Source organism: Thermobia domestica, chromosome 9 (assembly GCF_964235325.1).
Source record: "Thermobia domestica chromosome 9, izTheDome1.hap1.1, whole genome shotgun sequence".
Classification (NCBI taxonomy): Eukaryota; Metazoa; Arthropoda; class Insecta; order Zygentoma; family Lepismatidae; genus Thermobia; species Thermobia domestica.
The window spans coordinates 91538271-91682449 of record NC_137462.1 but is presented as its reverse complement, the minus strand read 5'-3'; the positions used below and the strand labels follow the sequence as shown (position 1 = coordinate 91682449).

The following is a 144179-nucleotide window of genomic DNA, read 5'->3' as shown; positions in this document are numbered from 1 at the left end:
TAATTCCGGTTGGGGTTTCTAATTCATGTATGACCAGTGTTTTCTTTCTTCTTGCCTGCAGTATATAATAAACAAATATATTACACACACACAATTAATTATAATGTCAGTGATATATGGCGTTCATTGTGCAAAACACACCAAAGAATAAAGATTCTTCTTAGACAGGAGAAATGATTGTCCTTCGTTTTTGATTATGATTTAGCCATGAAAGAAACGCCTGGGAGATATACAACCCCTGGATACAACTGTGTGGTGTTAGAATGTATAGCACGTATGATATGGTGTTTACTTTTCTAAAATTTTAACACTTGCAGTGTACCCATAAAAACGTAACAAAGAAATTACAGTCATGTTTTTTTTTTTTTTTTTTTTTTTTAATATTTAATTGGAACTGGAAAATCTACAGAAAATTTGGAATAGACCAGTGAAAATGCCACGTTTCTAGCACTTGTGGTTTTTGATATTTCATTGTCGAAAGGATTGGAAACAAACATATAAATCTAGCATTTTAATATTAGTGTTATACGATTTATAGCAGCTACACAAACGATACATTGATAAATTAATTGTACGAACACAATGAAGGACATTTATCAACGTTTAAACATACACAAGTCGTTAATACAATATTTTCCAATAATAAATATAGTTTGAATGTTGTTGTATTGCACCCTTCGTAGACCCCTCGTGACGCAGAAGCATTGTGATAACTTCTAGATGAAATTAAGAAATAAATTAGGTCAGAAATTTAGTTCAAAAATTGTCAAAATGAGACGAGAAAAAATCGATACGATACGAGGAAAGCTTTATGTAACTCGAGACGAGACGAAAAAGGATTTTTCGAGCATCGAGACGAGACCTACAAAATTTACGAGACGGGACGAGACGAGAACACCTTATTTCTAGAAATTCTGTCGTATCACAGGATTTTTTTTTTTTTTTTTTTTTTTGCAGGTTCTCGAAACAAGAAGACTTCGATGAGAACTGAAGAGAATTGAGGCTTATTGTCTCTTCTCCACAGAAGGTAAAAGGAAAACAAAACAATTCAATTTGATTTGCATTTTAATCGACTATTTCTCTGGATTTCATCATTTTGGATTTTAAATTCTCCCTGTTTTTCTTATTTGCTATGAAATTTTTCTAGATTAGAGATTTTTCTCAATCTACGAAGCCTGCCCATACAGAAGAAATTCGATTTGATATTCAGTTTAACGTTCATTTCAACAGCGAGGCTATATGCAACGGGAACATACAGTTTAACGTCCCACGATTATGCCTGTTAGACTAAGGGAGATGATGATTAAGGCAAGTGAATGATTATGGAAGAATTGATGGAATGAGGATGTGGGAGGAAAGGGGAGTATATCGAGAAAGTCCACGGACACGATGTTGTCCACCATAAAATTATTTGGTCGGGAATCGAACCAGGGACCCCACGCACTAGAGGTAAAAGCTCTACCACTGAGCCACCGTGCCCGCAAAAGAAATTAATGCAGCGTCGATTTGAGTATTTTAGAGTAAAATTGTCAGAGTTGTAGTTCATGTTATAGTTGCAGGAAATGACTACAAGCCTCTTATAGAATTCAATGATGTCATCTTCTTGAACAACCACTATGAAACTGTCTAATAAATTAATCTGTATTGTCACTTCCAATGTGTCAAGAACATAAAATCATTGAAGGAAATAACAGGTATTTTGGGTACAATGTTATAAAAGGCACAGGAAATACCGACACTTGTATAAGATTTCTCTTTCTTTATTATGAAATCTGGACAAGAATATCCCTGCATATTGCTAAACTTAAAAAGTAAGTCCTCGCCTACTATGTCTGGAGAAGCCTATATATTTTTAACGCATTTCGAAGGAAATATGGACAATAAAATTTGATAACAATGGAGCTAGAAGTTGAAAGTCGTCATAATATTATTAATAATAATATCTTTACTAACGTATGCGCTGCGTTTATGTTTTGCGATATTTCTAAATAGCAGATTGCCAAAGAGAACGATTTATGTCAGTATATTCAGAAAAACAATCAATCTCAAGTCTTCTACTCCATTCACATGGAATGAAACATAATTCTGAGTCTACTGACAGACATATTCTTATTTCCATTAGCATTGATATTAATCAAGTGTTATCAATGACAGTGGATTTTTTGCTATCACTAATCTTATTCGAATGTAGTATTTTCAGTACAAAGTTATTAACAATTATATGTATAGCTAGTCAACAACGACTTGGTGTCCAGAGACAGTGAAATGACTGGAATTTATACACGAACATAATATCGCATTGGTATCTAGTTATAACAACTGACGTAGAATTCTAGCTAATGTCTTCTGCATTTGGTGATGTAACAACTCGTTATGGTATCGGGTTGGTGCGATTGAATTGCTCAGTGGTAAACCACTCTCTCTAACAAAATTTAATGTATGGTCCGAGGTAAGGTATACTACTTGACAAATTCCTTCTAAAAACAGTCGATGATACTCAGTCAAGAGGCAGAATGTTGTTGAACAGAGTCGTGTAAAAGTGCACAATGAAGATCACCCAAATTAATTCCACGTTATGTTCTGTACGCTCCTCAAGATCATCGTGGAAGTGGACTAAAGGAAAAGTGTTCTTGTAATTTTGAAGACAAGTTGAGCATACATCACACTGAGGTTAAGCCCAATCCTAAAGTGAAGAAGTTGGAATCATTGATGCCATATGAGTTGACAGCGTGAACAAGGTTCGCCGTCTGGGGATATGTAGTTCTGTAAGTGTATCCAATAACTGAAAAGGTTTTCTGCGTTGGATTGTCAGTTCGGGTGACAAATTAATCTGTTTTGACAATCGTAAACGGTCAGGTCAAAGGTTGGATCATGGCAAAAGAGCATTCAGAAGAAGGGTTTCCGAAATCACTTCCACCCACAGATGATTTTGCTGGTATTATAGACTACACATGAGGAGTCATCCATCATGTCTTCTATCGTTGAGGCGAAACAATCACTGAGTGTCATTACAGGTTAAGCTACATAAAATTAACTTCAAACGTGTTCGAAAACATTCAGCAATTGTCAATAGAGTGTCTCCGCGTTGCACGATAATCTATGTAGACATTTAAGATTGGCGATTATTCCCTCCAGGATGTGCACATAGAGGACGTTTACAAACCACAAACGACGAGGCATTCAAGACCACAGCTAAGGTTGATGATAACAAAGGACGTAAGGAATCATTAGAACCATTCCATTGCAGTGCATAACTATAAACCAACAGTTCAAAAAGACATTGTGAGAATGCATACACTGAGACGAAGAGTAACTGATGATTGGATTTTGGCTCAGAATAGAATACAAGCCTGTATTTCCCTCTTGCTTCGTTAGGGGAAGGATCCTTATCTGGATATTCTGACGTGTGGTGAAAAGAGAGTGGGACCAAGATACTGTCATCATTGGTTGGCTTCACTTAAATCAACTCCCAAAAACCCAAATCACCTACGCATGCAGGGAGTAGTGAGCTGTGTCTTTGTGAAATGTCAAAGTATTGTGCATAATGAACTGCTACGATCACCCACGGCATTAAGAGAACTGGGAGACGCCAATCCTAGAAAGCACAAAACATGTGCAACATACGTGCATGTAATGTACTTGCATTATTCCTCACTTTTACATATACGCTACATTTACATGTGCACATGTGCAAAAAGACTGATATTTGTAAACCTGCTCGCTTAATGTACGCGTACTGAACATAAAATTGTAATCTGTACATTTTCAGCATCTGTATGCGATTGGTTTTATTGCTGCACATTTGTACATGAGCACATAGCTGCTTAAATGTATAGCATCCATATTATTCCACATGTACAGACGTATATCTGGATACTCTTTCTGTACGGATTATGCTGTACACATGTGTGATATAAACAAAAACAATAAATAAATAAATAAATAAAATAACACGCGTCTGTTCATGTTAGAATGGACTTATGATACCATCTGGTGTGTCATTACTTGCTAATTTTCTAATTAATAATATATATCAAAACAAAATGTATATCCGTCAAATTGGGCATAGTTGCCATCATAAATTAATCAAGGAGACAACGTTGACAAATCCCAAAGCAATACGAATAAATATTATTTCTAGAGCCCCTAATAGCAGTTTTTTTTCTGAAATGGGCCCACGAGTCATTTTTGTTTTATTTATCTTTCGTGTGCTGTTCTGTTTATGTAATGTAGTGAACCTGTTTGATGCTTCATTTATAATTTCACGTTCGTATTGTATATGGAGTGGGAAAATTTTGTCTTAAAATGGGCCGCCCTCGAACAGTGGTGAGCTTCCCTGGAGGGGCAGTTGCCCCCTCTGCCCCCCACAAGTTACGACCCTGGCTCCTCCGAATTATTCATTCAATTTGTCGTGGTCGAAATTTCAACATCCATTTGTTAACTTTGACTGAATTATGTTAGATATGTTGCTTGAGTGAAAATATAATACAAACTTAAGTAAAATACATAGCCATTTATTGGCGATCTTTCACAAGAACAAAGAATTTGTTGGATAAAATATAATTTAAAGTTTTATTTTCTTAATAATTTATTACAAACACTTACCAAGACAAGATTTTTTTTTTAAAAAAATAAAACATGACTGCCTGATTAATCACCGAGCGATTGTTAGTGTTCATCAATTGAAACCAGAGAAGCAATTATATGCAGTTTATTGTCTGCTCGCTCATACTAAAACCAGCATGTTAACGTCAGAATGCACTTTACATGCACTTCAAAGGTCATTTGACACCTCATTTACGTAGCATACAATCCACAAACAACTTCCAGGAAAAAAAAAAGGTTGTTGGAGATGGTTAACACGACTTTAATGTTGGTTGCTAGTTATAACTTTTATATATATATATATATATATATATATATATATATATATATATATATATATATATATATATATATATATATATATATATATATATATATATGTGTGTGTGTGTGTGTGTGGAAGCAGAAGTGGTAAATGTTCATAGACGTTTAAGCTTTAAAAAGGGTTTATTCAATAGTTGCATTTATTCAATATATGCAAAATGAGATTAAATTTTTAATTTAACGTATTTTTGATAATTAATAAAAAATGAATTTTTATGAAGAATTGGTGGAATAAGAATGTGAAAGGAAACGGGAGAATTCGCAACAACCCATGGACACAATGATGTACTTCTCACTGGGATCAAACCAGCGACCCCTTGCACAAGAGGAGAGTTACCGTACCTCTAAAGTCAATATTATCAACACAATTATTCTCATGTCTTTGTAGGCTACTTACCCTTTAAAAGGCAAAATTCCCTGCTCATGCTTGGCTTGGTCTAATGTTTTTTTTCTGGTCGAAGTATGCGTTTCTATTGTAATTTTGAAGTCCATTTGATCCAATGTTGGGCCGTGACGTCAGAATGGTTGGTATATATATTTACCACCGTCCATTGAGAAACAACCTCCAAGTGATGTTTTTATAAATATCGGTGGTAAAATAGTTTCCCAGATTTTATTAAAGAAAAAAAAATTCAACGATCACTGGTTATGAGTGACATGTTTTATTTTTAGTTGCTTAAGCATGTTTACAAAGTTTACAAAGTATCAAATGGTTACAAAAGTGGTTACAGGTAAGAAAACAATATTACAACGTAGTATGGCAGAGATAGCATTCAACCATCATTGATTATGGATATGATTTATTTTTAGTTCCATGTCCTTGTTTTAAAAGGTATAAGTATGGTATAAGTAGTGATTATAAAAATGCTTACAGATAAGAAATCAACATTGTAACTGAGTATGAGGAGAACATTAGGTTTGAGAGTGAAAGGAGTCAAAGCATGTTTTGCTTAATACAACGTTCTATTGTTTACATATCAAGTTGCTTCTTTTCTGCTTCTCTTTCTTACTGCAGAATGCAAATCTCGAGTATGTACTTTGAAAGGGTAAATGTTTCGGTATTTAGCAAATCTTACTAAATGAAGGGTAGTAATTTTGTCTGATGGAGAAGGACTTTTTTTAACCTATGGCACTACCTGGATTTAGCTTACTAGTAAAGTTGTGAATAAGTTTATTTGCTAGGATACTTCTGAACACTTAATGACTTATTGGCTTCTCTCTGCAATCATGTAACAAGAACGTTTCCTTATACAATACATAACTGCTGACAATTGCCGAATCTAACATATAATAAAATAATTTCATCCACCACCTACGCGACTTCCATTGAACTATGGAGTTGATCAAATTTTTCTACCTCACCCATATACTTATTATAGTCCGCAATGCTAAATGGAGATGACACTTGTTCTCTTTTACCTTCCCTGTTCCTTTATAATATATCTCTAATTTCGGTAGAATTGTGCATAATGCTAGCTACTGTAACAATCTTTTTTTTTCTTTTCTTTTCTTTTCTTTTTCTTTCTTTTTTTTTTACCTCTGTCTTTCGAGCATATATTGCCCTTTCGGGTGCTCTTTCAAATCAAGGGCCCGAAGCAAAGCCCCCTAGTTGGGGCTCCCCTGACCATATGTTTCACGTACTATTTCAAAAGCAAACCAATCTAGCTTTATCCAACCTGTGAAGTCAGTAGTATGAATGGTGAAACTGTTATTTACTTCCAGCAGTTGGAAGGACAAGAATCACCGAAAGAAGCCGACACTACTGGATAAAAGGGAGCTGCACACCTCGACCGGCATCAATCTCCAAGGGTTGATCAAACCACCTAAAGCCCTAAGGTGCCCGGCCATTGGGTTACCCTACCCTCTCACGACGCTTGGTTAATTGAGAGACACCTAATCCCAAAGCCCTAAGACGCACGGTCATTGGGTTGTTTCTCTCTCTCTCACGACGAGGGAGACACCTAATCGCACAAGACTTAACCCTTCTCACAACGCCTGGTCAAAGAGAATCACCTAATCCCAAAGCCCACGACGCTTGGTCAACGGGTCCTACCATACTCTAACCTAAAGTATTTAAAGGAGTCTATTATTGTACATACTTCTGTATTAGAGAAACTTTTTATAATAAAAAGGTGATGGGAAAAGTCCAAATCCCAAGTACTATGTTTGCTCTATCCAAGAAATTTTACAATATATATATTTAAATCACAACTTCGGTCATTGAACTTGAATTCCTTGTGCTCTGAACAACCCATATTGGTTTGTATGGTTGGTATGCATAGTATTAATATCCAAATGTTGTATGGTGCATATTGTTAGCTCAACCCAAATTATTGGAATCTCTTCGACATCTTATCGACTTGTATTTCAAATATAACGCTTTTTTTCATTTTACTCCTTACCTGGTTCCTCGCCTAGTAGATGGAGGACGCTCATTCTAAATCTATTTTTTTTTATAACTCGCGTTGAAGCTGCAAAAAATGATTCTTAGAAATGCCACTGATGGGCAGATAATTGATAACAGAATGTCTTCCTTTTGATCAACAGATATTTCTGTATCTGGCTGTCCATCTACCTGTACCTCTGTTTGTGGTTCATGATTACGTTCGTAAAATTTATTCGCTTTTAACTTTGTCCAGCCTTATAAAATAAACCTATTGTTTATGGTTGAAATCCGTCAAGAACGAAAGTAAAAGGAGTAAAATCGGTCTCTGCAACTTTGCATACACACATAATGTGATAACAGAACAATTATCAACATCTTGTGATTGCCAAGATCTGGATGGTATACGGGTAACATATTGCTGTTTTTTAATGGACTTCTATTCGATGTCGGCCACTCATCGCAATAATGACTCCCTTGCTACTGACGATAATGTCCCAATTGCGCCAATTATAGTTTCTCTGATTAGGTGGCCCGCTACGAGAACAAGTTACCAGGATATTTCAAGCGAGGTGACAATAACTTGTTTTTGGTTATCGTCGGAATGGAATTTAAAAAATTAGAGACAACGCATCTAACTGCAGTATATCAACCAAGTTCGTCAAAGATGATGTCATATTTCACGAGCTAAAGTTGATTCTCAAAAGGATCAAATCATCGTAACCCGAATTTACGTATTAAAATTTATAAATGAATTTTCAATAACAATTAAGCTCCAAGAGAAGAGAATAGGTAAGAAATAAATATTATATAATAATTATGACAAACACATAAATTCCTCAGCTTACAAGAATAATAACTTTGCTTTAACTCTTTCTAGTAACTGCAGTATATTTCAAATTTATACTCAAGACGTGTCCGTCGCTGAATTTACAGGAAGTATTACCGTAGATTTCTACCTTAGGATATGAGAAGTAGACGAGGTTCCAGGTAAATATACTGTGTCTTAGGTAGATTAGCGTAGGGTAGGTATTATATGATTAATCATTTAGTAGATGATGTATTTCCTCGCATGAGAACCAGAGAAACGTAACTCCAAAAATGCGGTTTTCGTGTTCTTCATGTTTGGACATAATTTTGAAAGATCCACTTGGTGTAAATGGAACGTAACGCCATCTATTCACCTTGTCGATCATATGTTGTAATGTAACTTAATTACCATCTTATTAAAAACACATCTTTCTAAGAAAATAGTAATTTTGTTCTCTTGCCTGTAAACCTACGGAAATTGACTTATTCTGGTTCTCATGCGACGATTTATACGTTTATATTCACTTATGTTGTTTGCACTTTATTTGCATACATTTATTCATTTATTTATTTAAATATTCCTTAATCATTTAATCATTTATTATTTAATTTACTCTCATTTTTCTTAATTTACTGAAATAATTATTTCATTACATATTTCTTTGTTTACTCAAATAATTATTTCATTTCATTAGTAATAGATCATTTTATTAGTTAATATTTTCTTTACCTTAATCGCTTCTTTTTAGCTAAGTTTATTAATATTAGAATTATCTGTTCAACGTAAAGTACGTTCGACTCTTGATTACAACGTTGTTGTTTCATTCGTTTCAGATAAGTGCACAGAAAGGAATCAGTTCTATTCCAGATGAAGTACTATTACCCAAGTAAATGACTTCCTGCACATCAGATGAACATCTGTTCCTATGAAGCACCTTAGCTATGTAAAACTCAAGACTAGAATTTTCATTCAGTTCTAGATATTATATAATTTACATGGCATTGGAAGAGAAGATGCTTTAATATTTGTGTTGAGTTTCTGCCAGTGAGGTGTGTATGAAAAGGAGACTATGTTTAGTGTGTCAGAATGCCCTGTCAGTATCAGAATAACCCTGATTCATTTTGATACATACAGCGAATTGACGTTGAAGAGTCTAAGAAGTAACCTTACCTCTGTTGCCAAAAAAGCATATGATCTGTATTTCGGATGAGGAGTAGGGACTTAAGATAAGCGATGGGCACTCCATATTTGTTATAGTTCTCGTTCCTGGAACTTGCGGATCAGGATGCAATGAAAGTAAAGTGAGCTAAAATTACCTTAACAGTGATTTGGAGGGAGACCAGAGAGCACGTAAGTGATTGTTACTTTTGTTTGACAGAGGTAAAGGGCTTCTCTTCAAAATCAAAACATCACATTCAGTATCCTAATTTGGCGTTAGCAAGATTCCAAATGCCGCGTAATGGGGAGCTACTTGTGTCGAATGCTCCCGAAAATAGTACATTTGATGTAGAAGAAGGAAGTGCAACACATCTCCTTACACAAGAAGAGCTAAACGATCAAGTACGGAACTTAAATCTAATGAGAGCAAAAGCAGAAACCTTGATTTCTTGACTTTAGGAATGGAATCTATTGAAGAAAAATGTCAAAATCAGTACTTTCGAACGCGACAGAGTAACTCTTCATGCTTTTTTTTTTTTTTTTTTTTTTTGAAACTGGGGGAATTGTGTTTCGAAACAAGGTTAATAGTTTATTTCAGGAGTTTGACTATGAACCACAATCCAGTAGAATGGTGATTATTTATTGACTTGGGTAAGCTAAATCAAAAAGGTATTTCTGCTCCATATTGGTAATATTTATATATTCTTTCCAGTAGCTACGCTGTTCACACAAAGGAAACATATGAGGTAATGTGTGGCATCTTGCAGTACATTCTAGTGGCCAATCTGTGGAAAGTATAAAGTTATTGAAATCCTTTCAAGCATGTAATAAGAGTATACCAAATGTTGTTGCTTCTGTGTAAGTGGAACAGAACATGGCGATCCCCCTCTCCCCTCAGAAGAGGAAACTTGCTTATATAAATAAAACCCATTTCTGAGTTTGGAGCTCTTGAAAGTAGCTCTAAGTAGCAGTATTACAACCCACCGCCCCTTCACCCAGAGGTCCATCCTGGATCTGTCCCTGGAACAGAGTTAACCATTATGTGCGGAAACATAGCCATCACGACAGAAATACGTTCCAGGAATCGAGAATATATCACGTCAACAAACTCGTGAACCCTGAAGATGTTTTTCTTTCCCTGTTACACATCGAACTAGGTTTGATGAAAATCTCAGTCTAAGATTAAAACGAGATGGCCAGCTTTCAAGCATCTGAAGCCAAAATTCTCAAGCCTAAATGACCCAAAGATAAACGAATACTTGTTCATTGACCCACAAATAAGAACTGTCATGCAGGATAGTGATTCCGAATGTACACTGTTGGGCATGGAAAAGGCAGCATGGCAAGCATTCAAATTAATGTGTTCTAATTTCCTTGGTAATACAAAAGTACCAAATTATGAAACTACTGTTAGTGGTATCGGACACTGCTTTCAAACTATGGAATGCCACATGTCCTTGAAATTCCATTTTTTGATTCACCTTTTGGACATTTTTTCACAAAATTTAGGGACTGTAGGCGATGAACATGAGGTACGACTCCACCAGGACATTGCAACATTTGAAAAACGGTTCAGTGGATAGTGGAACAGCAATATACTTGCTGAATATAGCTGCTCTATCATTAGAGAGACTCAAGGGTAGAAGATCACAGTTATCATTTCTGTAGAAATTAGTATACACTTTTGTCCATATATGTTTAAAAAAACCTGTCCTATGTCTAACAAAATGTTAAATGATTTTACAATATAAATGGTACATATTAGGAGAAAACGCACTGCACATATCGATTTAAAAGCTCTAATTTATGTAAAGTCACATGTTTTTAACTAAAGGACATTTTTGTAGAAATTTGTTTTTATTTATTTATAAAGGTAACCAAGAAAGTTCTGTCTCTTTTTCACCCACCACGTTCGAATATCGATGTCACCTAAGACGTATCTGGAAGATCAAAGAACCCCCTATCAGCATCGACGACCTTCTGCAAACGTTCTGGAAGGCCATGGATTTCACCGCCGTAGAACTTGGTGGACCATGAAGCGAAGAAGGTATCAAGTGGATTTTATACCTCTACTAGGGATTTGAACTGGTGATTGTCTAAGATGATTGTCCAAGAAATGGAACAGGTGATAATCTGACCGTGTAATGTCCGGGGAGTATGGCAGATGCAATAGTGTTTCCCATCCAAGACGTAAAATGGTGACCTGGGTCATCCTAGCCACGTGGGGCTTAGCGTTGTCCCGTAACAGGAGGACTCTTTTGCGATTCAGAAGTGTTGGCTCCAGAGTTTTGATTTTTTTTTTTAACAAGGCTCAGCTGCTGACGGTACACAATTGCATTGATGCTCTGACCAGCAGTAGCACTTCCCGATGCACGATGCCGCGAGCAGTTCACCAATCACAAAGAAGGACCTTCTTCTAGTGCAGTGCTGGTTTGGGCTGTTTCCGTTCATGGGATGCTAAACAATGATAAGGGTGCCGTGGAGCTTCGTACAGGACCCAATTCTCGTCAACACCCTGTCAATAAATGGCTCCTTCCTCAGACGAGACAGCACAGAAACACAGGTGTCTGCTCGCGTTGCCTTCTGGCCCGGAGTCAAATCGACTAAACTTGTAGTGCTTCCCTAGTTGATGGAGATAATGCCGAATGGTTTCTCCACTCACACTGAATTGTAGTTTCAGTTCCTCACATGTATAGCCCCTGTTCGCCTCAATTGCTGCCTGAAGATCTTCATTTTGTGCATGTGTTGGTCTTTTTTCACGGGTGCGTCTTTGAGTGTTTCATCACCGTCCCCAAATTTGTTAAACCACAACTGCACTGTCCGCTAGTCGCGACTCTCTCACCAAATTTCTGGCATATCTTCCTCCCTGTTGCAGCGGCGTTTGATCCCAGTTTGAACTCGTACAGCATACACGCCCTTATGGCGTTCTGTGTAGGTCCCATGTTCACTCTGTCCTTACGCAAGTTCACGGTGTAACTGAACTGCCACAACCAGGTAGTATGTTGTACATTCAACTCAAGGCGTGAGGGTCAATTGAACGCGAACCTCCACAAAAGCGACAGAACTTTCTTGGTTATCTTTATACATACGTAAAATGCCTGTCTCATGAAGGCGTAACAAAATGCCATGTGACTATACGTTAAACAGTACGTGCTAGAGGGAAAAGGGACTTCACATATTGATTTAGCATCTCTAATTTAATTAAAATCACTTGTTTTCAACCAAAGGACAGAACTTGAAATTAAATTTTTTGTACTGTGTATTTTAACATTTACATTTAAAAGCCGTATAAGTTGTCTTTGTTTAGGTTGAAATCCAAAACGTTTTCTAAATATTTATGACTTCGAAGCAAACTATTTTTAGCTTAAAACAATGAATTAACTAATGATTTCTTCAAAGTAACGGAAAACAAACGACTTATTGTATATACCGGTAGATTGTACAAAACCAACTCTGCTGGTCTAGAGGCTAGCGCGCGCGACGCATGTGCACGGGGTCCCGGGTTCGATTGGGAGTAACTGAGCGATGAAACTTGATAACGTTACTATGGTTTAAATTCCACCTTGAACTGTAAGTCAACGTCTGCTGTAACCTCGGTGCTGTAAAGGTACACAAAGTACAGCAGATTTTAAATTAGAAAACGGTGATTTCACGAAGAAACATAAAATTAATTGATCTATCTTACAATATGCAAACTTGTGGAGCGTATTTATATTCTACTTGTTCCTCTGTTTCTTTGCCTTTTATCATTTTTCATCATTCACTATCTTCTTTAGCCGGGGGTTTTAACGTCAAACGTTGAACTAAACATTTCATACACTGAGAAAAAAATGTAGGTAGCGTACTTAAAAAGATAGGTTACATGCGTAATTCCTGTACTTTTTGGACTTAACATACAGCAGACGTATAACTGAAAACTCATGTTTTATAATACTTTCTGTATAAGTATTCCATCTATACGTACTTTCCGTATGAAACAATGTAGGCGGTCAGAATCTCACATACAAATAGACGTACCGGTATATAACATATAGCTGACGAAGGTAACATGCATGTGATATACTGGAAACTGTTAGAGATGTTAGACATCCTGCAATGGCATGATGTAACATCTAAGGGCAGTGCCTATGTAGCATATGGATAACGTATGCTTCGTACTGATTTCTATAGTGAGCAAGAGGATGCCATATAATTGTACAATATACTGCTGTCCGGAGAACGGATTTTTCTCTGAGTAATATCTTCCCAGAAAAATAGTGAGCGAGATTGGCGACTAACTGCCTCAGAAAATACGAAAATTTAGTTAATTTCGGTACTATGCTATTATAGGAGATTAGTGATTCCTGAAAGCTTAATACTTTTAATATTTTACAGATCGTACTTATAATGAATTCCTTGGAAGACTCCAGAGAAAACAAAAAGCGTTCCCGAAACTGTTAATAAATAAGAAAAGACGGGCGTTAGCATGTGCCTATTCTCTAAACAAAAATAATGATGACAACCACGATGCCAATTAAAAACGAGTAAACAAACGTCATTCACAAATATAGAAAGAAAAAGGTTTAAAACAAAGAAACATCCTTGGGGGACGGGCTCAAGAAAACGAGAGCGTTTAATTTGTGGGTTAAACGCCTTTGCAAAGACGTTTGATGCATTTTTTCCCCTCAAGGTTAAATAACTGATTGGTCGTGGTACCTTGTTAGGCTTGTAAAACCCTAAAGTTTTACGGCATTCCAGCCTCTAAATGTCACTTTTTATTGTTATTCATTATGTTGCCACGACTAATCTCTGCAGAGAGTTCGGAGAAAACAAGAAAGATAGGAAGAAAACTTAAGATGTAGTCAAGACTCCGAAGGAAAAAATATGATTAGATTGTGAACAATCTTTCGTCAAAGCGTTGAATGTTCCCTTTGACGTAATTGCCTCTAGCATTTGCCTTGCATTTTCAAGCTTGTAACTTCTAAATTATGCTTATTTAAAATTATTACGAGATTTCACATCTTCAAATAGACGTATATTAGTTTGCATCAAATTCTCCCTCACCGTTGTTACTCTGCCATCATTGGTATATCACTTGCCACGAGCTAAGAAATTTCTACGTGCTACGGACCTCAGAACGGCAACTAGGACAGAAACGCTATCCAAACTTCTGGCTACCATGGCATCGTATGAAGATTAAATAGAGCTGGACAGTGTATCTATATCTAGTAGTGTTTCGTGCAGCTAAAACTACAACAATTTCGTTAATTTCAAGAATAGTCTCATTGGCGTATCTAAAATATTTTCATAGGGAGAACCTAGCCATTCCTTTAAGCGATAGTGTCAATAGCCTCGGACTCCAGATCGATAAATTCTTAAATTTGACAGCCCATATTAATAGAGTATGCAAGAAAGCTTACGGCTCCCTTCATTCTCTTGAGTGGGACCGCGGTGCTGTGGTAGAGCGTTCACCTCTGGTGTATGGGGTCCCGGGTTCAAACCCTGCTACAGCCAAGTGAACTTTGTGTGGTGGACAAACATTGTGTGCGTGGGTTTTCTCGGGGTTCTCCCGTTTCCTCCCACTTTCTTCATTTCACCATTTCATTCATTTCTCATAATCACCATCTCCTTTAGCCTACCCGGCATAACCGTGGGACGTAAAACTCAAAGATTTCATTTCATTCCCTTCAGCGTTTAAAAAAACCTTCCGGAATCCATTAAAGCATCCCTGGTTCAATCATTGGTAATCTCTCATTTAGATTATTGTGATGCAGCATATGTTGATTTAACTGAAGATCTGGCAAAACGTTTACAGCGCATTCAGAATACCTGCGTTCGCTTCATATTTAATAAAAAGCGCTTCGACCACATCTCCCATTGTTATCAGCAACTAGGATGGTGCAATCTAGCACCCCCCCACCGCATTCATTCTCTAACACTTTCATATAAAATAATTAATTGTAAAAAAAAAAAAAAAAACTACTTATCTATCCTCTAAATTTAAATTTCTCGGCGATACTCATCCACTAAATACCCGTTCTAAAGAAAATACAACACTCGCCGTTCAAACGCACAAATCTAATTTCTTTTCCAAATCTTTCGCACTATTTGCCACCAAAGCTTGGAATGACACCCCTGAAAGCATCAGAAACTCTGGTTCAGTGTTGGCTTTTAAATGTCGGCTTAAAGAATATCTTTCTAATGAAGGTCTTCAGTAAGCCCCCCCCCAAAAAAAAAATGTTGTTACACACTAAACTATTCCTTGCGTTACCATGTAGTCGTTCATTTATTCTCTCTCTTTCTATTTCTACTTCTTTTCTTTTCTATTCCCTTCTGATACATGTGCATGTACGTATATATTATACACAATCACTTAAGTATGTGCATCATTTCCTACACATAGTCAATCAAAGGAACGTATTTTATATTATATATAAGCAAGATTGATTTCTTTGTTTCTCTCTCCTTGTATAGTTAACATGTCTTCAGCATTGTCGCTTGTTTATTTTAGTGTCTATTTTATATGTAATAAGTTTCATTTTCACTTTTCATGTTTCATTTTCAGTATTGTTCTGTATGTCTGTAACTCTTTAACGTTGCATAAGTGTATATCATTTTTATTCTCGTTGTAAAAAAAAAAAAAAAGAAAAGAAAAGAAAAGAAAAGAAAAAAGAAAAAAAGAAAAAGAAAAAAAGAACCCTCTATTATAAGATCCGACTGCAAAAGAAAAATGTAAATGGTTCAGTGGAAGAAAAGGTTATGCCTTAACTCCGCCATTTTAAATAAGGAATAAATAATAATAATAATCAGCCCTTATTTCTAGACTACTAGAGGGAACAGTGTTATAGGTGGGTTGATTATCCTATAGTTACACCTATGTCAGTCATCCACTTACCTCGATTTGTGACTGTCCTTGATTGGAGTAGTTAGTATGTGTAGTTCTCTCAGAACGAAAAGAAGTACGTATTTCAGCATGCACAAAGTGATGTCAAAATATAAATTAACGCATCGATCCTAATATCTCTTAACTTATGTATTGGCAAAAATGATGATTGAAGTATAGCGTCCCTTTTCAGCACCAAGGCTGTATGAGACATAGATCTTCGATTTAAGGTGGAATCCGCACCACTGTAATGCGCTCAAATTACAATTCTCTAACATCGGCTTCTGGCATTCGAACCATGTTGCGCGCACTAGCTACTCGAGGATTAAGTTTAGACAAAGATACAAACGGAGCACAGAATGTCTCTTAAGAGGCCTTAACCCTGCGAAATTAAAATACCGCTAATTTTACAGTAATTCCGTGACATCTTCAAATAGGTAAAAGATAACCGAAATGTGGAACAAGAGCGCCCTAGACAATATTATTTTGCATGAGGTACCGTTATCACGAGTCACCTAGTAGCCTTCCATTTGCAGCCATTTAGAAACGCGAAAATAAATACCGGGTTTCTAAATGGCTGGAAATCGAAAGTAGATAAGTGAGTGGTGATAACGGTATCTCATGTAAAATAATATTGTCTAAGGAGGTCTTGTTCCACTTTTTGATTATCTTTTATCTATTTGAAGATATAACAGAATTACTGTAAAATTAGCGGTATTTTAATTTCGCCGTGATGGGGGCTCTTTAAAGTACCTCGCAAAATAATAATAATAAATAAATAAAAATAAAATAAAAGCTTTCGGCTTGTAGTTGGTAGTTCTTTATACATCTATAGTTTCCTGAAGGAAAGATTCAGTAATAATTCACAGAAGAATTTCAGTAATAACAATAATAATAATAATAATAATAATAATAATAATAATAATAATAATAATAATAATAATAATAATAATAATAAGAAGAAGAAGAAGAAGAAGAAGAAGCCTTTATTCTACTCTGAGGAAAGAATTGATTCCCCTAATATGGAACCTGTTAATTGTTAGAAATCTTTTAAAAATTAAAATTAGAATAAGAGAAAAATCTTGGCTATTTTAAAAGCTTCTTCTATACCTAGATCGATTGTTAAATTATGCCAGTTTGCTAAGTGTTCTCTTTTATTTATTTATTTATTTATGTTTCAAGTCTGGTCATCGTAAGAGGAGAAAGAGGTTGAACCGAGTCAGCCCTCCTGCCTACGTCACGGCAAAAGTGATCAGGGTGATTATATTTTAAAGTGTAACTAATTCCCTTAACATATCACAATAAACATACAGATCATCTTAACAAATAAAACTTTACCAAGAAACAAGAAAGAACAGAAAAATGAAAAGAAGCAGACGGTATACACCCAGTAGCGTCGTTTCAAATTTTGCTACAGAGGGGGCAAGATTCTTCATTCACATAAGAACATCACATTTTCTTTTATTGAGGTGTTATTATACAATTGATTAAAACAAATGTATTTTTCAAATTCAGGGACCAATCGTCCTCAAATGACAACCCCTGTAGTTTAGTACGGCACCAGTATAATGGTGACATGAAGCTGATTTCTCTGCCATCTATATATCAAAATAATAACTATATATTACTAGTGGTTCCATCTATGGAGGACTCTTGAACTACGTACACTTGGAAACTAAATTTTATTTTCATCAGCACCTATTTCCGACTTATTTTCCTTTTCTTACCGGAAGAGAGGCCTATTTATATTTTTTTCTTCCAACATACTACGCACGTACACACTATTTTGTTTCTGACATATTACCAACTGTACTTCAATAAGCAAGATATTCTATACATATAGTAAATCCACTGACTGACTCAGTAATCAACTCATTGAGAGATCTCAGAAACCACGTGAAGTAGAATCTTGAAATTTTGAGGAAATAGTCGTCTTGCATCCTAGGCTGTAGATAAGGTGCAATTTTGCTAAGTACTTATAATAAAGGAGGATGAAGGGCTTGAATGATTTTTGCCATTCGCCAGATCTCTGAAACTATTAGACGTAGAATGTTTACATTTTTCTACAAACGTTCTCTTTTCATCCTAAGTTGCACATGAGATGATGATTTTGGTATTTTCGTATCATAAAGTAAAAGGGAGGCTTGAAGAGTCTTTTTGGCATTTACCAGAACTCCGAAACTATAAGCCATAGAATCTTCAAATTTTTGTATAGCTAAATGTTAGAATATCCTTGCACCTTAGGCTGCAATAAGATGAAATTCTGGGAATTGCATTCTAAGGAAAAATGGCAAGCTTTAGTCAGTTTGTTTTGACGTTCGCTGGATCTCCGAAAGTATTAAACGTAGAACATTGAAATTTTTTATAAATGTTACACTCTCGCTGCAAATAAGGCAAAGTTTTGAATGTTCATTTTCGTTAGGGGAGATGGAACTTAATAGTTTTTGGGTGTAATACTTTTGATAAAGTGGATAGTTTCAAATATCTAGGATCAATATGAACAGAGGAAAATCATATTCACGGAGAAATTAAATGTCGACTAAAAGCAGGGAATTCGTGTTACTATTCGGTTCAAAATCTTGTCGTCGCGAATTCTCTCGAGAAATTTGAAGCTTAAAATATACAAAACGATAATCATGCCTGTTGTTCTGTATGGCTGCGAAACATTGTCACTTACTCTGAGGGAAGAACATAGACTGAAAGTATTTGAGAACAACATCCTGAGACGAATATTCGGACCCAAGAAGAACGGGAATGAGGAATGGCGGTAACTTCATAACGAGGAACTACATAATTTATATGGTGCACCCAACATTGTTAGGGTCGTTAAGTCTAGGAGGCTTAGGTGGGCGGGTCATGTAACTAGAATGGAAGAAAGTAGAGACGCTTTCAAAGTCTTGACTGGAAGACCAATAGGAAAACGACCATTAGGAAGACCTAGGCGCAGATGAGAGGACAATATTAAGATGGATCTCGCAGAGATTGGAATACAAAGTAAAAACTGGATGCAGTTAGCTAAGGATAGAAGTCAGTGGAGAGCTTTTGTGAACGCGGCACTGAACCTCCGGGTTCCATAGGCCATAGAGTTAGTTAGTTTGTATTATTCACTTGCTTTAAGTATTGCAGACAAAAAAGGAATGGAACAAGGAAGAGCAAAATGAAAAATATTGTACACAGTAACATGCTGGGGTATACGCTAGTTTCTTCTAAAGTAATAATAACTTATGTTAATATTTAATTGATTTTGATTTGATTTGAGTTAAGCGTCCATTTCAGTAACAAGGCTTTATGAGACGTGAACCTACACTCTGACGTTGAAAATGACATTGAAGAAAGACAGAGGTTGCATTTTTTATACACACATTGTAACTCTATATTGAGTTTATATCCCTTGAACCTCTGTAGTGTTCTCTATGTTTTTTTAACAGCTTACAAACGATGCGCTTTAATGCATACTTCTTGGTGCAGCTGGTTTTTAGCCGACGTAAAAAAAGAGGCAATTTTTTGTTTCACCTGTACATATGTTTGCGATTATATCAAGAATTGTTAATGATACGCAATGAAATGTTCACTAATGGAACAAGCTATTTTCAAAGAAGGTTCTTAAGTATAACACATTTAAAAATTTAATTATTACAACACTTAAAATCTTTAATTCTTAATCTAAATTAATGTCTTAATTCCTACATTTGACGAAAAAAACTTATCCTAAAATATGTGGCAACCAGATACTCAACAAAGTAAAGTGGGTTGCTTATAATCAAGGGGTTAAAAGAACACTTTTGTAGCCAGCTTTCTCCAAATGATTTCACAATGCGAAAAGGATCTTGGACATCGAAAGTAAGAAAAATAACAGACTTCAAAAACACTTTAAAAAGCAGAAAATAAAACGATTTAAAAATATGAATTACCTTTTAAAAAAGGGTCTACAAAGCCAAAAATAATGTTATTAAAGCACTTAAAAATAGAAAATAATTTATTACCATTATCCTTAATATTTTAAGATGAGCCAAGTAAAACATATTAATGCTTCATACACTGTAAAAGCACCATCGAAATAATTTTATATTGGGTATTAATTTGTTCAGGTTGGCATGACTTCAAAATAATTTTATAGGTAAGAGAAACACATTGTTCTCTGATTTTGAGCACTTTAACTAACTAACTAACTAACTCTGTGGCCTATGGAACCCGGAGGTTCAGTGCCGCGTTCACAAAAGCTCTCCACTGACTTCTATCCTTAGCTAATTGGATCCAGTTTCTACTTTGTATTCCTATCTCTGCGAGATCCATCTTAATATTATCCTCCCATCTGCGCCTAGGTCTTCCTAATGGTCGTTTTCCTATGGGTCTACCAGTCAAGACTTTGAAAGCGTTTCTACTTTCTTCCATTCTAGCTACATGACCTGCCCACCTAAGCCTCCTAGACTTGACGACCCTAACAATGTTGGGTAAACCGTATAAACTATGTAGTTCCTCGTTATGAAGCTTCCGCCATTCTCCATTCTCGTTCCTCTTGGGACTTTATTATTTTTTTTTGGAATTTTGAGCACTTTATTAACATTATTTGCTGCTTTGTATTGTTTCTTTAATTCGGCACACAATCAATTTTAAAGAGTTTTTATTTTTCTTAATATTTTGTTTCCTGGCCGTATTTTTGTGAATCCAGCGTCGGTTTCTTTGATTAGTAGCTGGTATTTGTCTTGATAGGCTACTGTTTTCTTCTCGAATTGTACATCTGCATTGTGCTCTTCCTGATGGTGGTATTGTTATTGCTACATCTGCGTTATATTAATGATATTCTTTCTGCTTTTCTTCAGAGTATTAGTGGTAGTGCTGCGGGAGGGAATGTTGTAGCTTCCCATCTGGTTTCATTGGTATTAGTTGTGACGTCTTCTTTGACTTCAGGAACCTACTCTTCCATGTTTTAGTGACTCCAGGTTGGTATCAACTGTATAACAGTATTTGCTAATATTCTCAATTCGCATTAGAATACAGCTAGTTCACATCCAGAATTAAATCACAGTAGCATCCAAAGTTGATTTCTTTAAATGTTCAATTATATTTTTAAGAAATTATTAGAACTATCAATTGTGCAAAATGGAGAGTAACAAACGTAATAAAATGTGCAGAAACATTCCTTTCTATTGTGTAAACTCTTACGTTTCCATATATCTTATATTTTCCATAAAAATAAACCTACTACTTTCATCACTTTTCATTTTTATGTATTGCTGAGTTTTTCTGTAACTCTTAATGTTTTTGTGCTCTTCTCTAATTCCTCCTTTGTCAGCACTCAACCCAGATACACAACCGTCAGGAAGAGAAAGACACAAGGGGAAAAAACAATTTTGGTAGGTGACAGCAGAAAAAATTGTCCTTTATATACTTAGTCAAAAAACCAGAGAGTTCTATCTTCATCCTCAATGTGTGTTCGATAATCGATTGCTGATCGAAGACAAAGACCTAGAGGCTTCTGTGCTCTAGGGGACAGTTCTTAGTAAAATCGTTCAATGGATAATCTAAGAAAATTCAGAAAAAGAAAATAAGTTCATTTTCATTCTACGGCTTCTTGCCACAATGCTGAGATAATCCATACTGTAGAAAGAGGGTTTCCGAAGTCGAATTTATAGGGTATTCAATTTCAGGACCTACCCAGAACCATGAAATTCTGACTTAGTGACCAAGGTATCAAAAGCAATCAGATAGAGAATGCTAATCTAGATAAACTTCAAAATGCAAGATGTCAGATATCAGGTTATCCTTGCTAGCCTACTGTCAACTGCAGTTCTTCATTTCAGCTCTTCGTTCTCGTTTCCGCGTCTATATCAATCAAAAATTCATCAAGCAAAATAGTACATGAATCTGCCTCGTTCTCAATATGTGTAACATTTCTAATTACATTTCTCTACCATAACTAAGGGACAGAAGCATTGTTATTAGTGAAGAGGTCGTAGGTTCGATTTCTTATACATCAACGCTACAGTAAGTATTACAAGAACACTGGATTCTAGAGATACTTTCCTTTTTACTTGCCTATAGTTTTTCATGACAGTTGCAAACAAGCTGTCTTTGCAGTTAGTTTCTTTAGCGTTAGTTATTTTTATAGCCCAGTGCAACTAGGACTTTCAAAGGAAAATAAAAGTAAATAAAGTACACTACGTATTTAATCTGGTATCTTTTATCAATAATAACAATAATAATAATAAACTGCAAGAATGCAGGGAGGGACAATGAGGCGGTTCGAGTCTAAGTAACAGGTTTCTTCGAGGTGGGCAGTTCGTAGCTAAGTCAATAATGAAGCGTTAAGCGCACATAATGAGCATTACGTTCTTCATAGCAATGAAAGGAAAAAAAAAAAAACGGAGAGAATTATGTGCCCAGGTGATTTGCTGCAGGCATACGTACAGATCTATGCAAATAAAATTTCCATTTAAGATTAGAAATTGAGAGGAAATAAATGACTTGATACATTAAAGAAGAATATACAAGTTCCAAAGAAAAGGGGTAAAGTTAATTGTGTGTATGATTAGAATCAGCAACATGAGTGAACATTATAACGACAACGAATCTCTCAGATACAATGATAGCTTTGATTACAACAATATTTTCATTAATTCAAGAAACAGATTAAAAGTTATGAATTTTAGATTTTAGATTTTCCTAAGGTTTATCTATAATGATAATATTATACATGCAATATTGAAAATTTTCTACCATGTTTTAGCAAGATCTAAAGTTCTTGTTTACTTTCAATTTAAATCAAATGGAGAAATACGCACATTTTAATAATATCGGAAAGGAAGTCAGACTTGTTGAACTTAATGTAATATTTTACACGTGGTTTATATTTGTAAACATCAAATGTTTACAATACATTTGTGTTTTTTCAAATGTATTTATGAACAAAATTACGTGTTCTTTTACTATAAATTACTACATGAAGCAGCCGACAAAAGTCACCGTCACTACTAGGTTATATGATTTAAAAAACATCAGCGCCACCGCTGCTTAAAGAAAGGTATACAATTTCATTTATCACTTTAATTAACATTAGTTTTGGCTAATTAACTCTCTTTTCTTAGCTTATCTAAAGCTCTAAAAGATCTTAATTTAATCTAAGTTTTCCAACTTGCCTAGAGATTTGACACCCTTTACTCACTCAGTTTGCCTAGAGCTGTACAAAAACTCAACCTTTTATATATATATATATATATATATATATATATATATATATATATATATATATATATATATATATATAGCTTGAGTGAAGCTTTAACTGATTTTTAACTGCAACCACCTAGCTTGTGTAGAGCTTTCCGGGACTCCAACCTGTCTTTGCTTCCCTATAGCACTAAAAAATCCTAATCCATTTGTAATCAATTTGCCTGGAGGTTTGTAAAACTTCTTCCTTTGGCTGCCTGGGTCTTGAAACATCTATTTGCCCTAACTACATAGTAAATTTTGTATTGGTCTTAACACCATACTTGTAATAATTCTGAGTTATATTGTTTTATAACAAAAAACTTTTATTATAAAAGGTTGTGGAAGAAAAGTAATCTCCACATTCTACCTTATCAAGATAGTTTTACAATAATTATAAAAATACAGAAAAAAGTCTACAATATGATTAGCGTTTGACAAAAAAAAAAAAAAAAAAAAAAAAAGTCAAAAGATGAGATATACCGAGTGGCGTAACTTGAAGGTTAAGCGGCCCCCGCAACCCTTAGTTATGCACCCCTACTTTATATATATATGGTCTGTTTGTTCCCATATGTTCTGTTTTCTGCAAATTTTGTGCCCCTGGTGGTGCATCCGCCGCACCGCGGGAGTTGCGGGGGTGCTATTTACGCCTATGGATATACCAATTGATAAATCTCATTGAGTACAACAAAATGATATACATCAGTTAGCTCATGCGTACTTTTCGAAAAAAAAAAATGAGAAAAACAAACTATTTTATAAACCTAAAACTTGATGCTGAACGAGGACCATTCCACCTATTAAAGGGAGACTGATACTTCTGTATACCCTAATGAAGCTCTTCATTATGACAATTCAAAGTACTTAGTACTATTCATGAAATATAACCCCAAAATTATGATAAACTCTTAAAACTTCAATGTGTATTTAACTAAAATATTGTCCAAAGGTAAGACTTTTATTTGTCAATGTTTAACCCTTTCCGGATCCTGGCCTTTTGGGCTATTTTTTTAGACTTTCAGTCAAGCAGCTACTGTATCGTCACTATTTATCCTAGGATCATGGTTCATACCTCATTCTCTTCAGAATAGAGCTGGCTTTCAAATGGTACCAGTTGCGTGTTCATACCATATACCAGAAGCGGGAAAAAAATGTCAAAGTGAAAATTTCGGAGGGACAAATTTTTTTCTCGAACTTTGGCCCCCCCCTGGACCCCCTGTGTGATCGTAGCCACCTAAAAAAATCTGATAAATAGTACTTGGTATACTGAATGTGTGTGCCAAATTTCAACTTTCTATCTTGAATAGTAAGGGCGGGAGAATTTTTATCAAAAATTCCCACAGTGCCCCAAAGTACCATAAAACACTATGATCTCAGAGAAAAAAATCCTGAGACATCCCTAATTACCCTAGGACTATAATCCGCCAATCATTCTCTTCAGAATAGAACTGTCTTTCAGGCGGTACCATTCATATGTCTCCATCATGTATCTAAGGCGGGAAAATGAGGAAAAACGGGATTTTTTGGGGCAAAATTTCCCTTTTTTCAACTTTTGCCCCTCTGGACCCCCCCTGTTTTTACGCAGAAATGGGAAAAAACTTCTGGTAAATACTACTCGGTGGACTGAATGTTTGTGCAAAATTTCAATCTTCTACGTGAAAAAATAGGCCCTCCAGAAAAAAATTCCCTCCCATGCCCCACTTTTACCCTATACAGTAGTATATTTGGATAAAAATTCACTGAGACGGCCCTAATTACCCTAGAATAATAATTCGACCGTCGTTCTCTTCAGAATGGAACGACCTTTCAGACGGTATGACTCACGTGGTCCTATCATGTTTTTTGGCGGGAAAATGACGAAATACGGGATTTTTGGGGTAAAAATCCCTATTTTTACCCCTTTGCTCCTCTCGCTCCCCCCTGTTTTAGCACTGACATCGGAACAAAAAATCTGGTAAATAGTACTCGGTGGACTGAATGTTTGTACAAAATTTCAATCTTCTACGTTCAAAAATAAGCCCGCCAAAAAATATATATACCGACAATGCCCCATATTTCCCTATATAGAAGTATATTTTTCAAAAAATCCCTGAGACGTCCCTAATTACCCTAGAATAATACTTTGACCGTCATTCTCTTCAGAATGGAACGGCCTTTCAGACGGTATGACTCACGTGGTCCTATCATGTATGTGAGGCGGGAAAATGACGAGAAACGGGATTTTGGGGGTAAAAAAATCCTTTTTTTTTTACCCCTTTTCCCCTCTGGTTCTCCCCCTGTTTTAGCACTGACATCGGAACAAAAAATCTGGTAAATACTACTCGGTAGACTGAATGTTTGTGCAAAATTTCAATCTTCTACGTAGAAAAATAAGCCCGCCAAAAAATATTGAACATAGGCTTAGAAAATGAGAAAATAAATTTTTGACTTATGACGTCATCACCTCCTATGTCTGGACGCAGGACGGTCTGAAAGCATACGTAATGTCTTCTACAAGGCCTCTGGACTTGGAAAACAAACAAAAAAAAAAAAAAAACGAACGAAAAAGCTCAATTAGAAGAGAAATAACGCAATGTACCATGAAAAGTGCATATGGTACAAATTGTACCATAGGATCCCCAAAGGGTTAAGAGCACTCACGTCAAAGTTTGTCAAAGAGAGAAGGAGCAGGGGATTCAACCTCCCGCATTCATGTAATTCCAAGTGTCTGTATAACTATCTGCATATGTTTTATGTCTATTTTTGTATAATATCTTGATCAAGAAGAGGGGTTAAAACTCCGAAACAACTTTCTTGTATACTCCACTGCTTAAGCGTAAATTCTGATTCTGATACGTATTTACCGAGAAAATTGACAAAAATACTTCTATGGCGCTGAAAAATATATCGTTCATTGCCAATAATACATAATTGCTTATGGTTGTTCTGCAGGAGCAGATTGTTTATCTTTGTTATTTACAGATAATATAGCACACTGTATCAGTGGATTCTCCGATGTCTTCATTTTTCTTATTTCGCACAACAATGGTAGTTGGTACAGCGATCATTTTCTCTCTTTTGTGAAGCGAATAAACTGTTGCTTTGATGAACAAATGAAACAAAGGCAAAGCATCTACAGACCAAAACTGATTTCTGGCCAAAAATTTTGACGTTTTTCTTTCATATTTAGCACTTCTTTCAAAATTTTAAGAAAAAACTTGCCATCTTAGAGAAGGAAAAGGAAAAAGATAAAAGAGGAGAAGCACAATCTGAAAGAAAGTACTACTACCTTCTCTCTATTAGTTTTTTAAAATGTTAATTTTTCGTTATTTCTTTTCGTTTCGTAGAAAGGCGAAAAAGGCCTCTTCTACGAAGAAAAGAAAGATATTACGTATTACAAAAAGGAAGGAATAATTTGAAACCCCAGAGGGAAAAGTGTCCTGATTTTAGAACATTTTAACCGAATAATCATGCTTTGTAGAACGATTAATTTGTGGCTATCAGAAGACCTTCTACCCTAAAAGAATATTTAGATCACAATCTTAAATTCTTGGAACAACTATAGTGTGAATCGGAAAGTGGCACAATGTAGTCTTCCTACATTGTACTACATGATTATTTTGCTAGCAGATACATCGCATACTACTCCCTCAATGGTGGTACCTTTGTGTTTCTCTACAGCCCCTGCTCCATACCAATCGTTCGCGTTTCATCAATATGAAAGTCTATCACTCTGTCAATTCCTTATACAGAATGACCTATTTTTAACAAGGAATGGATGTGAGCCTGTCATCCAGACATTCAAATCAAACCTAGTCCATTCGATAAACAAAACAAATATATGTCCATGCACAAACAATTAGGTGCCATGTACAACGGATTAACCTCCTGGGGACCACTAGCCCTGTTAGTATAAAGAAAATCATAGACTCGCAGTGAAATAGCTATTGTATCAACACTGTTCATGGGAAAGTCATGATTTATAGTTCATTCTCTTCACCATGAAACAAACTTTGCAGTGGTGCTATGAATTGAGACACAAAACGTACTTGAACAGGGAAAATTGAGAGAATGTTGGAAAAATTCCCTCCAGAAATCCCTTCCATCAACTTTGAACCTCTCTTGAGTTGCCCCGGATCCTGGAAGCTGATTATCAATTCTTTGTTTTCATGTTTGCAAATCTGGAATTCGAATTAAGGACTTCTGCTGACTCTTGGCGAGGAAATGTTGGAATTGGACTGAGGTGATGAAGGTGATGTGTGGATGTTAATTACAGGTAAATATTGAGGGGTAGATTCAATTTCTGGTAATTGATTCCGCAACACAAATAGAAGTTATGGGGTTACGTTTGGTGTCAGTAGAGTTCTTTACGAGGTTGACTTCACTGTGCCAGGCGAAAGTATTCCTGAGGTACTTGATAAATGTGACTGTACGTTCTATGAATCAATATTGTCAGATGTTTTGTTGGGGGGTAAATGAAATTGGTGGCAAGCAATGGAAACGGAAAAGGAGGCTCAAAAGCCTTAATGTATGTAACTGCCGCAACAATTTTTTTTACACGAGGAGAGATGCCACAGCCGTTACTTTTAATGGTTTTAAAGTTTTGGTGCAAAATCGTGCGGAAGGTGATCACGATACTCTAACAAGTATTTTATGGAATAGTTGTTCAGTGAAAGCTAGCATTCGCCCTACTATAATCCAGGGGCGGATCCAGGACCGACTTCTGGGGGGGGGGTGATTTACTGTTACTTTTAAGGGCTCCAAATTTTGGGATGGGTTTTATTTGTATATATAAAATAAGAAATGACCCTCTTCTGGGGGGGCCAGCACCCCGATCGCCCCCCTGGATCCGCCCCTGCTATAATCTATCAAACTTGCATTCAATAAAATTTTGAATGTTATTTCACCAGGAACTTTTGCTATGAACGCAACTAATTTCTTTCCATTTCCCTCCACTTCTCCTTACTGTACTGGCTTGGTGGAACGAACGTCAGTTACTCATCCTTGAAGAATGTTGTTACCATTTGATGTATATTATGCAAACTCATGAGTATGTGTGTCCACGGCGTCTCTCTTCGTTTTACCCTGTATCCCAGCCTCAACTCTCTTAAAACCAGTTCCATCACATCAATAAAGACTTTTTTTTGGATCCAATACATTTTTCGTAGTGAAAAGATCACTAGAGGAAGAGGGTTTTATTCACGTTCGTGAAAGTAGAATAAAATGGAAGTTGAGGAGAGAGTAAATAGCTTAAAATTCCTTAAAAATAGTTTAAAATTCCTAGAACTTGAAGTCAGAAATGATTCATGCAGTATCTCTCTTCGTCTTTTTCGTGGCATTCAGAATTCAATGCTTCTTTAACTTGGAAAAGTATCCACTGAAACGTTTCTTAATTGATTTTCTCTTAAAGTGCATAGATTATATATAGTTAAGTCTCCATAATAAATTTCCACAAGAGTAGAGATATTTGTCTTCTATTCAGTTATGAAAACGCACGGGGTCTGTCCTGTATTAAAGTACGATATTCGAGGAAAAACCTTAGATGAATATTCAGCTGAAGTTTCACATTCAACCGAGTCATGAAAGCGAGAGGGAAGAAGGTCTAGGCACTTCAGTAGTAGAGTGCTCATCTGCGGCGCATTTGGCCCCTGATTTGAACCCAGCTCCAGCCAACTGACTTAGTGATGGACAAACGCCGTGAGCGTGAATTTTCTCGAGGTTTTCTTGTTTTCTCCCACTTTCTTCATTTTACCATTTTGTTCATTATCGTCACCGTCTCCCTTAGCCTCAGAGTGTAATCGTGGTACGTTAAACTTTAAAAATAACGTAAACGCTACTTTAAGATGCCTTCCAAATTTTCAACACGCAATTATTTTTGGTGTCTAAATAAAGATTTACTTTAACACAAAATTGAAACAACTAAAAATCAGAACTACTATAATGTCAATATATATTCCCACTCACTTATCCTTCCTTTCTAAAAGTATTTAAATATTTAATTTCAGTTAGTAAGTGAAACGACGGCTACTTCAATACATTTTAACCAGTTTCTTTGCTATTTAGCCGGTTGTATCTGAGAAATATTAGTAGTGAATAAGTCTGCAATGCAACATTGCAAAATCAAAAATGGACCACTAGCTTATTAAAACGACACTTGAGATTTAATGAACATTTAAGATTCTCGATCAGTTATGCAATTCCAAAAAACTTCGGAATTCGAAACATTTCAATATTCCCGAGTATCGAAATATTCCAAAATTCCGGGATCAAGAAATATTCTTTAATACGGAAACATTACAAATTTCAGACTCGTTTTCCAATTGTAAAGCACTCTAACAATCAGCATTTAAAAACATTCGAAAATTCTGTAAATTCGACACATTCTCAAGTTCCAATACAATCCACAATTATGCCACTCTTCAAAATTTTAATGGAATCTCGGAATTACTACACACCGAAGTTACAGAATTAAAACACATTCTGAAATTCCGAAACTAAGACAATCATATATTTCTGATATTCTGAAAATACGGAACTTCGTAATTCCGAAATTGAATCGATCATTGTTAAAAGGCGATATTTTCCGTTATATAAATTGCACATATCCCCTTTTAACAATAGCCGATTCAATTGTCAAAAATCGACACTTCTAATTCCGGAATTAAGTTTGCAATTCCGAACAAATTTACTTAGATATTACCTCCGCAAAATTCTGCAACATGTTTTCTTGTATGTTTCGTATGTTTCTGCATTGGTCAAACACGCAAAAGTAACCCAGTAACAACGAAGTTAAAGTTACTTCAAGAATACTGTACGTCACTGACTAGCTTGTATTATTACTTAACTTTTTAGAACAATACCGTTAAAATTATCTAATTATTCGAATAATTTCTCCGCTGTTATTTGTATATTCGAATGTCCGAGCATTCATTTTGTTTAGCCGAATAATTGTTTGAATAAATTTTATTTATCAGATTAATTTTTTGAATAACTTTTGTTTACTCCAGTAATTGTTTGAATAACTTTTGTTTACCGCAATAATTGTTTGAATAACTTTTGTTTATCCGAATAATTGTTTGAATAACTTTTGTTTATCCGAATAATTGTATGAATAACTTTTGTTTGTCCGAATAATTGTTTGAATCACTTTTGTTTGTCTGAATGATTGTTTGAATAACTTTTGTTTGTCTGAATAATTATTTGAATAACTTTCGTTTATCCGAATAATTGTTTGAATAACTTTTGTTTACCCCAATAATTATTTGAATAATTATTCAAGTATAAAATATTGTTCGAATATTCGAAGAATCCATTATTCGAACTTTAAACGCCCTAGTTTCAACATAAAACCTGATTTCCAATGTGAAAAATTACTCAGGTTTACTGTCCTCAATAACTCTAGCTTTTATTCTATACCTCAGTTTTTCTTAAACACTTCTTTAGTTTTGCAGTTGATTTGTAAATCAAGACAGTACTTTAAAAAATGAAAACAAAAAAAATTGATTATAGTTTTTTTTTTTAAAGAAAATATCATTAGAAATACTGTAAAGGTAATTTGCCTAATCATATACTTGAGAATTTCTGAAGCGCTTTGATCCTCCCAATCTCCAAACATTCCTGTGGGCAAAAGCCTCTCCGTAAGTGATTGACCTGAGAGTGTTGAAATCACTTCAATAATCACAGTGAAGAGGTGCAAATTTAATAATAGCTACCTACCATGATTAATTAAGGAAATTATTTAAAAGATTATATATATACAATTATATCTGGAAGGGTATTGCTAAGTATGATATATTAGAATTACATCAAGTTATACATGGCTAAGATCTCAGAGATGATGCATTAAATACACATCAAGTTTTGTGTGTAATGTAAGTGACATTAGAAAGGAGGTAACTTAAAAGTTGCTTGTAGAGGAAAATTAAATTTAATTAGAGAGAAAGAATTAATGTTTTTGATTTGCTACTATTTTGCAGTTTAGCATTTTAAGTTTTTTTTTTTTTTGGAATATAATAACAGTGTCGTAATAAACACAGGGCGGGGCTCTTAATATATAAAAAGGAATGATGGATACGTGTTCGGACATTACAAAGATAAATAGAGATGATTTTAATTTTGAGTTATTTATCATAAGTATGCAAATAATTACGAAGAATGGACATAAATAAGTATAAAGCACTGGAGGTATCCTTTTGGAAATTATTCGGCGAGGGTCTACAGTATATAAAAGATCCTATCTCATTACCTGCTAGATGGAACTGAGGACAAAAGAACTTCAGTTTGGATGATCGATTGCGACATACGAACCGCTTGTGAAGCAAGGAGTCTAACCATCATTACATTCGCATTGCAGTTCATTTTAAGATACCAGTTAAATTTTAGTAAATTTAAATATTAACGGATTTTTTTTTCTTTTTTTGTCCAAAGATGAAGTATATTTATCAAATCTCGTTGCTCTGAACAAAATGATATGGCTGACTAAAATTCCTCATGTGTATTTTTCAAAGCACCCCTGTTTCTCAATTTGCAACTATTACTTGCTGTAAACGCTGATAGCTGCTGCTGACATGGAACGGACATGAATCTGTCATCCGGATCAAACCTAGTCAATTCGATAAATATAACAAAGATATGTTCATGCACAAAACATTAGGTGCCATGAACAAAGGACTAAGTCCCTGGGGCCCATTAACCTTATTAGTATAAAGAAAATCGTAGACTCGCTGTGAAATAGTTATTACATCAACACTGTTCATTGGAAAGTCATGATTTATAGTTCATTCTCTTCACCATGAAACAAGCTTTCCAGAGATGCTATGCATTGGGACCCATAATGTACTTGAACAGGGAAAATTAGGGGAATGTCGGGGAAATTCCTTCCAGAAATCTCTCCCATCAAATTTGGACTCCTCTGAGGTGGCCCCGGCTAAAAGTACATAATCCAAATGTATCTCGAAAAATACTATAGTGGATAAGGAATGTGTGTACCAAGTTTTGTATTGATAGACAGAATAGGTATGAGGGGAAGGCGTGTATTGGTGTGTGAGTCCTGCAAAGATCGTTTTATGCTGAAGAGAAATCATAACTTTCCAATGAACGGTGTTGATGCAATAGCTATTTCACTACGAGTCTACGATTTTCTTTATACTAACAGGTTTAATGTGTCCCAAGGACTTACTTCATTGTCCATAGCACCTAATTTTTTGTGCTTAAACATATCTTTTTTATGTTTATCGAATGGACTAGGTTTGATTAGGAAGTCCCGTTGACAGATTCATGTCCGTTCTTTGTGAGTAACAAGCGAATGACAAAGTAATTTTATGTGTACACAGATGATTGTAATTTGTTGTCGTGTGTTTTAATAATACAGAAAATGTTTGTTTAAAATAGTTGTATTTTGAGAATATTATTGTTTAGTTTTAGTGACAAGGAAGTAGAATTATTATAGAAAATAATTTTATTTATAAGTTTCTCGTAAACTATTATAATTACATTTAACCCTGCGTTACTCGCGCACGGTCTCACGTTCCGGGCAGTTTTTTTTTTTTTTTTTTTTTTATCAGTCCGTATAGTTTCCGTTTCTACCCCTCCCAGCCCAGAACAGCGACGACAAACCTTCCTCGTGAACTACAAATGAGGATTGGAAGAGCCGCTGGAGTTCCAGATCATCAGCAACCTGAAACTGTCGAAGGTAATGCTGGAAAATGTTCGTTTTGTTCGTGGAATCAGCGCAAAAAAAAAAAAAAAAAAAAAAAAAAAAAAACACAGATTTACAAGTGTCAGAAACAAGAAATACATCTACGGAGAGCGTACGGGACCAAAAGCAATGTTTTTGGATAAGTTATTTCCAGTAAAAAGTTTTTTTAAAAAGTTAGATATTTACTTACAAGTTTTTAGTAGACATTTTTAAGTACACCTATTTTTGTAGGCATGTAATTATGTAAAACATGTAATTATCTCTTAGCATACTTGCTACTGTATGCAATATTAAAGTTTGCCATAAATTTCAACGTTTGTCTTTCATTATAACCTAATTTCAGCAATAAAAAGAAAACACGGTCTCTAAGTCCGTGCGCGGGCATTAGTGTAATTTTTCTGGCCCGGGTAACGCAGGGTTAAATGCAATATATATATATATATATATATATATATATATATATATATATATATATATATATATATATATATATATATATATATATATATATATATGTGTGTGTGTGTGTGTGTGTGTGTGTATGTATGTATGTATCCAGAGTGGCCCAAAAGTAGGTATACAGTACCGTATTGATCAGCTTATTGCATTTTATATTATTTCTTATTGTTATTCATCAGGTAAACTTACTTTCTTTATTATTTGTTATTTAATGTGTTTTACTTATATCTTAAGCTCGGAACAGCCGAAGCAAATAAACCCATAAACTAGAATATTATACTTGATCAATGATATATATATATATATATATATATATATATATATATATATATATATATATATATATATATATATATATATGTGTGTGTGTGTGTGTGTGTGTGTGTGTGTGTGTTCACAAGTGCTAGAGCAAAATTAGCAGTGCCATTCGATTTCTACTAAAATTTGCTATTAAAATGATGCATAACATACTAGTGTTTCTGTTTAAGACAATTGAGTAAAACTTAAGATGGAGGACATCATTGTGATGTGTCCTCAAACATTTCCCCCCATCTCTATTCCCCACCTACATTGTTATTTTGTTCTTTTGCTGCATTTACCACTTATTAGTGTTTCCACACTTTTGGGCCATCTTGTATTTTAGTGCTATATTCTAAGTACTAAACTATGACAAACAGAAATTGTCATTTGTTAAGTAATATAAGCTATGTACTTATATAGGTTATATAAAAAATCGTAGCAACACTGTTCCTACCTCAGAGATTTGTGTCCCAGCATTATAAGCTTTCTGTGGGTGAAAAAGGAACGTGAAATATAGTACTCGCGCCGAGTCGTGAAGCTTGGGCTTTAAACCAATCATAGAAATCTTTTGCTTGAGCTCCAACACATCGGAAAACTTCGGTAAAATTTGTGGAGCCGTTTCCCGAGCGCACACTTGGAGAAACGTCAAACAGCTGAAATTCACCAACAATGTTGCCAAACTTTGAAGACATAGTAAACGAGTATATATATAAAAAAAAGCATTTAAAAATTACCAATAATAACACTGCACAACAATAACTACTGTAACAACTATTCTAAAATGGTAACAATAGCACAAAAGGTAACAACGAAAACATAACGCAACAAAAAAGAATTAACAAAACGGAACTTGACGCCAATCCGACAACACTGTGCTCTCAGGAGATGTTTTCCGTGTAACGCGAGAGAAGACACTGACAAAATTTAATGGGTGGGGGTTGACGACCGGAACACACCCTTGCGTTCTATTGGGTGGTGAAATCGGTAGATCTAGGTCAAGCTTCACGAGTCGGCGCGAGTACTATAGTAAAGTGCGGAGAGTGACAACGACTTTGTGTTATTACCAAAGTAGCAGTATCGTAAAGTAAAAGAAGAAAGTGGAAAGGTTATAACTAGAGACCGGATGTTTAGGCACTAAAAACCTGGAAAATAGGCAGGCAAGTAGGCACTTAAAATTTAAAAAATAGGCAGTAAAATAGGCATTATAATGTAACTCGAAATAATGAAGATAAGTACTCAATACCATTAAAAAATAGATTCAAGTCATAGATAATGTTCAAAGAATATAGAAACATACTTGTTTGTTAAAGAATATCTTCTTTTACTGTATATACAAAAACGAAGCTTGTTAGGCTGGGTGAACCTGAAAGATGTGCACATACTTCGGGAGGGATTCGTGACATGAAAAGAAGACAAAAAGTTCTGTTGCATGTTGTCGAATTCTGCGTCGTGTTCTAGTGACAGGGGTGCCAACTTGGAATCGAAAATCGAATCCTGACAATTGGAACGGGACATAAAGATGCGCACATACTTCATGAGATGATTAGGGATGCGCACGAGACAAGATTTGTGGCTGTCCCGTTTCGAAAATATGCTGTAAAAGTGATGTCTCGACTCGAAAAATGTATATTTTTCTATTGGAAGAGCCGTGTCTCGACTCGAATTTTTTCAGGAAAATCCTGTCTTGACTCGTCTCGTGCGCATCCCTAGAGATGATTCGTGACATTCAAGAGGACGTTTTATCTTCTTTTCATGTCACGAATCACCTCCCGAAGTATCTGTACATCTTTGAAGTTCATCTTGTATATATATTGTAACGTACCACGTGCTTGTGTTTACAAACACATAACACATAAATATGTGTGTATTATGTTATATAAAATATATTTTCCCAATGAAGGCTTATTTTGAAGAAAATTCATAGAATAGGCAATATTAGACACTAAAGCAATTATTTAGGCAGTAAAGGTCGAAATAGGCAAAATAGGCAAAATAAAATTGGCTTAAATCGAAACTATAACTCCCCGTATAAACTTTAAAGCGTTATTTTTGATCACATCGTTAATATTAAAGAATAGGCATTTTGCCTAACATCCGGTCTCTAGTTATAACAACATGTTCCGGAAAGATTAAAAACATACGTGGACGTTTGACGTGAATATAGTGCACAACAATGCTTTCAGTGTTTCGGGGACTTCGTGACGACCTCCCTGCCAAAATAAAACAACCACTTTTGGAGAACACTACAACACAAAAAAAGTCATCATCCGCATCATAAGGCTGTCTGTCCTACGACATCAACAAAGATTGACGCTCTGATGGGTATACGACGCCTTCCACACGTGTGGAAGAAAGTGATAAAGATGTGCGGAGATTATATTGAAGGAATATATCCGGTCGCACCTTTTCGAGAAAACTGACACAAGTCAAAAAACCTAAAGGTCCAAGGTCGTATCACTCACGAGAAAAATGAAATAACTCGTAACTTGTTTTAAAGTTATTTTATAATCACGAAGTTTTTTTTCTTTTATGTGTAAAAGTGTTGTAAATGTAGCTTTAAAATTATCCCCAAATTATAACAAAAATTACAAATTTTGTGGACAAAAATGACACACGTCACTTTTCTCGCGAGGGATACGAACTTGGACCTTAAAGTTTTTTTTTTTTTTTTTTTTTACTTGTGTCACTTTTCTTGAAAAGGTGCGAGGTGTTTTACTGTGCATAAAGCTAGCTAAGAATTAATATAATGTTGCAGTTACTGTTTATTCAGCCCATGTATTATAAATTTTCTTAGTTCGCATATCCATCATTTCTTTTTTCTTTTATAAGGTATATACTAATTTTATTCATATTATTCAAGCTGGTAATTTTCTTTCGGCACTTCTATGGACTAAGATGAAAAACCACCACGACCACTCCTACATTTTACCTGGATTGCTAGGTAGGTAGGTAGGTGACCTGTTCTTGTTCAGGGCCGGCTGTCATATGACCTTACAAGCTTATTCATTATTTAAAAAATCCAACATGACTTCAAAGCGAAAACATCTCACCCTTTGCAATTATACCATTAGCTTTCGGTGCCTCTACACTATTGTATGTGTTGAGCTTTCAGAAAGACGTCTCTCTCTTACTTTCTTTCTGTCCCTCCTTCCCTTTCTTTCATTTTTCTGTTGATGGTCACTGACTCCTTTCAAGGTAAGTGGATTCTTCCCAAAATTTCTCATACTCATCTATTTTTTTTATATCATCTTTCACTTTTATGAATATGTTGTAGGTTGAAGGATATCCTTTGATTAAAGACCGTTTGTTAGTCATTATTCGGTTCCATGATGCAATATTATCATAGTGCTGAAAATGTGGATATTCCTATTGTCTTATTTTCGTGATATTTATATAAACACTTTCAAATCTATGAAATCTGAAAAATTAGAGAGAATCAACATTGGTAAAATAAGAGTTCTACAAAACAAACAAACTAAAAGGAAAGTTGAGCCAGTTTATTTGCGAGAAGGAAGGGCATCTAACTAAGACTACTTTGTTCATTATCAGTCATAATTATTTGTGTGTGTGTGTTTGTATTCGTCCCAGCCACTGGGAATTTTGTGCTTAATGTATCGTGCGATGTGGTAGTTTTAGTATTAATGATGATGAGTTCTTCTTTATCCAGAGCAATGTGTTCTCCATAGGATTGTAAAATGAATTTTTATCAGGTTATAACTGTTATGGTATGGTATATTGTTGTGATTTCACGTATTCTGAAGAGAAATTGCATCTCCGTGCGTATCTTAGAAATTACTTGCAAGAAAACCGATGTGAAACAGTTAAAACGTTGAGTATATAGTAGTTTACAGTGCTGTAAATCTTTCAAGTACTGTTTGTGACTTGAATAGTGAAACTCTGTCTTCTTCGTCATAGTGGTTCCTGTAGAGTATGCGCTGAGTCAATTTTTGAATACATTTCAAGCCGAATCATTGATGATTCTAGGAGGTATGATATATATCCCGTACCCCTGTTGATTCACTGACGCTGGAGTTATATGAAAGCTGAATACAGTTGCAAATCTTAATATTTGCAGAAATATTACAGTTTATCAGTACTATGCACTATGAAACAGGTATTAGGTAACCAAGAAAGTTCGTGCTGTTTTTAGAAACAGTTACTTTTGTTGCGTAAGTGTGATCAAATTAAGTCTTATGATATCATATGTTTACATTCCTTTCAAATCTTATTCAGTAAGGTTGTTCAATGCATCACACGTTTCGCTATCAGTTTTGTAGGAAACGCAATCTTCGAAGGAACATGTCGTTGGAAAGGGGAGATTTTGACGCCTATTTTCCTTTACGAGTACAAATTAGGAAACGTAGCTGCAGAGCTCGCTTCAAGAATACGTTCCACGTTTGGAGGGACGTCAGTGAGTAAACGTACTGCTTAAAAGTGGTTCTGCCACTCTTCTTCCTAAGACGAGAGCCTTGAAGACAAGACTCGTGTCGGTCGTTCATCCACTCTCGACAAAGTCTAGCTGGAGGAGGAAATCAAGCAGAATTCTCATCAAACCTGCCAGAAGCTTACAGACTGGTTTGGAGTATCTCATGAAACCATTCAATCACATCTTCATAAACTTAGGATGACATGGAAAAAAAGCAAGTGAATTCCTCATATCCTGCCCGGGGAAAACAAGTTTCAATGGCTGAACATCTGCTTGTAGTTGCTGTCGCGTCATCATAAAGCCTCGTTCTAGGCCCAAATCTTGCCATGAAACAAACAAACAAACAAAATGATCATGTATGACAACAGAAAGAGGAAACAGAGATTAGTCGACTTCTGGTTTGGTATCATTGGCCGCTAAACTGGTTGGTGGACCAGCACTGACATAATTCACTATGAAGATCTAGAAAGCGGGAAAACTATAACAGCCCAGGACTACTCGTCATAATTGCAAAGAGTTTCAGCTGCATTACTCCAGAAGCAGCCAGCATGTGTCAACAGAAGGGGAATTCTCCTCCTCCACGATCTTGCCACCTCATACGGCAAAAGTGACTAAACAGGTGATCAAAACATTGGGCTGGGAAGTTCTGCCTCATCCCCCTTATTTCCCAGACGTCGACCCATCAGACTACTACCCTTTTTTGGCCATGAATGACCACCTGCGGAACAGCAGTTGCGAAAACGCAACGATATCACAAAGGCTGTATCGTAACTTTTGGAAGCCAATGGTGATTATTTAGAAGAAGAAAATGGATGTTTAAGATTTTTATGGGTCGTGCTTGATGAGCGACGAAAACTGCACGAACTTTCTTGGTTACCTGATAGTCGAAATATGGTATATCTGAACATGGCTGAAGAACGCACTGTGTAGCCGAAGGATGATTATCACAAATAATAATCGATGTAAAAATCAATATAGAAATGCTATTTAAGTGCTGTTTCTGGATAGTAATATTAAGATATTGTACAATATCAATATTACGGAGTTGCTGACGAAATTGTATACACTTTGAATTCCTCTTATATTTTTGAATAGCACTACACTCATACGCTCAGTTATTCTTTAGAACATGTGATGCTCCAGCTTTCGCTTTAACATCACAATTTTTCATGTCACTGATGTTTAGTGGGGCTTATATATATTTGACCTGCATAGTTCTGTTTGTTATTTGTGTTTCAATGGTATTTGTTACTTTAAATATATTTTGTATTAGCTGAGGTAATCTGAATCTGCACCGAAGATTACAGAATGGTGATTGGCAGTGCGAAATAATTTTGGTGACAACGTATATTTGTTAAAACAAGAAGAAATTGTAATTATTACAATAATATACATAAAATCTTCTACAAGTAAAAGGTAATTTAGCAAGTGAATTCTAAATCCAATATCCTGGATTTTGATTGGTTTTCTGAAGCCACAATACGGATACGAATCTGAATAAGTATTTAGAATATGTTTTAAACATTATAAAATAATTAAAACAAATTACTTTAATATTTATTTGTTGGCACAAATGAAGGTAATAATGACGCAGGAGTAATTAGCTACTTCCGGCAAGATAATCCTGCCACAGCTGAATTCTCCCAAATGTTCTGCATAATGCATTAAGTCAAATCTTGAAGTCAAGTCTAAATTCCTGTATACGTAAACTAATAGCAATAATTTTTAAATGTGGGTTTGCTAATAATAAAAAAAAAAAGTCTAAATTTTGATATCACTATTTCATGGAAACATAGATGTTTGTGTCTGACGTTGCTTACAATTAGGTCATGAAATGACGATTAAGTTAGTTATTGATTAAAGAATAAACGCCAAATCTTATGAATCGATGACACGTTCTTATTAATATGGATTTTTATGAATTCTCATGAAAAGAAGTAAAAGTTTGTGTAATCTGTAGCGGTAAATAAAATACGCAATACGAAGAGTGAGGTTGATGAATAAGTTTGAAGAATAAGATATAATTAATAATTAATAAGTAAGTTATAAATAAATAATGAAGCTACGTATGAAGAAATGAATATATAAATGAGTAAAATGATAAAATAATCAAAGAATCTAAATAATACATATTATTGTGCATATATATTAAGCTACAAGATAATCAACGCAATTCTAATTTATAATTCATGAAAGTTAACTAACTGAAGTCCATATATCTAACAAGTCATCGAAGAAAGAAGTCTAACAAACTACCTATGATCATGACCAACATTTAAACTTGAAGATTATTGATGATGATGGAAAATTATGGAATTGTGAAATAGCTTGAAATAAGTTTGTCAGCTCAAGAAATGTTTTAGTTATTGTAATTGATTATTATTGGATCTATTTTGGGAACAAAATATAAACCGTAAAATTCTAAACTAGTTATTGATTGCTTGTTTTCAGTAGTTGAGCATGTTTATATATGGATAGTTCGTGTTTAATATCAAAATTCTTTTAACCGCCTACTCTCATACACAAAGGTCTGGAAAATCTTAGGTTACATAGACCCTTTGGGGTAAGATCAACTCGTTCAACGAATCTGGATGCGTTGAAGTATATTCTTCTACAACAATGTTTCTAGTGACGACTCAAGGGCTTTAGTAAGTGCCACCTATCAACGGTCATAATGATCATTATCGATAGCATGACATTACAAATACTATTAAACGTTGCGTGAACAAAAAGAAGCATTACAAACATTCGTCCGTTCTAACAGATATTAACAGAAAAAAGTAACCGAGATGAGGCCATAAAACAATCAGAAAACGTTCTTAATACAAACAGCTTCTTAATTGTCACAAGATGACGAATCAATACAAATAACTCTTCCTGTGCTGGGAATCGAAGCTTAAGGGTAACTACTCGGAACATGCATAGGATGTTGAAACACAATTTATATTATTTTCAAGTCTTCTAGTAAATCAACTAAATTATTTGGATTATAGTAAATCTATCAATATTACTAGTGTTTATCGAAAAAAATAAGATATATATATATATATATATATATATATATATATATATATATATATATATATATATATATATATATATATATATATATGATAGATTGCTTGAGCTGGACGTAATGGCATGAATGAGTGTAAGTTCTTATAAACAGTTTTTGAGAAACAAAAGATTAAATATAGTTACTTTGTAAACATAAAAAATGTCTCTGCACGATAAGTATTCTACCTTTTAAGGTGAAATTAACATGGAAGTAGTTTTTCATCAACCTTTTTATTACGACTCCATCAAAACAATGAGATATAGCCCAAAATTATGACTCACTCTTATTCTGTTTAGCTACAGTGGTTGTTCAAAAGTGATATGTATATCAATCGACAGATCACATCGATCTAAACAAAGTGAAATGTTTAAGAGTAAATTATCATGCACACATTTTGAGAAAATCAAGAAATACGAAAAGGCGCCAAAAAAGTGAATTGTTCGTTGCCAATAATACATATATTTTGTATTCTGTTACAAGATATTGCTTATTTATTTAACGCAATGTCCTCTATATCTAAAAAACACACTTATGTATCAAATTGTATCTATATCTGTTTGTTTTCTTCTAGAGTTGACTAATATACAGTACTTTTTAAAATGAGACGCTTATTCCTGATAGTCACGCACACACTCCTAGCAAGGGCACTCATTCCCATTATCAAGACAATGTCGGATAGCTGGTGCACCTCAAGCAATGAAATGACGACAAATTCTGGTTGCTTCCGATTAATAATAATAATAATAATAATAATAATAGTAATAATAATAATAATAATAATAATAATAATAATAATAATAATAATAATAGTAATAATAATAATAATAATAATAATAATAATAATAATAATAATAATAATAATAAACCGCCAATAATACGACGGGAGTTTCAGATTTGATCTTGGCACAGTACACCTACACAACACAGAACGAATATAAACAAACTTTAATGACACGAATAATAGTACCAAGGCTTAATTCTAACCAGTGACCCCATGATCAGAGACACCCTACCTTTAATCATTAGCCCATTTGCACACTGTACCTCTACTCATACGCAATGCGCTAACATTCAACACAAACTAGCAATTTCGCGTTAAGAATTATGATATTAAAAAAAACTCACAAACGCAAATTGACAATCAAAATTTGTGGAACAATTCGGAAACCATTTTGCGATCTGCTGTCATAGTATTGCCTCCTGGGCAAAAGGACTAATCATGCAGTATTCGGCTTTGGTACGAGTTTGAAATCGAGCTACTTACGCGTTAGTAACAGCAACCCAAATTACGAAACTGATCCGAATGTAATTATATATATATTAGCGCTCCTGCTGTCGCTATAGATAAGAGGACCGAAAGCGCGTGGCGGCATTTGCTAATTGGGATGCCTCTAACACTATAATCCTCGTAATTCTAATGTCGAAACGAATACTACTTTTAATAGTAATTAGATTTTTGTTTCTAATTATATAAATTTTGTAATGTTTATACATATACGGAGGAGGAGAGATAACTGTGTTCTTTTCATTTCTTTAATCAAAAACAACAAATTCAAGATCTTTTTCTGGTGCAATAAAAAGCATAATTGATAATGCAGCAGCGTGTCGGGGTTGGCAAAATTGGGGAATTATAGGGTTTGACTGAACAATTTGGAAGAAAGATATCCGAACTTTGGTGAAGAGGAAAATAATTCTAGCAAATAGGTTTTAGTTTAGCAATCTTGTAAAACAAGTGTGGTTATGCATGAACAAAAACTGCAAAAGGATATTCTTTCCTTGAAGTTATCACGATAGTTTTCTTGGCTACCGTCACGTTCTTTGTGTTTCACAAAGTGAAAATTACTCCCGATCATGTGTCCAACGTCTAAGAACCTTGGCACGGCGTATTCTTTCCTTGAAGTTATCACCATAGTTTTCTTGGTTACCGTCACCTTCTTTGTGTTTTCACAAAGTGAAAATTTCCCACGACCATCTGTTCCACGTCTAAGAAACTTGGCAATACTCTGCATACCGATGTTCTAATCCGGGATTTAGTACAATGACATAATAAACTTTTTTAATTCCGAGCGGGATCTACGAAAGAGCGTAAGTTTAAGTCTAGTTTAAGCATAATCAGTAATAAGTTACATTGAATAGTCTGCAAATGTAGAACGGTTTATACTTAGTGTAGAACGTACACTGACTGTATATTAAAAAGATAAATAATAGGCTTTTTAACCATTTTATTTCATAGTACGCTATATTAAATTTTTATTTAATCAATCTGTTCAGGAACACGACTAAAAATATAAACTGACTTTGGTGGCAGGTAAATACGTAAATACGATTATCTGGAATGAATCACCTTACAGACATTTTCCTTTCTACCTGCTCGTATTCTGGGAGTTTGTCCATGCTAAATGACAATATCCATATATTGTTATTTTCTTAAATGCCTTAATTGGTTGCCCTCAAGTTAAGTATAAACAATGTTATAGTTGTAGCTTTGATAAATAATTAATCTTACAGAGTATCAAGAATAATAATTAATAATTGCATTAACTTCTAATACTATTTACACGAATCATAAGAAATTTAAGTAAGTGCACAATTTATTCTAAATGAATCTAAATTATTGTAAATATTTCCTACAATATCGTTCTTCGATACAGTTTATAAATTTACAGTTTACACAAATATAAATAAATACCTTCAATGTAGTTAAAAATACAGGATGACCACAGAAAGACTCGGTGATTAAACATACACTTAATGATTATGATGTGGCTAACTATTGGAACCTAGTGACGTTAGAAAAAGAAACACATCTTTTATTGTTAATGTGAAAAACACTCAACACATACATCAAAGTGATGTTCTTTCTCATGTAAGACATATTCTAACATATCAACTGGAGCAGAGCCGATGACACAAGTGATGTCAAGTCACAACTCTCTCAGGCAGTATTTCTTCCAGACATGTTTTTTTTATTTTGGGGCAGTGCTTCCCGGAACTCTGAGAGTCCCCTCCGGTGGAGACCAAATTATACGTTTATAATATAATAATAAATAGAATAGTACCAGCAGCGCCCCCCGGAACATTGCTTCCGGAAGAAACACTGTTCTCAGGTTATCAGGAAGTGGAGGTGCACAAGCAACATATTTTATGTAAACCAATAAAAGAGTTACATATACTGTATTTAACTCAGGGGACTATGTATCCACTTGCAGAAAACATTATCATGTTCTCGAAAAGTTGAAGTGTTTTATTTATGGAAATTAAAGTGTTTTTAATGATTAAGAGAGTTCATAAAGTGTTCCAAACTGCAAGAAGTTTTACAAAATGAGGAATTAGAATAATTTTCTGTGGAAAACATGATTATAGGTGGGGGGTAAATCATTATGTCTTTCACCAAAATCTTTTGCAGTGAAGAGGCAGTCGAACCAGAAGATGATAAAATACTTCTATTAAGCTGATCATACTGCAACCAAGGATAATTTGTGCTACTCCAGATGCATTCACTGAAAACATAGACATATAAATGAGTTTTTAGAATAATGTATACAGTATGTGTTATTAATATTACCTACAACTATCTTACGTAGACAATTAGCATTTTTTTAAACAAAAGAGGAAACTATTTACTCGTACTTCTTTGTAATTAAAGAAGTAGGTTATATGATTAAGAATAACAAAAGTATTTGCTTTTTAACTATTGTGGAAAATATTTTCAGAATGCATTTCTGTATCTAGGAGATAAAATATGTTCTACAATGGCTCATTGGGTTATTATAACTGCACTGTATTGTTCATTCATCTCTACGTAAAAAATAAAGAAAAAAAAGGAACAGATTGGTGAATTTTAATGAATTAGGCATCTAACAAATAACAATAATTTTGCTAGTCACATATTCCACAATTATTAAAATTTGAGAAATTGGATTTTGTGACCTAGACATTAAACGGCTTCAATTTTTACCTTATTTGAAATTTTGCTATGTTGTGTACAAATATATGGAAATTTCGAGAATTTGGTTTAATTCCATGTTGACCAAGTCAAAAAAGGCTTTATTAAATTGGGGTGACAGGAATAAGGTAAGGTTCTTCTACCTGAGAATATTACTGAACAACGCATGTGCAATGAATGTATTCAAATTAATGGCACTAGAGTTTGCGAGACACTCGTTTTATTCTTATAGATATTGTCTCTGCAATTGTATTGCAACACAAATAGATGTTTAATTAGTTAAGTTATTTTTAACAAATAAAATAAAATGAAGGCTGCTGAATACTGAAGAACTTAGTACACAATATTTATTCGTAAATTACTTAGCATAAAATTGATTAATCTAGAACAAAAACCAATGACAATGACGTAATAACAACTGTACAGAATATTCATGAACGTGATCATGTTACAATTTAAATAATACATTTCATAAGATAGAGTTAAGATCAGAACTTTAAACTTTACATACAACTAAGAACTGAAATCTTATATGAAGAAAATTATTTTGTTAGGAAACAAGTGTAAATCTTCAATAATTCCGAGTGAAACGACTACAAAATGTGATAAAACAATGAAAACTATTTTACCGCAATTTGCTGGAGAAAAGTTCGAATTTGTACAAGGGCAATTCGGAAAATAACTACCGTTAGGTTATCAATGACATACACTCGCAGATACAAAACTTTTATTATACACATTACAAAAGTACATTACATTACTTTCCAGCATATTCACCATTCAAATTGAGGCACTTTTCATGACGTTTTGCAAAGTTTGAAATTCTTTCTGCAAGAAGATCTCCCGCCCAAGAACTAAGCTACCCGCAAACAGTATTGTGAAGTACATTGTCATTGTCGAAGAGATGCGACGCAAGTCGCTGTTTTATGTGTCTGAAGAAGTGGTAGTCGCTCGGCACCAAACTAGACTTCATGGACAGTTTTGTTAATTTTCTGCATTAGTTCAGTTCTGAGTATAGTTGAGCGCCCAATCCTTGCTGCATCGAGCAGGTCAATTCGTTCATTTTTAAACATGCGACATCATTCACCTACGACACCTTCACTTATCACATTTGGTTCGTAAACACCACACAGTTCGCGATGAATCGCAGCTGTCGAAAGATTTTTCGTAATCAGAAATCGTATTATCGCACACTCTTCGCATTTCGTGAGCTTTTCTATTGGAGCGTTCTCTTCCACACGTTATAGCGGACGAGTGAACTACAACACAATCTTCTCCTTCTACTGCTCACTGTCTACTGAACATCTTAACTACTGCACACAGTGCCACAGGACTGACGGCACTCTTCACCGTTATTTCTCGCGTATGAGCAAATGGAAGTTTATACCGAATTGCTCTCGTAAATATTATAACCATTTAGCTTGTAAAACAGAAAATAAAGTATGTTTTCTGTTCTCAGAAGTAGTTATTTCTTTTCACAACAAGGACATACGAATGTAATTTCTTCGCCAATGTCTAGCCAAGACAGTGTTTATGGTTTTTCATGTATATCGTACCATGTGTCGTGCTCCCACCTGCGTCTGATTGAGTTGCAGGCATGTTGTTTTGCAATGTATCTCTGAAAGCTAGATAGAAAACTAACTACATTGGAAATGTTCGTAACTTTGAAAGTGTAACCTAAACAATCTGCATAATCTTTAAAAAATCCTTCAAACAGACAGTGAAAAGATTGCAATTTACCTTGTTTTGAGAATTACAACAGTAGGTTTTTGACTAAACGTTTATAACGGACTGATACAAGAATGCTAAATCACTAGAACAGCTAGCATAACAAACTCGTACCTGATGCTGTTACCTGTAAATGGGAGTTTATAAATCTCGAGAAATTTACATTGCTACTTAATCTGGGTCTCATTGTGATCACTTACCTTATTTTTTTCCCTTATTGAACTATTGTAAATCATACTATATCTACAAAAAATTATAAATAATTTATATTAGAAAGTAACATTATGTTTTTATATACGCTGTTAAACGTAAATTTGAAAGAAACGTTTCTTATCTGTGTACCGAGACAGTATTTTCTTAGAAATGAGATTTGGTAATTCTCATTCGTAAGGAAAGCAACAGTATATTTTCTCGTTCCACTTTATACAACCTCATCTACTTTTCTTCATTTCTCATTAATGAGAGTTTCAAAGTCTTGTTTCTAAGAAAAGATATTCTCGGTGCTCAAATAAGAAATGGTTTCTCATATTTGAGAAAGTATTTTAACACTGTAGTATTAATAGTCCAACAAATAATATAAATTATATTTACCGACAAGGTTCAGCATTCACATTGTAACTATCATCCTGGTTCGTTGAGCTTGTGCGATGAATTTAATTGTAATAGATCTTCGACGATCATCTGACCTAAAACAATATCAAGAATATAGAACGGTATCAATTTTTTCATGTATAATATTTACATGATAATGAATGTTTCGTGTAAATTATTATCTATTGGACCTATTTCTCCTTCGAAATTCCTGATGAAAATTAATTTAGAAAATATCCAGTTGTACTTTATGGCTTTACTTAACATTTATGTTCAAGAACAAAGTAATGGTAGATGCTAGCAAGCTGGACATGGTTCACCGTATACCTCAAAAATATTAAGCATGGTCTTCAAAAACATGTAATACTCAACTTAATATCACGTGCAGCCACTTTGATTGACTACATAAGCTACTCTCAAGCAAGTGTCCTTAGGTACGGTGCTAAATATCAGTTCAATGTGTGATGCCTTGTGCTAGCTTTCGATCTTGGCATAGCTGAACAATGAAGACCAATTGGAGATCAGGTATTGTCCCACCACATATCCTTAAGTGCTCGAAAATGCTGAAGTTCATAGTCAAGCTGGAGAACATATAGAGCTAGCACAGCATGCTACGTTGCTCTGGCATTATAGCGTCACGTTTAGCTTTTCTGGAAAGTGAGACCCTACAAAATGTCCGAATGAGGTCAGAGGAAAATGTGGACTATGTCATGAATCTACAACGCACTACTAACACTTGAATAGAGATCAGAGGCGAACGGCATGAATCTATAACGCATTGATTCACCTATATACCAGAATGCCTGGTTTAGGTCGTGTATGGCGAGTAGTAATTACGAGGAGCGATCAGAAAATAAAGTTACAAAGCCTACAGTGAAACATATATATTATTTCATACAACCAATACAGCCTACAGATAGTACATACATCAAGGATATTTTTTAACGTAGTTTCCATATGGGTTGAGGTACTTATTACATCCTAGGATGAATTTGAAGATGCACTCCAGGAAAAATTCCTGTCCTTGTGTGTTCAGCCACGTTGTCAAGAAATATTTCCGGTACTGCAGAATATCGTGCTGAATGTGACAAACGTTTCCGAACGACATTCATAATTCTGCCATCAGATGCCGTAATGTGGTACTCCTGATGTCCTGAATTAGCTCCTCTACCCGAGCTGTGTTCAAATCTGTTGATGCCGTGCTGAGTCGGTCACTGTGTTCCTCGTCGGTGACGTTTTCTCTACCAGCTGCAAACTTCCAATACCATTCTGCGACATGTTGACGAGACTTTACAGTCTCTCCATAAACCTCTACCAGCTGCCTTTGAATTTCAGTCGCGGTCACGTTTCGCCTACAGAAATCGATTAACTGAGCGGACTTTGCAAAACCAGTTTTCCAAACAAGTGCCATTTGTGTTTATCTATAACTCTGCACAGTTGGCAACTCCATGTATTAAAATTACCGAACACTCCTCCTTCATCTATAACAGACGAAACTTTAGAAATATCGGCCTTGTAACCTTAGTTTCTGATCCTTACTCGTAGTTTTGTGAAGTGGATAACTTTCTGTAGAAAGCTTTCCATTTTGGAAAATTTTTCACTATATTTTTCTGAAAATTTTCCGTTTTCAACAAATACTCACGATCAAGTATTAATTTCACATTAAGCTTTAAAACTTATTCAATCCATGATTAAAAGAAAAATGAAGTAACAGGAAATTATCATTTTTCCATAACAACTTCTCAGCGCTGGAAAATTTTCAAATATTATTTAATTTGTACTTGGCAATGAAAAATGTACAATTTATATGGTGTTTCTATGTGTGTAACGTTCAAGGAAAATAAGCTTCTGATAATACGCTTATTTAATGACAAAACAAAATATTGCATACAAGTCCATTATAAAGAAGATATTTTTTTTGGGGGGGGGGTAACAGAAGATAAGAAATTCTGCATAGATTTGATGATGAATTGATTCGCTGAGTAAACTATGTAACAAAGGTCTTGTGAGAAGCATGAACACAGGCAGAAAAGCTTATTGTGGTATTAATCCTTATATAAGCCAATTTTACGAGGTGAATCCAGAAAGTAGCTTTCCCACGCGTCCCATAGCTAGGAAACCGTATGTTACACGAAGCGACTGCGTGCACGTGAGAGACTAAGTTCTTAGCATGGTGCATGCGTCAGTAGAACTTCTCTAGTGCTGTCAGTAGCGTCGTGGCAGTGGTTGAAGATCAACGTTCCTATTCCAGCTCCCGCCGCGTGTGAAGTGCTAGTAGTGATAAAGGTTTTGAATTTCCAGAGCATAGCGCTGATTCAAATCCATCGTTAGCTGTATTATTGGAAAAATGTCAATGCTGACTCCATGCGTCTTGCTTTGTGTGCTGGAGTCAGTTGCTTCGGCTCCCACCTGACACACAACTTCTTGAACAACCGTGCTCCGTGACAATGGTGTGCAATAAGGGATGGGAAATCTGCGGGAACGGATCGCTGAGTTCCGGTATTGTGAAGCGACGATTCTGCATGATGCGTTCCCAAACAAGTTCCACAAAGTCGTCTAGGCAAATTCCGCTGACGCATACGCCGTGCTAGGACCTTACTCTCTCACATCCACAGAGTTGTGGGAAAGTTACTTTCTGGATGCACCTCGTAATATTTCAATTTTGAATAAAACTAGATTTTGTGTTGTGGTGCAAACAATCTTATGGATCGTAGTTATTCCATATTATTTGAAACAGTTTATACAGTAGTAACAAGGCTTGTTCATTATTATAAACTCTAATTCCAATAAATAAATAAATAAATAATAGGAAAAAACTGTATTCAAAAAATATAAATACTATTTGTAATAAAAATTATATAGAAAAATAATAAAGAGCATAAGAATTATATGATGGAAAAAATTCTATGTAACTAACAAGGGAGAAATGCATTTATATTTTACTTATTAAAACAAAGTTACTTATTGAGGCTTGCAGTTTTGTAGTTTTCTATCACACTTTTAAAAAAAATGGAAGAACAACTGCACAAATCAAACTGTATATTAATCCCAATTTACTTTTTTCTGAATTAATATACGCTGAGAAAAAAAACTTATGTGGCGTACGTAAAACGTAGGTTACATGTATAAATCCTGTAGTTTCTGGACTTAACGTGCAGCAAACGTATAACTGAAAAAAATATATTTTATACGTGATTTCCGAATAAACGTACTTTTTGTAAGAACGAAAGAACTGTATTAGACATCACATAAGATAGACGTACTGTATGTTGCATATAGCTGATGTATGTAACATACGTTTACGTATGTAATATACCGAATACTGTTAAATGTCAGACATCTTGCAACGGCATGAAGCGGGAAAAGTATGTAGCATATGGATAATGTATGCTCCGTACTGATTTCTGTAGTAAACATAAGGAGTCGTATATTTGTACAATATACCACTGTCCGGATAACGGATTTTTCTCAGTGTGTTAATAAGTGCTTATTTCCTAAAAAATTCATTATTTGATTTAATGAATTATTACAGTTAACGTTTAGAACTTTGGGGTAATTAAAAATGTACAATAAAACTTTATTGATTGACTGATTGATTGGGGTCGAGCTTCACATTCAGTAAGACTATATGTGATGTGGACCTGCAGTTTAATGTTGAATCGGAACTACATGAGCACCCGGTGGGAATGGAACCCGGGTCTCCCAAGTATATATATATATATATATATATATATATATATATATATATATATATATATATATATATATATAAATGAAAGTGACAATGTTTTTGACTTCATATTTCTTGAACCACTCGACCGACCTCGATCAAATTTTCAACATAGATGAGGTTTGGGCCTGGGATGGTTTATCATTTCACTTTGACAGTGTAACATAAGGGAGGGGAGAAATATATAAAATAAATAAAACAATAACTATGGAACTACGCGATCCATCTCGATCAAATTTTCAACATACATGACATCGGGCCTGGGATGTTTTTTTTTATCATTTCAGTTTGACGGTGCAACTCAGGAGAGGAGGAGATATATAAAAATGGTCGAAAGTGATTATATTAGTGTCGAATCCATAGTTTTCGGGATCGCCGAAACGAACCATGACACTTCAGATGTCGTTTAAATCCAAATTCAGCACCTTATGTCCAAAACGAAACGTATTTTCGTGTGCTAAGAGTGGGTATTCTGCTAGTACTTTGTTAGTGATAAATCTTTACATACACTGAGAAAAATCCGTTGTTCGGACAGCGGTATATTGTACAAATATGCGGTATCCTTATGTTTACTACAAAAATCAGTACGGAGCATACGTTATCTATACCCTACATACGTACTGCACCTAGATGTTACATCATGCCGTTGTGGAATGTGTGACATTTAACAGTCTTCCGGATATTATTTATGTTACATACATCCATCTCTATATGAGATCCTAACCACATACATACAGTTGTTTCGTTCGCACGAAAAGTACGCTTAATCGAAACACATTATACGGAAAGTACGTATAAAATATGCATTTTCCGTTATATGTTTGATGTAGGCCAGTGCATAAAATAAGGTATAACTAGGAGACAAAAGTGTCGCCTAGTGGTGAGCTAGTGTCGCCTAGTGAACAGCCATATTACCTAAAGTCGCCTAGTGAACAGCCATATTACCTAAAGTCGCCTAGTGAACAGCCATATTACCTAAAGTCGCCTAGTAAACAGCCATATTACCTAAAGTCGCCTAGTGAAATGCCATATTACCTAAAGTCGCCTAGTGAACAGCCATATTACCTAAAGTCGCCTAGTGAACAGCCATATTACCTAAAGTCGCCTAGTGAACAGCCATATTACCTAAAGTCGCCTAGTGAACAGCCATATTACATAAAGTCGCCTAGTGAACAGCCATATTACCTAAAGTCGCCTAGTGAACAGCCATAGTGCGAGCAAATCGATGTCATCTTTGAGAAAATTTTCAGTTACTCTTCCTTTTGCCAAAAGAGTATGTACAATTACCCATAAAAGTGATAATAAGTTTTTCATGGCTCGATTTTTATCCAAGAATCTAGAATTAACCACAGTGTTCCTAGGAGAAAGTAAAGCCAATACACGAGATGTAGAAGGATATCTAGATTCAGTTAAGCTGTGTTTGCAATACTTAAACACTGAGAATATAACCAAAGATAAACTTACAGGCTTGACTATTGATGGTGAGAAGGCTAATACAGGCGAGAGAAGTTGTTTATGAGTTGGAATGAACAAATATCTCGATAGGAATATTCCTTGTGTATGGTGCATTGGCCACCGAACGGATTTGGTTCTAACCAATTTGGAATCAACAATTTCAGAAATAAAAATTTGGAAAAGAAATATGAAGTCAGTTGCTACTTATGATGTAGGAACTGCTCTTTGTTTCGAAGAGCTTGAGAAAATTGACAAGGAAACAAATGTTTCAATTGTGCATTTTCCTGTTTATTTCGAGGTGCGTTTTGTCTGACACTTGATAAAATTGAGTGAAGCTATTTGGAACATCTTATTATGTCTGCAGAAGCAGTGGACATCGATCACTGAAAATGCAGAAGCAATAAAAGTAGAAAAAGCTACTGCCAGAGGATTCCTGCGTCTTTGTAAAGACGGGATCAACTACATCTCATTTATCTCGTGATGGACTTACTAAGACACCTTGAAACGTTTCAAAAAGAATGTCAAAAATTAAAGAGGTAAGTTATTGGTCTGGGGGGAGTTCCTAGACCACCTTATATAACTACTGATGTAATTAGTGTTTTACCCTCAAAGATAAATGGTTGCTTATTAACGATATAGAAGCAAGGTATTACATTTTCTTGACTCCGACACGTACAGAACATACGCACATAATCAAGCAATCAATTTACAGAGGCTGAGTGAAATTCCTGAAACATTGAGAGTAAAGGAACAACGGAATTTAAATATCGTTCCACCCGAAATCGAATCTAGGTTACGTATCATACCAGCTCAAAGTGCTAATGTATGAATTTTTTCATAGTATCATATCTTCCGTGACAGGTATGCACGATGTTCTTCCATAAATACTAGTAGAAAGTGAAAATTTTTACCTCAATTTGAAATCAGTCTGCAATGTCGATCCTACATGAATTGTGCAGCATTTTATAGGTTGTACGCACAGGGTTCTGCGTGCATGTTCTTAAAAGAATTGATATAATGTACAGGGTATGATTTTAAAAAATATCATTTTTATAAATTCTATACCCTCTTGCAGTTTTATTGCAGACCTGTATACCTGCATTCTTGTAAGGAGACATTCGTAGAAGTGCAAGCCTTTATCGTGTAAGATGGTGTGTACGCTTGTTCTACTTTACAACCCAGTTGGTCAAGATTTGTCGTCTATACTATGGAGACGGTTAGATACAGCCTAATCACGTCTCAAACATGTTCATTGGGGTATAGGTCTAGTGATCTCGTAACGCTTTGAGAAACATTATCGATGTTTGGGTGGCTTTTGTTCTGTTGAAACTGGTATGTGCCAGATAGGGCAGGAAGTCGTTGTGGGTTGGTCAATGTTCAATATACAAATACCAAAGGGAAATAGTCATTGAGACTGAGACATACGATAACTTTAATTCTTCCTATGTGGCGTTGCCGTTTGGAAACTACTGCTCACCCAGTCAGTTGCATTCTCCCAAACGACCATCGCTAGTGCCGAGGTAGAACGTCCTCTTATCAAAACACTATGATTCATTTCTCTAATTTTTCTTTCCGCTGGAGGTGAGATACATGATTTATTTATTTATTTATTTATTTATTTCCACCAACAGAGAGATCTCTCCAATTATAGGAGGTGTACACAATTGATTACATTATTATTATATTATAATAATAAGTAAAACAGAAATTTATAAATGAAAATAATAAAAATGAAAATAGTAAGAATATTAAGCTAGTAATAAGCAAATACAATACATAACTTTGTATACGGGCATTCCATAGATCAATGCATACATTTTATGAAGCACGAACTCATGCTCTCATTCTAGAAATAGGCATACATACATAATACATATATACACTTACATATACATATATGCATATATATATATATATATATATATATATATATATATATATATATATATATATATATATATATATACACCAATATTTATACATGCAAATATATATGCACGAACACACATACATATCTCGCACATTTCACATGCACACATTCATGTGCTCAGAATGGATATTGTACATTACAATAACATGAAAATAGAAAATAATGAAATGTCATTACTGTGGTTAATATAGTAATATCCAATATTAATTACGTTTTCCATTTAACTTGATTTCCCACAAATATCTGTTCAATATTTTTTAAATATTTTTTCTTTCAAACTTAAGTCAATGTCATCGATACTCTCAGCTATATTATTATATAATAAACACAATCTTATTAAAGGTGAGTTGTTGTATGTATTGGTTTTTGCAGTTGCATACCATAATAATTTCCTCGTTCTTCAAGTTCTTGATTTTATAATGAATTTAATATACTGCAAAAACTCACTGTTATCGAATTTACCATTTACTATTTTAAATAAACACATTTCTTGTAGAATAATACATCTATCCGAAAAAGTTGCGTAATTGAATTCACCTAGTAGTCTGGAGTACGAAATTTTATTAGTAATTGCTGATTGTCCGGTTTTCTTGTAGTATAGATAACTTAAAAACCTTTTCTGAATTGCTTCTAATTGATTGTTTTGAGTTACGTATTTCGTAGTCCAGATCACCAAGGCTTACTCCACCTTAGATCTTACAATACTTTTAAAAATAGTTCCTATAACATCAATGTTTGTAAACATTTTCGTGTTTCTTATAATAAATCCTAATTGCTTAAAAGCGTTATGTGTTAGCAACAATGTATGTTTATTAAAAGACATATCACAACTCAAAGTAATACCCAAATCTTTATATGTATATACACGTTCTAATATTTTATCTATCTTGTAGGGATTAATTTTAGTTAACCTTCTTTGCTTTGAATATATCATGAATTTACACTCCCCTGATATATGTTATTTAGATCCTCATTCAGTTTCAATACATACTGATTTTCCTGTATATCTTTGTATAATTTTAAGTCGTCAGCATATAATAAACATTTGGAATATTTAACATATTTTAGGAGGTCATTTATAAAACGTAGAAACAATAAGAGTCCTAAGTTTGAGCCCTGCGGGACACCGGAATTAATATTATAACTGAATGATCTTGTGTGATTCAAGTATACATACTGTTTTCTCTGATACAGGTAATATTTAAACAATTTTAGTAAATTTGATGAAAATCCAAAGCTTGAGAGTTTTCTAAGTAGTATGTCATGATTAATTGTGTCAAATACCTTTGCAAAATCAATATATATTGTGTCTACTCGTTTGCGATCATGAATATTTTCATGAACGAATTGAGTGAAATTAAGCAAATTTGTTACCGTCGATCGTCCAGGGTAAAATCAATGCTGGTTTTCACAAATATAATTCTTTACATGGTTAAAAACACTATCATATAATATTTGTTCGAAAACTTTTACTGGTGCACAAATTATGGCTATAGGTCTATAATGTTCTATTTTACTCTTATTCCCATTTTTAAAGATTGGTGAGATTTTAGTAATTTTCCTGATTTCAGGAAATGTTTGATTTTAAGTATTAAATTGAAAAGTATAGACAGTGGTTCTAGTAGTATTTCCGAGCATGCTTTTATCACATATGAAGGAATACCATTTGGGCCACATGCTTGTTTAGGTTTTAACTTCTTAATAGCTTTCCTATACTCTTCATTCGACACTCTATCAATTTCTAAACAGTTGCTTACCTCCATATGTTCTTCCTCAGGAGGATTGTATGATGATATATTTTTATCATATGCTGATTTAAAATAATTTGCAAAACCATCAACAATTAATTTGTTTGTGTTCAATGTATTACCGTTTAACGTCATACTACCACTTTCACTATTATTATTCTTCTGTTTACATTTTATATATGACCAGAAAGATTTTACATACTTTTTAACCTCAATTTCGCTTTCCCTAATATAATGTTCATACGCCTTACGAATGATTTTCTTTGTATCCTTCCTTATCTCCTTATACATATTTTTATTATATTCTGAGTCTATCATGTGCTTCCTATAATGTTCTTTTAATTTTAACTTGTTTATTATATCTTTTGTAAACCAGCATGGATATTTTATACTACATTTTCGCGTTTTAGGTACTGTTTCAACGATTATTTTATTTATTATATCACACAATGCCTTAGTTGCATCATCAACATTACTAAATTGGTTTAAAACCGACCAGTCAACTTCTCGAATTAATTGATATAGTTTTTAAAAAATTAGCTTTCTCGAAGTTGAATAAATTTTTGTTTCATTTTTTAGTGGATAATTTTGCCCTTTAAACGAAATAGTGATTTGTAGTGCAGGATGATGGTTATCTTCATTTATAATCGGCAATTCACTTCTTTGTACAACAATACTATCTGAAATATTACTAAACAGTAAGTCTAAAGTTCTACAAAAATAGATTTTTTATCATTTAAAGAATGAAGATTTTGTAGGCTCAAAAAATTAGCTAATGAGCGATAGCATTCACCACCTTTCAAGAAATTATAGTCTGTACCTGTAACTAGTGGTAGATTAAAGTCTCCAGCGACTAATACGTTATTTTCCTGAATCACGTCATTTTCTTCAAATATTTGAAAGAAATTTAGATAATGATTTAAACATGAAACAGGGAAATATACAGTTACAATATAAAATGTTTTACAATATGCAACTACCTTAACACACAAATTCTCAAGCTCATTACGTATCTCAATATTAGTGGCTGCAAATTTGTTTTTAATTGCTATGAGTACTCCACCACCTTTTTTATATAGTCTTTCCTTCATATATACTTTATAATCAAACATTTCTGAGTCGACAATATCAGGTTTAAGCCAGGTTTCTGTTAATATAATTATATCATAATCACATTGTGCAGTATTTAGATATACATCGTTTGTTTTTGTCCTTAATCCTCTAACATTTTGATAGTAGATATTTAAGGTACTTCTGTCAGGACTAACTATCGGTTTCTATGTACTTCACAAAAAATATTTTTCCACAATGCGATTACATCTTCTAATATTTTAAACTGTATCACAGAATCACCTTGACTTTTTCTCAAGAATATTCGTCCTACATTATCTATCCATAAGAAAGCATAACTTTTCTCGTGTTTCCAAAGATTTTTCTCCGGTATGCAGTTAAGCTCTGGTTGATATAGACAATACCTCCATTCATATAGCCCAGTTGATTTATACTCAGATTTCTTTTTATTTTCCTTTTAGCTAAAAATTTGTCTTTATTTTATCTTCTTACAAATTTGACAATAATGCCACTATCTGTTTGATGCGAAGTTTCTTTAGTCTGTGACAAATATCAATGGATTCACGTTTAATATCAATATCTAACACCCTACCTACATTTTTTACAATTTCGCATGTATCTTCGTCCTGTTTTTCCGGAATACCATATATTTCGATAGTGTTCTTCTTCCGTACTGTTCAATTTCATCCCTTTCTAGCTGAGCATCCTTTAGTTGTTTTTTTAAGTTAAACATTTTCTTCCTTGAACTGTTCTATTGTTTTCATACATTCACCTAACGTTTCGGATTGATTTTTAATTATGTTCATAGTTTCGTCAAGTTTTACATGCGCAAGGTCTAACGATTTACCTAGTTCCTGTTCTCTTTCATTATTACTCTTTTTCAAATCACCTATTTCTTTCTTTAAACTATGTACTAACACGTATATTTCTGCAAGAGTTGCATACTCTGCCGATTCCGTATCACCATGCATACTGGAACGTCTTGACTTTTGGCATACATGACAAAACCACAATTGTTTTTCATTTTTTAAATAGTCAACATCAGATTCTTTTAGTCGAACACATTTAGCATGCCAATAATTTAAACAAGCTCCGCACTGTACTTTGCTTAAAGATTCCTGCCGTGGGACAGGTTTCTGACACTCACCACAACTCATGATGGTGAGGCATGAAGGGAAATCTGATAAACAATATCAATAATTGTAATTCTGCTTCTACCCAATGATTCCAGATAGTTCTAGGGTGACAGTCCGATCTCGACATTTGTTCTAATCTGTGATGCAGTCGCCGTACGATCATCAATGTCAGATCGTCTAGTGTTGATGTCCAGGCGTGCATGCACATAAAGCTAACGTCCTGAAAGGAAAGATGTGTCTAGATCTTCCTCAGCCAAACAAGAGAACTGTGGACACTTTGCATGCAACATGTGATTCTGCGGAAAATTTCACTCAAACTCCTATCATTGCTCGAATTGAGTTCGTTTAAGACTTCCTGGCATGTATCCAGTGTTCACAATCAATTTGAAGCAAACTACATCACGATATACAATACATCTTGTTACGTATCCAACTGCTGTTACTAGCTCGGAATGTCTAAGGCCATACCCGCATTATACTATGACTACAGCACGCGTTGTGCACGATTTTCACATAGAAACCTCAATGTAGTGTTTATTCATAATTTCCTTCTTCGATACATAACTTGTGTATAATTTCCATGTTTATACATAATTTATATGAGAAATACTATCGGTTGCTGAAAGGAAAAGTAAATCTGTACAACGGAATATAGCGACTTCGTAAAACGATTCAAACTACAGTAACTGTAATGATACTAAACACATTTTATATGAGAAAATTTTTTATTAATGGGTTCATGTAATCGATATTTATATGTTTTGTATCATACTTGAGTATAATTGAAGTCCCATTGCCCTATACAACATAACTGTATGCTATAAAACTTAAGAGATAAATAATAATTTATTAATCATTACCTGACGGTGTACTCTCGGAGAAGCTTCACTAGATCCCTTACACATGAAGGAACACAATTACATGATTCTTGAAGAATTCTTTTATCTGAAAAGATACATAATGTAACATATAAATTTTATTTAATTCATTTTTGTGTTAAGAAACACTTCTGTTTGATATATGTTAAATATGTTCATTCAGAGTTTTATAAATAATATGATAAACAAGTATAGATACACATTCGACAAAGTTGTTTTGCTGCAATTTCCTATTTTATTACGTATTTTTCATTTTTATATTACGATACAAAATAACGGAAGTATATTGAATTTTATATTAATAGTAGGAGAAGCACACATTCTTCAAGAGTTGATAGTTATAAACCACAAATTGTATATCGTTCAAATTTTCCACTTTAGAAGTGGAATTTTCTAAAGAGATTAAACACGTGTTCTCATGTATTTTTATTTATTTACGAACATAATTCCAAACACAGCTATATGCCAGTTTGCATTGGGATATCTAACAAATCAGTGGGATAATAGTATAACACAATACTACTACTACTACTACTACTACTACTACTACTACTAATAATAATAATAATAATAATAATAATAATAATAATAATAATAACAATAAGGTAAAACAGAAAGTTTGCCAATAGGGGACTAAAATTCGTTCGCTAAAATGAAGTCATACAATAGAGTTATATGCATATTCAGAAGTAAATAAATATACGGCCATATATGACATTTCGTTGTATATCTTGCAAGGGACATCACCCAATTGTCTGGCTCCGATTTCAATGATTTTTTTCTTGATAGAGGACATGGGTTCATTATTTGTGAGGACAGAAATTTTTTGCCAGGTGGCGGTTTTCTAGTTTTCTATAATTTTTAGAGTTGTGATGTGGTTATTAGAGATTACTGCAGTCCCTTACTACCCTTTGTAAACGGAATGTTAATGAAAAAACAATCATGTAAATACATATAATTCCTAGGGGAAAGTCGTACGGTACGTATGATCTTGACGGTAGCCATCTTGAAATCCGCTATTTTGAATTACGGTCAAGTTTCTTAAATGGGAATAGGGTAATATGATACATAATTTCGGGCTAGAATTTAATCAGGAAGACAATGGTGAAGTTAGTTTTAAGATACGCCCGTTTGGGGAAAAGTTACAGGCATATTAATTGTTTATACTTACTACGTGCATAAGTTAATTACCTCCGCTTCTAACCCGCGTATTAATGATAATAAGTGCATAAAAGCTTCGGTAATACATATTATGCCTAAAGGGAAGTGATACACACTAGCTACTATATACAATCCGGCCAGGCTATCTACCTCGATACCCATTTGTGCAATATACACGTATCTCTATTAACTACACCGCTTATCTTATTATGGCCGACTTCAATATGCATAGCGGAACACCTCAGGACAGAACAACTTTTCAAAACTTCATTACAACCAACACCACGGGTATGTTATTTAACCTTCCAAAAACTATTATCTCAATTGCAAATATTACACCCGACATATTTGTCTATCCTTTAAATCTCATACCGCATTGTACAGTCGAAATTCTGGATACCTTAGACAGTGATTATGCCCCACTAATCTTTATCACTTACGGACTCTTAATCACTTTTGCTCATAAGTACCTTCTTGCATCAGCTTACGGCACGATAAAACTAATTAGGAGAAGTATTGCATTAACATCACCCATTGTACTACTCATCTCACGGAGCCTACCACAGAAGAGGACTTATACCTACTGTCGACACCATTAAATCAGTCACAAAATAAACAAGTACTCTATACCAACTACTAGAGCTACTCCACATCACCCTAAACTACCGCCACAGGATGCTACCTTCATCCGTCCCTCACGACATTGTACAAAGAATTTCACTATACCCAAAATCCTGACACTTCAGCATCATATAACACTTCCAACAAACAGTTAAAAATTATAATAAAGCATATAAACTTCGCTGCTGTGTGAAAACGTGCAATTGTCTCTCGGACATATCTCTCCCCAGGAAGTATTGGACTCGCTTCAATGTCTATGCGGAAAATTTTCCAAAACTACGTTGCCATTTTTAATTACAAACACTTGGTTGTTTACCGACAAGAACAAAACTTACGCCTTCGCAAGTCATTTACAACAATTTTACACCAAGTACATCCTGCAACGCTCTTCGCGCTGCAGATGTGCTTAATGTATCGTTGGCATATCTGCAACAAAATTTTCACGATGTATTCTACAAGATACACCTATCACGTCTTAAATCACAATTCATGACATTACTTCTGTAACCCAATAAACCCAATATAGCTCCTGGTCTTAATAATATCACATGTCGTCATTTTATGGGGTGTCAGATTACATTACTCCTTTTAATCCTAATAAGTATAGATTTATCTTACACAACGGATTCTATCCTTGGCCCTGAAAAGATTCTGAAAACTTAATGTTCCCTAAACCTAACAAATCTCATTATAATATTGCTTCTTACAAACCAATCTAACTGACTTTTGCACTTAGTAAAGTCTTAGAACGTATATTCTAATAAAACCGTTTACACCTACAACTCCTTCCTTTCACACAAGCAAGTTTTGACCATCATTCTCCATAAGTGATCAACTTGTCAGACTGACAACTCTCATCAATGAGCACTACAAGTCAAACAAACGTTTAGTTTTTTCATCTTTGACTTAGAAAAGGCCTTCAATAAGGTCTGACACACTGGACTTATCCATAAACAACTCAGACTTCGCTTTCCCAGCATTCTCGTACACAAACATCTCTTCCACAATTCCATTCCCAATCGTCTTTTTTGCATCTTCGTTAACGACTTTTATCACATTCTATTTTTCTCCTATCCACTGTTCCAAGGATCCCAATTGTCCCCATTTCTATAAGTACATTATGTCGATCATATGACTCGATTACCTAATCGCATACATTTATTACAGTATGTTGATGACCCATCCTTCCTCACTGTCGCGAATATCGTTCAACAGATTAATACTCTCCTTCATATCGAAATTGATATCTTGACTAATTGGTATACGCGGTGGAGACTAACAATCAATGCAGCCGAAACCCAAATCACAGTAATTCTACGATTCAGACGTTACTCGAGAGTTCGAACGTACCAGTGACAGTTCTTTCGCCACGTAGAGAACGTTTCAATACGCGCAGGTAATATCGTTACTTATTTAGGAATCACGTATGACCGGCATCTGACTTTAACTAACACTTGAAATGTGGCACTACTAAAGCCTAGAATTACCTTAATGTATTAAAACATTTAACTGGTTAAAAGTGGAGACTGCGTCCACATAGTTCTAAATACTTACGAAGTATTCTTGCGCCCAATATTGACTTATGAATATACTATCTCGAAAGCCGCTTCAGAAATCTCTATAATATACTTCTCATATAATATACTTCTATAATATACTTCTCATCCTCGACGTCACGCATTTGTATCGCATTCCGGATCAAGTTGCCTAGTTCTACTCAAGAATTATACTGGCTTATTTCTTTCCCCACCTTGTAGTACCATATGGAGAAGCTCCGCATTACACATAAATATAAACGCTTAAAAACTCAATACCCCTTACTTAAGGACGCAGTGCGGCATGTTGCATTCCACGCTACACCTCACAGACATCTCTAGTCCCCATTATCGCTACCCTTCACACTGTATCACTACACTTTACCGCCCAGAGATCCCACACTATTAGTCATTGCTGACTACATTATTCATGAACATCTTCCATTCATCCTTCCATCTTTTCCTGCACAGTATTCCCCATTGCTTTTAACATGGGCTCCTCCGTTTTTCATTTGTCTACAGTTACTCTAGACAGAATAAGCTTTATTTGTGTTACTAAATAACCTGCGGGTTGCCCTGTGTATCGCACTTCGTGTCATACCTCAACTTCATTATACATGTGTAATATGTTTTTCCTGATCATGTCATATTTCTCACAAAAATGACTAGCCCTATCCATTACAAATAGTCAGGTGTATTGGTTGTATGTACCTCGAAATGGTCAAATTTTCCTTTCCTTATGTTAAGAAACGAAGTCTCCTAAATTTGGTAACTTGAACTGATGCAAAATTATATACTAATAAAGTTGAATAAAAGCTCCTAGCCCACACATATCTTCCCTCGATCCAATATTCCTTTGACCCCGCACCTTACGGAAGGTGTAACCCTCTAAGAGGTAGTTAGCCACATGGCTAGCAAGTAACAAAATCTACTCAGACTCAGAATATGTGTAAATACACAAGATACCTTTAATGATTTCACTTTTCATCTAGAGAGACTTTCCTTTGGAATTTTTCTTAAAAGGACATTGATGTTTGAAAATTCGACAAAATCGCTAATCTGACACGCACGTGGTGCAAAGCCAGATTAAAGAGACTTACTATAATTTCTTCTCTCACACGTCTTGTGATGTTCTACGAATCAAATCATAAACCTATTAGATAAATAAGAGATCGCAAAAGCAGATCTGTGGCAGTTTATTTGTAACTTTGAAGCTCAATTATATAGATGATTACTGTAAAAGCAAAGCTCAATCACGTCTTTTACGTCCATGTGCTTTCATTCAAAATATAAATAAATTGTTTGAGGACTGAAACGGAAACTGAAATTTATTGATTTATTTAATTTATTTATTTTCGTATTTTATGATTATGTTCATATTTTTTTTACTCACCAAGTTTAGCGTAGCAAGAATTGTGGTAACAGAGGCTCACGTTTTCTGTAAAATAAAATAGTCCGTATTACGTTATCTGTATTTTCATGGGACTTTGAATATTATTAAAGTTGAGTTACTTACAAGCACTAGTTTATTTCATTTATAAATACTTCCAGATGTTAATGATTCCCAGAGACAGCACACTCATCTTGTTCCTTATTCTAGTTAAAATTTTATGACAGAAACATCCACAGGCTTTCTAAGGCTTTCACTCAATTATCGAAAACTTCTTACGTAACGGAAAATTCCTTGTATTTCTTTTCAATTTTAGTATGCTTTAAATTTTCATGTAACATTAAACCTTTTATAGTTATATCATTTCTGTAATGCTTACAAACTGCATGAATTCAATATCCATTACCATCAACGAAAATAGCAAACCTTGGATTCAGAATTTTTCCCTGAATTCAGAAAACATGTTGTCAGTTTGTGTCAAACCCAAGACTAAATACGCATTATTCCGGTTCAAAAATTACATTCAACTTTAAATTCTTACAGAAAAAGATAATGTCTATCGCGTAATCTTTCTTCAGTTATGAAGGTTGTCTATCTAACTAACTAACTCACTCTATGGCCTATGGAACCCGGAGGTTCAATGCCATGTTCACAATAGCTCTCCACTGACTTCTATGTTTAGCCAACTGGATCCAGTTCCATTTCATATTTCTGCGAGATCCATCTTAATATTGTCCTCCCATTTGCTCCTAGGTCTTCCTAATGGTCGTTTTCCGATTGATCTTGCAGTCAAGACTTTAAAAGCGTTTCTACTTTCTTCCATCCTAGCTATATGACCTGCGCACCTAAGCCTCCTAGACTTGATGACTCTAAAAATGTTTGGTAAACCGTATAAATTATGCAGTTCCTCGTTATGAAGTTTCCGCTATTCCCCATTCCCGTTCCTCTTGGATCCGAATAGTCGTCTCAGGATCTTGTTCTCAAATACTTTCAGTCTATGTTCTTCCCTCAGCATAAGCGACCTTATTTCGGAACCATACAGAACAACGGGCATGATTATCGTTCATATTTCTTGAGCTTCAAATTCCTCGACAGAATTCACGACGACAAAAGATTTTGAATCGAATAGTAACACGAATTTCCTGCTTTTAGTCGACATTTAATTTCTTCGTGAATATGATTTTCATCTGTTAATATTGAGCCTAGATATTTGAAAGTATCCACTTTATCAAAAACATTATTTAATATTTTAACACATTCATAGTTTGCCGCCTTACGGTCACGATGAACTTCCATTTATTTCGTTTTCTCTGCATTTACTTCTAAATCCATGTTCCTGCAAGCCTTTAATAAGACCTCAGCATTTCTTTCTATTGTTCTCCTATCATCCTCTATAAAATTTACATTATCAGCATACGTCATAACCTGGTGAACACCGTTCAGCTCTAGACCCTGGTTCCTATTTTTGACTTTCTTAAAGCCAGTGCTAGATTTACGTATAAGCTAAACCAGCTATAGCTTAGGTCCCCATTCTCTTGCAGGTCCCAAAAAATAAGGGAAAAACTGGATTTACATTTCCAAAATATAAGAGAAAGAATAAATAAGATAAAATTTACATACAGCAACAGTGCTTCGTGTTGTTTAAGTCCTATTATGTAAGTAATGGGCCCCCTTTTGCTATTCTTATTTTTAAATATTACTGGTTTCTTCATTTCTGTATATAGGACGCCTACGTTCATCTGGACACATAAAAGGACCCATTACCTTCAATATCTTAGAGTCCCACCAAACCTAAATCCAGCTCTGCGTTTAGCGTATACCAAGACGAAATAAATAATAACGGCGACAACGCATATTCTTGTTTCAGGCCATCTTCGACGGGAAAGAACGTGGACAAAAATTTTCCTACCCGGACTTTACTTTGGGATTCATTTAAACATACCATAATTAATCTAATTACTTTTTTCGGTATTCCAAATTCTGTAATAACGTTGTGCATTGTTTCTCTCATAACTGAGTTGTAAGCCTCTCTACAATCAATAAATAGTTGATGTACAGGAGTACTGTATTTGCATTTCTTTTCGAGTGTTTGGCGAATGGTAAATATTTGGGCAATAGCTGATTGATTTCGTCTAAATCTGCACTGATAATCTCCAATAATTTCATCTGCGTATGGGATCAATCTTGCTAATAGAATGTTCGTAAGAATACTATACGATGCTGACAGAAGAGAAATGCCTTGATAATTATTACAGTCAGTTCTGTCGCCTTTGTTGTGAATCAGAACAATGATTGATTCTTTCCACGCTTGTACCAATTCTTCTTTGTTCCAGATATGGAGAATGAGTTTGTGAATTTTGTTCTACAATTTTACTCCTCCAGCTAAAGCTAACTCATGCAGAATTTCGTCAACACCCAGAGATTTGTGTTTCTTTAATTTCTTTATAGCGATTTCTACTTCTATTCGGTTGGTTTCTGGAATGTACGGTTCTGCAGGGTGTATCTCCCTTTCTCCACGCACATTAGTTTTTTGGTTGCGTGTTAAACAAATCGTCAAAGAAATCATTTTTCAATCTATTTAAGATGCTATCTGTATCAGCGAGAGCTGTTTCGTCAACTTTCTTTAATATACAGAGGGTTGATTAATTCGCGTGTCAATTTTATTTGTTCACTGTGCAAAAGTGGCATGAGGTAAAGCGTGCAATTTGGTGTAACTTTAGACGAAGGACATAAGTTTTGTTTCGCCCTAGAAGCATGTCACTCGTACTAAAGAGTGAAGAGATATAGGGTCAAAGGTCAAATTTCGATTTTTCTTATGGGACTGCAATGGTAAATTCTGAAAGAGACTGTAAAAACGTAAATCGAAGTGATAACAAAGAAAAAGTTGTATGGTATGATTCTATGTCGCAAGCCGACCAAATATGCGTCAATCAAGTTTCAAGGTCAGAGGTCACTGTCAGATCAAGGTCACAGGTCATCTTGGGAACCCATTTGACATGATGAGGTAAGGACATTGCGTTGTTTTCAGTGTATTCAAATGGGTTCTCAAGATGACCATGATCTGACCGTGACCTCTGACCTTCAAACTTGATTGACGCATATTTGGTCGGCTTGCGACATAGAATCATACCATACAGCTTTTTCTTTGTTATCACTTCGATTTACGTTTCTTCAGGATCTTTCAGAATTTACCATTGTATATCCATAAGGAAAAAATCGCAATTTGACCTTTGACCCTATATCTCTTCAATCTTTAGGACGAGTGACATGCTTCTAGGGCGAAACAAAACTTATGTCCTTCGTCTAAAGTTACACCAAATTGCACGGCTTTACCTCATACCACTTTTGCACAGTGAACAAATGAAATTGACACACGAATTAATCAACCCTCTGTATAAGCACGAGATTGATAGCCTTTCTTAAATTCGTTGATTCCCTTATACATATCTCGAATGTTTTTTTTTTACTATTATCTTCAAGTTTCTTAATTTTAGCTTTCAAAAAATCGCGTTTCTTTGTTCTAAAAGTTTTTGAAGTTTCCCGCCTGACGTCTACGAAATTTTGTGTGTGTGAAATGTTTTTTTTTTTTCATTCGGATTTTGTAGCCAACATAATTTTGCCTGTTTTCTCTTCTCTGCTTTTTTAATGCATTTCTGGTCGAACACGGTTTGTTCCTACGTATTTCCGCAATTCCCAATTTCTTTTTTGCTGAAATTTTAATGTTTCTCTGATTTCAATCTAAGTATCCTCAACACTAGTGCACTCCGAATCTTCTAAATCCGAGATTCTATTTGAAATTTCAATCTGGTATTCCTCTCTTCTCTTTTAATTAAATCTCTCCGTTTCCAAACACTGAATATTTCCTTTATTCAACGATAATTTATCTCTTATTATCCTCAGGTACCAGGTAGTGATCAGTGTCAAAAGCAGCCACCCTAAACGATCGGACATCAATTATGCTAGATTGTCTTCTATCTATAAAACGTGATCAATTTGATTATGCATATTTCCGCCTGGTGATGTCCAAGTGTATTTATGAACGTCACGATGTGGTAATTTCGTACTTTTCACGATAAGGTTTTTGGATGTTGCAAAGTTCACGAGTCTAACACCGTTGTCATTACTTGCTTTATGCTAACTTTCGTTCTTTATAATCGGTTTGAAAATATCTTTTCGTCCTGCCTTCGCTTTAAATCCTCTAATAAAACTTTAATATGGTATCGCGGGAGTTGGTCAAATATCCGTTCCACTTCTTCGCAAAAACTGTCTTTTATATTGTCATCCTTATCTTCTGTTAGTGCATGTACATCTAAAACAATATCACACCACCCATGCTTAAGAGTAATAAAAGAACGTCTGTCAGTAACAAATTCAACCCGTTTAATTGTTGACATTTTTCGTTTGTGAACGTAAAACTCTGTTCCTAATTGGTGATTTTTATTTCCTTCCCCGTAAAAGAACGTAAAATTTTCTGAATTCACAGTTCCAGTTCCTTCCCACCTGACTTCCTGAATTCCTACTACGCCCATCCTATATTTCTCTCACTCTCTCGTTATAACGATGTAAACGACATTATCAATCTGTACCTGTTTTAGGTATATGATCAGAGGCGCAATAATTGAACAGAAATATGTATATTGGAAAAGAAAAGGTTTGTTGATTAGTTTGTTGATGAGGTTGTCAAGAAGACATGATTGTCATGGAGATAGTTAGTTGATGATATATATATTCGACAAATATTTTGTGATATAGTGAGTACGTGTAATCATCTTCCAGAATAAAAGAAGTATAAGCTTTTAATATCGTATAAAAGTCTTGCTGCTATTATTTATTTAATAATAATAATAATAGATATATACATATTAACGTTATATCGTTACGGATTTTAACACGCCTGCCCTATAAAGACTCCTAATATTCCATGTTCCAAATCTCATGTCCGTTTTTTTTTTTTTTTTTTTTTTTTTTTTTTTTTTTTTTTTTGCTGAGGTCGTGCCAAGTTATCAGTCCTTGTCCGAGGCTTCTGTGAATGTTTATGAACAAGAGCCATTTTTTACAATGTGAGGTTGTTAGAATTACCCAAACCCCCAAGTTGGAAAACCACTCCTTGTCGTCTGTTCGCGACTGTTTATTCAGTAGATTCGCAGCTAACCTCTATATCTAAAGGCCTTTTCCTCGATCCGCAACCTGAAGACGCGCCATGCCATGGTGACAGGAACCCACGTTAAACGAATGGTTATCTAATTAAAAAGATAAATGCAGCCCGTTATCTAAGAATTATTCAAGATTTACAAATCAGACATCGGAATAATGCCTTCGGATAACTAAAGTAATATTACGTTGCAAACGAAGAGAATATGGCATATGAAACATTGAAACTATAACTTAACAACCACACAATTGTACAGTTACTACCACCACTCTCCTGGTGCAATACTATCCATATGGATTTTCTGTTTGACTATATATATCTACACAAAATATATTCATTAATATATCTTTATTACTTAAAAGCTTTATGAAGACATTTCAGCCTTAAAGTTATTATTTTCAATACTGTTATCATAATCTACATCATCATAATATAGCAATATTTCCTGACCAGCGCGAGTGTGTTGAAACTAACACTTACTTTAGATTATTATTTACAGTTTTGAGCTTTAGTCCACTTTTGACTGTTTTATCGCTTATTTAACTACTAAAATATATTCAACATTTGAACATATATCAATTTACTATCATAAGATAAATTTAATCTAGTTTCAAATAATTCTCTACATATATCTTCCATAGCTGACGTAGACGAAAATATGGTTAACAAAATATGAAATATCCTCTACAGATAAATTAGACCATCAACAGCAACGATTAAAACTGTACAGGATGCGGACAAATTATTTGATGATTTTAATTAATAATAACACACTTAATGCACTACATTTGTACATGTTTATTTATTCAACATATAGGAGTGAATGTCCAATTTAAGAAGCATTTCAAGAAATCTAGAAAACAAAGGGTTAGGTTATAAAGATTACGTCTTTCAAATAGTATTCATTTCTCATGCCTTCAAGTTTCCTGCCCAAGGCATATCCCAACATTTGGACCTACTGCTCCTGTAAATTTGTCCTGTGTGTGATTTTTTAACCTACACTCTCTATTTAAGATATTCCTAGAAGAAAAAATCATAGACACTAAAATCTGGAGGAACGAGCGGCCCAAGCAATGTTAGCACTATGAGAAATTAGGCGACCACGGAACCTTACACTTTAAAAATTCTTAAATCTTTTTCTTCTTAGTTCGGGTATCATGAAATTTTTAAGTATTGATGGCTTACGATCTGTAGTCATCATAACTGTTTATTTTCATTTCTCTCAAAGAAATATGATTCAATTACACGGTTCATAATAGCTCCACATCATACTGACACTTTGGCAATGTGTATGGAACATTCATGCATTTCTCTAGAGTTTTGAACAAAACAATTGCGGAATTTCTGTTTGTTTACATACCCAGCTAAATGAAAATGAGCTTTGTTACTCATCGTCAGAATCATGTCATCAGTCATTATTTTTCTGCATGGCAAGAAATAGACACCACGTTGATGACATCATCTTCAAAACCTAAAATTTTCCTTTCAAGATTTTAGCTTAACGACAGTTAAACGCCACATATACCTCAATATGTTGAATAAATAAACATATACTATTGTGTAATTACTGCGTTATTATTGATTTAAAACCATCAGATATTTTACCGTACCTGTACAACTACAGATATGCATGAGGAATGCATTATCTGAATTAACTATCTCTAATATTTTATGTTGTTGCAAAATCTCAAGAATATTCTACTGTCGCACTGAAAATAATTTTCTTAAAGAAGTATAGTGGCCTCAATTATAAAGGATAGTATATTGTAAAGTGGGGATAAACAATTTATAGTGATGTAGTGATGTGTTAAAAAGCAATAATGCCATTATCTTAAAGGATCTTAGAGACACGCGAACATAAAATAGTCTCTAGATTTAACTGTATGTGAGTCAGCATGTGTTACTTACTGAAGGATGATACATTCAAAATGAAATCGAAAACAAAGACCAGCAACTAGGACAAAAAGAGAGGATATAATTTCTTTATCTCGTATTTAATACGAGTATTACTTGTGCACATTATTATCTATGTAATAGTAGTGTCAGTTTCGCTTACCATTTTTGTGAATAACATAATTTATTGTACAGTTACATTCTCTCAAGATGTGTTCAAGTTGGCACTGGATTAAGCAAGCATTCTGGCTATAATAATTGTACATATGAATTCCTTCGTTTTCTTCCGGAAAACGACAGCTTCTTAAATGAGGTGAAATCTTGACCACATCCGCATCGAAATCCATCGTTCTAATGACGAACACAAAGAAGTGATCTACTCTGCCAAATCTTTTGTTAAATTTAAGCTGAATTGATTTTTCGGTATGCGGGACGTCTTGGCTTGGTAAAACAAACATCTGAAATAAATAAAATACATTCATATCTCTCTCTCTCTCTCTCTCTCTCTCTCTCTCTCTCTCTATATATATATATATATATATATATATATATATATATATAGATAGATAGATAGATATATATATATATATATATATATATATATATATATATATATATATTGTGTGATGTGTGTGTAGATACATAACATAATTTACATACAAACAACTGGTTGCTCAATAGAGAAATTAATCGGAAAATAATTTGCAGGAATGATACATAAGTAAGAACAATTGATATCGTAAATCTATGAATTTTTAATCAATTTTTCATTCTTAATATAAATAAATTGTTATTTGCCCTCCAGCTCCAAAAGCGTCTTAAATTTAAATCCTCATTTTATTGAAATAATGAAAGAAATATACGGTACTATTGCTTTCAAAAATCATCCGTTTAGAGTTTACTTAAAAGTCAAACTAGTAAAAAGAGAGTTTAGATTGTCCTTAATCATTATATCCTTTAAATATTTTCCGCCTTATGCAGAGTCGTTTTGACGTATGATTAGCGTCATACTAACCGCATGACTACTGCAGGAAACATATGTTAGTCAAACTCTTTAGTATAGCACTAATCACGCGTCAAAACGACTCTGCATAAGTCCCTTGTTATTTTGTATTAGGGATGGCCAGACGGATCCGGATCCTATAAGATCCGGATCTTGGATCCGGATATCCGGTTCCTCGATCCAGATCCGAAATTTCGAAGTTCAGATTCAGATTCCCGTTTTTAATATTTTAGGCCTTAGATCCAGACCCAGACTTAAATATCCATATGTATATAATATATATAAAATTTACTAGGTGAACTTTATCTAACTCAGTGGGAAGACAATTCAATTTAAATGAGAAGAGATTACATCAAAATCTCATTTTCACATTTTTTGGGGTTAGTCCACTGTTGCGCACACCCCATCATTTAGTCTTTAGTATATCTTTAAACGTACTACAGGTATACCACTTTCATCTCAAGTCAGTAGTTGTATAGATCTGCCTTTTGTTATATATTAATCGAGTTAGGATTAAAATTCGATTGTTTGTGAGACCTATGTTCAGAATGAGTTATAACGTTGAAAAACTGCATAGTAATGCTGCATATTTTCTTTGTGCCACATTGGAATTTAATGTAGTCTATCTTATTCAGTCGGCTCTTATGATTAATTCAATGATCTGAACTCCTGCAGCATTACGCTAAAATCATGGATGTCTTTGAATTTTCGTCATCATTTCTATTTTTTATTACGAGCAAAATAAATATCATAAGTGGCATTTTACATAATACATATAGACGCAGATCAGTCAGTTGATAGCTTAAAGTTTATAGCAAAGCTATTACATTTCTAAGACACTGGCGGTCTTAGAACAAAATCCATGACTTTCCCCTAAAATTTTAAATCTCGGTATATAAAAAGGGCAAAGTCCTGAGTGACTGAGTGAGTGAGTGACAGATCACCGTACAGGCCAAACCGCTTAAGCTAGAGACTTGAAATTTGGACAGTATATAGGATCTGTGACGTAGGATACCACTAAGGGAGGACTTCGGGAAATTCGACGAGGAAGGGGGAAATAGGGTGGAAAATATTTCAATAAAATGGCCATATCTCCGAGATTCTTGACGTGAGATACTTCAAATTTGGTATTTGGCTTTCTCATTGAAAATAATTTGATACCTGTTTAAGTGTTTTTGATATTTAAATTAGAAGGGGCAGGGAAGATGTAGAAAGTAAAAAAGGGGGTGGTAATTGCAATTATTGCAATTAGTATAATAGTATGCCTATTTTCTCGGAAACTTAAAGGGTTAGAAACATGGAATTTGGTATTTGGACTCCTCACTTAACCCAGGAATACACAGACAAAAAAAAGTTTACGTGAATACACAGGTGGGGTGCCAGCGCACCCCATTTAATTAAACGCTACTAAAATTATAATACACGAACTTAAACATATTTATTTCACTTTATCACTAACAAAAATACATAATACTAGTTTGTATGTATTTTCGAACAGTCACAGCTATTCCCTACTGCACGAAACGTAGACTTCCTTTTTGTGCTCGGCACAAACAGCCACTTTGCATCTGATACAAGAATATTGAGTTTTTCTGTCCTTATTCCTAGAGTACATTCGGCATCGTGCTTGCTTCGGAAGACTAGGTGTTGAAGCAATTACAGGTGATGGTTCTTCTTGAATACCAAGGATATTTCTCATACCAGTAGACAAATCAGTGGAAACATTCTTCTTAAGGCGCTCCAGCATGTAGGATCTAGCTAACTGCATCCCCAGTTTTTTTTAGAAACTCCAAACGAGTGGTTGAGATCTCCATCTATGACCGTTTTTCACTAATATAGAGGCTCCTCTTATAACTGGATCATTTTCGATGTTACCCTCCGTGTCACTCGTGTCACTTGCACTAATATCATGATCGACTTCCAATTGTACTTCAATATTGTCATCGGACTCACTGAAATTAACTTCACAATCAGAATCATCATCTTCTAATGTGTTTAGTACAAAGTCTGTAAATTTGCTTCAACCTGCACTCACTTTCGCCATCATGCAATTAAACAAATATGCACGCAGAGTATCTGAAATGAATTTCGTCAAAACTGAATTTCACATACGTAAATACACAGGTGGGATGATGCTGAACCCCACCCCTTGAATATATTCTCTTCTGAAACGAGACAATTTACTTCATACCCACCACCATGAATATCACGCTCCAAAATAAGAATACACGGAAGCACCAACCAATGTGCCTGAGTACATCTCCAGAGTGTGAATAAGTATAACGTCTGGGGTGCTCTAGCACCTCCCTGTGTATTCCAGGGTTAAAATAATTAGATACGTATTTCAACGTTTTTTAAATATGTGGACTAGAAGGAAAGAAAAAGGGCGGGAAGAAAATTAAGTGGAGATTACAATTATTGTATTAATATGTTCAATCCTTTAAGGTTAGAGACTTGAAATTTGGCATTTGCATTTCTCATTGAAAATAATTTGACACGTGTTTCAGTGTTTTTTGATGTTTTAGTAAAAAGGAAAAAAAAGAGATGGAAAGGAAAGAGGGTGGGAATTGTAATTATTTTAATAACATGTCGATATCTGGGAACCTCTGAAGGTTAGGAGCATAGAATTTAGTATTTGGACTTTTCATTTGAAATAATTAGATATGTACTTAAGCGTTGTTTGATATATGTCTTAGAAGGGAAGAAAAGGGGCGGGAAGAAAAGATTTTTATATCTCGGAATCCTGGTATATTAGAGAAATGAAACTTGCTATTTGAACAAAAATTCTTTGTGTTTACAGGCGTATGATGTGCGAGGCCGTAGACCGAGCAAATGTGTGGGCAGCCCCACGTACTCGCAATGAAATTCGGTATATCTCGGGATACCGAAATGTTGCTACATAGAACTTGATATTTGAACTGAGATTCGGTATGGTTGTAGGTTTACGAGGTGCAAGGCTGTAGGCCGATCAAATGAGATATCAGAGGGTCTAAGAGCGAATCCCCAGACATTTCTTTTAAAATTGATTATGATTAGAGGCTTTTGTGGTGCGAGGCCGTAGTAACGGGGGTCTAGTGGTGAACCCCCTACTAGCTGCAGTCTAGTAAGTATATACATGTATTTGCGTAATGACTGGAAATTGCATGTATCCCTGTGGACAAAATTGCATAAGTAGCCACGAGAAATGACAATCCTTTAAAATAAAAATTGTAAAAAGCCAACAAAATGTACTCTTGAATGAGTTGTATATTATGTTTGCGCAGGGGCGAATCCAGAACGGACTCCTGGAGGGGGCGGTTGGGGATGCAAGCAGTGAAAAATTACTTAGATGATCTGAAATTGGAACAAATTACTACTAAAGTACACTGTTAATGGTGTCGCTGGGTAGGGGCGAACGACTTTTCGACCTCCCCCTGGATCCGCCTATGTGTTTGCATGAATGATATAGCTCCTTATACAACCTATGCAGACTTAATAGTAGTGGATTATTAATTATAAAGATACGTGTTTCTGCTCGAGGCTGCATATGATATTTTGTATACACATACAGCTACATTAATACATTAATTTTGATACATTAATTGACATTAAGAACTTTGTCTCTACTACAATTCTTAATACTAACTGGGGTGGTACGGTTACAGAGAAACCTATTATTAAAGAAAGAGAAAATCTCATCAAGAGCAAGAAAAGAAGTTGCTCTTTAATTTGATTTGATCTATATTTTAAAGGCTGTTCTATTAGCTATGGCCTAGCCCATCACGACTAGGAAATGGCCTTATTCAGTGACCACAATAACTCAGAAAGAATTAGAAAAGTAAGCAGAGTTAGCCTAATGAAGAAGCTTGGGCTTGAGACTGTTTCATCCCAGCATTTGACTAGTGTTGCAGAAAACAAAGGACAAATTTCTATCAGGACGTCCGCTTTAAAAAAGATTTACTACATTCTCGATCGAGTATTTCCACTAGAATCGAATCTGACAGTGAGATTGCTCTCACCAAAGTCGACAGTTTTAGTCAATCAAATTTGGAGTAATTGTGACATATTAAGACACAAAAACCAAATATCAACAGAATGAAGAGAACGCAATTCTGTCACACGATCACATATCACAAGTGTCTTAAAATCCTATTTTAAGCATAGGATTCAAAATCACTTTGTCAATAATTACGAAAACTTTGCTGATTCGGAACACTCGATTTTTTTGACACGGAGTTTCGGATCCGGATCCAAAATCCGAAATTTCGGATCCGGATTCAAGATCCGTTTTTTCGGATTCGGATCCAAGATCCGTTTTTTCGGATCTGGATTCAAGATCCAAAATCTCGGATCCGGATCCAGTGTCTGGATATCCGGACCCAAGTGAATCCGGATATCCGGATCCAAAAATATCCGGATCTGGCCATCCCTATTTTACATGCAGAACTATTTGACGAAGCAGCAAAGGGTGATAATGAAGACAAATTCTTTTATGTTTTCTCGATTCGCGTTTTCTCCCTATATTTTGCCTTGCGCGAAAATCAGAACTTTGTATCCCGCTGAACTATACAAGCAAATGCAAACAGTTAACTTTAATCCATAAGCAACCTTACTAATTGTTATTTGTAACGTGACACTACTCTCTTTATTCATTGATGTCTCGAAAAGCAAATGATGCAAGGTCAAAAAAGTATTTTCTCTTCTTGTTAGCCATTTTATATTTTCCATTCAAGTCGGAGAAATGAAAATACTCCTTACTATCAAAAAAACTTTCATCATTATGAAGGGCGGATCAAACGTCAAGCGACAGTTCTGATGCCATAAAGGCTGTTGAGTTGATGGCCCACAGTGACCCCCCCCTCATATGATATTTGAGGGTGGAGTAAACTCAAAATCACAAATCAGTGTACCAAGTTGTATTTTCCCGTTTTAAGTATCGCTATCAATAATTTCTTAATGCGACACCAACATAAAGGGTTTCTGGTCACTTGTGTTATTAAGAACATCGCACCAAAACATAATCTAGGGGGAAATATGGACGCCTAACTCCACAGTCCTCTGTTAGGACTCATCTGACTGTTGGCCCACACTGTATAACCAAACAAAAGTTTGATCAGATTCCCTTTCAACGTCAAGCAAAATTATTTCACTTTGAAATTATAATAGTAATATTGTACTGTATATATTGCTAGAAAAAATCAATTCGGATATTGCTTCCTCTCTCCACATGACTAATACTCGTATTAGTATTAGACTGCTTTAATTGTTCTGTGTTTAACAAGGCAAGGCAATATTTGACGATACTAGCAGTTTAAAGAGAAATTTGAACCATTATACTGCGTTCAATGCTCTTTCACCAGTAATAGAATCTGACCACTTGCACCAAAAGCACATGAACCAGTCACTAGATAAATAATGAAGGCGGTAAAATTCTTTATAATACTTTAGTTTAGTGAAGTAATAAGGAAATCTCAGCAAGGTGTTCTTATGAGTACTTAATGGCTTAGTGTTTGTACATTTCACTTCTTTAACACATTATGCTCTCAACTATATCAACATATATTATGGTAACAATGAAAAACCAAACTACAGATCTATTTTTCAAGAAAAAGAGCATAGTTGAAAGTAATAAATGGGTATTCTTTATCTCGTTGACTCAGCAAAATTTGGGAATGGCCCATGTATTCCTGTGAAATTTAATGAAGATATAACTTGCACCTCTGAGGTCAACTTACATAAAAATGACCACATACACCCATATCAAAATTTGACATAAAAGAACAGATGACATCGAATGGGGATATAATGTACCTTGGTCGAAAAGGTACTCCTGACAAGGGCTTTTTCACTTAACTACGCTTTAAAACCACTAAAATTATTTACTTTTATATCCTGTCTTCTTCTTCTAAACCTGTTTGGAATCGTTGTCTTCCACCTGTGTGTCATACCCATGTCGTATCCGCTGACACCACAATGCACTATACCATTCTTAAAATCCTTTTTCACTTCTTCTGTGGCCGGTCTCGGGCTCGTTTCTCATTCACTTCTATAGCATCTACTAGGTGAGCTGCGTACTTAAAAGGTCTTCTTACATGACCAAACCATCTCAGTCTACCTTCTTGTAGTTTTTCTACTACTGGTCTCACCTTTATTGTTCTCAGGATCACTTCATTCTTATTTTGGTCCTTCCGCGTCACTCACACATCCATCGAAGCATCTTCATCTCGGCATCAAGCAACTTCTGTTCCTCTCTCTTCTTCATCGTTCACCATTCCGCTCCGTATAATAAGACAGGTCTCACTGCTGTTCTCTAAACTTTTCCTTTAAGATGTATTGGTACCCTACGGTCACATAGCACTCCTGCCACTTCTCTCCATTTCGTCCAATCGCTGATAATTCTGCTGTTTACATCTTTTATTCCTGCATTTTCCTGAAGAATTGTCCCAAGTACTTGAATTTCCTTGCATTACCACCTCTTCTTCGTCCAGTCGTATTTCTGTATTCTCGATTACATTTTTCCTGAAAGTACAATGTAAATATTTTGTCTTAGTTATACTAATTCTAAACCCTTTGATTTCCAATGCTCCTCTCCAGGCATCTAATTTATCTTGCAAAGCTGTCTCGGCCGCACTCAGCAGCACGATGTCATCCGCAAATAGCATGTTCCAAGGTAGATATCCTTTGTAAGCCCGCCCATCACAGTTGCAAAAAGATATGAACTAAGATTAAGTCCCTCATAAAGTCCCATAGTACATCCATTGTACATATCTAGAATTACAGAGATGTATGTGCTCGGAATACATTTCTTCTTCAGTGCCCACCAAATAAGATCTCCTAAACTTCATTATACGCTTTCTCTAGGTCGATGGAAACCATATGATGGTTCTTCTGGTATTCCCTGTACTTTTTCATTAGGATTATAAGTGCATATATTGCATCTGTTGTCTATCGTCCTGGCATGAAACCAAATCAGTTCTCTGTAATTTCGGTTTCTTCTATCAATCTTACTTCTATCACTCTTTCCCAGAGCTTCATTGTATGGCTCGTAAGTTTTATTCCTCTCTAGTTGCCACATTCTTGCACATGACCTTTGTTTTTAAAAACCGGTACAATGTAGCTGCTTCTCCATTCGTTGGGACATTTTCCGTTTCCAATTTTCTATTAAAAAGTCGAGTAAACCACTGAACTCCTTCTTTACCTAAACTTTTCGATGCTTCAATAGGGAGATTATCCAGTCCTGGAGCTTTAGCACTTTTCATCTTTTTCATGGCATTTCTACCTCTGTCATGGTCACAGGCCGAATTAGTCTCTGATTGTGGATAGATTTTTGCACGTTAGTCTCGGGTTTTCTTCATTGAGAAATTTCTGGAAATACTCATTCTACCTCTTCTTTATCTTCTCACTTGTCAGAACCTCGTTATCTTCATCCTTGATGCAGCTTGCATGTGAAATATCTTTATTTTGCCTCTCTTTTACCTTGAAAGCTTGTATATCATTTTCACCTTTTCTCCCTGTTTTGTTTCCAGGGTGTCGTACAACTCATCACAGGCCTTGCCTTTTGGTACATTAACTGTTTTTTAAAATTTTGTTCGAAATGTCTAGGCAGTTGGTCTTCCCTCAAAATTTGACCGCTCATACGTCTTAAACTTTTGATAGATGTGCAAACATGCAATATTTCCAAATTTCTTCAATCCATTTACCAATTTAAATTTCAGTTTCCCCAATAACATTTCAATGATTCATCCTATCTCTTCTCAGATTTTTGGAAAGGGTATATGTAAATTTTAAAATATTTGTCTGTATTCTTTAGGTTTAAATATTGTTTCTCTCTTCAAATTTAGGTTTCCCATTTTGACCTTCCTCTGAGATTTGGAAACGGTCATGTAGTTAAATTTATGAGCAAATGTTTTTATTTTTAATCTTGTATAGGTATAAATTTTAGTTTCCAGTTGGTTCTCCTTACTGTACCTCATGTCAAATTTTGGCAGCAATATACATGATGGTAAGAAATTATTGAACAAACTTCGGGAGCTGATTACCGACACCGAAACCAGTAAAATTGTACTGTTGAACTTGGGTCAGTAAGGGATAGATTCGGCGATATACGGTGCCGAAAGCGTGGGAAAATGAACTTCAGAGGACTGTAATTCAAACATAATGCAACGAAGGAAGTGCGGTTTAGAACATGACACTCGAAATCATACCTGCTAGATTGAAAAATGTGTTTCAAACCCCGGCAAGGTGTGTACGAGGGATTCCCCAAGGGAACGCAGGGATTCCCTATGGCCTGGCAAGTAATCTCTACGTCCAAAAATAGCTTCTCATTAGGACTTTCATTAGAATCTCACAAGCAAACGGAATAGACGTTTAACCAGTTCAGAATTACCAAAAGAGCTAAGGAAGAGCAGTTCTCATTCGGTATCAGATAGGACAGTCGTCCAAGTCCCGCAGATTTGTCTTCATGAACGTACGGTAGCAGTATAGGAAACACCCTTTCGAGAAGACAACATTGCAAGAAGGTACACCTGGCCAGAAACATAAAGACTGGACTTAGGAACAATGGAAGAGAATACTCTGGACGGATGAATCTAAATTTAAACTATTCAGTTTCAAACACAAAATGTTTATGCGTCACATTCTCCGTAAAACGTTTTCATCTCGAATGTGTAATGCCTACAATCAAAAAAGGGAAAGTAAGTGCCACTCTGTGAGGATATTGTACATACAATCGAGTTACTGGTTTAGTTTTCTCCATAGAATCAAAAGCTGCAATTAAAAAATGGGTGTCCACATTTAAGTTTTCAATGTTGCCCCTGTCCTACTCCGAGGGAACGATAGGGGCTAATTTTGTCACATGTGAATTTCTCTCTCCAAAATGTTAACACTTTATTTCGAAGATATTTTTTCGGGGCCGCTGTTGGTTAGTGATAAAGCGTTTTTCTCTTGTGCATAGGATCCCTAATTCGATACCAGCTCGCACTAAGTGGACTTTGTGGTCGTCAAACATCGTGAGTAGATTTACTTACGAATCCACCACTTTATCAATTCCACACTTTCATTCATTTCTCAACATCACCGTCTCCTTTAGCCTACACAACAAATGCGTAAAACGTTAAAATAAAAGACTTCATTTATAACATTTTTCATCCGATGCTCATTTCTCCAGATATTTTACGGAATTAAGTATAAAACTCACCTTAGATAATAATAGCTTTCAATATAAAATTGCATGGTAGTTTCGAAAATACATATATGTGGTTAATAAAATAAGATTAATGAAAAATTTACCTTGAAACGTTTCAAGTATCCGGCTTCAAATTTCAGTGTTGAAATGTCCCCGGGTCTCATTTGCAGAGGTTTCTGACTGAATTACAAAGAAACGTTTATAGATTAGTGTAAAAGTGGCCATTGTTCAGCAGAAGGCTCCAGCAATTGTTTCTCAAAAATGTTACAATTTCGGTAATTTCTGTTAACATTAGGTTAGGTTAGGTTACCTTATGTATCCCTTCTGCTGAACATAACCCGTAAAATTTATTAAATGTCTTATATGACAAAATTTACAGAATAATAGAAAATATATCAAAATCTTTAACAAGGTTAGCATGAAGCCATTGCATTGAACAATATACTAATAAATATTTTAGTGAGAGAAAGCAAAATATATAATTGTAAACTACGAACAATTTGTAGTATTTAATAGTTAAAAATGATTCATTTTAACCTTTATAAAACTACGAAGTAACATTTACTTAAAATGCATGCATAAGATTTCATGACAAATGTCGTTTTTGAGCACTATAAGTTGCTTCCATAGTAAAAACTGTTCAGCTACAGAACTCTTGTACTATTGACAAGTGGACTTACGGAAGTGTCACTTATCGATTTGAATGAAATTTTGCATAATTCTAGGACATCGAAAACTAATCGACAAGTATTTTTTTTAAATTTCGGCAATGGTGGAGGTTAAAGGGAAGAAACCACCGTTTGAACGGTAGGAGTGGTCTCCAAGACTAGACAGAAAACAATCATTTAATGTAAAAGAAAACATACTGCCTAGGCGGTTTTAGAACAGTTGATGGAGAATCTGACGTCAAAATTAGAAAATTCAAAATGGCGCATCCAATATAGTGATTAAAATTACAAACTGTCTTCTGGTATGAAATTGTCTGCAGTTAGTCAAGAACAATCTTAGTTGGCATAGGTTGCTGACCGATTTGAAACCCTTTTCTACACGTACTTCAACGGGATGCTTGATTAAAGTGTGTCTTTGCACTTCTCACTATTAGTAGTGCTTATTTATAGTAAGCTCGTCGTCTCTCACTGTTCTTGGTACTTATTGAAAATGAGTTTCTTAGCCTCTTACTAGTCGGTGTGTTTATTTAAAGTGAGTACCCTCGCCTATAATTACATGAGAACTTCATATATATCCTCAATTGTTATAATTATGAATTTATCGAGGAAACTTTTACAGTAATGATGTTCCGCAAAAAAAAAGTATGTGATGTATAAACATCATTTACACCATGCACATGTTATTACGAAAATAAGTGTAAACAAATCGCAAAATGCTGCAGCAAATTTGAAACAAAATGTTACGGGATTTTCAAACTCAGGTGATTTTTCTTTCAAATAACCGATTTAGTACCACGCATACCTAATAAGATTTGCAAATCTAGGAGAAGAAACCTGATTATGAATCAGTGATTGGAACATATCAAAGAACATATCAAGGAGCTAAATCCTACCAGTTGTCCTGTAGAAAGGATTTTTATTTTGAGGTACTCTTTCGTTCTTAAAATAGGTTCAAAAGTTTATGAATTGTGATCACTCCACAAATCGAATAACAAAATGGACTTTACATTAGACGCTGTGAGAGAAACCACTTGAAAACATTATCTCACAAGACTTGATGTTAATTTTCCCTAATTTGATGCTTTAACAAGAACATTTTCAGATTTAAAGAGGTTGTTCTAGACCATAGTGAGAGGCATGGGGACTTACTCTCAATAAGCAACCCGGATAGTAAGAGGCAAGAGGATTCACTTTAAACAAGCACCCCTAATAGTGAGAGGTGCAGAGATGCATTTTAACCCAGAATCCCGTTAAAATATGTACAGAAAGAGGTTTTAAATCGGTCAGCAACCTTCTCGCAGTAACCCCTACCAACTATGATTGTTCTTGCCTAAGTGCAGAGCATTTCAACCCAGAAAACATTTTGTATTTGAAATCACCATATTGGAGCTATCATTTCGAATTTTCTAATTTTGACGTCAGATTCTGCATCAACTGTTCTAAAACCACCTGACAATATGTTTTCTTCTACATTAAATGATTATTTTCTGTGTATGCTTGGATATCACTCCTACCATTCAAAGGGTGGTTTCTACCCTTAAACCCGCACTATTGCCGTAATAAAAATAAATACCTGTCGATTATTTTTCGATGTTTTACAAGTATGCAAAGTTTCATTCAAATCGATGAGTAACACTTCCGTAAGTCTCCTTGTGAAACAGCTCTCTGAGGCTATAGAAGAGCTATCACAAGTTTTTATCCAATGTATGTGTATTCTTGAGCAATTCGTTTTACTCGCAGAGGAACGTTACATGAAAGCTGAAGTCACACTTCTTTTGTAGTTCATAGCATTTAACCTTTACTTTGTTATTAGACCATAATTAATCTTTACACACAATGGACAAGTAATAGATATGCTTATCATATAACGATCAGTTAGTTAACAAGTTTTTTTTTTTTAGCATTTTGTGAAAATAGGCAAGAATTGAGTTGATTTTGAATTTATCATCCCCTTTCACTAGCGAGGCTATATGAGATGGGACCTACTGATTAACGTTGAATCCAAAGCACATGAGCTCCCGATGGGAATGAAAATTGCGTCTCTAAAAGTAGGCAGGAGTAAGTCAGTTTTATGAGCTACTGACAAATATAGACATGGAAACGTTCCATTACCTTTCATTGTATATAGAATCATAAAAACTCACTTCGTAGTGGAATCATTTGATAGAAAACAGGTATTTTTAAATAAATGGTTGTATTTATTGCTTGAATGATCGAATTTTAATGAATTGTGTCTTGTTTCATACATTTCAGGGTTCGATTTCCAGTGAAGACACACGTCAGTCGGATCGCATGTTACCCTGTAGGTCCCGTCCTTGGAACGCCATCATAATCTCATACGGTACAGGTCACCAATCATTTTTCTTACCCAGGGATATTCACGTCAAAGACCTGCCTTTGGGCAGAACCCCCCATCACCATCATCGCTCATAACACCTCACTAATCCACTGGGTTATTAATAGGGAGTACAAGTCAGTGCCACGAGTCGCACGGGGGCAAAATTAGGACCTTTCTTTCATTGAAGATCAATAATATTTGCCTTCCATATCACACTCACTGTACTTAACACTGAACAGAAACACAATAGTTTCTGGAGGCGAGATTTGACACTAATATTTTCCTGGAATTTTGGAGGGAGCTTGCATTTTAGAGACCACAGGAAAGATAACATTTAACTTCGTTTTTGGAAGATATCCAAGAATTTTAAAGGGACGCTTCAGTTCAAAAGGAGAAGCAATTACAGTCTTTCTTATAATTTAGCATTATTAGTGTCGTTTTTCTTCTACGCTGCACTTACTTCTAGTGGAGAAAATTGGAACTAATTTTGTTTTCTATAACAATCGCTTCTGAATGTTCCCAAATATACTCCTACCAGATTTGGTTGCATTCTGTGAAGTGGTTACGTCTGCATAGTTCTCTAAACAGCGATACTCATTTTATGATAACCTGGTACATAGACTGGCATAAAATAATGGGATACTTCCGGTTGACGTGGAAAGTTGAAATTTAGCATGATTGTAGCTTTCCGGGACTAACTCACAGGAAAATTCCCAAAAGTGAATATTTTTAAATTTCAGTTGGTATAAATGAGGCATGAAGAAAATTCCCATGTTATTTTAAAGGGCCTTTTTTGGACATATAATGTCATGTTTTAGGTACTTCAAATTGGAATATAAACTTGAAATTCTTTGTGCTTGTACATTTTCGTTAGTGTTACCAAAGTAAATGAATAAAAATAATCATTTCCAACTTTAGAGTGGTTTTATGGGGAACTGAAAAATCTTCTCCATGTTATTTATATGCGACACTTTTTAGACCCCCAAATTACTGGGCAATTCCTGTAGGGCTACAGTGATTAAATTTGACATGATTGTAGCTTTTCGGGACTAACCGGCAGAAAAATTGCCAAAAGTGAATATTTTTTTTAAATTTTAAGGGGTCTAAAGGCTAATTAGATTAATTAAGACATGTTTAAATGAATCCCAAAGTAAAGTCCGGGTAGGAAAAGTTTTCTCCACGAGCTTTCACGTCGAGAGTGGCCTGAAACAAGAAGATTCGTTGACACCATTATTATTCAACTTTGTCATGGAATACGCTATAAGGAAAATCAAAGATAACAACCAAGGCCTAGAGTTGAATGGTATTTACCAGTTTATGGCGTATGCTGATGATGTAAATTTAATTGGGAATGATAGGAGAACAATAGAAAGAAATGCAGAGGTCTTATTAATCGCTTGTAGGGACATCGGTTTAGAAGTAAACGCAGAGAAAACTAAATACATGGAAATTCGTCGGGATCGTAATACGGTAAATTATGGATGCGTTAAATTTACGAATAATACTTTTGATAAAGTGGATACCTTCAAATATCTAAGATCAATATTAACAGACGAAAACCGTATTCACGAAGAAATTAAATGTCGACTAAAAGCAGGATATTCGTGTTACTATTCAGTTCAAAATGTCTTGTTGTCACGAATTCTGACGAGGAATTTGAAGCTTAATACATATATAAAACGATAATCATGTCCATTGTTCTGCATGGCTGTGAAGCATGGTCGCTTACTCTGAGGGAAGAACATAGCCTGAAAGCATTTGAGAACAAGATACTGAGACGAATATTAGGACCTAAGAGGAGCGGGAAGAGGAAATGGCGAAAACTTCATAACGAGGAACTAAATAATTTTTATGATTTACCGAACATTGTTAGGGTCATAAAGTCAAGGAGGCTCAGGTGGGCAGACCATGTAGCCAGGATGAAAGAAAGTAGGGACACTTTCAAAGTCTTAACTGGAAGACCAATCGGGAAGAAACATTAGGAAGACTTAGGCATAGATGGGAGGACAATATTAAGGTGAATTTCGCAGAAATAGGTATACAAAATAGAAACTGCATCCAGATGGCTAAGGATAGAAGTCAGTGGAGAGCTTTTTTCAACGCGGTATTGAAGCTCCGGGTTCTATAAGCTATAAAGTTAGTTAGTTATTTAAGGGGTCTAAAGAGGCGATGAAGAAATTTCCTAAGTTTTTTAAATGGAACTTTTGTAGGACCTATAATTTCATATTTTACGTACTTGGAATTGGAGTAGAAACTTGAAATTCGGTATGCTTATACGTTTTCGTTAGCGTCAACTAAGTAAATCGCCCAAAATAAAAAAATCCAAATCTAGAGTGATTTTATGGGGAACTGGAAAACCTTTCCCATGTTATTTATATGGGACGTCTTCTACACTCCAAAATGTTTAGGCACTTCCGGCAGGATTGGAATGATGAAATTTTGCATGATTGTATCCTTCCGGGACTGATCCACAAGAAAATTGCCAAAAATGAATATTTTTTGTTTTTAAGGGGTCTAAAGGGAAATGAAGAAACCCCATGCTAATTAAATGGGCGTTTTCCTGGGATACAGAATGTTATCTTTTAGATAGTTGAAATAAACTTGAAATTTGATATAACTGTGGGTTTAAGATTTGCGAGGGCGTAGGCCGAGCAAACGCGGTGGTCAGGGGAAGCCTCCAGCTAGGCCAAATTCAGGAAATGTAATTGAGGAGCAAATGCACAGAATTCACTCTTGATCCAAAAGCTGATACATAAGAGATAGGAGGGTCTGGAGGCGGAGCCCCCAGTTAACCACAGGCTAGTCTCAAACTATAAAACTATAAATTATAAACGTTATAACTATAAAACTATAAAATCTACATTAAAAATTGTACAATAAAATCTAAAACTAGTTTACCTCATTTCCAGCGAATTGAATGCCAAGTATTCTTCTTGGAAAGATACTAAAGACCTGCTAAAAAGCTCACAGCAATTCATGTGACGATAATTAAACGAGCAGCTCAGTATCAGTTTGCAGTTTTTAAATCTGGAATACAATATAAAGTTCAAAATATTCTTACGCAAATTTTAACAACTATCTTTTCACCTATAATGTGTTCCATAAATAAAAGTAAACCTAAAATCGTATATGAAAGTTCAGAAAGTCGGTACACAGTTATGTACTTGTACTATAAGATTTTGGTTTGATTTGATTTTGAGTTTAAATGTTCCTTTCAGCAGCGAGGCTATATGAGACGAGATCTATTGATTAACGTTGAATTCGAATCACATGAGCTCTCGCCGGAAATCGGACCCGGGTCTCTCACGCCAAAGGCGAATACCTTACCCACTTATAGCAATGTGAGGTGGAAAATTTTCCGCTATATTTTTCCGGAAAATTTTCCATTCTAAAAAATGTCAGTAATCAAGTAACAATTCCTCAGCAATCATAAAATTGTTTGAATTCATGTACAGAAATGTAAAAAAGTGAAAGATCGTTTAAAGAATCTGAAAATTTTCATGGCTCAGACAATTTTCAGTAGTATGTGAAACAAGTTAAACAATTTCTCATGAATCGAAATATTTTCTGTCTTATATGGAAAAATTGAAGAACTTTTTATGAGTCGGAAAATTTTCATCATTTAGAAGCAAAACGTGAAACAACTTTTTGTGAATCGGAAAGGTTTATTGCTCTGTAGAAACAAGTGAAAGGAATTTTCATAGATCGGAAAATTTTCATCACTATGTGCAAAAGTGATGAAGTGTGAAGTGGAAAAAACTTTTCATAAACTGGACATTTTTGGATATTATGTATAGTGATGTTAAGTGGAAAATTCTCCACTATATTTAACTGCACATTCAGCTACAAAATTGAATTTCTGTAGAGGAGAGTTAGTTAGCAACAATTTATAATTTTCCAATTAGCTTTCGGGAAACGGAAAATTGTCTAATATAACAAGTTGGGAAGTAAACTTTTACAAAGTGTTTCTCTCTCTCTCTTCATCTGCGTGCTCCTTCGTTGCTAAACAGTTAGCATACGCGCCTTTGGCATGGAAGACATGGCTTCGATTTCCAGTGGGAGCTCATGTAGTTCGGATTTCACGTTAATCAGTTGGTCCCGTCTTATATAGTCTCGCTGCTGAAAGGAACGTTAAACTCAAAATCAACTCCTCTCTCTCTCTCTCTCTCTCTCTCTCTCTCTCTCTCTCTGTGTGTGTGTGTGTGTGTGTGTGTGTGTGTGTGTGTGTGTGTGTGTGTGTGTGTATGCAAAGTGCAGAGAACATGAGTTCGTAGAGTACAAATATCCAATTCTATTATTTAAAATTTCAATTATTAAAAGTCATGAATGTTTTCCGATTCATAAAAACATACTCCACTTATTCCTACATCGTTGTTTAGCAGTAGAATTTATTGGTAATAAGTATTGTATTACAAAGTTTCATGAAGTGAAAATCTAACCATTCATTTCAAGAATGTTTCAAAACCTTCAATGCGTTCTTCCCTCAGAATCCGCCTTTGATCTTACAATATTAGATTTTGTCAGTTTAATACGCATAAGACGGTTTTCTCATAGCTTAACTACTTTTATAGATTTATATTCTGCAACATTTATAAATAAGTAGATATAATAGAGAGAGAGAGAACGAGAGGGGGAGAGAGAGACACTATGTAAATTTTTACTTCACAACTTGAAATATTAGAAAATTTTCTGGTTCCCGAAATCTAATTGGAAAATTATAATTTGTTGCTGTCTACTTTTCCTCTACAGGAATTGTATATCTTAATGCGCAGTTAAATATAGTGGAAAATTTTCCACCTAACATCACTATACATAATATCCAAAACTGTCCGGATTATGAAAAGTGTTTTCACTTGTTTCTACAACGTGATGAAAATTTTCCGATTCATGAAAATTACTTACATTTGTTTCTACAGAGCAATAAAACTTTCCGATTCACAAAAAGTTGTTTTATTTTTAGCTTCAAAATGATGAAACTTTCCGACTCATAAAAAAGTTCTTCAATTTTTCCATATAAGATACAAAATATTTCGATTTATGAAACATTGTTTCAGTTGTTCCTACATAGTACTGAAAATTGTGTGAGCCATGAAAATTTTCAGATTCTTTAACCGATCTTTTACTTTTTAAGATTTCTATACATGAATTCAATCAATTTTGTGAATACTTAGGAACTGTTACTTGATCACTGATATTTGTTAAGAACGGAAAATTTTCCTGAAAAATATAGAAGAAAATTTTCCACCTCACATCGCAGCTAAACAACGATGTAGGAATAAGTGGAGTGTTTTTATGTATCAGAAAATTTTCCGTTTCAAAATTTTCCGGGAAATTTTCATCTGTACAAAACAGACAATTCTTCGATTCATGAAACTTTTCAGATTTTTTCAACGATCTTTCACTTTCTAACATTTCTATACATGATTTCAATCAATTTTATGAATACTTAGGAACTGTTACTTGATCACTGATTTTTGTTAAGAACGGAAAATTTTTCGGAAAAATATAGAAGAAAATTTTCCACCTCACATCACGGCTAAACAACGATAGGGTATATAGGAACAAGTGGAGTATGTTTTTTATGAATCGGAAAATTTTCCGTTTCAAAATTTTCCGGAAAATTTTTATCGCTGTACAGGACAAACAATTCTTCAATTCATGAAAAATTGTTTCACTTTTCCTATATAGTACTGAAAATTGTCTGAGCCATGAAAATTTTCAGATTCTTTAAACGATCTTTTACTTTTTAACATTTTTATACACAAATTCAATCAATTTTATAAATATTGAGGAACTGTTACTTGATCACTGATATTTAAGAACGGAAAATTTTCCTGAAAAATATAGAAGAAAATTTCCCACCTCACATTGCAGATAAACAACGATGTAGGAATATGTGGAGTATCTTTTTATGTATAGGAAAATTTTCCGTTTCAAAATTTTCCGGAAAATTTTCATCTGTACAAAACAGACAATTCTTCGATTCATGAAAATTTTCAGATTCTTTAAACGATCTTTCACTTTCTAACATTTCTATACATGATTTCAATCAATTTTATGAATACTTAGGAACTGTTACTTGATCACTGATTTTTGTTAAGAACGGAAAATTTTCCGGAAAAATATAGAAGAAAATTTTCCACCTCACATCACGGCTAAATAACGATAGGGTATATAGGAACAAGTGGAGTATGTTTTTATGAATTGGAAAATTTTCCGTTTCGAAATTTTCCGGAAAATTTTTATCAGTGTACAGGACAGACAATTCTTCAATTCATTAAAAATTGTTTCACTTGTTCCTACATAGTACTGAAAATTGTCTGAGCCATGAAAATTTTCAGATTCTTTAAACAATCTTTCACTTTTTAACATTTCTATACATGAATTTAATCAATTTATGAATACTGAGGAATTGTTACTTGATCACTGATATTACTTAAGAACGGAAAATTTTCCGGAAAAGTATAGAAGAAAATTTTCCACCTCACATCACGGCTATACAACGATGTAGGAATAAGTGGAGCATGTTTCTATGAATCGGAAAATTTTCATCACTGCCCACTTAGCCACGAAAGAGCTCTTCTGTGATCTAGGTGTTCGGATTAATTTCATTTACTTTTCACATTACAACTATAACTATATTTTGTGAATACTTTTACATATTCATATTTAATAACAGAGAACTTTAGCCTAGAAAATTGGATTTCAACACAATATTAAAACACTTAAAATTAGGAAAATGAACTCACAACATAGGAAGAAGCATTTCATATACAGTAAATCAATAGGGCAACCATAAGGCATAAAAAGCATTAAAAGCATAATGTAATTTTTCACCTATAGTTTATACCATATCTGTGATTTTGACCACTTTACATATCCAAATTTGCTAATTTTATAAACATAATAAAGCATAATTTACAGAAATAAAGCATAACGGATAATGTTTAATGCTTTTCATTTCAGACCCCTGTCTATATTTATAACAAAAATATCTTAACACATTTTGTGCCAAAGAAAAAATGATCAAGGAAGATTTATCAATGCCACAAACAATGGAAATCAACTGCTAATTGCCTTTACGCGAAAGAATGGGACGTTCGAATTCCTCCTCTTTTCGCATATTTCGCTCCGAAGGATTATTTAATTTCCTCACTGTTAAAAGTCAGGCAAGACTAGTTGTGCTTATTCCAAGATGTCAAAATCAAAAGTATATGCATCTCAGAGAACAAAAGAATTCCCAACTGACTATTTGAAAGTAGAAGGCGGTAATCTATTCTTTGTTCTGAATTCATTAAATATAAGAACTCTACTGTGCAGCTACTTGTTCCGTCTTTAAAATACTGCTTAAGAAACACTGCAAAAATTAGGCGAAGCAGCGGTAATAGTTTGGCCACCACTCTTGAATGGATAAAAATGAATTATAATTCAAAGAACAGCATATTAAGGCATAATTTAGCAAAAAGCATAATAAAGCATAATGTAAGGAAAAATAAAATATAATATACATCTGTATAGAGCATAAAGTTGGTTGCTCTATAAATCAACATATCGAGTAATTTGTATCAAAGATAGATTGTATTAAGCTGAATCAATAACTATCCCAAATCAAGACTTTCTCTGAACCTATTACAGAGTAAAATGAGATGAAAGTTGAACAGTTCCAAGAAAGATATAAGATATTCATCACAGGAGCTATCCATTCCAAGAAGATCCTTGCAATGAGTAATTCGTACATTAAAAGCCAAGCAGTACCTTTTATACTTAGAGTTTTATATATCTTCTTCAAGAGAGCCCAAACTGCCGATTTCAATGTTGAGTGTTGCTGCGTATAATAATTCTTTCGAGCCTCAGTCATTGGTCAAATAATCTAGTCTTAAAAATAGTCCGGCAGACGACATGAAAGACATAAAAGCTGCACAGGATAAATAAAAATTATCATTTAACTATCAAACCTCAAGTAAACCAGGATGGCCCACAAAGCCATCAGAAGGTAAATTTCTTTTCATTCTACAGACTGCGGATGTTTACAATTAAATGCACAGGTTGCATGTCGTGATGACACAGGCCACAATACAGAACGAGGGTTGGATTGAACAAATTGTTTTTCCAACAAGATTGAACACTGGATTTTGCTTTATTCTATAGGGACATTTCTTGATAACAATTTAACACACCATGCAATCGGATGATTTGGCTATGTTGTTGTCTGACCATCTCGTGCACACGACATTTCAGCTATGTACTTCTTTCTTAGAGCATAGCGAAAGTTGAAAATTTTGTTAGAAAGCGTCAGTAAGTTGACAACTTAAGCGAGTTCATCTTACAAGCATTTCAAACAATTAATGACTACAGTGATTTCTCATACCATGTGTCAAGTTTCCTCGGCACGTCCCAGAAACGAAACAAATATATAGTGAAATCAGGAATTGATATAAAGAAATTAATAATAATAATAAATTGTACTATCTTCTTTCGGACATACTCCCAATTCTAATTAACTCGTACAAGGAAGTAATATGTAAAGCGGAAAAACATTTAAAAAAAAAAACAACCAAAAACAACCTCACAGAAAACTTGTAATAACCAACTGAAGAAACAAGGAAAATAAATCTAATATATTACTTCCAAGGAAAACTCTCATACTCAGAAGTAAAAACATAGCAAAACAATCTTTTATTTTCAACATTTGTTGCACAACAACAGGAGGGTGCATAAGAAATGAACACCTTTATATGGTGAAGAAGAAAGAAAGATTATAGGAAACACTTTGATCAACAACAATCCACGAAGATTAGTGTAGCTAAATCAATACACATATTATATATAGCAAACAAATAATTAATAAAAATTCCATAGTCGACCCACACATCACTACACCTGCTTTTGGACCATCTATATTGTTAAAACTAAATAATAAAACGTTACAATTAAAAGAGAAACATTATGCTGTTTGTTCAACATCTTTCTTTTAAAAGAAATTATGAATGTTCATGACTATAAATAAACTGTATGATAGCATTTTTATTGGCATGTGAGCATTTATTAAGAAGTTATTTACCTGAGCAAGAAATGAGAATGGAGAATAGAACTGTTTGCAATAAAACTACGTATATAACGTTAGAGGTTCAGGTTTAAATTATATATAAAGTAAAATAAATGGCACGGGCTACTGCACTAAACTTTCTCGCTACAATTTCTTAAAGTAAATCATGTTATGCTGCAGTTACGAGTGAAACATTGTTTGCGAAATACGAACAAAATTCCAAGGAGTTCTTGGAAAATGTCATCGAAAGAAACCTAATCCCCAAATCTTGTAATTTTTCCACAAGAAATAACTTTTGCCATATGTTTATGAGATATTATGAGATATTTATTTATGAAATACGACCAAAACCATCCAAATTGTTTTCGAGAAAGTAGTCTGGAAAGGAAACAATCTTTAAGAGTAAACTACCCCTTGTGATTTTCAGCACAAATGAGTTGTGCCATATTATCAGATTAATTTATGAAATATGAACAAAATCGCCAGTCATTTTTGAGAAAATCTTCCGAAAAACCTCATCCCCAAGAATAAACTATCCAAGGAGTTCTCGTAGATTTTTTTAGCAAAAATTACTTATGCTATACTATTAAATTACTAATGAAATAGTTATTTATGAAATACGAAGAAAATCGCCCGGAAAAAACATCCCTAAGAAAAACCTACTTCTTGTAAATTTTTCAGAACAAATGAGTTGGGTCATATTGTCCGATTATGAATGAAATATTTATATATGAAATGTGAACAAAATCACCTCAGTCGTTTTTCAGAAAATTACCCGAAAAAAACTCACCTCAAGAATAAATTATCCCTTCTTGAACTTTTGCAGAAAAAATTACTTACGGCATATGATAGGGTTTATTTTTGGAAAATTTGTTTACGAAACAAAAATGAAGTCATTGGACGCGTTTTTTAGAAAATTGCAACATCTGATGTTTCACCTTAAATAACTTACCCTTATTTTTAGGAGTAGGATGAAAATTAGAGAAACTCCTCTGCAGGAACACATAAGAACATTAAGTTTAAAACTTTGTTGAGATATGTTCAACGATATGGCTTCTAGGAAAGAGTACATCTTGATGAACAGAAGAACAGAAATCGGAAAACCACTGTTTCGGTATCTATGGACCATGAAATGTGTAAATCCGTTAAAATATCGAATTTGACTTTTTATAAGCGATCACCAAACTTTCTTCTCTTCTTTCGTCACTCGAAAGTAAAAAGTAAACAAGTAAAGTTGTTTCAATTTGCAGAGACTTCAAGATAATAATTTTTCTTAGTCTGAAAATTAACATCTTCTATAAAATCTGTAACACTAAAATATCAGTAATTGCCTGACACTTTGCTATCGACTCTCGAAGCAAGAAAAATTAATGCGCATATTTTATTAAATTCATGATTGACTTTTGGTGATAAACTCAGCAGTTGGCAACTATGCTAGTGCTCTTTCAGTACATGACATCTCTTCGACACCACAAACTGACTTTTCTTGTGAGTGTGTGTGTGTGCTGAACAATAGCTCTTTGTCTCGAAGACATTGGAAACTTCCGGTTGTATAGTTTTCCAAAACATTCGAGAAGGTGCTGGATCATTCCACGTTTCCGGATACTTCTAAGCCCAGTTGTAATTGGACAATTTTTCAGTTATTAGCCAATCAGGAACAGCGTTATGTAAAAAGTATACTGACTCTTCACGTGCATTGTGGGACAAAGAAGTGCGCCAAGGAATCGGGCTTAAATCCTCGACGAGTAAGGCACGCGTCCCGATGCGAAGACTTGTATTTCTACATAAGTGAAAAACAGTGAAGAATTTACGTTTAACAAGTGAAGATAAATAAGTCTGATATGTATAGTTTAACGCCCGATATCAGTTAAAGCCTTAGCCAGAAAAACTCGTTAGATAAGAAGTCCTGTTGCGCCCGAATCCTGCATTCCGTAAGTAATATCAACTAGTACTTTTGAAGAAATCGTCAGGGGACTCATGTGAATACTACCCCAAAAGTATCTACCGCAAGAGTTAATCGATCGACTAATGTTAAAGTGACTACCCCTTTTAGTTGCAATTAGTACGCCAGATCCACCGTCGTGAACTAACAGTAAACATAAAAGAAAAAAAGAAACGAGAGGCCACTGGTGAATGCGCATTAACTATCTTATGTAAATAATTTCGTACTTATATCATTGTTTTAGCTAGATAGGGAAGTCAACAAAGAATTATTATACTGGTATTCAATGTACGAATCTTATTTTCACTGTGTGTTCAATATGAATAGTGTCGATTTTATCTTGTGTTGCTAACATGTAATATTTATTGTCTATTTCAATTCATACATGCATTAGCATCAAAGTTCCATGTAATATCCGGTTCATGTAAAACAAAACAACTTTACTTTGTAGTCAAATATGAGTAATTAACTACTAGTTCCCGGTGTTTCAATTTTCTAATTTTTTTTTTGTTTCCATTAGTGTTGATTTTAATTGCTAACGCGAGAGTAGGTTGCGGTACGTATTCATTTTTAATAATGTGAATAGTGAACTATCCCTCGCAGTAAACTTTAATAAGTACGAAAAGGGTAAAATCGATGTTTCTTTTCCATTTCGGTCTTTATCATAGGATAGTTCAGACGTGACCAACCACGTTGCGACCGATCTCTTCGTTTGAGTCACTCCCAAGCTTGAACGGAGGTCGGCAAAGCATGTATATGCGTCCGAGTGAAGGGGATGATTGGGAAGAGTTTTAATTAGTGATTGATGTAAACAGAGAGTGTAAAACGAATTCGTGTGACCTCCTTCACAAAGCGATAGCATATTTAATTGGTGCCGAATCTCGGGACAGATTTACAATAGCGTGACCAAGTTTGTTTTCATTTTGTACCGGTAATAACAAGTAAAGAAGGAGTAACCTACGTGGTGAATTTGTGCATTACTAAAGTGTGTCTTACCTTTAATAGTCGTTATTGGTTGTGTATTTGCTATGTTTATGTCATTTTAGGGAAACAATAGTTATACTTAGAGTGAATTTTTAGATTGATTTAGAGAAATTATTAGTTTTTTATTATTGATTACTGAATTCGTACAAAATGTCGGAGTCTGAGGAATTAAAGAATATGCTTACCATTTTATTTGAAAAGCAGTCGGAACAGCTTAATGACACAATTGAAGGTTTGAAATCAGAACAGATTGAAAGTGTTGCTAGTTTAAGGAAGGATATTGTTAGTTTGAAGCAAGAGCAGGCAGAAAACGTTGTTAGTTTGAGGGAAAATGTAGAGAGTAAATTGGAACAAGTTAGTAAGGTCGTTTTCCAAACCAATAATGCTGTTGCTCAGATTACTACGCATATTCAGGCCATGGAAGAGAAAATAGAGGAATATAAAAATGAGTGTAGGTCGAATTATGAGTCCGTGCAGGCACAGATTGAGAATTGTAGGGCCGAGATAGTACAAGATTGCGTAAACAATCAAGAGAAGTTTCAGGAAGTAAAGGATAGGCAGCTGTTATTGGAACTCAACACAAATAGATATCATGCCCAGGAAGAAGAGCAAATTTCTGAATTTCGAGCAACGATTGACACCCATAGTGCATTTGTGCGGGAAGCGATGACTGGTTTACGAGAACAGCGCGGTTAGGTACACGAAATACGGGATAATATGGTACAAATTAAGAAAGTAGTTGCCGGAAATAAAGAGGAAATTATGCAGGTCGCGACGAGAGTAAATAGATTAGAGTCGCACACCATCCAGTCTATTCAGCAAGTCATCCAGCAAGTACAAAGTAATCCCACACGACCGGTGGTAAAAGCAGAAGTAAACCAGGAGGTGAATAATCGTGTTTTGAAGTTAGAGCAAGAGTTAAATAATTTGCGAAATAATCAGTTCAGTCGCGGATCTGACCCATCCACGCGCGAGACCGATGGAAATAGTGAGTATGACAGTGGCAGTGAAGGTTACGAATCCGATCATTCGAATAGTAAGGAGAAGAATAATACATCTTTTGCGAAAAAAAAAATAAACCTCGACGCCGTATTACAATCCAAGAAGTACGAGACTTACCGACATATAGTGGGATGCCAGATAAAGAAACTGCTCGTTCATACTTACGCGATTTACAACACAAGTTAGACTTGTTGAATGTGCACGAAGACGCAGTGTTGCCAGTATTACCAAGTTTACTACAGAATCCGTGTTTGGAGTGGTTTCGAACGCGCCAACATATGTTTACAACTTTCGAGGAATTTAGCCATGCTTTAGTTAACGCATTTGAATCTGAAGCTATTGTAGTGAGTAGGCTGACCGCGTTGCGAAATACTTCATTTGACCCAAGAGTACATGGCTCAGTGTTAGAATTTGCGACCACTCAATATCGCGCACTAAGTGATTTAAATCCCGAAAGCACACCGGCGAAAATATTGGCTAGCATCGTACCTACATTGCCATACAAATACCGAGAAATGTTCGCATTTTATCCATGCACCGATTTTGCGCAATTTATTGCTAGTGTCAAACGTCTTGAGTCTTAGTCTGCCGAATGAAAAAGGTTATAAGCGCGAAGATAACAGTTATGAGAACCGAAACAAACCGTATCAGGCGGTCCGGGTACAGTATAGTAGATCAACTAGAGAGAGACCCAATAATGGTAATAATAATCCGCATAATAGTAGAAATTCAGAACAAGGCAATTTTAGAAGAAACAATCGAGAGAACAGGCGCGAACAACAATTTACGAATGATGCACGTACGAGTAATGAACGATCGAATCACAACACTAGGCAACAACGCAGTAATAATAGCAATCGTGACTTTGGGAACCGCTTCAATTGGAGAAGGGGAAATAATAGCAATAATAGAAATAATAGACCTGGTTTCAATTTTCAGTCGAGCAATGAACGGCAAAATTGGCGAGAGCGCACGCCCGAGCGAGATGGTGGGCACACTTCCGATCATAGTCAGCAGGGAAACTAATATCCGATGGGCACGAAGGGGTCGCGTCCATCGAAGATAGTTCGTCTATAAATTCCCCGAATATTATACGTGTTAGGAATTATACGTTCGTAAACGACGATGTTTTAGACAGTGATGGAAGAAGCGATGTAGAGGAAGATAATGATGAGAGAGAACTTGTCACCGCTTACGATCGGAATTATTCCGCGTACATAGAAACAAAAGTTAATGACATTTCAGTTAAAACCCTCCTCGATACAGGTGCTGACGCCTCGTTAATTTCATACGATTTTTGGAGAGAAATAAGTAAAGACATTTCTGCACCCAGGTTGCAATCAGCTGACGACGTTCTTTTGGTCGATTACAGTGGCCGTTTCAAAAGGAAGTGCAAGGGTAAAACTACAGTGCCAGTTCGGATTGACGTATTAACGTTTTCACTCGAGTTGTATGTTGTTCAAGATTTAAACGAACGTTTTATTTTAGGTGTCAATGCTCTTTCACAATTACAGAGTATTGTTGATTTTAGTCAGGGAACGTTGTCGCTGGAACATGAAAATATTAGGGTTGTTATATCTTTGCTCCCCGTTCCGGTGCAATCTGCGTTGGAAGATAACGATGAGGAACCAAATGATAGCAGCGACATTAGAGAGCACCATCATGTTAATCGCGTTGAAACTAGCGAGAAAGAAACTTTTCAAAAACAGGTTGCCACGGATGAACAAATCATTAATGCTATTCAGAAAGCAGATGGGTTAACTCAGCCCCAGCGAAATCAGTTGTTAGACTTGCTATTCAAATATAGGGAAATATTCACTAACTATCCCGGGAAGTGTAAAGGATTTGTATATAAGGCAGAAATTAATACTACGAAAGCGTTAGTAAGGAAACAATATCCCATACCCTATAAGGCCATTCCATTTGTTAGAAACGAACTTCAAAAATTATTACAGTTGCAAATTATAAAACCAAGTCAGAGTATACACAGTAACCCAATTTTAGTAGTACCTAAAAAGAATAATCAGTTTCGTCTATGTATCGATTTACGCATGGTGAATAGGCACTCCGTATTACGACAAGTTAGGGCCGAGCGAATCGAAGATTTACTCGCGAAGTTGGAAGGAAAGAAATTTACCACGGTTATTGATTTACAACAGAGTTATCTGCAAACTGAACTTCATCCAGATTCTCAACCATATTTTGCTTTTAATTTCGAAGGTTTATGTTATCAATATCAACGAGTGGCGTTCGGATATCGAAACGGATCATCTGCTTTAAACGCGATGATGGCACATGTCTTAGGGCCCGAATTGCACAGTAAAATCATTCGCTACGTCGATGACAATTTGGTAATGACCAATAGTTTTGAAGAACATTTACAATTATTAGCCGAAGTATTTCAGAAGTTCAAAGAACACGGAATCACTTTAAATATCGACAAATGTTTGTTTTGCGCTAATGAAGTCCCATTTTTAGGATACGTAGTTAGCAAGGAAGGCATACGAAAAGATGAACGTAGTATAACAGCCGTACGAGATTTACCAAAACCAACCAATATTAAAACTTTACGTTCGGTGTTAGGATTGTACTCTTGGTCTAGGTCGTTTGTTCCCAATTTTGCTATGAAAGCTGCCCCGCTGTACGATTTGTTGAAACAGAAAAAGAAATGGCAGTGGAATGAACAATGTGAGATGGCATTTAATCAAATTAAACAGGACATTTGCAATAATATTATGTTAGCTCATCCAGACTTTACAAAAGACTTTTACGTGCAATCTGATGCCGCGCAATTCGGAATAGGAAGTGTCCTTTGGCAAAAACATGGCGAGGAAAAACGTATAATACAGTGTATTAGTAGAACGTTAACACCTACAGAACAGAAATATTCTACCACAGAAGCTGAGTGTCTTGGGGTCATTTTTGCAATCAGAAAATGGAAGTCAAAGTTGCTGGGTAATCATGTAATCATTGTCACAGACCATCGTGCTTTATCGTATCTAGATCGAGTTAAACCTTGGAATAATCGTTTACTTAGATGGGCTGTCGAATTACAGGAATTAAACTACGAGGTACAATACACACCAGGCTCTGAAAACACCATAAGCGATACGTTGAGTAGGCTCTTCCTCACCCATGAACACCGCCTACTGAAGGTTCACACCTTTCAAGTGTTGCAAGAAGAAGTTATGAGCATAACACCTGAAAGGTTAGCTGCACTCCAACGTGAATGTTCTGATTACGCTAACGTCATTGCTGTTTTAGAGGGTGACGCAGACGAAACGGAATTCAAGAATGGTAGGTCGTGGAAAAAGTTTTACAAGCTAGACAATCATATTTTGTTAGTCCGAGATTTTCACCAACCAGATCAGTGGAAAATTTGTGTCCCTCCAGCACTTACGCAAAATATTTTAGTTGCGTACCATACCGACATTCATCACCCAGGTGTTGAAGGACTTTTTCAATAATTTCCAAAGCATTCCATTGGAAAGGGTTGCGAGCAGCTGTTAAAAACTTCATTCGCGATTGTATTACTTGTCAACGTATGAAACCTGACCAACATCCACCTGCTAAATTGATGAATACAATACCAGTAAATGCAACTCGTGATGCAATTAGCATAGATTTTTTAGGAAGCTACCCTACTGGTCAAACTCAGAAACGATTTGCTTTAATAATAATGGATCTTTACACTCGTTATTGTACCGCGTTGCGTTACGTACTTCAACAGCAAAGGCTGTAGTAAGATGCCTGGAGGAATTCTATTTTCCTATGTTAGGATTAGTCCGAGTAATCATTACTGATAATGCAGCCGTATTTCATTCGAAACAGTTTTTAAAGGCCATGAAAAAGTACAATGTAGTTGTTCGCCATACCACTCCGTACCATCTCATGGCGTCATTAGTGGAAAACGTTAATAAGAACTTAGTGCAAACTCTTAGGACTTTGTGTTCGTCGTCTCATAAAGAATGGGCTGAATACCTAACCCAAGCAGTGTTCTTGTACAATTACTCCATCTCCCAAAGTCTTGGTGTTTCTCCTGCCGGTTTGCATTTGAATATCAATTCGTCAAGACCCATATTCACCCATTTTCGGGTAAACGTACAGGAGGCAATCACAGCTGAAGATTCGATTAATTGGAGTAATAAGCTGGTTATGGCCGATTTACGCAGAAAACGAAAAATTGCGCACGTAATGAAAAGTGGAATCAAACCCAACAGGGAAAGAGACTCGTTGTTAAGGGAGACCTCGTGTTTATTAGGCAACGAAACGTAAGCAGCCTCGTTAAGAAGGAAATAGCGAAGTTCTTTGAAATATTTCGTGGGCCTTATATTTGTACTTCAGTTACTAGTAATAATCGTGCTGTTGAATTAAGGGACCCATACAATGGTCAGAGTATTGGTTTCCAATCCATGGATACAAACACCGTGTGCGTGGGTTTTCTCGGGGTTCTCCCGTTTCCTCCCACTTTCTTCATTCCACCATTTTCATTCATTACTCATCATCACCGTCTCCTTTAGCCTAACCGGCATAACCGTGGAACATAAAACTCAAAGATTTCATTTCATTTCCAATCCATGGATAGAGTAAGAATTTGGAACCCCACCCCAAAAACATATAACACTTGGATTCTCATGGCCAGAAAACATTTGCCTGAAGAACAAATAACCAAACTTAAAGATGTTCCTTACCATCCCTTGACGCACGAAAAGCCATTACCATTGCTATACCCAGAAGTAGACATTGTTAACCAACCTGATGAGGTCGATGAAGACAATTCTGAAACATTGCTAAAGCAGGCCTGTGTTAAATTGCAACATTGTGATCGTTTAGAATACTTTTTGCATAAACTGGGCGATTTGTATATCACACACTATTGCAAAGACTCCGCCGAATGGTCTGACGAATGTATTAAAGCAATCATGACCAACTTTTCCAGTGGATTGCAACTGCTCCATTGAAAAAAAAGGAAATCCCACCAATCCGCATGTTTCACCATTATAACAGGTATGTGAAATAATAAATGTGCTTAATAAAATTTTATTTCAGGATTATCCCAGATTGAGGACGACTAGGAGGAGGAAAGGACCCAGGAAGGATGAATATAAGAAAGGAAAGGTAAAATAAATTGAAATTAGTTCGCGAATTTGTTTTGATATGGAAAATCTCACGACCTCAACTCATTTTGGCCATTACTATTTTTTTGTGTGGACATCACCACAGTCACAGAATTTTAACAATTTGTTTATGCATTTGTGTTTATTTCAGGATAAAAGGAGGACATCTGAATAAAGCTAGACCCACAACACTTTGTGTTGTTTTATTACTATAGCATTACGAAATGTGAATTTTGGAACCTGTTAACCCTATTTGAAGTTCTTATTAGGAATTTAGAGATTGGTTAGGCATATTTAGAGATATTGGCAGGACTTTTAGAGAGTACATATGTTATGAACGTATGTATATGCATGTTTAAAAATTATCTACAAATAATGTTGTTCAATTAGTTGGTGTAAAAAAACCATAAACAAAATTATACATCGATATATGGTTTGAAAAAAATGTTTCTTCGTTAATGATTCTTTTTCCATCCAATTTTGTCATTGAGCCTGTGCAAGAGCACAGTAAATTCATAATATTAAATTGATTACACATTGGAACGTCAAAATTTTAAAATATTATCAAATATGTTGTAGGAAGTAATTAAAAATAAGGTCAAAAATGCTAAACTTGGTTACAAACTTGTTCATATGTAGTCTTCTCATGCAAACCTAATAAGTATTTGTTGTGATGTTAAGAAAGTTTGAAATTTAGTTAAATTTTAAAATAAATACGTTCTAAGTTAAGAAGAGTTAAGAGGTTAAAATGCAATTTAACCCTTAGAGGCGTCACTATTTTCTTTCTAAATTAAAGTGACGAAATCGGGATAGCGTCCGATTGGGCCTCAGCTAGTGTGTGATTTGGCAATTAAACACACACGCTTCAAAATTCCATTTTGGCTTTTGACGTATATTTATTTAAGAATGAGATATTTAATTGACGCTTAAAAAAATTGTATTTTTATTAGATGTTTATCTTTAATCGACTCAAAGGAATAACAAAACTGCGTTTATTTTGGATTTTAGTAAACAATTTTTTTCTCTTCTTTTCTCTTCCTCCTGTTGTACTGTTCTGACGAAATAAAATAATAAGAAATACATGGAATATCATTGGAAAATATAAAATATTGTTATTGTCTGAACTGTAAGCTTTATTATAATATTTCGTGAGAACTGTACAACCAATAATAACCGATACAATTTGATATCGGTGTATAAAGTGTATTTGTTTTAATTAGGTAGCGATTATCTATAATAAATTTGAGTCATAAAATGGAAAAAATATAAAATATAAGTTAGTTATAATTATTATGGAAATTTGATAATTCAATTTATCATTAATTTTGAATTCATTAACATTATTGGTTTAATTTTGGATAAAATTCGATAAATATTGTTTTAAATTTTGAAATGAACCAATTTTCGAAATTGAAAAGTGTGAATAATAATTGTTAAAAGCAGAATTAAATTAAATCACCAATATGACATTCCAATCATCAATGATATTTGTCGGATGTAACGATTAATTCAGGATGTGAAAATTTTCTAATTTCATTTCTTTTTAATCTTTCTTGTATGAGAAGAGTCTGTTGGTTCTTAATTGAACATTGTATAATTTTTAACCTACTGATTATCGCTATTGTCAGACTCGTAGTATTGACCTTATTTTCTTGGTTCGTTGAGATCATAACCATTCTGTTGTTCATCTTTCATCACTGAAAAAAAGAAAGAAAAAAGAAACGTTAAGCATGATACGTTTGTGCTGGATGCCGATTAGCGTTCTCTTACGCATTTATAATTCTATAATTTTACTGGAAAAATTGTCATTTTAGATTGTGGACAATTGTGGTTTTAGATTTGTGACTATATATACTTGATTGTGACTTTAATCTCGGATGTGACGACATACCCGGAGTTGATAAGTGCACTTTGTCAGTAAGGCCGCACATGTTCGTATTGGTCAGTGCTCTTTAGCAAGTCATGCGTTTGTAAACCTACTAGTTTTTGTGGGTATGAGCAGACCACAAAATAATTTCAATAGTTTATGAGATGAAACTCGCATGCAGGGCTGTAGTATCGAATGTCTTCCCCCCCCCCAGGGTATTCTTCTTGTCCTTTTGATATGTTTATTTTCTTAAAACACCTTCTAGAGGTCTAGATACTAACAGCCCAATTGGGGTTGGAATAATTTACCCGGTTGTGACATAGCTGTAATGCGTGAAGCATTCAGTTGGGAGGGACAAGGATATAGTGCAGAAGCGATTTTATTTAAATCGTCGGGGAGGTTGGCGACCCCGCACACTTCGAGCTGTAGAAAATCGTAAGTCAGCGCTCATTGATCTTCGGGATCAACTCATTAACCTATATTTTGTTTAATTCATGACTTACGACCTGCTTTGTTGATCAGTGACGTGCAGGATGGCGCTACGTAAGGCTTAATCGCCGTTTAACTCATACTTATACATATGTAGTCAAATGTTTAATGGTTTATTAGTTAAGTTACATAAGGCGAGTATGTGTATGAATTGTTGAATTATGTTGCTTATAATGATAATATAGATAGACAAGTCAAAATGCCATATATATACGTAGATTACCGTTAATTTTAAACTTCATGAGTTTCATGAATATAGAATTAGGATTTGAATTTGGTTATATATTGCGTTATGTTTATATACTAGGTTTTTATTTTCTTTGTCACTCTTCTTTTTAAAAGATGAATATTGCGAGATAAGAAACCAGTTTGGATATGAAAAAAATGATAAACAAGTCGATAAATAAATAACGTGATACCTTCAGTAATAACTGTAATGTTTCATAAATTTTGTTTCTATAATTCAAAAGTTACTGTATTTTGTTGTATTGAAATATATAGACGCATATATATATATATATATATATATATATATATATATATACGAGGGCTATCCAGAAAGTAGATTACGTTTTGGAATAAAAAATCAACAAAGTATAGGAAACAAATTTTATTATATACAGATGAAAGCCACACACAAATACTACTTTTCGACATAGTCACCATTCAAATTAAGGCATTTATCGTAGCGATGTACGAGTTTGGAAATTCCTTCGTCGAAAAATTCGGCCTCCTGCGACTTCAACCACTTCGTTACCTCTTCTTGCAGCTGTTCGTCGTCATCAAAACGCTGCATAGCCAGCCACTTCTTCATTGCTGGGAATAGGTGTGGAAGTCGCTCGGTGCCAGGTCGGGACTGTACGGCGGATGAGGAAACAACTCCCACTGAAAAGATTCAAGAACTTCACGCGTGACATTTGCCGTGTGGGGCCGGGCGTTGTCGTGAATCAACAAGATCTTAGAGCTCAACATTCCTCTGCGCTTGTTTTGAATTGCTCTTCTGAGGTTTTGCAGAGTTTGGCAATACCTTTGAGCGTTTATTGTAGTGCCTCTTTCCAGGAAGTCCACCAAAATCACACCTTTTCTGTCCCAAAAAACAGTCGCCATCATCTTCATTGCCGACATTGTTTGCATGCATTTCTTGGGTTTTTGGGGAGAACCTGTGTGCCCCCACTGCATTGATTGCAATTTCGTTTCACAGTTCACGTGTTTCACCCATGTTTCGTCACCAGTAACGATGCGATCGAGTAAAGAGTCACCATCCTTATTGTAGGCGTCCAAAAAGTGCAACGCTGCAGCCATTCGCTGATTTTTGTGGTCCTCTGTCAAGATTTTTGGAATGCATCTTGCACAAAACTTGTGGTAACCAAGCTTTTCGCTGATGATTTCGTGCAACAAACTTCGCGAAATTTGTGGAAAACTCAAAGAAAGTTCCGTTATTGTGAACTTTCGATTTTCACGGACTTTAACATCGACTTTTTCGACAAGTTCGGCAGTCACTTTGCTGGGTCTCCCACTTCGATCTTCGTCGTGAACATTGGTTCGGCCATTTTTAAATCTTATGACCCACTGTCGCACTCCACCTTCAGTGATAATGTTGTCCCCATACACTTCACACAGCTGCCGATAGATTTCTATCGGTTTACAGTTTTTTGCTGTCAGAAACCTTATTACTGCACGCACCTCGCAGCTCGCGGGATTTTCAATTAACGCAGACATTTCAAACCGTCACAGTATCTTAACGGAGCACAGCACGAACCTCTCACTAGCACGGCTAGATGCCGACTGAGCTGCGCAACGCTCTGACCCCAAGATGGCCGCGCTAGCCCCGCCCCTAGCGGACACAGACGAAAACGTAATCTACTTTCTGGATAGCCCTCGTATATATATATATATATATATATATATATATATATATATATATACAACTATGGTATGTTTTGTTTAGCTTCAAATGATTTTTAAGGTTTAATGTTACTAAGTTGCAATAATAAAGATCACGGTATTGGTAATATTTTTCATTTTGGGTTGTATTGATTTTTTTTGAAATGTTTGAAAAAGATATTCATACTTTTTGTAAAAAAAGAGGGTTTTTCAACATCTGTTCATAGCTAATAAGTGTTGAAATTTTCATATTGTAAAGTAATGCACAAATCCAACAAATCCGTCGTCGATCCTACTTTAATTTTTGAATTCCGAATTCGTCTCCGATACGTTTCCGATCAAAAAAAAAGAGAACGTTTTGTTATGCATAATTTCATTAGGTTAGAAGAATATTTCTTTTCACATAATCCTAAATTTTTACACGGGACTTGTATACATGCTAAGTGATATTTTCTTGTGATGTTGTAGTAGATATGCTTTGTTGCTAGTGAAAAATTATAAAACATGAGCACACGGTGAGAAACCATGATTGGGAGTACTGAGTGAGAACTAATAAATGACAGAAAACTACATACCTTAATAAAAAGACATAAAAGACAGAAAACATTTCGTAATTATATAAAAGTGGCCAAACATACAGGTGTAAAGACCTATTGTTCAAAATAATAAGGCGTACAAAATAGTGCAAACTGGCGTTGAAAGTGCTTCGTAAATAATGCTCCACCAATAGTGCTCCGTCAACAGTGCCAAAAGGGATAGTTTCTCCAATATGTACTTCTAATGTTTTACATTTCCCCCAAGTTGCTCCTAAATAGTGTTATAGTGGCGTATTTCTTCCAACAAGGCAATACAGTTACCATCTACCCTAAGACAGTGGAATTGAACTATATACAGGGTGTATCAACATCAAGGATCACGTATGAACGGTCCAGAGTCCTTTGGCAACTTTCCCAATGCAACATTGCCAATTCTCTATGGGCGCCATTTGCTATCGACTCTCGAAGCAAGAAAAATTAGTGCGCATATTTTATTAAATTCATGATTGACTTTTGGTGATAAACTCAGCAGTTGGCAACTATGCTAGTGCTCTTTCAGTACATGACATCTCTTCGACACCACAAACTGACTTTTCTTGTGAATGTGTGCGTGTGCTGAACAATAGCTCTTTATCTCGCAGACATTGAAACTTCCGGTTGTATAGTTTTCCAAAACATTCGAGAAGGTGCTGGATCATTCCACGTTTCCGGATACTTCTAAGCCCAGTTGTAATTGGACAATTTTTCAGTTATTAGCCAATCAGGAACAGCGTTATGTAAAAAGTATACTGACTCTTCACGTGCATTGTGGGACAAAGAAGTGCGCCAAGGAATCGGGCTTAAATCCTCGACGAGTAAGGCACGCGTCCCGATGCGAAGACTTGTATTTCTACATAAGTGAAAAACAGTGAAGAATTTACGTTTAACAAGTGAAGATAAATAAGTCTGATATGTATAGTTTAACGCCCGATATCAGTTAAAGCCTTAGCCAGAAAAACTCGTTAGATAAGAAGTCCTGTTGCGCCCGAATCCTGCATTCCGTAAGTAATATCAACTAGTACTTTTGAAGAAATCGTCAGGGGACTCATGTGAGCACTACCCCAAAATTATCTACCGCAAGAGTTAATCGATCGACTAATGTTAAAGTGACTACCCCTTTAGTTGCAATTAGTACGCCAGATCCACCCTCGTGAACTAACAGTAAACATAAAAGAAAAAAAGAAACGAGAGGCCACTGGTGAATGCGCATTAACTATCTTATGTAAATAATTTCGTACTTATATCATTGTTTTAGCTAGATAGGGAAGTCAACAAAGAATTATTATACTGGTATTCAATGTACGAATCTTATTTTCACTGTGTGTTCAATATGAATAGTGTCGATTTTATCTTGTGTTGCTAACATGTAATATTTATTGTCTATTTCAATTCATACATGCGTTAGCATCAAAGTTCCATGTAATATCCGGTTCATGTAAAACAAAACAACTTTACTTTGTAGTCAAATATGAGTAATTAACTACTAGTTCCCGGTGTTTCAATTTTCTAATTTTTTTTTGTTTCCATTAGTGTTGATTTTAATTGCTAACGCGAGAGTAGGTTGCGGTACGTATTCATTTTTAATAATGTGAATAGTGAACTATCCCTCGCAGTAAACTTTAATAAGTACGAAAAGGGTAAAATCGATGTTTCTTTTCCATTTCGGTCTTTATCATAGGATAGTTCAGACGTGACCAACCACGTTGCGACCGATCTCTTCGTTTGAGTCACTCCCAAGCTTGAACGGAGGTCGGCAAAGCATGTATATGCGTCCGAGTGAAGGGGATGATTGGGAAGAGTTTTAATTAGTGATTGATGTAAACAGAGAGTGTAAAACGAATTCGTGTGACCTCCTTCACAAAGCGATAGCAACTTCGCTACACTTCTTCACCGAAAATCACTGTCGTTCTATTTGTAGCTAACTGTCATGGGACGAACAATCAAGTGTCAGTAATAATAATATTATAATATTATTTGATGAGTAGAAGCTGAATCTTCCCTTTTTGTTAACAATCTCTTCGCAGCAGCATTCTTGCATGGAGTATACCTTTGATACACTGAGATAATATAAACCACTAGAGATGCCCTGATGCGAGATCTTTGATGGGATCGAACTCGCATATATCGAATCGATCCGCCATATTGGAAGAGGATAAAGAGGTATTTCTCACGTAAGGCTGCATAGTAATTTAAGTATGTTTTATTTTTGATTGTCTGTACTCCCAGGAAAAAATGTACGACGAAAAAATGAACATTTTTTGGAATTTCATAATATGTCAAAGGCAAGTCATTTTCTTTCCTCTTTTGCCCTGTAATAACCAATAACATAATGAGGTTGTGTACTTGTAATAACCTTGTGTGAATAGGCATATGTATTGTATTTACATTGTCAAAAGGCTTAATGACTATTACCCAGAGAATTGTCATACTATTATTAAGTTTGCTTATTTGTTGAACTACATGTTTATAAGCTGTTGGAAATTTCGCCAAAATTATGTAAAGTACAAGTGTTCTGAGACACATTGGCAAGATAACTGTTTGGTTGTGGAGGAAGTAGACCTACATTGTATACGTTAAAAATTGCTAATGATGGCAATTACTGCATGATATAATCCTCACTCACTGTTAAAAGCCGCAATGGAGCAATCTCTCGTACGTTATTTATCGATATTCTCTACAAAAAAGTACATTTGTAAGTGGGTTCGAGTTCACTTTAGCAAACGGTTCTACTAAATTGAAAATTTATATTTCGTATATAGTATATAATTATTTTTGTTTTGGTGGAATTTGTTAGTTAAAAATCACAGGCGCAGGCGCTACGATTTACCTTTAAAATAACCATTTCCGATTTATTGTCGTAAAGTGTAGAGCGGATAACCTAAATGATTGTAGCATTGGGTATTGTTCAAAATCTACGGTAATTAATTGTGAAGTTCATTGTGGGTTATTGTGAAGTTTACGAACTTCTCACATACAGCGTCTCCTATGGTTTCGTATTACAAATTAGAGAGCTCTCAACTGGGGGATCTTTACCATTATTTATGCGTATGATCCCCACCATTATTTATATGCTGACTGAAACTTGCGGAATACACCATCTTCGGAGAGGATATTTCAAATCGACGCTACAATCGAGAGCACGGAAGGGCATCTGTAGTAGTTTATATTAGCTCAATGCTTTAATACCCTCTTAGTTGCTACTGTATGTCTACTTCATACATCTCAATTTCCTCCTTCTTTCTGTGTTAGTTTCTTCTTCGTTCCCGAGTTTCTTTCTGTGTGTGTGTTCGATTTCCGATTAGCTTGCCTGGGATACCAAGCCGAATACTGGTTTGGATTCTATTTTAAACTAGTGATGGGCAAAATTAGTTTATATAAAAACCGGAAACCGGTTTCTAGAAAAAACGAAATCCGAAAAACCAACATTTCGAATTTCTCCAAAACTAGTTCGGGTTTTCACCTAGACCGTTTCCAGTATTCTTGAAAAAACGGTTCGGTTTTTTTGACGAAACCGTTTTCGGTTTTCTCCAAAATCGGTTTCGGTTTTCTCCTAAACCGATTCGGTTTCCCACCAGAGTAGTTTCGTTGTTCTCCGATAACCGTATCCGTTTAAAACAAAAGCAGTTTCGGTTTGCATTTCCTTTCTATGAGAATTTCCAACGAAACACTATTCTAGTCAGAAATAGAACCAGTTTGGGAAAAATTGAAACGTTTCGATGAAAAACTGAACTGATTTTGGAGAAAACCGAAACCAATTTCAATAAAAACCGAATTGTGTTTTGGAGAAAACCGGAATGGGTTTTGAGGGAAACCGATAACCGGTTTCGGTGAAAACCTATAACCGCTTTCGGTGAAAACCGAATAGATTTGGGAGAAAACCGAAACCAGTTTCGATGTAAACCAGTTTTTCAAAATTTTCAAAGCCGGTTTCGGTCTTCTTGAAAACCAGAAACCGAAAATCCGGTTTTTGTCACCGCCACTATTTTAAACCGTAGGTTCCGCAGTGCTGAGAAGGTGCATTAAATTCCAACTATAATATTATGAAGGACGAATTTTCCTCACCTGCATTGAATGCACTTTTTAACTTTTAGAAAATCAAACATTTCAATAAAAATTCGAACAAATAAAAAAGATACAGTAAATAAAATATTACTTACTTAGGGAAGGCTCCCTTACTGACATAAATAGCGGGCAGAGACACATTCCAGGCTTCAACGTTGTCATCCATAATAATTGTCACTGAACGCATTGAATATCTATCCCATACCAACCACACTGACCAACCAGCAGTAGTTAACCCAATGATTATTAAAATTGACCATACAAGTCTACGGAATATAAAATAAATAAAATAAACAATAAGGTTATTCACTTATTTCTTTGACACACTGTCCCATGATACTCTATTCAATGTAGCTTAATCTAATGAGAGGGGTCGTGCCACGAACAGCGTTTCCACACTGAGAAAAAGATTGTAGGTGGCGTACTTATAAAGATAGGTTACATGCGTAATTTCTGTAGTTTTTAGACTTAACGTACAGCAGACGTATAACTGAAAACGCATGTTTTATAATACTTTCTGTATAAGTGTTCCATCTATACGTACTTTCCGTATGAAACAATGTAGGATCTCACATACAAATGGATGTATATAACATATAGCTGACGATGGTAACATAAGTATATGCATGTGATATACGGAAAACTGTTAGATGTCAGACATCCTGCAACGGCATGATGTAACATCTAAGGGCAGTGCTTATGTAGCATACGGATAACGTATGCTCCGTACTGATTACTATAGTAATCAAGAGGATACCATATACATATACCATTTGTACAATATACCGCTGTCCGGAGAACTGATTTTTCTCTGTGCAATTAAACTTTTACATTGTAAATATATCTTTTGTTTATTAATTTTAGAAGCAAGTTTCAATTTAATGCAGGGTGGCCCATAAAACTTCCCATATTTTAAGGGCTAATAGTGCCTAAAGCAAAAAGTATTACGCATAGAGACTTGTTTATTCAAAAATATAAAATGATATTGATAACAGTTTGTAATTAGTTTGTTCTGATTTATTATTCCGTTCTCATGCGTGTTGAAATGACACATCAATTGACAATGCAGTTATTGTCAATAATACCCAATAAAAACCCTAACTTCTTTATCTGCTAAAGCACTGTCAGTGGAAAGACGAGAGGAGTGGTCATCCTTTATAGTGCAGGAATTTTGTGAAAGAAAAAAAAATATTTCATACAAGCAAGTAACTTTGCACAGTTGTAGTACTTGACTTGCTTATCAACATACTAAAAGTCCCCTAAGACTGACCTTGAGCTTCGGCCGCCATATTCGAAAATGGCCGCCGATTTTCAGTTTTTCGCCTATAACTCTAGCATGAGCAGAAATAGAGTAAACTATAAACAGTAATGATTTGTAGAGAATGATAAAGCACATATTTTGGTGTATAAACATCTCTTTAGCTTTATTCGTTCAGAAGATATGAAGTTCTAAGTGTTGGGAACTTTATTTTGTGCAGATAGTACGGTTTCTCTGGTAGAATTCAAACACTACAGATTGCATACTTACTCAAATTGTGAATTGAAATTATTTTAGTACTCTTAAACTGAGACTGAAGAATAAAGTTACCCCTTTGGCTTCAATGAATGCAGGAATAAAAAATCCGAGGCAATAATTTAGTTATTAATAGCCAAGAATTATTCCATAGAATTATATGCTGTATGTCGCAAAAGGAATTGATCATTGAAATATTGCTTCCGATATGAGTTTTCCCAAAACCATTTCATTATTTGATAACACCTGAATGAGAAAGGGCACCAAGTCATCTTTAGTTTTAGCTTTCAAATGTGAAGAAAGCAACTTCAAAGTACCAACGAATGCTGTTCATGTTTTAGATGGAGGACACAGCTGCATTCTGTTGTATGGCGAAGAACAGATATATACAGTGATATTCTTGACTGCTATATGTCGTACATAGTATATATTACGGTGATAATAGCATCGTTATTTTTAATGGAGATATCGTGAACAGCCATCGAAAGGAATCGAGAAACAGAGAACAGTACGTACAATGTCGGCAACAATTCATTTTCAAGAAAAATCAAGATAAGACCTGTACTCAAACTGAATTTTTAGGTACAATTCCCGTGATACAATGATAATATAATTTGCAGTGTTGCACACGTATATAAATTACTTTCAAGATTGTCTAATATACATTTTCCAGTCTTAGTAGTGGAAAACCATGGTCTGAATCCAATTTGCAAAGTGTGGATCAGTTTATTCATTTCTAGATAGTTTAATTAGTGATTTAAAAAAAAATTACTCAAAAACTTTGGATATAATTGACACTAAGGATATAGAACGATTGTTATTAGGTTTACTTTTATCGCTTTTCTTATGTATGGCTACAGTGACTGTCAATTTACGGTAGTCAGGGAAGATTCTCTTTAAAAGCATCCAATTAAATACGTAAACTAAAGGTTCAATTATAACATCAATTACTTTTTGTAACAAGTTGTTAGAAAATTCATAGAAATCTTCACTATTTGAAGGTTTCAGTTTATTAACGACTGATAAAACTGTTCTGGTATTAATTACAGTCAATGAAAAAACTGAAAATGTTACTTACATTTTGCTGTGCTAATAACCTTCTAAAGTCAAAATTTTGATGTATCATTTAATTCTGTTATACTATTCACAAAGTATTCAATGAATTCGTTTACGGATATTGGTATGGGGTCTCGAAGATCGTGTTTTCAATCTCCTTATTAATTATGGACCTAGCTGCTGCAGTAATTTTAGCCGATTATCTCTTTTAAAGAATGAGTCAGAAAACACCTCGCCACTTTCCTCCCTCCATATTCTCTAGTATATAAGATGAACATTGGCAGCACTGTGCATAAGCAAGGGCAGACTGTCGATCTTACTCACGAATAGATTGTCAGTTGTGAAGTGTGCATGCTGTGGTAAAGAACGATGAGTCAGTTAGAAAAACGAAAACTAATTGTGAACAAATACCTCGAAAATCCAGGTATGTCCTTAAATAAATTAAGCAAACTCGTAAAATATCCTCGGTCTACTGTGCAAAATGTAATTTAAAAGTACACACAAGATTTAACTGTTGAAAGAAAACCTGGCTCAGGTAGAAAACCGGGGACTAGCCAACCGAAGCTGGAGAAAAGGGTTGCTGCGTCAAAATCCTTATTTATCGGAAAGAGTAGTTGCTGGTGTGGTCAAAGCGTCCCAATCTACAGTGCACAGATTTAAGCAAGGAAAAGTTTACGATCTTTCAAAGTCCAAAAGGTGCCTAACCGAGACGAAAAGCAACAACTGACGGCAAAATCCAGAGTAAGAAAACTCTATGATCAGTACCTTACTCAATATGAATGTTGCATTATGGACGACGAAACCTATTGTGTTGCTGATTTCAGTCAAATTCCCGGAAAGGAGTAGTACGTGGCACTGAAGAGGGGAGATATGCAGGATAATTTAAACAACGGAAGGCATCCAAATATCCCAAAAAAATATTTGATTTGGCAAGCTATTTGTTCATGCGGTAAAAAAAAGCAACGCGTTCATCACAACAGGGACAATTACGGCGAAATTTATACGAAGGAGTGTTTACAAAAACGCTTGTATCCATTTGTGATGTCACACAGTAACTCTGTTTTCTTTTGGCCAATCTTGCTACCTCTCACTACTCTAAAGCAGCCACTGATTGTTATAAAGAAAAGGGTATCGTCGCAGTTCGAAGAGAGGCAAATCCACCAAATTGCCCTGAACTTAGGCCAATTGAAAAATATTGGGCCCACATTAAAAGAACATTGAAAATATCAAAAGGGAAGGCGGCTGACTTGAAAACTTTTCGTCGCAAGTGGACTGCAGCTGCCAATCAAATAACAGAAGAAGATGTGCGAACTCTTATGAAGCGGATTAAGAGTAATCTACGAGCATTTTTCCATAATTAGTTCTTTATGATATCTTTTGTGTGTTTATTTTTTTTTACTTTATAGTCAACTAAAGTATGCAAACGACCTTTCTTCTTTTTATTTCTTTACCTACTTTTTTGGTCAAAGTTACTGGCCAAGTTTTTTCTGACTCATTCTTTATATATGCATACAGAAAAGACTTAAATTAAACTTTTATGATATTTATCTTTCAAACTTCAATTTTGATACTTTTAAATTTGTTATATATATAGAAAAAGTCAAACCAAATATATTTTTTTATGTTTGGAGTCAATTATATTAAAAGACAAATTAGAAATGAGGAAAATTGTTGGAATAAAAGTTGAAGATAATATTATGAGTTTTAAAATGAGGTACAGTTCTTACCTTTCGAGAACACTGCAAATCAGCAGAACGACATTCACACTTAGTTGAACAGTTGTTGTTTGCGGCAAGTACGTCTGTTCAAAGTAAGAAGTTCAGATGTTGCAGCTTCTAGATTGGTTGGGATTGGAAGTAATTGTTTACGTTTTAGAGTCCATCCCCAGTCGAGTGGATCAAGATGATTTCCTAGCTACTGCTGTACTTTGTAGTGGGCCTCATCGAGTGTTGACAAGCAACAGCCTCTGTTGGAGGTAGTTACTAGCTGGAAATTCGCTTAAATCGATTGGTTCTGAAAACAAAACACGACGAAGTTTGTTAGGTCGTCACAAGTTTCCTCCATATAAGCTTACAAGAAACTTTTATCCAACATTGGTTATGGTTTCAGACTTTGCGTTGGGTTTCATTGAACGCTTTTACCGATTCCAAAAGCTCAGAGTTCTTTTGAAGTAGTTTAAACGGATTTTTTTCCTTTCTTGTACAGAGCTGACGTTGCACCACAGCCTGTCATTGCGTGGACAAAAAGAATCATTCAGTATCTCAAGTTTCTTCTGAATTGATGAAATGTCAAAACATTTATTTGACCTGGAGCTGGAGCTTAGCATGAAGAAGAAATCTGGAGTTTCAGGTAATGTCCTCGCCAGCAGGATAACAAATAAGCCTACAACTGTGACACCTTTCTGGTATTTACGAAAAATCACATACGCAACTAACATTACTAAGGGATCGGCATCACCTTCCGCTTGTTTTACTTCAATTTCCGCCTTGATCATATAGTCCGTCTATATGACAATAAATCCGTTATCGTTTTTGGAGTTTCTTAGAAATTCATCCTGTTTCACGGTTACTTTCAATTCTGGTATACAAGCAATGATGGAAGCCGATGTTATTTTTTTCAATGACCGACGTTCTCTTTCTAGTATTTTTGTGCTTGTGGAATCATATCCATCAAAAACAATAATTGTTGCTGATGAAGAGAAGTGTTTTTGCACATATTCGACGTATCTCTCACAAAGGTTGCCGTACGTAATAGCATCTACTGATGTTGTAGAAAGCCAAACCACACGATGCAGTAAAAATCGACCATCAATGACAAACTTCGAGTTAGTACGACAGTAGACATAGGGCACGATATCTTCAATTACGTCGAACAACTTTGACTTTTGTGTTTTTCTTATTGAGAATCCATCGAAGGGAGCTGGTGGAAAAGGTGCCAATTCACACGACAAATACTTTGAAAAATCAGTTTGAGATTTCAAAATGCCGACTATGCGACTGAACAACTGAAGAGCTTTGACTTGCAGCACATCTTCAGCAACTTTAATGGTATTTCCCCAGCACTCGACTGGAGATGGACTCTAAAACGATTACAGTTACGTCCAATTCCAACATATCTAGAATCTGCTACACCTGAACTTACTTTCATCAGATGTACGTGAAGCAAACAACAACTGTTCAACTAAGTGTGAATGTCTTTCTGCTGGTTTGCAATGTTCTTAAAGGTGTAAAAACTATCTCGGGGTTGAGTGTGAAAATACAGAAATTGTTTATGAATCTGAGAACGAAATTGAAGATGTAGAAAACGTTTTCGTTTCTCAATAATGTGTACATAAGGTATATAATAAGGAATATAATACATCTTATATGGAATTTACATCAAGTTACGTAAAGACAAAGTAATTACCTCATTTTATTATCTTCAACTTTTATTCAAACGATTTCCCTCATTTCTAATTTGTCTTTTAATATAATTGCCTCCAAACATAAAAAATGGTTTGACTTTTTCTGTACATATAACAAATTTAAAAATATCAAAATTAAGGTTTGACAAGATAAGTATCATAAAAATTTAATTTAAGTCTTTTCTGTATGCGGCGGGAGCTCATGTGGTTCGGATTCCACGTTAATCAGTAGGTCCACGTCTCATATAGCCTCGCTGCTGAAAGGGACATTAAACTAAAATCAACTCAACTCTTTTCTGTATGCATATATACTTGATGCGTATCCAAAATGTCAGAAAGAAGAAAGTTATTGTCGCCCATAGTTGTCAAGATGAAATTTCATGGCCGCCATTTTGAGAGAAACCACGCGTCGGAGAGTAGGGGTCTTTTGATATATCAAAGTACATTAACAAAGGAAATTATTCTGAAAAATTCAAGTTTATGGTAATTTTTTCCAACTTCAAGGTATTTTAGGTACAAAATGCCTGGACAGTATGTCAAGGTTTCGAAAATAGCTCGAGAATGTGACTGTTTAATAATGTAACATACGAGTGAAGTGGTGTGTTTATGAGTGTAATGAAATTTAGTAGATTCAACATAATTCTAGGCTTTAGGATTAATTTGTATAACTGGAGTATGAAGTGATTCTAAGTATTGTTGTGTTTTGTTGTGTTCCAAGAGGGTGAAAACTGCATCTAATGGCAACGAACATGTTTCGGGAAGCTGCAAAAGTAAGTATTTCTTCAAGTGGCGTAGCATGTGCTTGTAGCGTTTACTGTCTTTCATTTTCTAAGAACAATAACATACATTTAATAGTATGTGTGGAATTAAATATACAATTTGTTCATTAACTCCCAGTTTCAAGAACGTTTGCAATACAAGCCTCATTATTCATTACTATGATTGATATTATCCTTTCTATTTATTTGTTTTGCAAATTTGTTATTAAATGATCTGGTCACAATTTTGCAGACAGAATTTTAAGATGTTCATGAACAAGGAATCAAATCTCTTCTTACACCTCATTGTTTAAGAGTACAAAGGTCTAGTACCGACTTGCGTTGCTCTTGACAATTTACTTAATAAAATTTGAAATATGATATACGGAATTTTAATTGAAAAAGATAGTATCCTATTAATTATACAACCTTTCGTCAAACATAGTGTTAGAAACAACCAGGAAAACTAACATTGATATACAAATATTCAGATCATGTCTTGCCCCTCACTTTAATGTCCAATCGCCGCCCCTGACATCATGTATAATGTATAGTGGTTTCCCTAAGGAAAACGAGAAATGATGTTTTCCATATTACCTTACGGTTTTCGCCAATGAATTCAGTATCTGTCATTTAGTTAAAATCGCATAGTTTTATCTGAAGGACAGAAAAAGACTTAAATTTCTGGTTCAGTGTAATAAAACCTCGATCTCCTGGAACAAGTCGTTTATTTGTCTTGAAGTTAAGTTTAATAGGCACCGACTGTCAGAACTTATTGTACTTGGAAATACTGACACGGAAGAGTGAGCGGAACAAATGTTTCAACTTGTACTTAAAATGAAAATAGAATAATTTATTTGAATTAATAAGAATCCAATTAGAATCAATCTCACCATGATTATTACAATGTCACAGTTACTAAGCTTTGAATTAAAGAAACTAAGAGTGAAGTTGAGTTGATTTTAGTTTAGCGTCCCTTTCAGCAGCGAGGCTATATGAGACGTGGACCTATTGATTACCGTGGAATCCAAACCACATGAGCTTCCACCGGGAATCGAACCCTGGTCTCCCACGCCAAAGGCGCGTACGCTAACTGCTTAGCCACGAGAGAGCTCTAGCTAAGCGTGGAATTTAACATTTTGTTGTCACATGTCACTAAATCTCTAAGGCTTCCTCAGTTGCGAATATAACATAATATTTTGGTTTTAATTGTTACTTACAATTAAATTTTCAGTTGATTTTAACTCTGTTTCTAAATATTAAGTATTATTAATTTACATACATAATTTTGACTTGAAACTCTTTTTATTACTAAATATAGCAAATAAGCAATTTATCTGTGGTGACACATACCTTTCTGCCGTTGTTCTGCTCTCCTGCAGAGCAAATTTTAAACCATCTAAAGTGGACTTTAGTAGATATTCTCTTAGAAATGAATGGCATGCTTTGAATATTGATGATAGCATTCTAGAAGAGATAGTGTACGACTGAATTATTATCTAAAACTGTAATAATGGTCTTATATTTTACACTTTTATTCTAAATGTAATAGTTTCTGGATTCTCTCTTTAAAAAAATGTATTTAAATAATCAGGATAAATTTCATTAAAATATTATTACATTAAAATCTTGATTATCATAGTTATTGTTAAATGCTGCAATAATCGCATTGGAGATACTAGGGATAAATATTGCATTTAAAATGATTGATCTTTGCCAAGGATTTCTCAAATTTGTTAAATTTTATACATGACGTAAGAAAGAAATGTTCCAAGTAAAACATAAATGTTCATTTAGAAGGAAAAATATTCTGTAATCTTTATTCATATAATAGAAATTCATTCGTACAAACGGGAAAGAAAGCATTTGACAGTTGACAAATTTTATTTTGCCAATAACTCGGGAGCAAATGAATTAATTTGGATGTTTTTGTTGCTATCCTTAGAATGGTTATAACTTGATAACTTGTCCAAATCGGTACTCTAATCGGTTAATTTGTTGTTGAATTACTAGAATAAGAAATTGTGTCAACTGAAGAATACTTCCTTTCGTGACTGTACATATAATTTTACTTTCTTAGCCATAAGACCACAAAACTCCAGCACCAAAACCAAGCTGGAACCAGAGACCATACTCTACTCAACACTCTACCACAGTACTAGGCCCCAAAACTATATCAAACAAGAAAACAATTTTCCTGCATCATTCATTTAACGTCTATTTTCAATGAAAGAAGACAAGATGAATACTAATTTTACTTACAACTCCTTGAGTGTAGATTGGTACAGGTGGTTAGTGTGTACTGTCAAATCTGTTCGTTTGGTCACATTCAGTACTAACAGTAAAAAAATATTACAGTCTTGTTTGAAACACTATTGTTTTAAGCATATTTAAGAATAAAATAGTATTTTCCATTATTTTAATATTCAAAACCACAATTTCAGGAATATAGAAAATTAAAATTATAGCCTCCAATTCAAAATTGGCATTTTAAACAAATATATATTTTGCATTCACATAATCTATATAAGCCGAAAGTGAATGTTCAAGTGAAATTGTAGCGTACCCTAATAACGTAAATGAGCAAAACCCATTAACAAGAAGACAGTAAAACTCATTTGCAGCATTGTTGCATCCAGTGATGATTTCAGCCCACAAACAAAATGCCTCCTCCGATCAACCAATTCCTCCCAAGGGTTTCCCTGATTATGTTCATTAAAAGTTACCGGTGTTTCCGCATTACTACTTTCATCCCCGTGGTATACTTACTGGATGCAACTATCAGAAGTATAGTATTATTATCTATTTGAAAGCTAATTAATTACTTTAATTGTTTCAAGTTTACAAAGTGTGATCAAAAAATACGGGAATGGATTTTTAGCAGCAACTGTTGGTGCTACAATAATTTGATGTAATTTTTCCGATAACCTGATCCGTTGAACAGGCAGCGTCAATTGGGAACATGTTCTAACTTGTCGGTTAGCGTCCAGAGCTGCTAGAGTGAGATTGTGTTTACCGTATCTGTCGCACATAATGGGTTTCCAACAACGCGTGAACATTAAGTTCTGCTTCAAGTTGCAAAGAAGTGCCAAAGAAACTCATGAAATGCCGAAGTTGGCTTACGGCGATAATGTTGTAACTATAAAGATTGTTTACTAGCGGTATGAGCGATTTAAAAGCGAAAACGAGTCGGTAGAAACGAGCAATGTTCGGGACGTCCATTAACCTCTAAAACAGAACAAAAAGTTGCAAATAGTTTCAGTGAAACAGGCGAATAACTATTCGAGAGCTTACGGAAGAACTTAACATCTCGTATGGGTTTGTGCAAAGTATTTTAAACGATACTTTGCAAATGTGAGGAGAGAGTGCAAAATTTGTTCCCAGACTTTTGAGTGATGAACAGAAGGAAAATCGTGTGAATATGGAAGGAGCCATTTTTAACTCACAAGTTTTTGGATGGAAAAAATGTTCCTGTTTGTCTATATCCGCCTTACTCACCAGATTTGGTATCATCCGACTCCTTGCTCTTCCCAAAAATTAAAATCGTGTTTAAAGGAAAACGTTTTGACACTACTCCTGATATTGAGAGGGCCACGACAGAACAACTGAACGTTCTTCCAAAAGAAGCCTTCCAGAAATGCTTCGAGTCATAGATTCAACGTTAGGATAAGTGCATTGCTAGCCAAGGACAGTACTTTGAAGAATATTAAAGCAAATTTCACGTAAGCTTATTACTGTGTTTCTAATAAAATTGTTTACCTATTTTTTGATCACACCTCATACTTACAATGAATGTTCAAAGACATAAACTTAAATATGGAAAAGATATACAAGAAAAAAAATAAAATTAAAATATACATACATTTTACAATCTCTTCTCTTAACTTGTTCCTTGCCATTCTCAGCTCCCTTCACAAGAATCATTTTCACTTTTACTTTCCTACGAACGATTGAATTCTTCTTAACATTCTTTATGTTTGTATTACGTATTTTCGCTACAGCTCCAATAATACTTCCAAGGATATAGTGGATTACTTCCAAAACTGCAAATATGCTTCCTCCAATAAATAAACTAATCGTACCACCAACTGAGGCTGCAAAAAATTAAAAGTTTTTTCTCGTTAATTAGCAAACATTTGTTTTCTGTGTTGATTTATTGTATAGGAGACACCATACGTAGTTGATTACTTTTGTAAAATTTAATTCTCGTTTCAACTATTGTTTCCAACATCGATGTTTTACTAATAGTTTTAACAATTTTGCAGTAATATCAAGTGAAGGAAGGTAAAACGCTTCTCATGATATCATATAATAAGGAATTATGTCAAAAATTAACTTTCGAAGAAGAAAGTTATGCTAGTTGCGAGAGGAAAATTATAGCTAACTTTCTCTTTTCGGGTAAAATTCAGAAATACAAGTACGTAGTCCGAGAAAGCGCTTTCCAAGAGCTTACTAGATTTTGGCAGTGGTATCTTTCTTTGCCATACTCATATGTGAAGTTCGTACTTGAAGGCAGAACATTATATATATATATATATATATATATATATATATATATATATATATATATATATATATATATAGATAGATAGATAGATAGATAGATAGATAGATAGATAGATAGATAGATAGATAGATAGATAGATATAGATATACATATATATTGATAGATAGATATAGATATATATATGAGGCTTTCAGACCACAAGGAAATGAAATCCAATTACCAAAGTTGTTAGAAAAAGAACAGTTTTTTACTGTTCTCTTAATTAAAGGAAACGTTAACACTGTTTTTACATTATAGAAGTAGTTTAAAATGTCTCGATGTGGATCTACTAAGGTCTGAAAGCTGCTTCAAATTAAAATATTTAGGATGAAATACTGTATGTCCAAATTAATTTAAAAGTGGACTTGATTCCCTTGTGCACTGAGTTACCATATGAACAACAAAACAATTGTTTGATGTTGTCCTATTACTGGTTATGCAGGGTACAGCACACTAATGAAATGCTGCCATGGTTTCCATTTGGCTATAGATCCCTATTACAAGAAACAATGGTTGCAAGACAAGAGCAATTTATACTTTGCAATTATTTAGTTAACGTATCTTCAAATTCATCGTAAGATGTCATTACAGGGTGATTAATTATAGGATTTACAATTCCAATCAGTTATTATTCTATATTGAAACCACGTACAGACTTGGTTGATATGTCATTATACTGCAAAAACACTTTCTATAATTAGTATTTAATTTAGTTAATATATATTAAAACAAATATAAAGATTAGGTAACAATGTATGATTTCTGTTAAGAGTTTAAAATTGTCACAACAATGGGCATATATTTTGAATTTTAATGAAAAAGATGATTCTTGATTGGTAGAGATAACAAATTATGTTATGTTATCTATGATTTCAGTTGAAATAGTAGTCTGAAGAAGGAAGTGATGTACTTCCGAAACTGTTACATTTCTCGTTAATTTATAATAAAGAATACAGACAGCCTTGTAAGAAAGTTATGTTTAATTTATGTTTAAGATGGACACAAGGCCTTTTTATAAAAATATCACTACCTTATATTTCAAAAATATCGCTCTTACCCTCGCAACAATCTACATCCGCCCCAGCCTTCCCATTCCTCGCGACTTTTTTTCACACATCTCTCAATCATATAAACATTTCATTATACTCGCCGACATCAACCTTCATAGTCGTTCTCAAGCAGAGCGAGATGACTTTACGGACTTCATTACGGTCCATATCAGCGGTACTCTGCTTGCACTACCGTCCCCAACTCGTCCCATCAGTAATACTTCACCCGATATAGCATTGGTTTCCAATACTATCATCAGCCGTTGTACAGTAACTGTTCTGGACTTAATGGGGAGCGACCATGCGCCCATCAAGCTCACTTATCACTCCGGTCTTACTTCTCCTGCATCATTACCTTCACCACGTCTATCACCACGATATGATAAAGCTGATTGGCCACCTTATCGCTCCTATATATCAAACACATACTGGGAGATTACGAATCCCCAACTACACAAGACGAACTAACGCACCAGCTTGATACTATCACCACTACAATTCAACAGGCTTCTTCTCTATACATTCCACAGTCTGAATCCATCCCGTACCGGCCGAAACTCCCACCACAATATCTAGCTCTTGTCAGTCGCTCACGCCAGTCGTATCGGGAATTCCTGCGCACCTGGAATCCTGAAGCACTCCGCCTTCATCGTCAACTCCAAAGAACAATTCAAAACTACATTTCGGCTTATAAATTACGCCAGTGGGTGAAAACCTGCAATCATCTTTCCGACACAGCTCATCCTACCCTGTACTGGAAGCGCTTTAATGCACTCTGTGGTAAACAAGCCAGGACTCCATACCCTCTCCTACTACATGATGCCCCACTTCATTCAGACACAGATAAAGCAAACGCCTTATCTGACTATCTGCAGGGAATATTCACCCCATCCGAGTCGGACAACACAGGCATACCTTATCCAGTCGATCAAGTGAATCTTAACTCTAGATCTTTGCAACCGAACACCACCTATGTCCTTCCCGACCATTTTCTCACTAGTCCTATCACAGTTTCCGAAATCTCATCTGTTATCCAGCGAAAAAGAAACACTGCACCTGGCTTCGATTCTATCACTTACAGACACATTAAAGAAAGTCCTATAGCACTACTTACACTTTTAGCCTTTATTTATACGTTTATCCTCCGAACGGGATACTTTTTTACCGACTGGAAAGTGTCTAAAACACTCATGTTCCCCAAACCTAATAAGCCTCCATCGAATGTCTCGTCCTATCGTCCCATACAGTTAACGTCTACATTCAGCAAAATATTCGAACGAATACTTGTGAAACGCCTCCATCCTTATTTACTCGACCGCCAAGTACTCCCAACACACCAAGCCGGTTTTCGACCATCATTTTCTATCAACGATCAACTACTCCGCCTCACAACTCTCAACTCTCATCACCAATCATTACAACTCCATTCAACCTTCCGTTCTTCTCCTCTTTGATCTTGAAAAAGTATTTGACAAGGTTTGGCATCTAGCATTCATATACAAGCTCATCAAATTTAAGTTTCCGATAACCTATGTTCGCATTATTTATCACTTCCTCGCATGTCGCATTTCATACATTGCCATTAATGACCAGCTTTCACATCCTATTTTTCTAATGTGTGTGGTACCTCAAGGTTCTGCTCTTTCACCTCTCTTATACATCCTGTTTGTTGCAGATCTTCCGCACCTGCCTCCCAACGTTCACCTCTTCCAGTATGCTGATGACAGTGCTTTCCTTACCCTAGGCAAAACCATCCAAGCCGTAAACACTTCACTACAAGCAGCTATAAATAGTTTCACCCATTGGTGTTCTAAATGGAAGCTGAAAATAAATGCCTCTAAAACTCAAGCAATTGCTTTTGTTCCACCTCGGAAACGTACCAAAGTTCATCGCAATCCATCCCTTCTATCGCTCACTGTTCATGATACACCCATCACTCCAACACGCACTGTCACATACTTAGGCATTATCTTCGATCAACATCTCACCTGGAAACCACACCTTCAAAGTGTCAAAATTAAAGCCTACAACCCTTTGAACTTGCTCAAACGCTTAACCGGTAATACCTGGGGTCTTAAAGCCAACGTTGTATTAAATACATACAAAGTCTTCCTCAGGCCAGTTCTTACACATGGCTTTCCGGCTTGGATTTCCGCTTCATCCTTGTATTATGAAAAACTAGCCATTTTTGAAAGACATGCCTTTCGCATTGCCTTTCGAATCTCTCTGCCAAGTCCGACTCGTGATCTGTATTCCTTGATCTCATTTCCTACCATCCGCTATCACCTTGAAGCACTCCGTTTAAAGTTTATCACTCAGTTACACACACCATCAACCTCTCCTCTTTGAAACAATGCATCATCTTGCATTTCACTCCGCTCCCGCACGATACCATTATACTCCACTTCACCTTTTGTTTACATTATACTGCTACACTGTAACACCAGACCACCTCGATCGACAACTCCTTGACGACTATTGCCTGCATGTTCATCTCCCTCATATTTTCCCATCATTTTGTGCACACTGATTCCATAATTTACTAACAGGGCTCACCGCGTCCTCATCAGCCTAGAGCAGCCCCTAGGCAGAAGATAACCGCATTTGTCTGTCTAACATTCCTCATGATGTGTCGTGGCGTCAAGTGCACCTCACTTCATCTCTCATCTCCATCAGTGCTTATGATTTCTAATTTGTACCTTAGTTCTTCTTTAATCTCGTCAGTTCCTTTCATTTTCATTTTTTTTTGTTCAAAGTTGGTTCGTTTATTCTATTCGTCATTATATATTCTTAATTTGGATAGTTTTGTAATTTCTCGTTTCTTGTTTGTTATTCTTTCGATTACTGTAATATTTTTGTTATGTCTATAGTTATGTACAATGTATAGTTCCTTCCACCTTGCTATATGTTTATGATCGCAAAGATCATAAAGACCCCAATATAAAACATGATTAAATAAAGTTATCAATCAAACAACCCATAGCCCATCCATCCTTTTCCCACTCCTCTAAGACTTACACTTCTCTTCCCTAAAAGAGGGTGTAGCCCTCTGACAGGTTACTAGCCGATGGCTAGCGTTAAAAAAAACTTGGTGATCATCTGTTAGCGAGGATCAGGTGTAGCATACGCACTCGTGAGCATCCCAGACATACGCTATTTAGAGGATTGACGAAAGTTGACACTTTCGGAGGGTCGCTTATATTTTTGATATTTTTTTGGAATCATCTTTGTCATCACTTTATCATCGATTCATCACGCGGATAGGCTGTGCTGGTCTTTGGACTGATGCACAAGAACCTACCCCCGTACGTGGGGCCACCGGCTCCTGGTTCCTCTACACTAGACCGTGAAACTTTGTCTCTTTCCGGTCGTACTAGGCACCTTTCATGGGGCAGGTCAAACCAGTTCGCGAGCAACTAGACCCAGAGATCGTACTGCTTCTGGTGACTCCGTTCATTCAAGCAAATGACTTCGTGACAGATCTCGTTCTCCTGTAGCAACTAACATGGACTCGGCAATGGACACTGCTTCTGGCTCAGGTTCCAATTTCTATACAGCTAAAGAACCAATCTATTCTTTCATGCTCAACGATTTTGATACAAAGTATACTCATCCTAAAACGGTATCCACACAAATAAATGAGGGCCAGTATAGAAAATACTGTCAAAACTAGAAATGGCTTTATCATCCGCTCAAAGGACCCGAACTTCGGTATCACACTTAGGAACAATGCGTCATACGAAATCTTTGGCAAAACGGCTAAATTAACCAAACAAGCCGATCGGAAGGCAAAACAACCACCTCATCCACGAAAACCACCAATGTTTTCTGCTGTTATCCGTGGTATGATACCTGAAATCAGCGACAAAGAAGTTCCTGAAGAACTCAAAAAAGAAGGTATTGAAGTTAACAAATGCATTCGCTAAAGAATAACAATGGCCCTACTTACATGGTACGCGTTCTGTCCCAAGATCAGACAGCACTTGATTATTTTTTAGCTCATCGAGCTCCTATCTACAAGAAACTCCATCGAGTCGAGCCTTCCAAAACACCAGGGCCTTTGTCACTTCGGAGTGAGAAATGTCAAACCTATAACGCACACTTTACTCGCCATTGTTCTAATTCATCTAAATGTGGTTATTGTGGTGAATCTCACGATACAAAAACTTGTAAAAATCAGCAACAACAGCCATACTGCTCTAACTGTAATGAAAATCACCCAACATAAAGCTACTACTGTAAGGGAAAACCTCAGTCACAACCTGAATGCCCGGAACTGACAGTGCCAGTACAAAGCTTTGACAAAGCCTCTCGAGTTTCACAATCTCTTGCTCAACCTCTCACTGTCGAAGATCTTCGTTACATCACCATTGTACTACAAAATGTTTTCCCTTTACACCGTGAACAAATTCTTCGTGTCGCCATTTCAACAGCCAAATCTCTCTTCAACCTTAACTTTTCTGCCACCTATTCAGGACCTTTCGTTCACTTCCACATCGCACCTCTAGAGACAGAAGTATAAACCCAATATGGAAGTGGCAGTATACATTATGGCTCTTACTTTACTTTTCGTTAACATCAGATCATTCCAGCAACATACAGTACTTCTAGAGTCTCTTCTGTTGGAAGAAAAAATCGGTATCGTAGCTCTCAACGAAACAGCTTTAAAACCAGCCTCTTCTGCACGACTTTCTGGTTACTAACTTCAACGCTGCGATTACCACGATATACACGCACGTGCTCAAGACGGGGTGCTGATTGTTTTTTCTCCCAAACGTCCTTATCGACAATACAATCCTACTGCATTTACAAACCTTCCCGAACATCTCTTATTCTTTATATACTACCCTTTTCTTACAGTTAATGTAGCTACCATATATATACGTCCTGGACATCCAATACCTTTCACTCTTTTCGAATATATCGCTCAAAACTTCAAAAACATAATCATCTTGACTGACATAAATATCCATAGCAAAAGTGCCAGGGAGAAACAAGGTTTTACGGACTTTGTTTCAGTTACACTACAACTTCACATTCATAATCTTCCTGGTCCCATTCAACCAGCTAGCCAAACAACCCCGGATATAGTAATCACGTCTCTCTCGCTTATAAATGACTGCGAGGTGAAAGTTCTTGACACGATTGGAAGCGATCACTGTCCCATCAAACTAACCATTAAAAAGATTAGGCCATCTCTATAAAAGTTAGGGCCACATAATATACACCGTTACGATAAAGCTGACAGGTCTCAATTTCGACAGACCGTAAATATCCATGTCTCCAATTTCCAACCACCAAATTCAGAATCTGAAATGTACAATATTGTCAACCACATCACAGACGCCTTACATTCTGATGCTCAACAAACTATACCTATGGAGAAAATTTATCCGTTTAAGCCAAAATTGCCTCCAACCTATCTTCCTTTAATACAGAAATCACGACAGCAATTTCGAGAATATAGACGAACTGGCAACGAAGTTAGCACAGACTGTGGCACCGAACTGTTACAAATTATCTCACAGCATACAAATGTCTCACTTGGATCAGCGCCTGTAATAAACTAAACGACGAAGCCTCACGAAGCCGATATTGGAAAACCTTCCATAGACTCACAGGCAAAAGCACTAAAATATCGTACCCTCTGTTGGACAATGACGTTCCTCTCTTTACAGATCAAGATAAGGCAAACGCTTTTGCAACACAATTACAAACAGTTTTCACGCCTAATATCATGTAATTCACATAAACGCAAAGACTTATCCACTATTCCAGCTTTACAACCAGCACTCTCACATGTAATAGATATCGACCATCCTCTTACAGCACCAATCAGTACACATGAACTTCAACGCGCACTACATAAGAAACGAAATACTACACCAGGTATCGATTATATTTTCTACCGGCTAGTAAAAGAAGCTCGACTCAGTTTACTTACACTACTCGTTACAGTCTACAACTTTATTCTCCGCACCGGCCTTTACCCTGCGGATTGGAAGGTATCCAAAATCTGCATATTTCTGAAGCCTTATAACCAGCACATTCTATGACTTCCTACCGCCCAATGCAACTGACAACAGTTTTCAGTAAGCTGTTTGAGAAAATCCTTGTCCAACGGCTTCATTTACATATCCAAGAGCATAACTAATTGCCCATACACCAAGCAGGTTTTCGACCAGCCTTTTCCATTAACGATGAGCTACTTCGGCTCTCTACAATAATAACAAATCAATATAATAAGGCCTTTGCATTCTGCCTCGTTTTATTGGATCTTGAAAAGGCTTTCGCTACTGGCCTTTCCCCATGTCGCCATCGAGCCGCTCCGAGACAGAAGAACTAATCTGCGTTTGTCTTCTTAACAATGTGTTTGTGGTTGTGGCGTGCACGCACTGCATCTCATCTTTCACCGTCATCATATTTATTTCATAAGCCACCTCAATGCCTATATACTCTTCCTTAAAGAGTTAAACATTAAAAAAAATTAAAAAGTTTCCTAGTTGCACCACTTTTATATGTGTTCTCTTCTGCACTCATATTTAATATTTACACTAATCTTGCGTTTAGATTTTTGTAATTAATCTTTGTTTTTGATAATTGCACATAAATCATCATCAAATTCTTTAAACAACAGTGTACTAAAATTTGTGCCAAAGAGAGAGCGTAACCTTCTAATGGCTAGGGTTAGAAATATTGTTTGGAATAAAATGATGAATGAAGAATTTCCTAAATCCCTAACCCTTTACTACTAAAAATAAGCTTGGTGTTGAATTGACACACAAATAACACGCTAAAGTGGTTCTCATTTTGTGTTGTTTAAACACCTCATTTTTTGCTGTGTACCAGAAAAAATATACGGAAACCAGAGACTCCGATGAGAAGATAACAATGAGGGGACTTAAATAATCTTATAATTAACTCAAATGAGGGATTATATAAACAAGTTAACTTACTTCAAATGACTAAATATATTTGCGTATCAAATAATATTCGGATAGATTATGCGGTATATGTAGTAGGTTATTTTTTTAAGTAAACACAAAGCCTTGCGCAGTGTTTTGAAACTATTAACAATAGTCCTACCTGCAAATCAATTAAAGTATGGATCGATCATTCGGGGGAAGAGCCCAGCTCCCAATGAAAATTTGGGGATCTAACAGGGCCTGAGCCCCTAGGTTCCGGGGCCACTAATTGATACGTAATACTACTTCGAAAAAAGAACAGATCCTATTTCATTATTCGTTAAATACTTTTGAAATATTGGTAACGTATATAGTAATTTATTTGTAAATATTAAAAGTGCAAAAATTCCATAACACTCAAACAAATTGGAGAACTTATTCGTAGTAACTGTATTTCCCCTTCGGTTGCAAATATAAGTGAGGGTTCCTGATTTGTAAAATATTTGTGAAAATTTACATATTAAGATACAAGGAGAAAAAGAGAGAATAGTATGTCAATAAACAATAATTTAAAAATGAATGAAATTAATGGATAATATCAAATATTGAACCATTAACGGAATTATCTCTGTAACTCGTTTTCTCCATTCATTTTTCTTCCTTTATATTCAGTATTACATCATCACTGAATTTCTTCACTGGAGATTACCTTTCATTTAGCCGTATCCGACTTGAGCTCAGCCTTGTAAACTGAGCCTGCACACATTTTTCATTTTCTGCCTTTTTGCGGCATTTATGGGGTATAACTGGGCACAGCCTCACCTGCTTACTGCTTGGTGTATGTATGATACATAGCGGGTAAACAAGGCATTTCCGCAATGAGTCACTATCACCATGATGATTAATGACCCACACTTAAGTCAGGGTACCCATTCTCATCAATATCTAGCTACCACGGTTCGCATATGTCCAAGGGCCAAGAGTGTGATAACTCCTCCCCAAGGAACTTTTGCCTATTTATTAGAAGTGTTCTTTAGGGTCAATAGAATCAAAAAATAATATTTGTGCAACACCTGGGTCTTGGGATCCTTAACCCTTTAGCACCCCTGTTTATTTACAGACATCGATGGAATCTCTTTAAATGACAGTAGATCAGACCGTTAGTGCAATACTAAAATAAGTTATACCTTGATCGATTTGTAAGATTATAGGCTTTCAGTTTACGTAATGAACGGGACATTTCTGTGTACAAACGAAAACTAATTGAGGGATATTTAAGAAAATTTCCCTTTAAAACGTCTCTTCTCTCGATTCTTTTAGTTATTACGTGGCAATACTGCAAACTAGATGAATAATAAAATGTATTTGGGTGTTCCGTTCAATGTTCAACTTAAACTGAAAATTTCGTCTTGATTCATCAAATAGCAGCAGAGGAAATGTGTATTTTATAGTCTTCACAGGGTTCATAATAATTGATTTTCATGGAAGTACGAGTATGATTTTGTGTCAATGTTCCGTTTTATTTTTCTATAGAAAACAAGTAATACAAAGCATTCTAGTTGATTTCTCATTCCTTATATTATGACAGATTCCCAGCACGGGGAAATCCCCCAGGAAGGTTTTATGGTTTGTTAGTCCATAGCATTATAGAAATTATTTCAAAGCAATAATTTTACTGTTGTGCGGTTACATTACGTTCCTTTGAAAATACTTGTTGTTTTGGTATTCTTCAATGAATACACTTCCAAACATATCTGCTGGTATGTGCAGTTATCAAACAACTCTCTAAGTTATCGCGTGGGGCATGTATTCTTATTACAGGGCATACAGATAATCGCACTTAATATATTCTTTGTGTTCGTATCGGCCTGTAAGTTGATAATAGTAGCACATTCGCCCTGATGTCCACCTGTTCTCAGTTATTCTGGAGAAGATGACAAACAAAAAGAAGCCAGTGAGACAGACGACAATTGCAACAAGAAAAGGGATTACTGTTGTGAAAAATTGAAAATTCTGTGTAATACACTACGCATAAAACGAAATTGACATGAGGACGACAAATTTCATTAAAAGAAACTAACTAACTAACTAACTCTATGGTCTACGGAACCCGGAGGTTCAATGCCGCGTTCACAAAAGTGTAAGTTTCATTAAAAGAAAACTTACATAAAATCTTTTAGGTCAGAGTACTGCGGCAAGAGACTGACACTGCAAAACTGCACCACTTAACATTAATTTGGATCCAAATTTCCACAAAATGCGACACAAACAAACACGGTCTATCGCTGGCACCACCAACGTTTCACAAAATTACCACGATTGCTAAGTCAGTCTGCTGATTCATGTGTGACGGAAAATTGTACACTCTTAGCGGATAATACACCATATTTGGAGCGAACTGCTATATGGCAGTATGTAGCAGGAACGAGGACCAGTGTGTATTTGGCGAGAAATACTCGTAGAGCTAAAATGGGGATCACGAAAAATTGGAGAAGGGATGTTTCATGGGAAATTCTAGCGACATGTGTCACTAGAATAGCTGAACGTGTCATTAAAGGAACACCTATTCGATAGGAAGATGAATCACTACTGTTACAGATTCAAGAAGTGGATTTCATAACAGCCGAAATGAGATAATGAAATTTCAATGCATTAGAAACTATGTGCTTCTAAAATGTTCGAATTGCGTGGCAGTATTAATTTCCAGTAATAATTGTAAACTTTTGTAATTTCTTCCTGTATGTGACCACATAAACAGCATTTTAATTTCGATTCTTTTTGCGGTAAAAACATTTTGTGAAATGTAACGGAAATTCAGAAGGAGCCTTCTTTGCGGGTTTCTCTTATTGATCGATGGAGGCGAAGGTGAAGAAATTAAAATTCAAAATATAGTTTGGTTACTGCATATGTTTGATATTATAGAAAGTACTTAATTTCTTAATGACTGAAAGTTCTGAATTTGAGACTACTTATTATTAATTAACATTTTAAAAATACACTAACACACACACAATATATATATATATATATATATATATATATATATATATATATATATATATATATATATATATATATATATATAATGTGTGAATATGGTTTGTATTTAAAAATATGACATCTAGATATGTACCGGTACTCATAAAAATATCCTGGCAATACAAGTAGTTGTGGAGAAATAATCCCAATAAATTGATTCAAATCGGAAGCATCTCGTATGTCATTGGAATTAAAAAAAAAAACAAAAAACAAAAAAAACATTGGCAGTGGTCAGTCTTTGAAAATGACGAAATTCGTTGAGTTCTGACCCTGCTGCTTGGGTCAGCACTACCCGTATTCTACAAATGCTTGAAGTTCGAAAATGTTATTATTCCTCTAGTTTACCTTTATTTTTAATATTAGCGCGCAAATAAGAGCTTGCGTGTGTCCTCACTCCTCTCATTTTCATACTTTCACTCTCACCGTCCAGCGTCGCCATTAATCTGATTGAGTAGAAAAGCGTGATTAATTCAGCAAACTCATCACCATTAAAACGAAAAACACGTATCTCGTACTTTTGACCGTTTCTGATTTTGACAACGCTTCTAGTTACACTATAAATCATTACTTGGCACCTTGTATATCACATCATTATTGACATATCATATCTGGTTTTAAACTAATAAGTAAAAACTTGTTGTAACTCTTATGGAAACCTTTGGGTGACGACCGAAGCGAGCAACAAAATTTTTAACAATCTATTTTTTTGTAAACTGACAACAATATTGATTTAATACTGCGCCAAAACTTTTTTTGGGGCGACGCGTCGTTTACTCATTTCCAAAATTTTCCTTTCTTATTACTCGTTCGACGCTCTTTTATGTCAGTACCCAGGGCGACCACCCTCATAGCTACGATTCTGCACGCTACCTCTACTTTGCTTTTGTCAGTGGTACATTTTCCCGATTTTTCATTCAAGATTCTTCAAAACGTTTAGGAATATCAAAGGAACACAAGTGAAGTGTGATCCCTCGCAACAAGTAAAGAAGCTTTAAACGAATATATCAATTTATTTCAAGATAGGAAAGGAAACTACACAAAATTTATGCCAAGTCTATAAAAGAACTGATAATAAATTACAGGAACTCAGTACCTAAGAAAATGTTAAACCAAATAAAACAATTGAACAAAACAGCATTCTTCAAATTACCAACTAGGTATCTTAATTTGCCAACTTGTTAAGAAATTAGTAACTTTGGTGGAGGCTCCCCCTTAGCCCCCTTAACGTCGCCACTGGTGATAACTATGTTCATTTCGGACGGTTCAGTCATTTGCCTGTGAAGATGAGGTAGAGAACTTGGGAGTTTATGTTTATACAGTGAGAAAAATATTATAGTTATCTAATTATATATTATACTTTTTCTTTGCGCTTAATATTCAACGATTATACTCTGGAGCTAAAGGAGATGGTGATAATGACATTTATGATAATGAGGAAATGAAAAATGGAAGAAACGGATGAACTCGAGAAGATTGACGCTTACATTTTTTTATTTAGAATAAATAATTTCCAGCTATTATCTTCATTTAACTGTATAACATCTTGTAATAATATTCTATAACTTCAGTTTCGTTCCCAATCAGCTATCAAGACACGGTGATAGTATTATACATAATACGTATATTTATATATTACTAAAAACAGTTTCAATGCAGAAAAAAGCTATTTTACCTTGACAAGAATCTGAATCTTTGACAAGAAAGGTCAAACTTTTAAAGAAAGCTTATGTGTTAAAGGTATCTCGGCATTTGCCTGCTGGCACTGTAAAATCACTAGTCAGGATTCTTGGTCTCAAAATTCGAAAGTGGGGACTTTCAATTACGAAGCGTCAACGCTAACCACTAACCTACGTTCCCTCGATAAATGTTATCAAATTATTTTTATGTAATTATTTTTGTAAAATGTTTAAGTCATTATCTTCATGAAGCAAAGAAGAAATTTTCTACTTAGGTTGAGAATGATTCCTACTATGCTTTTAATAGGCAACTAATAGTTTAGGTTCATTATGACTCCCCATTTTCTACATATTATACTTGCAGAGACTATTCGGAGTGAATGCTTTATTTTAGTAATGTTTCACTCAAACGTTAATTACCATTTAAATGTTTCATAAGTTTCCCTTATGGTTATGACAAGACAATATTTAAATATGAAATTTCCTCTTTTTATAAAATTCCTGATCATTGTAACATTTTTTATACATAATTCTTAATTATTTGGAAATATTCTTAAAAAACTAGAATGAAGAGGATAATACTAAGGAACCATATTAGAAATAAAACAATGCTGTTTAACGAATTGACAGAATCAAGCTTTTCTATAAAAAAAAAAGTTACTTTAGATTATGAGATTTGAAATGACAACCGTGGAGAAAATTAAGCACTTATCAAACACGCGGTAACCAGGTAACCAACTGCTCTACGAAAGCAACTTAACATCTACTTAAATTTTAGACAGGGCCGCGGTGGCTCAGTGGTAGAGCGTTCACCTCTGGTGCTTGGGGTCACGGGTTCGATCCCAGCCCCCGCCAAGTTAACTTTCTGGTGGACAAACACCATGTGCGTGAGTTTCATCGGGGTTCTCCTCTTTCCTCCCACTTTCTTCATTCCACCATTTCATTCATCACTCATCATCACCGTCTCCTTTAGCCTAACCGGCATAACCGTGGGAAGTAAAACTTAAAGATTTCATTTCATTTTCATTTAGTTGGTAGACATATATAAGGAAACCACTTAGACAAAATGCCTGATCGCTTCGCATATTTTGTGTGTTGTTTCTATTTAATCCTTTGTTTACCTGTATAATGTTTAATACCTATGGTTACTAGTACTATGCTATGTGTACGAGTATAGTGACTAACATTATGAGAGATTTGTTTTATATTTCTAATCAAGTATAAAATTCCTTCTCTCTTTGCAAATTTCGCTGCATGTTTGCCACGTTTAGGAAAACGAAACTTACGATTTGGCTATGAAATTTTCGGAGATTTCTTTTTTTAATTACAACTTGCTTATTTCTTAATTTTTTAATGAAACATTTTTTGGAAATGTGTGGTTTCTTCTTTTGCATATTTACATGAAAATATGTGACAATTGTGATCATAAGAAAGAGAGTTATTCTGATTTATGTAATTTCTAAAGACATGCGACAAAAATTCTGGACAAAATGTACATCTCTTGCCCCTCCAAGCAAAACCTGAAATGATGCCGCTAGCGCGCACGCTTTGGAGCACATGACTATTAGTTCGATCCCCAAAGGTGGAAATTTGAATTCATTTAGATAGTTTAACTTCCCTTTCAACAGCGAGCCTATATGAGGCGGGACATACTGATTAACGTGGAATCCGAACCACATGAGCTCCCGCCGAGAATTTGATAGTTTAAATTCCACCTTAAACCAGATCCACATACCCTCAGTTCTGAAACAAAGACTAAAGTGGAATTTAACCAAACAAACACAATTTTCAATTGTTTTACAGTTCATAAAACATCTTTCTAACATTATTGTTAATATCTTTGGGAATAACAGAAGACAAATATTAAAACTAGATGACTTACCGAATAATTCCAGCTTTCCAAAAATTAAATCTCGTAACATCACCATTTCTGGATGATCAATGAGTCTCAAGGGGAAAACAAAGAAACCATTCGTCATGAATTGACTGAAACATTGTAGAATAACAAACTGAATTATTCGTCAACTAATCTACCATTAGAAAGATATATACGAAAAATCACCCAAAAAATGTTACTCAATTGTTCTACACATTTGGAGAGAAACAAGTGAAGGGCTCCCTGCAATAAGATGATAAGTAAAAGATCAGGTTTTAAATTAGAAAGCTTATTAATTAGAAAGAGAAGAAAGAAACTTAAAGTGCAACGTGCAAAATGCAGATGAATTGTGTTTTTCTCACAATAGACGCTTCGTATACGCAGAAGAGGCGACGGGAAAGGAAAGTAAGTCCACATTCTTTCTTTATCTATGTTTTACGAGGAATCGAAGTAACTCGACTTACCTTGTTATTGCAGAGGGCCCTTCAGTTGCTAATGTGTCGTAGTTTGCGATTTTTCGCATTTATTATATTTTCCCTTCCACCTTTGGCAAAAGTTGAGTAACTGATAAATGGGAAATGAAGACTTGTTTGAAAATATTAATAAAACATATTATAAATAATAAAAAATATGAGAAAAAACACAATTAAACTCGATTGAGTGTAACTTGGCAATGCTGGGAAATGTCAGGTATGAGCTTTTATATTTTTATATTAGCGATTGCTCATTCTATCTTTTAAAAAACAGTGAAATTTTACCCTCTTGACTATCTTTATCTCTCTGACATAGTGGAAGCAATTGAAGACGTTTTATAGGTTGGATAATAAGACATATAGCAAACTTGATAAATTCATTGATTTTTGTAATTTGATTTTGAGGTTTGAGTCTTTTTCAGCAGCGAGGCTATATGAGAGGTGGACCTACAGCTAAGTGTAAGCTCGCACCGGGAATCAAATGGTGTGAGTTCCCAATAGAGACTCTTTTGTAAGACTTGAAACAACATAATCGTTATAGGATGAAATAGAAAGTTCTAAATTACTGACTAATCAACGCCCAGGCCAAACAGGTTAAACTAGAAACTTCAAATTTGGACCGGCATGTAATTTGTGACGTAACGTAGCATTAAGGAATTCGACGAGGAAGGGAGAATAGGGTTAGCAATTATTGCGTTAAAATGTACAGTCTCGTAGTCTCTGAGGGTTAGAGACATGGGATTTGGTATATGGGCTTCTCATTTAAAATAACTAGTCAAGTGTTTCAGTATTAAATATACAGTATGTTTGAAAACAACACCAACAATGTTTGGGAGGTGATTCCTGTACCAAGACATGACAAAAGTATAGACCAACCTACAGGTACAAATGCTTCCTTTGTATCCTGCCGAAAACATAAAAAAAATTAACTTTAAAGGTCCATAGTTCCAAAACTATGGGATCTACCGTAGTCGGGTCAAGACTCCACTTTGGAACTAGTACATATATGCCCTATCCAAATAGCCAAGTTTCACAATTCAGCAGTATCTCCGCTACACTTTTTATAGAAGTAGTTGCTGAGTACTAAAATTATATGCCCGTAGACAAATTCCCTCTATAAAAACTGTCGCGTGAGTATTTGAGGATTCTGAAACATGTATTTTTTGATAGTGGGTTTATTAGTTGAAAGTAAAGTCTTCACCTGACTACGGTAGATCCTATATTTTTGGAGCTATGTATCTTTAAAGTTCATTTATTCATGTTTTCGGCCACCTGTAGCTCCGAAAAGAAGCATTTTTGCACCCAGATTGGTCTATACATTTTGTCTTATCTTGATGTCAAGAATCACCTTTCAAACGTTGTCGATGCTGTTTCAACATACTGAGTGTCCCGAATGGGACTGACGGTTTTTAAAAGTGTATAGTTTTAATATGGTCAGAGATACAGAAGAAAAAACATTCATATTGAAGAAAAACTCAAAAAGTTTTGTTCAGCAAATTTTCATACTGGAACAATTACCGATGACAACGCTAGTATCACCGATAATCAGAAATTGCGTTGGAAGTCGAAAAGGAGCAATGCGTGTAGTGGTTTGCAGAGACAAAAAGTGTTGTTCAAGTTCAACGAAACTTTCGACGTGCTTACCAAAAGGATCCTCCATCACGCAACAGTATCCAGGAGTGGAAGGATCAATTTTTAACAACGGCGAGTGTAGTGAAACAACACAGCTGTGGTAAATACCGTGTGTCAGAAGAAAATGTGAAAGCAATAAGAGAGTGTTTCTCGCGTAGCCCGAGAAAGTCAATTTGCGCAGCGAGCAGGCAATTGCCAATTAAAAAGTCAACAGTGCACGATGTGGTACACAAACGATTACGTTTGCGCGCGTATAAGGTGCAATTGTTGCAAGAAATTAAGCGCAACGATAAGCCACAGAGAGCAGCATTTGCTACGGAAATTCTGGACAGGATTGATTATGACCATAATTTCCTATTGAACATTGCTTTTTCTGATGAGGCAACTTTTCACTTGTCTGGCTGTGTTTACAGACACAATGTTAGAATATGGGGATCTGAGAATTCGCATGCGTACAAAGAGCATTCTAGAGACAGTCCCAAATTGAATGTTCGGTGTGCTTTTACACATCATGCAGTTATAGGCCCCTTCTTTTTCATAGAGCAAACCGTAACAGGAAATGTGTTCTTAGACATGCTTCAACATTTTGCTGTTCCTCAGTTACAACATTTGCAAGCTCAAGTGATATTCCAATTGGATGGTGCCCCGCCATATTGGAGTCTACAAATGAGAGAATAAATTCATACTGAATTTCATGGCCGTTAGATAGGCCATGATCGGCCAATTAAGTGGTCCCCACCCTCTCCTGATGTTACCACCTGGACTTCTTCCTGTGAGGGTATGTGAAAGACCTTGTGTATTCTGGTGAAAAGGTGCGTAACCATGATGAACTGAAGAACCGTATTAGGAATGCCACTACGTCAGTAACACCTCAGATGTTACAGAATACGTGGAGAGAGATTGAGTTTAGGCTAGATATTGTAATAGTTACAAATGGAGAACGCGAAGTTACATTGAGTTAGAATGACTTGTAAGTAATACCAAATAAACTTTTTGAGTTTTGCTTTAAAGGGCGTGTTTTTTCTTCTGTATCTTTGAACATATTAAAACTATACATTTTAAAAACCGTCAGTCCCACTCCAGACACCCTGTATATACAGTATATATATATGTATATATATATATATATATATATATATATATATATATATATATATATATATATATATATATATATATATATATATATATATATATATATTAGGGTGGAGTGAAAACAGGCAATTTTTGAAAAAATCTAAATTCGAATTTGGATATGGGGCAAAAGTTGCATCATATCTTAGTAGTTTACTATGGAAAATTTCAATTCTCTAAAATATTTTTAGCCGAGGCTCAATGGGCCTTAAGTTTCGTAGATTTTGTAAACAAATACACGTTTGTTGTGTATTTGTGTAATTATTAGACAGCTTTTCACTTGAAGTAGACTGCAATTTGAGGGTGTTAAGATTCGTTGTCGTGACGAGTTGAATTTCTAAAGCTACCGAAGTTCATATTCTATGTTACAGGCTATATCAAGCCAGAATTCATCACTAAGAGGTTGGTTGCCGTCGAATTCAATCCCACCCATCCGCCAACATTAGATTGAATGTTTCATAAGTTTCGTTCACGTCTTCCTACAAAATACTGCGACTTTGTCTGAAAAATAGGCATGTATTTTCTCGAGTAAATTTTGGAACGAATTGAGAAATCGCTCTCTCGTGCCCCACATTCTGAAAGAAGTTTCACTAATTATTTTCACTAATCTTTCCATTACTTGCATATGACATTTGAACTCAGGCATATCAACACATGTATTTTCTGAAGCGCGAATTTCTTGCAATTTTTCATCTGTCTCATGAGTCAGTATTAGCGTTCTGTTATGTTACACTCATTCCAGTTTATAATTTATGTGTAATTATTAGTCTCGAAATTTAATATTGGCACTTCGAAGGAACGAATTTCAGAAGGTTTACACTGCTTTCTGGATTGAAATATTTTATCAGCAGCAAGGATTCGTGTAGTTGACCTGTCGACACCAATCATGGCAATAAGAATGTTTTAAGGATTCGCATAGAATGCATTTCTGGAAATTACTTTATTGACTGGGGTCTTGTATGGTTCTTGCAAAACATCGCGAAAGTTTTATTGTCAGGAACAAACGTTTAGCTTCGTATTTGACAAGAGGTTTCAGTTTGATGTTGAACCACGCTGGTGCATATACTTTTACCACGGATTTTGATAGAGTTTTGAGTCCTCTGAAGGATTTGGCATTGATATATATACCTATAGACGCAAAAGTCTGTAAGCCACTGTTACCCAGCGAACATGCCCAAGTTTCCCAGGTTTCTTAATCTGCTAAGCTTTCATCAGTCTCATCTTCTTGCAGGTTGGAGTATTTCACACAAGCACCTGTGATCATAACTGAGATTAAGTACATTTAGGAGTGTAGGAGATTCTGAAGAAATCTTTTTGAGGCCGTACACTGAATTTGTTTCACAATTCACAAATGATCTATCAATAGAGCCAAAGAAAATGTAAGGTCCAGTACTTACACCACCGATTTCTTTTAATACATGACGAAGTGGTAGTTCAATGAAATGCAATAAGCATATGCACCACTGCAAGGGCCTCCTTTAATGGTTTTTGAGCACTCTAATCACTCCTCCTTTTGACCCAACATGAATATTAGTGCCATCGCAGCTGAAGGTCCACATTATTTTCTTGTAATTCGCTGCAGATGAAACTAGCAATATTCTTTGTTGATGCTGATCTGGTCAAAGCATTTCCGGCATAGCCGAGAAATTTGTTACCCGTTTCTAAACAAATAGAATAATGTTCCTTCATCTTCATATCTCTGACTTCCGGACATAGTGAGCGTTTGGTCTTTCTTCCAATCAAAATAGATGGCATGGGGTTTCACTTTATTAACAGTTCTTACACTTATACCATTTTTCACAACCTCTCTTTGAATTTTACTTCTGTCAATTCTGTTTTGCGACTGCTCTAGACTCACATAGGCTCACAAATCTTCCAACACCGCAGTAGCAATTGCTGCAATTTTTCTTCTAGTCACGCCGGTTTTCTTCTTCACTTTTGCTAATGTTGAGACGAATTTTCTCATTTGCGTGCATCCAATCTGTGCTTGCTCTATTGTATTCTTTAAAGGATATTTCCAACTAAAATATGACCTCCTCCAGCTTCAGTGTGATCTTTATTGCCTTCCTATCTTGTTTCCGAAGATGACAAGTAGTCTGAAGATTAGATAATATAACTAGTAGAGTATAATACTCCGGTTGAAAACTTCACCGTAAGATCGCTTTTTGGCTTTCCTTCTTTCTCTTTTCTTGAATTATTTGTCCAAGTAATATCAATTATACCGAATATCATTTTTTACTCACCACCCAGCCTCACAACTAGGCTAGTTATCGCCCGGGGCAAGAGCTCGCCATGGCGCCCTCCCCCCCCCCCCGACCAACCAAACCAAAAGGCTCTCCAGCTATACCTGATATTGGCATCAGACAGTAGTTCTCCTATTCCATTCTTTCTTCAAATGGTAAAGCTTGATTTCAAAATTCTAGTACATATTTTAATTTTTACTCCAAGATAAAACACTAAAGTGTTTTGTACCTGATTGACAAATAATCTGAGAGTGGCATGCTTGACACATTCTTACAGTCTTAACGAAATAACTGCAAATCGCAATGTTTTTTTGGAATTATATTGGGATGTGGATATGTGTAGAATGAATCAACAGTATTTTGCTTTAAAATAGAATATTTAATTATGAAAAACAATGAAGCTGTTGTCTCGAGTATATTCGAACATTTTACAAATCTTTTAAATCGATGTAATTTAAATGAAAACACAAAAAGCTGGAAATAAATTTAACATTACGGTCTCTTTTGGATACGAAGGTTTCTATAATGTCTTCAAAACATAGCTTTGAAGCTAACTTATGATCTATGGATATGATCCTAAGGTTCGTGAGTCGTTGTTGCCCTCTTAAGTTTCTGAGGTAATTTTTTATGATCTTTTTTAGTTTGCTAAAATTCCTTTCCTTGCTTTATAGTGAAAATAATTATTTGCCCAGTTTTGCCCCCCAATTCGACGCCCGGGGCACAAGCCCCGTCCCCCCTAGTCAGTCACTGTTATCATCAACAAAACTATTGTACTACTAACAATACTGCCAAAAGTTCATTGTAGGATATCAGAAGACTTATTAAATATCAAAAAGCTTCTTTATGACAAACTCGCAAAATGCTTACAGTTGATCACTTTTGGTCTTATTATTCCCAAGATTCAGGACCATTGCGCCCCGGCTAAAAATAATTTTAGAGAATTAAAAATTCATGTTGTTATCTATTGACAAAGGATGCATCTTTTGCCCTCTATCCACAATACAAATTAAAGTTTACTTTCAGCGAAGATTTGCTAAATACTTACATAGTAAACGGAAATTGATTTACAAAATCTCAAATTTAAAGCCCCTTGCGCCCGGGTGAAAAATTATTTTAGAGAATTGAAATTTTCTATGGTTTAGTACTACATGATGCAACTTTTGACCCCTATCCAAATTTGAATTTCGAAACAAAATTTTTTCGCTCCACCCTAATATATATATATATATATATATATATATATATATATATATATATATATATATGATTTATAAGAGAAGAAAGGTGTGGGAACAATTATAATAATACGATGGCCATATTTCGGAATCACTTAACGTTAAAGACATGAAATTCGGATTTAGATGAGACTTCTAACTTAAAATAATTAAATACGTGTATCATTATTTTAAAAAAATATTTTTTCCTAAAAGAGAAGTAGGGGTGAGGTTTGAAATTATTATAATAAGATTTCTATATCTCCGCATCCATTAATGTTAAAGTAAA

General features: G+C 35.2%; 2 protein-coding genes across 2 annotated transcripts; both read right to left on the bottom strand.

The window, feature by feature from the left end:
- Positions 1 to 47507: 47507 nt before the first annotated feature.
- LOC145694039 (uncharacterized) lies at positions 47508 to 81594 on the bottom strand. The gene is made up of 5 exons (XM_081770176.1): positions 81504 to 81594; positions 71397 to 71691; positions 64192 to 64236; positions 59464 to 59548; positions 47508 to 47628 (listed from the first exon to the last, which is right to left on the bottom strand). The coding sequence occupies exons 1-5, from the start codon at positions 81561 to 81563 to the stop codon at positions 47550 to 47552; spliced, it is 564 nt and encodes a 187-aa protein (XP_081626302.1). The 5' UTR covers positions 81564 to 81594; the 3' UTR covers positions 47508 to 47549.
- Positions 81595 to 103978: 22384 nt separating this feature from the next.
- On the bottom strand, positions 103979 to 122038 carry LOC145694038 (uncharacterized). Its single transcript, XM_081770175.1, has 4 exons — positions 121966 to 122038; positions 119457 to 119570; positions 111469 to 111639; positions 103979 to 104193 (listed from the first exon to the last, which is right to left on the bottom strand). The coding sequence occupies exons 1-4, from the start codon at positions 122025 to 122027 to the stop codon at positions 104181 to 104183; spliced, it is 360 nt and encodes a 119-aa protein (XP_081626301.1). The 5' UTR covers positions 122028 to 122038; the 3' UTR covers positions 103979 to 104180.
- Positions 122039 to 144179: the final 22141 nt, after the last annotated feature.

Bases quoted from the DNA above. Each gene is read 5' to 3' on its own strand.
- LOC145694039 (XM_081770176.1), bottom strand. From the start codon at position 81,563: ATGAGACCCGGGGACATTTCAACACTGAAATTTGAAGCCGGATACTTG. The intron at 59,549-64,191 runs GTGAGTAAAAAA...GTATCTTTTCAG, and splicing joins TTCTTGCTACGCTAAACTTG to ATAAAAGAATTCTTCAAGAA. The intron at 47,629-59,463 runs GTAATGATTAAT...ATATTGTTTTAG, and splicing joins CTCCGAGAGTACACCGTCAG to GTCAGATGATCGTCGAAGAT.
- LOC145694038 (XM_081770175.1), bottom strand. From the start codon at position 122,027: ATGATTCTTGTGAAGGGAGCTGAGAATGGCAAGGAACAAGTTAAGAGA. The intron at 119,571-121,965 runs GTATGTATATTT...TATCTCTTCTAG, and splicing joins AAGAGAAGAGATTGTAAAAT to AATGCTATCATCAATATTCA. The intron at 111,640-119,456 runs GTATGTGTCACC...TATATTCCGTAG, and splicing joins AGCAGAACAACGGCAGAAAG to ACTTGTATGGTCAATTTTAA.